Source organism: Mobula birostris, chromosome 18, assembly GCF_030028105.1.
Source record: "Mobula birostris isolate sMobBir1 chromosome 18, sMobBir1.hap1, whole genome shotgun sequence".
Lineage (NCBI taxonomy): Eukaryota > Metazoa > Chordata > Chondrichthyes > Myliobatiformes > Myliobatidae > Mobula > Mobula birostris.
In genome coordinates, this window is record NC_092387.1 from 50,147,866 (window position 1) to 50,269,734 (window position 121,869).

Below are 121,869 nucleotides of genomic sequence, written 5' to 3' on the forward strand. Positions count from 1 at the left end.
CCTCTGGTACCATGCCAGATTCTTCTCATTCTTGAAAGATCATTACCAATGCCTCCGTAATCTCTTCAGCTACCTTTCAGAACAGTGGGGTATAATCCATCCGGTCCAGGTGACTTATCTACCTTCAGACCTTTCAGCTTCCCAGGCACCTTCTCCCTAGTAATAGTAATTGCGCTCACTTCCGCTTCTGACACTTTCAAACTTCCAGCATATTGCTCGTGTCTTCCACAGTGAAAACGGATGTAAAGTATTTATTTAGTTCATCCGCTATTTCATTGTCCTCCATTATTACCTCTCCAGCATCATTTTCCAGTAGTCGGATATCTACTCTTGCCTCTCTTTTATTCTTTATTATTCTGAAAGAACTTTTTGTATCCTCTTTGATATTATTGTTGCCTTCTGTTGGTTTTTAAAGTTTCCCAATCCTCTAACTTCCCATTAATTTTTGCTGTAATAAATGCCCTCTCTTTGGCTTTTATTTTGTTTTTGACTTCCCTTGTCAGCTGTGGTTACATCATTCCGCCTTTAAAATATCTCTTATTTGGTGTATATCCATCCTGCACCTTCTGAATTGCTCCCAGAAACTCCAGCCATTGCTGACCTGCCATCGTCCCTGCTAGAGTGTCCTTCCAATCAACTTTAGCCAACTCTTCTCATGCCTTTGCAATTCCACAGCAACATTGATACTTCTCCCTTTCAAACTGTAGGGTGAAGTTTATCATATTATGATCACCTATCCTAAGGGTTCCTCTACTTTAAGCTTCCTAATCAAATCCAGTTCATTACACAACACCCAATCCAGAATAGTTTTCTCCCTAGTGGGTTCAACCACAAGCTGATCCGAAAAGCCATCTTGTAGACCTTCTACAAATTCTTTCTTGGAATTCAGCACCAAAAAGATTTTCCCAATATACCTGCATATTGAAATCCCTCATGACTCTCAAGTCATTCACCTTATTACATGCTTTTTATATTTCCTATTGAGATTTTTATCCCACATCCTGGCTACTTTCTGGAGTCCTGTATAGAACTCCCATCAGGGTCTTTTTCCCCTTGCAGTTTTTCAACTTTACCCGCAAGGATTCTACATCTTGTGATCCTATGTCACCTCTTTCTAAGAATTTCATTTCATTTGTTACCAACATAGCCACTCCACCCACCTGCCTACCTTCCTACCCTTTCAATACAATGTGTATCCTTGGATGTTAAGCTCCCAACTATGGAGTGGTGTCGCAGCAACCACCTTGCACGCAACATCAGTAAGACAAAAGAGCTGATTGTGGACTACAGGAAGGGTAAAACATAGAAAACCTACAGCACAATACAGGCCCTTCGGCCCACAAAGTTGTGCTGAACATGTCCTTACCTTAGAAATTACCTCAGGATACCCATAGCCCTCTATTTTTCTGAGCTCCATGTAGCTGTCCAGGAGTCTCTTAAATGACCCTATCGTATCCGCCTCCACCACTGTCGCCCGCAGCCCATTTTGCGCACTCACCACTCTCTGCGTAAAAAACTTATCCCTGACATCTCCTCTGTACCTACTTCCAAGCACCTTAAAACTGTGGTCTCTTGTGCTAGCCATTTCAGCCCTGGGAAAAAGCCTCTGACAATCAACACGATCAATGCTTCTCATCTCTGTCAGGTCACCTCTCATCCTCCTTCGCTCCAAGGAAAAAAACGCCGAGTTCACTCAACCTATTCTCATAAGACATGCTCCCCAACCCAGGCAACATCCTTGTAAATCTCCTCTGCACCCTTTCTATGGTTTCCATATCCCTCCTGTAGTGAGGGGACCAGAACTGAGCACAGTACTCCAAGTGGGGTCTGACCAGGGTCCTATATAGCTGCAACGTTACCTCTCGGCTCTTAAACGTAATGCCACGATTGATGAAGGCCAATGCACCATATGCTTTCAACAGAGTCAACCTGTGCAGCAGCTTTGAGTGTCCTATGGACTCAGACCCCAAGATCCCTCTGATCCTCCACACTGCCAAGAGTCTTACCATTAATACTATATTCTGCCATCATATCTGACCTACCAAAATGAACCACCTCACACCTATCTGGGTTGAACTCCATCTGTCATTTCTCAGCCCAGTTTTGTATCCTATTAATGTCCCGCTGTAACCTTTGACAGCCATCCACACTATCCACAACACCCCCAACCCTTGTGTCATCAGCAAATTTACTAATCCATTTATATTATTTTTTTTCTTTGAGGAAGTAGAAGGGTGGGTTAGTAAGACAAAGGAACACATACCAATCCTCATGGAGGGATCAGAAATGGGCAGTTTCAAGTTCCTGGGTGTCAAGATCTCTGAGGACCTAACTTGGTCCCAACATATCGATGCAGTTATAAAGAAGGCAAGACAGTGACTATACTTCATTAGGAGTTTGAAGAGATTTGGCATGTCAACAAATACACTCAAAAACTTCTATAGTTGTACCATGAAGAGCATTCTGACAGGCTGCATCACTGTCTGGTATAGGGGAGCTACTGCACAGGACCGAAAGAAGCTGCAGAGGGTCGTAAATTTAGTCATCTCCATCTTGGGTACTAGCCTACAAAGTACCCAAGACACCTTTAGGAAGCGGTGTCTCAGAAAGGCAGAATCCATTATTAAGGACCTCCAGTACCCAGGGCATGCCCTTTTCTCACTGTTACTGTCAGGTAGGAGGTACAGAAGCCCGAAGGAACACACTCGGCAATTCAGGAACAGCTTCTTTCCCTCTGCAATCCGATTCCTAAATGGACCTTGAACCTGTGAACACTACCTCACTTTTTTAATATACCAGGGGTGATTGATAAGTTTGTGGCCTAGGGTAGAAGGAGTCAATTTTAGAAAACACAGCACATTTATTTTTCAACATAGTCCCCTCCTACATGTACAGACTTAGTCCAGCGGTCATGGAGCATACGGATCCCTTCTTTGTAGAAGTGGTCCACAGCAGGGGTGATTGATAAGTTCGTTGCCTAAGGTAGAAGGAGATGAGTTATTAACTTCAAACTTTCTGCATTATCATTCAAAGAGTTAAACTGCACGTGTGTGTAACAAGAGCATCTTGGACCTCCAGGTGGTCCACAGCAGGGGTGATTGATAAATTCATGGCCTAGGATAGAAGGAGAAGAGCTATACAGCTCTTGTTACATGCACGTGGAGTTCAACTCTTTGTATGAAAATGCAGAAAGTTTGAAGTTAATAACTCATCTCTTTCTACCTTAGGCCACAAACTTATCAATCACCCCTGCTGTGGACCACTTTCTGGAGGTCCAAAAAGCCGACTTCTACAAAGAAGGGATCCGTATGCTCCATGACCGCTGGACTAAGTGTGTAAATGTAGGAAAAATAAATGTGCTAGGTTTTCTAAAATTGACTCCTTCTACCTTAGGCCACAAACTTATCAATCACCCCTCGTATATTATTTCTGTTTTTGCATGATTTTTTAAATCATTCAACATACATATACTGTAATTTTATTTATTTGTTTATTTTCTTCTAGGTTATGTATTGCATTGAACTGCTGCTAAGTTAACAAATATCACGTTACATGCCAGTGATAATAAACCTGATTCTGATTCTTCTTTCAGTCACAACTCAGTGATGCCCACAATGACAAACCTGCCAATTTCTAACTGCACTACAAGATCACCTACGGTAGTGTAGTGGTTAGCACAACACTTTACAGTGCAGGCGATCTGGGTTCAATTCCCGCTTCTGCCTGTAAGAAATTTGTACATTGTCCCCGTGACCACGTGGGTTTCCTCTGGGTGCTACCAGTTGGCAGGTTAATTAGTCACTGTAAATTTGTCCCATGATTAGGGCAGGGGGATCGCTGGGCAGCGTGGCTTCACAGATCTGGAAGGGCCTACTCCATACTGTATCCTAATAAATAAATAGAAATTATTCTGTATACTGTGTGCATTCAAATACTACACCTTCAGTCCCGTATTTGTCATCCCTTTAGATTTTGTGCCCATGTTACACTGAAAATCATCCCACTAGCTGCAATTTTGCCCAATCATCTGCCTGTCCTTCCTCACAGTCTCACTACACATTGTATCTAGTTGTACACCAACTGTCCCATCCTCAGCCCAGTCACTCTGGTTCCCAGCGCCCTGCCAATTTACCTCAAACCCTCCCCAGCAGCTCTAGCAAACCTGTCAGCAATGAGGGTATTGGTCCTCGTTGGGTTAAGGTCATACCTTCCCCAGAAGAGATCCCAATGATCTATAAATCTGAAGCCCTGCCCCCTGCACCAGTTCCTGAGCCAGGCATTCATCTGCCAAATCATCCAATTCTTACACTCATTGGCATGTGACACAGGCAGCAATCCAGAGATTACTACCCTGGAGGCCCTGCTTTTCAGGTTTTCTACCTTGCTCCACTAATTCTCTCTTCAGGACCTCCTCCTTTTTCCTATGTAAGCCATTGATGCCAATATGTATAAAGACTTCTGGCTGCTCACCCTCCCCCTTTAGAACACTGGGGACCCGATCCGAGATGTCCCGGACGCTGGCACCAGGGAGGCAACATACCATGCAGGTGTCTCTTTCATGTCTATAGAATCTCGTGTCTGCTCCTCTAACTATGGAATCCCCTATCACTACCATAGTCCTTTTCTCTACCCTTTCCTTCTGAGCCACAGTGTTGGACTCAGTGGTGGAGACCCACTGGCTGTGGCTCCTCTTGGTAGGTCATCCCCCTCAACAGTATCCAAACGTGCTATGCCTATTATTGAGGAGAATAATCACAGGGGCACTTTGCACTGGCTGCCCGTTTCCTTTTCCTCTCCTGACTGTCATCTAGGTACCTTAGGGGTGGCTACCTCCCTGGGGCTGTTGTCTATCACCCTCCTCGGTTTCGCTCATGAGCCAAAGGTCCTCGAGCAGGAGTTCCAGTTAAATAACGTGTTCTCTGAGGAGCTGCAGCCTCAGTGTACTTGGTGCAGACGTGGCTAACTGGGAGGCTGGAGGTCTCCCGGAATTCCCACCTCCCACACAAAGAACATAGCACTGCCCCTGAAGCCATTTTCACTCCGCTAACTGATGAAGAACGCAGAAGAATCTTACCTCAACCAGGCCTGTTGAAGCAAAGCTTCTCCGCTCTAACACTGGTCCACTCACGCAATACCTGTTCCTAGGAAGAACTTGGTTATTAGGTTTGATGTGTTCTCAGGGCTGCTATATTTAGTGCAAGTGTGGCACAACCCTATCTTACCACCTTGGCAGTCTTTCATTTCATCTGGGGGTGAAATGGAATGAGTCTGATGGGGTTAAGATGGACAAATCCCTAGAAAATGTGTGCCCAAATGTTGCTCCCATCCTGAGGGCTTTCTACAGGCAGGAGTATGTACTGAGGGGTGTTTGATGCAGCCACTGCAAATACTCTGTGGGGAAAGACCACAATCTAGGCACCTTCTGCTACCACGTGTGGAGGAATTGGGTAGGGTGGGGAAGCCCCTCAAACACCACAATATTGCATCACCCCAGGGGGCCACCTGAGCGGCAATGGTGGTTTTTTACTAAAAAGTTAACACTATTGAATGCATGATTATGAATGTAAAATCACAGATTAAATCCGCAGATGCTAGGAGTCAAAACAACACACACAAAATGCTGGTGGAACTCAGCAGGCCTGGCAGCATCTATGGGGAAAAGTACAGTCAACATTATTATTTTGCTCTGTGTAATACTTTTGAATATATTGTTTTATGAATAAAGTTTTATTTTTGAAGTGGAAAAGTTGGTGAGTCATAGAGCACCATAGTAGAGAAACAGGCTTTTCTGCCCATCTAGTTTGAGTGGAGAGTATTCCTTCAGTTTCCTAACTTGTACATTGCAGATATTATGAAGTCCTTGGGGTATCAGGAGGTGAGTCACTTGTAGTGTGATACCTGCTCTGGCAGCTACAGTATTTACACAGATAGTCAAGTGAAGTGTCTTGCCAATGTTATCTCCAGGCATGGACAGTGGTAGGGTTGGCAATAGCAATGCCACTTATTCCCAACGGTTGATGGTTGGAGATGGTTACTGTCTGGAGTCATATACCTGCCAGCGTCTGAATGCTGTTGAGGGCTTGCTGTTTGCAGGCATGGCTTATATCATTTGCAGAGAAGCTGCACTGGCATTGAACATTATGTAATCACAAGTGACCATCCCCACTTCTGACCTTATGATGGAAGGTAGTTAATTGATAAAGATACATGGGATTTTTAATGTTAATTCCAATAGATAGGTGAAATACCATTGGAGTGTGGAATTCTGTCCCACGTGGTGTGGCTGAGCTGAATAGCACCGATATCTTCAAGTATGTAGGAGAATGGAATAGGTTGTGTTGACTATAAGTGAAAACAAGAAACATTGTATAGACTAAAATACCAGCAGGTACAGTATTTAAAAGGAAATGGCCTGTAGCCATTATATAAATTCAATGCTGTTCATTCAAAAAAACTACGAAATTTCTCTTTTTTTCCTTGAGGAATATCCTAGTGTTTAATAAATTGAAATCACAATAAATAGGTTGGTGTAACAGCCAATCTGGTAAATATAATCTGAATTTTCGAGGAACAATAGACAGAATAGGTTTAAATACCAGCCAATCAACTTTGAAAGACTTAGACATGGCATCCCCATATTTACAACCAAGAGGGGAGGACCAATCAGGAACATTTAGTGAGGTGTAATAAAGCTTTATGTTAAACATGCCGAAAAACAACACCAGTCCTTGGATAAATGGGTTATTTTATTATCAAATACAATGTAAATATTGAGAATAAGACATCTCCAAGCAGTTAACATTCAGTACAACAAGATTTATACATTCTGGGTAAATCCCATGAACCTCAAGGCATACATTAATCTATTCAGTGAATGAAATATGAGACTGAGATTGATCTACATACAGATTATTAGAGCATTATGGATTATCTCAATGATCCACACAAGGAGTCAGGGAGCACTCCTCACAGCCATATTGTGACATTAGTGTAGGGTGTTCCTCTGACCCCTCTGCCCCCAACCCACCTTCCGTAAACACCTCTAGTACTGTGCAGGAGTGGTGCTGCACTCTACTCCGAACTACTCCTTGACATTACATTGCACCCTCTACATTGTACTACACATTGATCATATAGTTTCAGTGGAGATGTATTGCACATTTGCTCCTTTGAAAGTCAGGCATGCAATCATAACGTTACCGTCAACATTTTTTTCCAGTAACTTCCTTAAACCATTGATCGACAGACAAAAGTTGCATGTGGATGTAGACTCTGCTGCGTTTGCCTTTTTAGTTGTGTTGATATTAAAATGGTATTTTTGTATTGGAAAGGGAACTAAACCCTAATGGTTTAGCCATATCTTAGTGTTCACCTTTCCCTTTATATACAAAGAACACAATAAAATCTGAAGCAAGAGCATAGGCATTTGTTCCTTAAGATTAAGTCCAGGTATGATTAGTCTGTTATGGACCCATTCCCCCATTCTTAACCGTTGATCCATTCTCTCCCCAAACCTTAAGAAACTCTTTTGTTCCTCCCCATATCTCAATCAGTGCTAATATCTCTAAACACGACACTAAATGTACTTAGCACTCTCTGTACTCAAGCCTACAGCCTCAAGAAAACCACTAATCCATAGCGGTGAATAATATCACACCACCCTATAATACCCGATCTTCAAATGACTTGCACTTATGAAATTGAACTACACAGGACCCATAGTCACGTCACACACACACGCAACGCAAAAGTTGTCACACCCACATGGAGAAGTGAAGTATAAAAGTGGAGATAGTTAACTAACTGGAGGGTATTGAGAATGCCACGGTCGAGAGCATGGTTTCAGCAGGCCAGGTGCACAGTTGTCAGTGCTCTGTGCTACAAATCACATGAATATAAAGCAAATGTTAGCGGAAGGTGGAGGAACTGTGTCGGTCAACTTAAACTGGTCAGCCCAAGCAAACGCACCACTCACTCAATCATTTTTCAGGAAAAGTGCTTGGATAACAAAGAGATAGCAGCTTAGGTTGTGACTAGAGTGATCTTGCTTTCAACTCCTCTGATTTGGTAACAATCCATACCGATGAAAGAGTACTGCTGCACCATGTTTGATGGTATTTTTGTGCCTTTACACCTTCAGACATTTGGGAGGCCAGCAGTGGAAAACAGCTGAGGGAACCTTTACGTTTGAAAGAGACCGTAAAACAGGCAATCTTCGCTGAGTCAAACATGAAAAGCTGCTCCTGACTTGTCTCCAATGAAATTGGGAGTAAAGTTTAACCAGTGGGTAACATCAGGCAACTCACACCATGGTCCAAAGGGAGAGGGAAACTTTCAGGATCCCCTTATGACCGTGCACATGACAAACCCAATTAAAGTTGGCTTCTGGAGGCTGGAGCTCCCCCCCAATGTACCTCGAACATCTGCCATTTGTTTAGGTGAAGCCCGGTGATTCGGGAGGTCAGGATAAGGGTCGGTCAGTATATGCAGGTCACTGTGTGGGCCAGCGTGAACATAAGAATCAGTACAAAAGCCTGTGTGAGTGGAGGACAATGCATGTGGATTGTGGATATGAGTCGGGGGGGCAGAATATGGAAGGGAGGGGTCGAAGAGTGTGAGGGGTCAGATCAGCGTACAGGGGGCCGCTTTTGTGTGTCAGTGTATGTTTACAATGACGGCATACAGAAAGGTTGGCATGAAGATAATTAAGGAATTCTTGCTTATATTTCCAACAGAAACCAATGAACCCATGGCCCCACATCTTCCATTTCCTCCAACTCACTGTAAAACTTCCTCTTGAATGGCTCATGGTGATCATCCTGATCTTCATGTTATCAGTATTTCACCCACTGTACCCGTGCTGGGTGAAATAAATGATCCCACAAGACTGGGCAGTTTCTATACTGCTTTGGTTCAGTCCCTGTGTGCGTGTGTGTGTGTGGGTCAGGACATCCCATGGAACTCTACTGCAACTAACAACAAAAGACTTTGTAATTCACAAAGGACATCCAGATGAATGGAGCACAGAAGGGGGCCATTTTACTTGCCAGAGTCTTACCTGCAGCTCAGGAGTATTCCCCTTTTCACTGGTAACAGTCCTCTGTTATCCACCAGTTAACACTTGCTAAGAATTAGCTTGCAAGCATCTAGACATGTGTGTGTGTGTGTGTGTGTGTGTGTGTGTGTGCGCGCGCGCGCGCGCACGCGCATTGTATGCGTGCACGAGAACATCTGTGAAAGTATATTTAAGTGTGTAAATTTAAGATTATGAGTACACGTATGCAAAATTGTGTGTGTGTGTGTGTGTGTGAGAGAGAGAGAGAGAGAGAAAGAGAGAGAGAGGGAGAGAGAGAGAGACAGAGAAGAGAGTATGTCCTCTTTTTACATACCTATCGAATTAGACAGTCATTCAACTGTGTATGATTTTTGTTGGTAGTCTTTTCAATTGGATGTATGGAGAAGAAGTGGGTAGATTGTGTGTGAAGGTCAATTTAACACTGGGCACAAACACGAATAAAACATTTCACTAACACGATACCAACGACTGCAGCACTCTTCAATACTTGTGTACATCCATACTGCCTGGCCTTTCAGCACGAATGACTGACATTGAACTGGGCGTTTGTCAGCACACTCTGTGCCCTGTTAAGGATAATGTTTCACTTTGGAGTTTATTTTTGAGTCAAACCTTTCCAACACTTTAGTTGGTCTCAAATTGCTTCTAGAGAGAAAGCTGAGCCTTTCCCAAAACAAAGCATTAAAGGTGCCTGCCCAGTCATCCTGCCCTGTGCTAAATGCATTATCACTGGGTGGCACCTACCATCAGACCAGATGCCAACTTCAAAACCCAAGACTTGATCCTCATGCCGAGGCTCCTAGGACTAGTCTTGCCATCCCTACATTCTTCACGCATGGTAGCGATTCTTTTTTGACTGCTCATGCCAAACAGGCTAGTTATGTTGACGGTGCCCCTGCCATTAACCTGTTCCACTGAGACATCTGTTCAGCACTCATGGCCAAAGTCAAACCTTCACCCCAATGTGCCGTGATTGCTGCTTTTCCCCAGCCTTTGGTGGCAGTAAATTTCCCTGGGGCTGGGGGTGTACACACCCCGGAGCTGCTTCCTCTCTCCGCCACAGCTGTACAACTCCTAGCAATGTTACACGGCCTGAACCAGGAATTTGCAAACATTAATAAAAACTCATAAAGCAACTTCCAGTGTAAAGAGAGGGGAGAGACAGCCTGCTGGGGTGGGGGGGGGGGTAGTATCAGTGACAAGGAGCAACTAGTAAGGGACAAGAGGGGCAAATAGTTCACTGTATGCTCAGCCATCACTACTTCAGAATGAGACAGCTGTTCCTTATCTCAAACACACAGAGATTCTGCAGAAGCTGGAAATCTAGAGCAAGCCACTCACTCACTCACAAACACACACACACACACACACACACACACACACACAAAACGCTGGAGGAACTCAGCAGATCAGGCAGCATCTGTGGAGCTGAATAAACAGTCGCCGTTCGGGCAACATGTTTCAGTCCTGATGAAGAGTGCCAACCCAAAACGTTGACTGTTTATTCTTTTCCACAGATGCTGCCTGACCTGCTGAGTTCCTCCAGCATTTTGTCTGTATTTTCCTGATCTCACTATTACACTATTTTGATCGTATTTCCCACAGCAGAGTCCCTCATTCAACCCCCTCCCTACTCATGCTTTGGGCTGTGGTTGGCAACTCTACCGTGGTGAGTAGCGTCACTCACTGATGGTCTCGTGCTTTTCTTGGTATTTACTGTGATAAATCAGTCACATGAAATAGTGCAGTTAATAGTGTCAATGATGTACTCACTGGTGCCAGGGATGTCACTGGTGATCATGTACACTGTGGGACAGTGGATGAGATAATTATCAGTCAAAGTATGAAGAGTGAGGAATATGTGTTGAATGGCTGGGAGGGCTGTAAGTAGTTGTTGCTTTTCTACCAAATGTAGCCATCATCGTCAGCCTCCCCAACTTCACCCTCCTCCTCCTCTGTTTCTTCAGCGTTCTCCTCGGCTTCCTTCTCTTCCTCGTCCTCCCATCCAACTCCGCTGCCAAAGTCTCCTGAGAAACTGATCACGTCATCTGCAAAAGAACGGGCAGAGAATCAGGTTCAGTCACTGTGCGCCAACGCTGTAGAGAATCGAGTTCAGGTCCAACTGCAGCAGTTGGGAAACTCAAAAACATAGAAATATAGAAATCTGCAGCACATTACAGGCCCTTCAGCCCACAATGATGTACTGACCATGTAACCTACTCTAGAAGCTGCCTAGGATTTCTCTACCACATAGCTCTCTATTTTTCTAAGCTCCATGCACCTATCCAAGATTCTCTTACAAGACCCTATTGTATCTGTCTCCGCCACCATCGCCAGCAGTGTATTCCACGCACCCTCCACTGTCTGTGTGAAACAATTGAATAATCCTGGAATGAAAAGCCAGTGCCAGTGATAGTGGCCACAAAACTTGCAGGCTGTTCTCACCTGGTTGACGAACACCATTTGGGAAAAAAATCTGAGTCAACATCAGTATGCTCCTGGTATTTTCTGCTTTATTTCGGATTTCAGGGGTAGCCTGGTACTGTAGTGAATAGCATAATGCTTTACAGCGCTGGCGATCAGGGTTCAAATCACGCCACGGTCCACAAGGGGTTTGCCCTTCTCCCTGTGACCGTGTAGGTTTCCTCCGGGAGCTCTGGTTTTCTCCCATATTCCAAAGGTGGCAGATTAGTTAAGGTTAATTAAAGGGCAATTAACCTGAGAATTAAAGGGCAACAGTTTTGGGGTAACATGAGGGGGAACTTCTTTACTCAGAGAGTGGTAGCTGTGTGGAATGAGCTTCCAGCAGAAGTGGTTGAGGCAGGTTCAATGTTGTCGTTTAAAGTTAAACTGGACAGCTATATGGACAGGAAGGGAATGGAGGGTTATGGGCTGAGTGCAGGTCGGTGGGACTAGGTGAGAGTAAGAGTTCGGCACGGACTAGAAGGGCCGAGATGGCCTGTTTCCGTGCTGTAATTGTTATATGGTTATATGGTTAGTAAATTGTGAGCACACTATGCTGGTGCCAGGTGACACTTGCAGGCTGCCCTCCAGCATATCCTTGGACTGTGCAGGTTGTTGGCAAAAAAGATGCATTTCTCTGTATGTTTCAATGTACATGTGACAAATAAAGCTAAATCTTATCTTAAGATCTTTAAGATGTTTAGTATTTACAATATTTGCATATGGGGTGGCTCCGCCAACTTCCATCAGCCTATCAGTCTCATTCTCCCATTTAATTCCCTCTAATATATTCACTTTCAACCATCCCCATTAACACTCCTCACCCACTGATTCTCCCAGCACTCAACTTCACACAGGGGTAATTTACAGAATGGCTAATTCACCTATCAACCCAGCCATCGTTGGGATGTGGGAGGAAACCAAGGTATCGAGGGTTAACTCACCCAGTCACAGAGCGAGTGTGCAAACTCCCCATTGACAGCTTCAGTGTGACTTGGGTCTGGTTCTGAACTCCAGTGCTGTCTGTGTAAAGTTTGCACGTTCTTCCTATGACTATGCAAGCTCCCCCTAAAAGCTCATCCAAAACCTATGCACTTTTCATCAAAAATAATCAGGACTTCTGAAGGGTCTCGGCCCAAAACATCGGCTGTTTATTTCTTTCTGTAGATACTGTCTGACCTGCTGAGTTCCTCCAGCAGTTTGTGTGTGTTGCATTTTACTGTATGTGGGACAAATGAAGGTAACCTTTAGAACTGCACAAGATGCCGGTATTACCGCAGTCAGGGTTTCCTTTCACGCGGCTTCCTGCCACCTCATTGCCTTGGTGATCGACACACCAGCACTCGCCAAAGTAGGTGTTACATTGCAGCTTCCTGTAGTAACCATCCTGATCACAGCTTGGGATGTAAGTACCTATGAAGGAGAAAATGGTGGATACAGCTCAGTCCATCACAGGGAAAGCCCTCCCCGTCACGAAGTACTGCCACAAGAAAGCAGCATCCATTATCAAGTGCCCCCATCATCTAGGCCATGCCCTCTTCTCACTACCACCAGCAGGCAGGAGGTCCCACGCCGCGAGGAACAGTTCTTACCCTACAACCATCAACCTATCCTGGACCAGCATGGACAATCTCACTTACCACAACTCTGATTACACAACCTACAGGCTCACTTTCAAGGGCAGTATAAATTATGTTCTCAGTATTTTAAAATCTGTACAATTTATCTTCTTTTGCACATTGGTTGTTTGTCAGTCTTTGTTTATGTACAATTTGTTTTTCTTTATTTTCCTCTAAATACCCGCAAGAAAATGAAGTGACATATACATCCTTTCATGGTAAATTTGAGTATGGAATTAGTCATGTAGACTGGGCAGAACTTGGTCAGGAAGCCTTTGGAGGAGAGGGCATGTGTTTCTGTCTTCTCCTCAAGGACCGCTGGACATTCCAAAGCTTTTCATCACCAGTGAAGCAGTTTCCAAGATGCAACCCCTTGTGCAGTGTAGGAAAAGCAGCAGCCAAATTGGGCACAGCAAGCTCCCATATGCAACTTTGTGATAATAAAATGTGACCTCTCTCCTAGAAGATCAAGGGCTCAGAACCATGGGGAAGCAATGAACACACATTATCCTGCATTGGAAATACATTGTTCCTTCATCAAACTGGGTCAATATCCAGACATTCGACCCGCAGAAGCTGAGAGCATCTGAGGAGGAGGGAATGCCCATAAATGTCAGTGTTGGTAGTGATGCCACAACCTGTAAATGTACAAGAGTGAACTCGTGGGGCGAGGTGGGGGAATTTATCAGACTACTCCACTAAGCAAACTGTCATAACTCATCTGGCTCTATATGTCTTTTTTGTATTTGCGTTAAGTGCAGCCAAGATAAACTGCAGAAGGAGTCTAATCTATTTCTCAATTTGTTCTAGCTTAGACCTTCTCAAACTGCAAACAACCAGTTATCCAAACGGCTGCCTAATCATTAACCAGCACATATCAGCCCACAGTTTGATTTGCTTTTGCAAACCATGATGATGAAAGTATTTTACAAATCGAAGTCCTGAGCTGGGTGTCATTGCATAAGATGGAAGGACAATGGAAGAGCCTTGAACAGTGCCTGAGCGTCATTCTTCACACAGGTCTATGTCCAGTTGTGTGAGGTAGACACAGGTGCACAATTGAATATTACCTCCCCCCCCCACCCCCACGCACACAAATTTCAACCAGATAGGTTCTTGGGTGTCAACTCTGAAGACCCATCCTGAGCCCAACGTATTGATGCAATTATGAAGAGAGCATGCCAGTGACTGCATTTCATTAGGAGCCTGAGGAGATTTGGCAAGTCAGATACTCCAGCAAATTTCTACAGATGTACCATGGAGTTGCACCAGTCTCTGATATGGAGGGGCCACTGCACAGGATTGGAAAAAAAAGATGCAGAAGGTTGTAAACTCAGCCCGTTCCATCACAGGCACTAGCCTCCCCAAGGTCAAGGACATCTTCAAAAGGCAATGCCTGGGGCCGGCTGGTGGCACAACAACATCGGCGTTGGACCCGGGAGCAGAGGCTCCCGGGTTCGAAACCAGTCGGGTCCGCTCCTGGGTACGCTTTCCATCTGTGCCGGGTTGAGTGTCGAGACTGCAACTCGACCTCATGAAAATACTGTGAAAATGTCTGTGTGAGGAGTGGCGTGCCACACAGTCTCTCTCTCGCTCCGCGCCTTGTAAAAAGCCATGAAAAAGACACCATCATGGACGCACACACGCACATGCAGACACACACGTACAGACTCGCACACACGCAGGCACACGCCAAAGAAAAACAAACAAAAGGCAATGCCTCTAAAAGGTGACATCCATCATTAAGGTCCCCCACATACTCTCTTCTCATTCCTACCATCGGAGAGCGGGTGCAGGAGCCTGAAGAAACACACTCAACATTTCAGGAATAGCTTCCTTCCCTCCATCATCAGGCTTCTGAACAGACGACAAGCCCGTGAACACTTCCTCACTGATTTTGCTCTCTTTTTGCACTACTTATTTAGCTTTTCTATATGTATTTCTTATTATAATTTACAGTATTTATAGTATAATTTACATATTGCAATGTACTGCTGTTGCAAAACAACAAATTTCATGACATATGTTAGTGAAGTTAATCCTGACTCCGATTCTGATTTAGATGTCCCAGCTGGCCAGCAGCCGATTCTTTCCAAAGAGATGTGGTAAAAGTTTTAAGAGAGAAGCACATGTTGGAGTATTTCACGCAGTATCCAAGGGCCAGATACACAGCAGGGAGCATTCTTTTCCCCAAGGCCTGCGGGTTCATCAAATGAGGTGGACTAAAACCACTGTGGCTCAGGAAATCCACACTCTTGCCAGGCAACAATGAGAGAGAGGGCAAAGTAACCTAAGAGGACTTGAGAACAGATACTTCAAAATTCAACAAAGTTGGCCAATGAATCCCTCAATCTTTAGAATAATAACCTAGTTAATTTTCCAATCATATACCTTACACATCTCAAACATATACTTAATAACACTTATTACTATATAATACACTGAGTAGCCACTTTGTTAGGTACACCTGTATACCTGCTTGGTAATACAAATAGCTAATCAACCAATCATGTCGCAGTAACTTAGTGCATAAAATCCTGCGGGCATGTTCAAGAGGTTCAGTTGCTGTTCAGACCAACATCAGATTGAGGAAGAAATGTGACCCAAGTGACTCTCACTGTGGAATGATCTTCTGTGACAAATGGGGTGGTTTGAGTAATTCAGAAACAGCTGATTTTCTAAAATGTTCACACACAACAGTCTCTACAGTTTACCGAGAATGGTGCAAAAAACTCCCAAAAAATATCCAGTTCTCTGAGCCTTGTTAATGAGAGAGATCGGAGGGGAAAGACTAGACTGGTTCAAGCTGAAATGAAGGCAACAGTAACTCAAATAACCACGTATCACAACGGCGATGTACAGAAGAGCATCTCTGAACACACAACACATCATGCATTGAAGTGGATGGGATACAGCACTTTAAGACCACGAGCGTTTATTAGGTACCTCCTGTACTGAATAAAGCAGCAGCTGAGTGTACATTAATAATTATTGTATAATTTATATGATACTTAGAAATATATTAAGCATTGATTTATATAATTGTTAACATAATTTTATTTGTGTTACTGGTAATAATGGTCATCATTTACCGGGGGTATAGGAATGATTTCTGGCGAAGTTATTTGAGACCGTAAGACATAGGAGCAGAATTAGGCCAGTTGACCCCTCTAGCCTGCTCCAGAATTTGATCATGCCTAATTTATTATCCCTCTCAATACCACTCTCCTACCTTCTCTCCATTCCCTTTGACGTCCTGACTAATCAAGGACCTACAGTGTCTGTCAAGATTCTGACAATGGGAAGTTACATCCGTACGTGAGGGAGAAAGGACCAGGAGAAAATGTTGACAGGCAAGGTGGAGTGGGCTGGGAGGAATATTAACACTAGTCCAAAGCAATTCAGTTGAGTGGCCTCTTTCTGAACTTCAACCTCATGTGAAGTTGTGGGTTCAAGTCCCACACCAGATACCTGATCACATAACTCAGTCTAGTACTACTGCAGCAATTGAGATACTATCTCATGTAGACATGAAATCATTATCTTGATGAGGAGCCTGATCTTTGTTTTAAATGGCATCCTCCATATTCTAAGGCGGAACGTACTGGTTCTAGATTCTCCAAGCTTGGGTTGGTTTTATACAACAATTTAGTAGAAGTCAGAGAGTTCATACTGCTCTAAACCTGACCTTCTAGCCCAGAAAGTCCACACTGATCACCCAGTAACCATTTCACTAACCCCCTACTTTTATTCTCCCCAAATTCCCATCAACTACTGCCCCTTCAAGATTTTACTGCTCTCCGACACACTATTGGTCAATTAACCCGTCAATCTACATGTCCATAAGACCATAATACTTAGGAGCAGAATTAGGCCATTTGGCCTTTCAAGTCTGCTCCACCATTCCATCATGGCTGATCCCGAATCCCAATCAACCACATACACCTGCCTTCTCGCCATATCCTTTAATGCGCTGCCTACTCAGGAAACGATCAACTTCTGTCTTAAGTATACACATGGACTTGACCTCCACCTCAGCCTGTGGCAGTGCATTCCACAGACTCACCACTGTCTGGCTAAAAAAATACCTCCTTACCTTTGTTCTAAAAGGTCGCCCCTCAATTTTGAGGCTGTGTCCACTAGTTCTGGATACTCCCACCATAGGAAACATCCTCTCCACACCCACCCTATCAACATTCAGTAGGCTTCAATGAGATTGCCATGTATTCTTCTAAATTCCAGTGAGGACAGGGCCAAAGCTGCCAAACATTCATGTTAACCCTTTCATTCCCAGCATCATCCTCGTGAACCTCTTCTGGACTCTCTCCAATGACAACACAACCTCCCTGAGATATGTGGCCCAAAACTGGGATGTGGGAAGAAACCTGGAAATCCAGAGGAATCCCACATGGTCACTGGGAGTAACACACACAGAATGGTGCCAGGCAGGCACCATCTATGGCGAGGAATAAAAAGTCGATGTTTTGGGCCAAGATCCCTCGTGGGGACCTGACGAAGGGTTTCAGCACAAAACGTCCACTGTTTTTTCTCCTCTATAGATGCTGCCTGACCAGCAGAGTTTCTGCAGCATTTTTGTGTGTGTGTGTGTGTGTGTGTGTTACTCTGGGTTTCCAATATCTACAGAATCTCTTTGTGTTTATCAGTCACAGGGAAAAGTGCGAACTCCTCACAGACCACCCCCAAGGTTAGGATTGAACCTGAAGCTCCAAGACAACAGCTTCTCCAGCTGTACCGCTGTGTCACCCATCATTTCACACTTGTTAATATTAATGATATCATATTTCTTGAAACTTATTTAATTAACCTCATTTAAATTTCCTATCATTGGATGGGATTCACATCACTGGATTATTTACCTAATGCTTACGTGTCCATCAAAAAGATTGCTATATTGTCACTCCTGATTTTCTAACGATCAGATAGAGACTGCTGCAGTTGCTATTTGCACAGAAGGGTTCATTTGGCAGTGATTCCAATTCTGCAGGCTGCTAGCTACAGAATCCCCAAGGGTGTGAGGAAACTTACAGTTTCCAGCTGAGACTCACCAGGCACCTTCTGTGCTGCCTCTTGCAGTTGGATCTTTTCCAGCTCAACCAGGCAGGGGGGCTCTGCAAAGACACAAAAGAGAACGTTCACCTGCAGCTTGCATTTATAACAATGTTATCAGGCAACACAGGGGTAGACAACCAAATGCTGGGTCAGAGTTTAGGGGTACATATTTGTCCCTGACCCCATATTAAACTTCACCTCTGAAATTCAGTTCTGATTTGACAGAGGTGTACAAGATGATAAGAGGCACGAATAGAGTGGACAGGCAGAGACGTTTCTCCAGGGTAGAAATGGCTAAAAAGATGGAGCATAATTTTAAGGTAATTGAGGAAACTATACGGGGGGGGGGGGCGGATGTCAGAAGTTGTTTTTTTACACAGGGAGAGAAGGGCACATGGAAAACTCTGCCAAGGGTGGTGGTAGATGCAGGTACATTAGGGACATTTCAGAGATTCTTGGATAAGCACATGCATGGAAGAGAAATGGAGGGCTATGTGGGAAGGGAGGGTTAGATTGATCTTAGAACAAGCGAAAGGGTCAGCACAATGTTAAGACCATAAGATATAGGAACAGAAGTAGGCCATTTGGCCCATCAAATCTGCTCCACCATTCAATCATGGGCTGATCCAATTCTTCCAGTCATCCCCACTCCCCTGCCTTCTCCCCATACCCTTTGATGCCCTGGCTAATGAAAACCTATCTATCTCTGCCTTAAATGCACCTAATGACTTGGCCTCCACAGCCACTTGTGGCAACAAATTCCAAAGATCTACCACCCTCTGACTAGTGGTGTGCCACAGGGATCAGTGCTGGGTCCATTGCTATTTGTCATCTATATCAATGATCTGGATGATAATGTGGTAAATTGGATCAGCAAGTTTGCTGATAATACAAAGATTGGAGGTGTAGTAGACAGTGAGGAAGGTTTTCAGAGCCTGCAGAGGGACTTGGACCATCTGGAAAAATGGGCTGAAAAATGGCAGATGGAGTTTAATACTGACAAGTGTGAAGTATTGCACGTTGGAAGGACAAACCAACGTAGAACATACAGGGTTAATGGTAAGGCACTGAGGAGTGCAGTGGAACAGAGGGATCTGGGAATACAGATACAAAATTCCCAAAAAGTGTCGTCACAGGTAGATAGGGTCGTAAAGAGAGCTTTTGGTACATTGGCCTTTATTAATCCAAGTATTGAGTATAAGAGCTGGAATGTTATGATGAGGTTGTATAAGGCATTGGTGAGGCTGAATCTGGAGTATTGTGTTCAGTTTTGGTCACCAAATTACAGGAAGGATATAAATAAGGTTGAAAGAGTGCAGAGAAGGTTTACAAGGATGTTGCCGGGACTTGAGAAACTCAGTTACAGAGAAAGGTTGAATAGGTTGGGACTTTATTCCCTGGAGCGTAGAAGAATGAGGGGAGATTTGATAGAGTTATATAAAATTATGATGGGTATAGATAGAGTGAATGCAAGCAGGCTTTTTCCACTGAGGCAAGGGGAGAAAAAAACCAGAGGACATGGGTTAAGGGGGAGGGGGGAAAGTTTAAAGGGAACATTAGGGGGGGCTTCTTCACACAGAGAGTAGTGGGAGTATGGAATGAGCTGCCAGACGAGGTGGTAAATGCGGGTTCTTTTTTAACATTTAAGAATAAATTGGACAGATACATGGATGGGAGGTGTATGGAGGGATATGGTCCGTGTGCAGGTCAGTGGGACTAGGCAGAAAATGGTTCGGCACAGCCAAGAAGGGCCAAAAGGCCTGTTTCTGTGCTGTAGTTTCTATGGTTTCTATGGTTAAAGTAATTTCTCCACATCCCTGTTCTAAATGGACATCCTTCAATCCTGAAGTCGTGCCCTCTTGTCCTAGACTCCCCTACCATGGGAAATAACTTTGTCATATCTAATCTGTTCAGGGCTTTTTCTATGAGTTCCCCCCTCATTCTCCTGAACTCCAGGGAATACAGCCCAAGAGTTGCCAGACGTTCCTCATACGGTAACTCTTTCATTTATTGCGGGCTGAAGGGCTTGTACTGTTCTATGGAGCTGTTGCTAAATGGTTTGGCAGACTTTCAGGAGGGGAGAGAGTGGAATAAATTCAACAGATTAAGGGCTTGCTAGTTGAAAGCAGAATCAGCAATAGAAATCAGAGAATAGAAATGGAAGTCGAGTTTCTTTTCATATGCACAAGCGTGGTGAGGGAATGGCATTGGAGAGATTAGCCTAACACTTTAGAGCACCAGTAACCTAGGTTCAATTCCCACCACTACCTGTAAGGAGTTTGTACATTCTCCCTGTGACCAGGTGGGTTTCGTCCGGGTGCCCTGGTTTCCTCCCACAGTCCAAAGACCTACAGGTTAGGCTTAGTAAGTTGTGGGCATGCTATATGGGTACTGGAAGCGGTACTTGCATGTTGCCCCCAGCACATCCTTGGACTGCATTGGTCATTGATGTATTTCACTGTATGCTTTGATGTTCATGTGACAAACAAAGCTAAACTTCTGGTACAAGGACAAACATGCTGGCAGCAGATCACAGTTGTGCAGAGATATGCAAGAGGTCAGAGGTGGAGGAAATCTGAGAAACCAAAGGTGTACAGTTTTGTGGGAGGCTGCAGTGGACTGGCGCTGTGGCACAGTTAGGGGAACCGCTTGCTTTGCAGCTCCAGCAACCTGGGTTCAACCCTGACCCCTGTTGCTGTCTGTGTGGAGTTTGCACGCTCTCCCTGTGACCCCAGGCTTTTCCTCCGGGTGCTCCCACATCAAAATTCACATGGATTGGAGCGTTAATTCTCCATTGTAAATTTTCCCAGATGTGCAGATCAGTTGTACAGCTCAGTGAAGAACCAAAACAGGATTAGGGTGAATGGGCACAGGATGGTTGACGTGGATTGGAAGGTCTGTTTCCATGCTGGATGATGCTATGGGATCGGGAGAGATGAGGGTGTGGGGAGATCTCAACACGTCAGTGAGAATTTCAAATCTTCAGCTTTGCTGAACTGAGAGCCCATGCAAGAAAGGAGTGCAGGAGCAGCAGATGAATGGGTTGGTGGAAGTTAGGATACAGTTTGGACAATTTGGATTCAGTGTTTCTGCAGAAACCAGTAAAGGAGCCCAAGTTAGTGCGGCCAGGTAAGTATTGGGACATACGTTATAATTACAGCTTCTTGGCTCCAAAACAAATGAAAATAAATATCAATGAGCAATTTATTCCAGGTAACAATGATTAAACAATAGATTCTAAGAAGGAGATATTTCTCCCAGTTACACATCATTTTGAAACGTGTTAACCAGAAGTACAATCCTTGGACTACGTTGGTCATTGACGCAAAACAATACATTTCAGTGTATGTTTTGATGTTTCGATGTACATGTGACAAATAAAGCTAATCTTTTTTAAAAAGACAAGTGGAATAACTCCAGGAACCCCTGAATGCGTAGCACCGTGGATCACCTTCAACAGTAAGAGTCCTTCGTCCAAGATTGAAGATCATCACCATCTTCAGAAGGCAAGTATGGGTGGGCAATAAATGCTGATCTTCTAGTGAGGTCCTGTCCCAAGACTAATATCTTGAAGATATCAGGTTATGGAAAGAAAAGAAATTTATGGGAGAGATTGAAAAGTTGTTTAAAGAAAATTTAATTACTGGGAAGGGTCTTGGCCCGGAAAGTCGACTGTTTACTTTTTCCATAGATGTTGCCTGACCTGCTGAGTTCCTCATTAAGTGTGTGTTGCTCTAGATTTCCGGCATCTGCAGATTTTCTCGAATTTTGAAGGGTGGTGGTGTATTAATAAGGGTGCTTGGGCCTTTACCTCAGTGCAGAATTTGACAGATACTGAAGTAAGACAATCGACAAATAGTCGCCCATACACGAGCAGAAAGAACCATAAACGCATGTTCACCTTATTTTCACAGTAGAGAAAATGATGCATACTAAAGCCAGTCACAAACGCTCACAGCATGATGACACAGGAAAAGTCACTCGTTAAGTAATGGACTGTCTACGAATGTTCACGTTATTCAGAGCACAGAATATGGCCAAATATTTTAGAGATACAGCACAGTAACAGACCCGTCCAGGCCAATGAGGCTGCATCCATGTGACCAATTAACCTCTACGTCACTGGAACGTGGGAGGAAACCGGAGCGCGTGCAGGAAACAAATGTGGTCACGGGAAGAACATACAAACTTATAAAGAATATCTGCACTTTCATCACCACAGAGAGCAGATGATCCCCGAAGTAAGGAAGCACCCACAAATGCCTACAGCAACGTACTTTCTCTCCAGAAACAGAAACACCATTCAGCCATGGAAACCTGCCCATCCCGGTAGGTGTCACAGGAGTTGAAGAACGGTCTCACGCAGACTTCATATTTATCCAGGTTGATCGCTGCAAGCTCTGTCTCATCCAAGAACATGTCCACGTTCGTATCCAGCTTGGAAAACATCCAGCCAATCGAATCCCTGCAGCTGGACACCAAGTTCTTATCCACCACTTAGGAAACAAGGAACAGAGATTACAATTAACAGAAAAAGAGAGCGAGAGTTAGTTAAAACAATAAATTAACTTTACGGCATCCAGGGTGTTACTTTTCTATTGGGATCGTCTTTTGAAAAGTGAGGGAACTTCGACTCTGGTTCTCAGGATTGGCACTGGCCCAATATTTTCACCCCCCCCCCCACACCCACCCACCTGGCTTCACCTATCAGCTTTCAGCTTAGCTTGGATCAGCTTTCAGCTTGTACTCCTCCCCCCCTCCCCCTTCTTGTTCTGGCTTCTTCCTCTTTCCTTTCCATCCCAACGGAGGGCCTCAGCCCAAAATGTCAATTCTTTACTCATTTCCATAGATGCTGCCTGACCTTCTGATTTCCTCCAGCAATTTGTGTGCGTTGAACTGAGACAGTTAGTGTGTGGACCAGTCCAGTGCTCTGCCAAGACTGGCACTGCATGTTCCTGGCCACATTGCTACACCAACCACAGATAAATATCAGTGACAAAAGCAACACACACACACAACATTCTGGAGGAACTCAGCAAGTCAGGCAGTATTTATAGAGTGAAGTGTACACTCAGAATTGAGGGCCTGATCAAGTGTCTGTCGGAAAAGTCAACGTCAGTCTCCACTTCCATAGATGCTTCCTATCTTGCTGAGTTCGTCCAGCATTTTCTGTGCCTTGTCCAAGATTTCCAGCATCTGCAAAATCTCTTGTGTTTATCGGTGTGGAAAGACTTGTATTAATACAATGACTTTCACAAACAGAAATAGCTCTGTACATTCCTGAATTGTAAGGAATGCACATTACCTACAATCTAATGTATGTTGTACATAATGTACAGCCAATCGAGTACTTCATCGTACAACATCAAAAGCACGACTACAATTGTTCAGAGCAACTCCCTGGATAACATGACAAGTAAAGCTCCAATACCCGGTACTTACTGGACTTCAGTAATGTCACACCAGTAGACTGGCTGGACTATTGGGTGTTACTTCTTTTAATACCATACATACTTTTATTTCAAACCCATTTACATAGTGGTATAATGATTTTTCCAATAGACCCTGTGAGTTTAAAAGAAGCAGGAACTATACAAACACTCTAGACTCTGGTACAAGTTACAAACCTACTCATGTTCCTGATCTCTGGTATTTTGTACTCCAAGCCGAACTTTGGCCGCACATTCAGCCCAGAGTCTGGACCGCTGGCTCACACTCCAAACTAATCAATGAGCCCAACGCCTGACCAGCTGGATTTCTGAACGGTCGGAGGCCAGATTATTGGAGTGTGTGTGTGTGTGTGTGTGTGTGTGTGTGTGGTCATCAAAGATCTCACCATTAAAGGAATGGACGTCGTCATCGGATTTCGATGGACAACCAAAGAAGAAGTGTGTGTGTGTGTGTGTGTGTGTGTGTGTGTATATTTCCTTTCAATTATTTTTAAAAATTATTTGAGAGATAAATAATGTCCAGAAGTGTGTGGTGATGTCTTGTACAGTGCAGAAACCACTTCACATTTCATCCACAAGATCGTTTCTCCAACAAAGCAGGAGCATCCACCTTGACTTTGGAGCAGGATCTGAATCAAGAAACTACTGATTAAGATGCAAGAGTGCTAACCAATGAGCCACCTCCAAGCCTGTAGTGATCTCAGCTCTGGGACTGTTACATACAAAACTGGTCTAGCATGCCCTGGTATGTTTCATTTGTATATTCGAGGAATGTGCAGTCTGATTCACAAGAGACTGTGGATGCTGGAATCCGGAACAACATTCAAAAAGCTGAAGGAACTCAATAGTTCATGCAGCATCTATTGAGGGAAATGGGCAGTTGATGTCTCAAACTGAAACACTGACTGTCATTTCCTTCGACTGATGCTGCCTGACCTGCTGAGCTCCTTCAGGGCTTTGTGCGATGTGCCATTTGATGCCTTGTCCTATCAGCAGCAGCACCTTCAGGTTGATTAATATCAACCACAGGTCTGCTCAGAATCTTACCACCGTCCGTGTTCCTGCCTGAGCTGTTCTGTTTGGCGTTTTCATGCAGCAGTTGGAACCAGTCCCTGAGTCGATCGCCAAGATCTGCGAGGTCCTGGCCTGTGCATCCAGCTAGATGGAGAGAGAGAAAGTTGATATGAACATTTGGAATTGCCCCCACGTTATGGTGACGCAGGACTTTGGACTGGGGACAGTGAAACCCTTGTTCATTGATTGGAGACATGGTGGGTGGTAAGAAAGGATCTTTGCACAGAAATTTGAGGACAAAGCTGGGCAACTGTGTGCCATGGTAACATCGTGGTTTGGCAGTGTTTTACAGTGTTAGCTCTAAGATCGATTCCTGACACTGTCTGTATGATTGTCCTGTGACCATGTGGGCTTCCTCTCGGCATTCTGGTTTCCTCTCCTTTAGAACTGAGTTGAGGGAAAACTTTTTCACCCAGAGAGTGGTGGATATGTGGAATGCTCTGCCCCAGAGGCAATGGAGGCCAAGTCTCTGGATGTATTCAAGAAAGAGATGGATAGAGCTCTTTAAGATAGCGGAATCAAAGGTTATGGGGAGAAGGCAGGAACTGGATACTGATTGTGGATGATCAGCCATGATCACTGTGAATGGCGGTGCTGGCTTGAAGGGCCGAATGGCCTACTTCTGCACCTATTGTCTATTGTCTCTCACTTTCCAAGGAGTTAGGGTTAGTAAGCTGTGGGCAGGCTATGTTGGTGCTGGAAGCATGGCAACACCTGTGGGCTACCTCCAGCACATCCTCGATGCAAATGACACATTTCGATGTACATGTGACAAATAAAACTGACCTTAAAACTGGTGAGGACACAAAGCAGACCAATTGGCTGCCTGTCTGACCTAATCAACGACCTCAGAAGCAGGAAGATCTTGCAACGAACACTGAACATACCTCTGGCTGTTTTATTGGACTGCCCTGTTTTCTGAAGGCCCACAGTAATGGGTATAGGCTTGCCTCACATCTAAAACTGCCGCAGGCAGACAAGCAGAGACCAGCGGAGAAGTCTCAATGAGCCTAATGGCCTAATTCTGCTCCTACACCTTACGGTCCACAGCTATGACTGTTATATAACATCAGTATCTTTTTGTCACATGGTGGGCCAATCAGAGAGTCCTTGGGCCTTTTCCCCAACTAACATTACCAAAGACCTTCTTTAGTAAGGAAGAAAAGGGAAGATACTTTGTTAATTAAATAGTACTCATACAGCACAAATCTAAATTCATTAGTACCCTGAAGTTTAAAGTACACTGGAACAATAAAGAAAAGGTCAGGTTAATTATTTCATGTATAAACTTATTAGGAAATGGAATGTAACATCTATAAAAACACATTAGTCATGATCAGCTCTAGAGCATAAAATCCTGGGGAAATAAGTTCACAGAGGAGAAATTCTTCAGTTACTGGGGTTAATCCTGTGACATAATATTGGCTGCCATCTGTACTCAGTCCAACAGACTGCATTCTACTGACATTAACAGAAGTGAATGTGCGCAGATGGCAATTGTTGGCATTCAATATTCATGAATAGCCAAAGTCCAGGTCGAAGCCCAAAAGTCAGTTGGAAGTCCAGAAGTTGAGGCCTGAATGCTGGAGCCTGGGTCTGCAAATCTCTGCGAGTCCTCTGGGGGTCTAATGGTCACAAATCCACCAGTCTATCGGAGGCTGGAGGCTGGAGGCCAAAGAAGACGGCCTGTCCTGGGGTTAGAGAACTGTGTGTTTGTGTGGTCAGATGGGAGGGAGCTACGGGGCTTGTTCTGCCGTTGTCATTTGGTATGTTGTGTTGTTCTGCCAAGCATTGTGGGCATGCATGAATTCGTGGCGACCCCTGCAGGCTGCCCCCAGCGCTTCCTTGGTTGTGTTGGCACATTTCACTGTATGTTTCAATATACATGTGATAAATAAATCTAAATCTAAAAAAAAATCCAAATCAAAGACGAACCCCTCTTCCCCAACCAAAGTGCAACTTGAAGCTACAATCTTATATTCAATTATTAACTCCCAGTGTGGTAGATATTGAAACTTGCTGCAATAGCAAATGGTGGTAGGGTGATTGTTAAGTTTAAATAGGTATCTGTCAACCTGCAGCTTAAGGGATATGAAGCAAAAAGGGTGCTGTCTACATGAATGGGGAGTCTGTGTGGGCTCGGGGCTCTGAGTGGCCTTATCCTTTCTGTGTGCTGGCCACCAACAGGCAAACGGACACTTAATGACAAAGGTAGAGGCCATTTGCTTTGCTAGTCAAAGAGTATTTGGCCAAGGTGTAAAATTAGCACTTGTTTAGATAGATGGCTCAAAAGCTCGATGACACATTTAAAATGCTGGAGGAACTCAGCAGCACCTACGGAGAAGAATAAGTAGTGTACGTTTTGGGCCGAGATCCTTTATCGGAACTGGAAAGGAAGGGGGGAGAAGGGATGTTATACAAGTTAGAAGGTGATAGGTGAAACCAGGAGAGGGGGAGGTGGGCGGGTGGACGAGGGGAGATGAAGCAAGAAGCTGGGAGGGGATAGGTGGAAAAGGTAAAGGGCTGAAGAAGAAGCAATCTAATAGGAGAGGACAGTGCACCATGGAGGAAAGGGAAGGAGGGGGGAAAGCAGAGGGAGGTGATGGGCAGGTGAGAAGAAAAGGGGTGAGGGGGTATCCTGAATGGTGAATGGAACAAGAGAGTAAGAGGGAGGGGAAGTGAAAACTGGATATTGGAGAAATCATTATTCATGCCACCTGGTTGGAGGCTACGTAGACGAATTATGAGGTGTTACTCCTCCAGTCTGAGTTTAGCTTCATCATAGTAATAGAGGGGACCATTGACAGATATGGCAGAATGGGAATGGGAAGGCAAATTGAAATGGATAGTCACAGGGAGATCTTGCCTTTTGTGGAGAACAGAGCAAAGGTGCTCAACAAAGCTGTTGCCCAATCTGTGCTGGGCCTCACCGATGTTGAGGGGGCTACACCGAAAGCATCAGATTCAACAGACTCTCAGGCAAGGTGTTGCCTCGCCCGGAAGGACTGCTTAAGGTCCTGAATGGTGGTGAGGGAAGAGGTGTAAAGGCAGGTGTAGCACTTGTCACACTTGCAGGGATCTGTGCCAAGTGGGAGATCAGTGAGGAGGATTTCCAGCATCTGCCGAATCTCTTGTGTTTATCAACAGATATATATAAGCAAAGATGGAGTTAACTGGCTTCCCTGAGATGGAGACTTATTGTTTCTAATACAATCTCGCAAAAGATATTTTAGTGACAACCATAGACATCAGCTGGAGAATCAGAAATAAAGGTGGTGCATTTGCCTCCTTTCATTACTGGTGTGGACAGGTTACTGTTTATGCTGAGGCGGTTCAGCACATTGGAGAATCACCTTCATGTAGGTGATTATCATGACTACGTGACTGGTGGACTGGCATCAAAGAAGAGATTTTCTTCAGTTTTTATTCATTTGCCCATGAAGATGCCACACTGGGCCACTGGGCTGCAGTTAAGCCAATGAAAGGGGTTTGAACTGAGAGTAGAACTTGAGATCCCTCTAACCTTCTCCACCACTCAGCAAAATCATGGCTCATCCTTTGTTTGTGTGGCACAGTGGCACAGCTGGCAGAGCGGCCGGCACACAGCTGTGGTGACACAGGTTCAATCCTGACCTCTGCGACTGTCTGTGGGTGGAGTTTGCGTGTTCTCCCTGTGATTGTGAGAGTTTCCTCAGGGTACCCCAGTTTCCTCCCACATCCCAAAGACGTGTAGGTTGGTAAGTTAAATATTGACAATTGACCCTAGAGTAGGTGGGCGACAGAACTCAAAGCGGTGAAGGGAGAATAGGCTACAGGGAAAATAGTGGGAGAAGGGGATTGTGCTGTGATTTGACATGGGCTCCAGGGGCCGAATGGCAATATGGAAACTCACCTAATTCTCTATACTCCATTTTCCCTAATGTCCAAAACCCTATCTATCTTAGCCTTGATAAGCTTAACAGCTGAGCACCCAGAGTTTAGCTGTAAGTTAAAATGAGCATGCTTTCACCAAGACTGCCGCGATCATCATTGGTGCTCTGGGCCTGTGCCTGACACTCACCTGGTTTGTTGCCTGGATCAGAGGTTGCCATGTGCTCCGCTGGACATGGGCAATTGCCTGCACATTGTTGGGTAAGCTGTTTCCCAGTCAGGCATACCTGCAGCTCGAGTTTGCACTGTAAGAGGGGGAATGAGGGAAACGAAAGGACAAAAGATAGCCGGAGATAAAGAAAGATTAGAACCAGTGAATGCGATGATCTCACTTGGACAATGTCCAAAGTTGTTAACTGCAGAATGAACTGTCAGCTAATTAATCCTTTTTATTATTTCCATTCAGTTTTCTTTTTCCTTCTCCAAAGCTTATTTTCATTCTAGTTTAATGAGTGGCACTGGGTACTCATCCAACACTGCATGGATAAACGCAGTAAGTCACCTTCTTGAGCCCTTAGCACAGAAAATGGAACCCAATCAAAAAAAATAAGATGGCATAACTTAACAAAGATCACTTAACTTACTCAGTTTTGCAATTAGTTTCCAGGGAAAGGAGCAATGAGACTAAGATTAGCTTTAGTTCAAAGTTCAAAGTAAATTTTATTATCAAAGTACATATATGTCCCCATATAAGATCTTGAGATTCATTTTCTTGTAGCATACTCAACAAATCTATAGAATGGTAACTATAACAGGGTCAATGAAAGATCAATCAAAGTGTAGAAGACAACAACTGTGCAAATGCAAATATAAATAAGGAGCAATAAATAATGAGAACACGAGATGAAGAGTCCTTGAATGTGAGTTTGTTGGTTGTAAGAACGTTTCAATGAGGAGGCAAGTGAAGTTGAATGTTGTTCAACCCTTCATTCAAGACCCTGATGTTTGAGGGGTAGTAACTGTTCTTGAACCTGGTGGTGCAAGTCCTGAGGCTTTTGTACCTTCTACCTGATGGCAGCAGTGAGAAGAGCAGGGTGGTGGGCATCCCTGATGATGGATGCTACGGCAGAGTTTCATGTAGATGTGCTTGTGATTGGGAGGGCTTTACCCATGATGGACGGGGCTGAATCCACTACTTTTTGTAGGATATTCTGTTTAAAGGTATTGGTGTTTCCATACCAGGCTGTGATGCAGCCAGTCAAAATGCTCTCCACTACACACGTGGTAAGTTATCACATGTGCATCAAAACATAAAGTGAAATGCATCATTTGTGTCAAATACCCCTATGGTCTGAGATGTGTTGGAGGCAACGCATGCGTTGGCATGTTCCAGCACCAACACAGCATGCCGACAACCTACTGACCCTAACCTATACGTCTTTGGGCTGTGGGAGGAAACCGGAGCACCCAAAGGAAACGATGCGGCACGGGGAGTATGTACGAGCTCCTTACAGGCAGCGCTGACAACTGAAACCCTATCTTACAGCGCACTGTAACGGCATTGCGCTAACTGCTACACTGCAGCACTGCCCAGTTCTCAGGCTGCATCAGTTCCCCCACAGGCTGAGTCCCAATGAGTGATGCTGTAACCCAATCTCACCCACAGGTGACATTTGCGGGTTAGTGAATCACACATATGCCTTACTATTAGAAAGTCATGGGTTCAAATCCCACGTAGAGACTTGGGTGTATAACACTGCGGAACTGAGGACCAATACTGCTGCCCCGTGGATGAGATAAATCTCTCAGATCACTGTTATGAGAAGGGGAAGGAGGGATCATGTCCTCGCTGATATTTACTCTTGAACAAACTTTGTTAAAGTGATCTGATCACGATTACATTTCTAACAGTGGGATCTTGATGTGCAGAGCTGTCAGCGTAACGCTTTACAGCCTCAGTGACTGGGACTCAATTCCCACGGCTGTCCACAAGGAATCTCCTTGGTACACTGGTTTCCTTCCACATTCCAAAGACGTATGGTTTAGGCGTGTGAGCATGCTATGTTGGCGCCTGAAGCCTGGCAACACTTGCAGGCTGCTCCTAGAACATCCTCAGACAGTGTTGATTGTTGACACAAACAATGCACTTCACGGTAGGTTTTGATGTTTCGACGTAGATGTGACAAGCAAAAGGCTAATCCTTAAGAAATCAGCTGTTGCGTTTCCCAGTTTGTAAAGATGATTACCCTCCAACGTCATCACTGCATTCCCCACTGGCAAGCACAGGAATGGGGCTGAAGGAGACAAGGGTGGTCCCAGCGTTACCTGAGTGGTTTTATTCCTGGGGGATAAAGTGGGGGTGGATGGGGGAAGTTGGTGACTGGTTCATACTGAAGATTGGTGTATTTGAAAACGTGTCCCTCCATCAAGAGACGGCTGACCATTCTGCCTGCATCTCCAAGACTGGTGTCATGGTGACTGGTCTTGATACAGTATTTATTAAACATGAACTTTCACCCAAGGGAGCTGGATAAAGGCTTGAATGGGAGATTATAATAAGATGGCAAGACTAGAATACTGAGTTAGTTTCCATGTCCAATAATTCCAGAGAAAATGCATGAGGCAGATAGAAAAACACTTAAACTACATTCAAAGGGATTTGGGTTAAGCATGGGCACATTAGACTGGCTTAGATGGGCAACATGGATGGGTTGAGCTAAAGGGCTAAGGGGCCCATGCCGTATGACTCTATGACCCTCTGACTAGTGAAGTCATAGAGTCATAGAAAAGTACAGCACAGAAACAGGTCCTTCGGTCCATCTAGAACCATTTAAACTGCCTACTCCCATCGACCTGCACTGGGACCATTGTGCTCCATACCTCTACTATCTATGTACCTATCCAAACTTCTCTGAAATGTTGAAGTCAAGCTCACATGCACCACTTACACTAGCAGCTCATTCCACACTTTCACAACCTTTTGAGTGAAGAAGTTTCCAAACATGTTCCCCCTTAAACTTTTCACCTTTCACCCTTAACCTATGACCTCTGGTTGTAAGTTCCACACAACCTCAGTGGAAAAAGCCTGCTTGCATTTACCCTATCTATATCCCCCCCACAATTTTGTATACAACACCTCTATCAAATCTCCTCTGAACCATCTATATTCCAAGGAATAAAGTCCCAATCTGTCCTAAAGTCCTTCTGCAGTTGTACAAGGCCCTGGTGAGACCCCCATCTGGAGTATTGTGTGCAGTTTTGATCTCCAAATTTGAGGAAGGACATTCTTGCTATTGAGGGAGTGCAGCGCAGGTTCACAAGGTTAATTCCCAGGATGGCGGGACTGTCATATGTTGAAAGATTGGAGCAACTGGGCTTGTATATACTGGAATTTAGAAGGATGAGAGGGGATCTGATTGAAAGATGTAAGATTATTAAAGGATTGGACACGCTAGAGGCAGGCAACATGTTCCCGATGTTGGGGGAGTCCAGAACCAGAGGCCACAGTTTGAGAATAAGGGGTAGACCATTTAGAACGGAGTTGAGGAAAAACTTTTTCACACAGAGTGTTGTGGATCTGTGGAATGCTCTGTCTCAGAAGGCAGTGGAGGTCAATTCTCCAGATTCTTTCAAGAAAGAGTTAGAGCTCTTAAAGATAGCAGAGTCAAGGGACATGGGGAGAAGGCAGGAACAGGGTACTGATTGTGGATGATCAGCCATGATCACAGTGAATGGCGGTGCTGGCTCGAAGGGCTGAATGGGCTACTCCTGCACCTATTGTCTATTGTCTAATCAATTTAATCTTTCCACATAAGCAATATCCTTGTAAGTTTTCTCTGTACTCTTTCCTTACATCTTTCCTGTAGGTAGGTGCCCAGAACTGTACACAATACTCCAAATTAGGCCTCACCAATGTCTTATTCATGTCAACATGAGGCTGCACGAGGAGCTTTTTCCAAGCAACAAAGGTGAGAAAAGCAGAAGGGAAGGATGATCAGAGGCTCCACCAAAGGAGGTGGCTCCACACTGTGGATCACCCTCTAACATGTAGAGCTGAGCTGGGGAGCTCAGTCTGGAGACAACGTACTGACAAGTTGGACAAAAGACAGGGAGGAGTTTTGAAATAAAAATCAAAATAATATAGAAGATAGGAATCTGAAATCTGAAATAAAAACAGAAAATACTCAGCATGTCAGGCAGCATCTGCTGGTGGACAAACAGAGTCAATGTTTCACATTGACCTCCTACTTCCTTTTGTCCATATTGCACTCTGACTGTTCCCACTGATTCACTGACCAGATAATCTTGTTTACAGCCTATTCCCATGGTCACCTGAGTTTTACCCTATACGCTTCTTTTGTCTCCTTCCCAATTCTGACACAGGGGCTTCAGCCTAAAACATCGACCTTGACTCTCTTCCCACAGGTGTGGTCTGACCAGCCAAGTATCTACAGTGTTGTCTGTTTTTACATTATATGAGGAATTTTAAAATCAGCACATGGGGAATTTGGTGATCGAGGAATGAACAGTCTGGTATAATGAAATAAATTATAATTGGCAATCATAAATAAAATACAGCCTTTCTGTGGTAAATGAGATTGAACAAAGCACTTGCAATTTGCTATATATAGCTTAACTACAAATGTGGAATGAATACTAACATAACCCCTGTAACTACCAACAAACTGACAGCGACATTCGGAGATATATCTGTCAATTCAGGCAACATAAGCAAACCTGACAACTTCAGATATAATTTCATCTTGACTTTTTCAATAGATGGACAAGTGTCCAGAGATTGAAACAGCACTGAGTATAGCAGCAGGTTTGCTGTTAAGTTCAATTTCAATAAAGACAACTTGTCACAATTGAAGTGAATAAATCTGATCAATTATGATACCCAATCAATTGACTAATGTTTATTAGTATTCTGTGTGATGGTTGACTCCAACTACTCCTCAAGTGGTGACTTACCTTGGAGGAACAGAGATAATTCTAGGAGGACTATAATGGTTCAATAAAGTTTTTCACCACCAATTTCTCAATGGCAGTTGGGGAGAGACAATAAATGCTTGCCTCGCCATTTGTAACCAGATGCTAAAAGCTGCTATCACAAAGCACAACAGTGCCTCTACTTTCTTAGAAGTTTTCACAGATTCCACATGTCACCTAAATCTCCGACAAACTTCTATAGATGCACAGTGGAGAGTATCCTGACTGGGTGCCTGGTATGGCAATGCCAAGAATGAAGAGGTTTACAAAAAGTGATGGGTACAGCCCACACATCAAAGTTGCTGGTGAACGCAGCAGGCCAAGCAGCATCTGTAGGAAGAGGTGCAGTCGACGTTTCAGGCCGAGACCCTTCGTCAGGACTCTGTGTCCTGACAAAGGGTCTCGGCCTGAAACGTCGACTGCACCTCCTCCTACAGATGCTGCTTGGCCTGCTGCGTTCACCAGCAACTTTGATGTGTGTTGCTTGAATTTCCAGCATCTGCAGAATTCCTGTTGTTTGTGGATACAGCCCAGTTCACCACAGGCAAAACCCTTCCAACCACTGAGCATATTTACAAGGAGTATTGACACAAGAAAGTAGCATCCATCATCAAGATCCCCCACCATATGCTCTCCTGTTGCTGCTGCCATCAAGAAGGAGGTACAGGAGCCTTAGATCCCAAACCACCAGGTTCAGGAACAGTTACTACCATACAACCATCAGGCTCCTGAACCAGTGAAGGCAACTTCACTCAACTCAACTCTGAACTGATTTCACTACCTATGGACACACATTCAAGGGCTCGACAACTCATGTACTCAGTATTATTTATTTATTTTTATTTGCATATTGATTGTTTGTCAAGTCTTTGTTTCTGTGTCATTTTTCATTGATTCTATTGTATTTCTTGGTTTTAGTATGAAGGCCTGCAAAAAAGTGAAGCTCAGCTTACATATACGTATGTACTTTGGTAATAAATTTACTTTGAACTTTGTTCTTTGAATTAAAATAATTAACAAACAAGAAGCACTAAAATAAACGAACAAGTAGATTTACAGTTTATAAAGATAATCCAGTTGCTCTTCACTCTGAGGAAGAGTTCCTGTATATAGGATGTAAAAAGGAACAGAATCCAACTATGACATGGCATCTGACATCTTCAGTTCTGCCTAGATCCACCCACCAATTCAAAAGCATAAAGGGACAGGCAGAGTAAAGTTAAACAGCATAAAAATGCAGTCAGGTAGGGAGAAGAGCAATGTAACAGCAGGGAGAGAAAAGGCCGGAGAAGGTTGTTTCCAGCTCCCCATGTTGTAAAAACAAGGAGTATATCAGACAGACTCATCAAGTACAAATTATTGGGAGTTACTTTAATAACTGAGACTTGCCCACCACATTCTCCCGCTCCAAAAAATGATTATAATAATTCCCACCAACAGAAAGTTATTCCTAATTGACTGCAAGATTTATACATCTAAATAATAGATTACAAAATGGTCGGCCTGTCCTCTATCAATCTAGAGCTCCTGCTGATGAACAATATCACTGAAGGGAATGCCACATATTACACACAACTGCAGTAGCATATATTGCCTTACATGGGAAGTGGCAAGATATTTACCTGACCCACCTGGACAACTCTTACATCAGAATGCTGTTCATTGACTTTAGTTCGGCATTCAATACTGTGGTCCCCTCCAAGCTGATCGCCAAACTTCGCCAGCTTGATATCAACTCATCCCTCTGCAATTGGACCTTGGACTTTCTGACTAACAGACCCCAATCAGTTAAGTTAGACAACCTCTCCTCCTCCACTCCCACCCTGAACACCGGTGTGCTTCAAGGCTGTGTGCTGAGCCCTGTTCTGTACTCGCTTTTCACCTACGACTGCGTTCCTGTACATGGTTCTAAATCCATAATCAAGTTTGCAGACGACACCAAGGTGGTTGGCCTGACCAGAGGGGATGACGAGACGGCCTACAGGGACAAGGTCCAGCACCTGGCCACGTGGTGTGCTGACAATAACCTGGCCCTTAACACCCAGAAGACCAAGGAGATCATTGTGGACTTCAGGCATGCTAGGAGCCACACTCACATCCCCATCTTCATCAACGGAGCTGTAGTGGAGCGTGTATCGAGCTTCAAATTCTTTGGTCTCCACATTTCCGAGGATCTCACCTGGTCCCTGAACTCCTCCATCCTGATCAAAAAGGCGCAACAGCGCCTTTATTTCCTGCGGAGCATCAAGAAAGCTCACCTCCGTCCCAGGATACTGACGGACTTTTACTGCCGTACCAATGAGAGCATACTCACCAACTGCATCTCAGTGTGGTATGGCAATTGTCCCATATCGGACCGCAAAGCACTCCAGCGTGTGGTGAAAACTACCCAGCGGATTATCAGCACCCAATTGCCCACCATTGAGAACATCTACCATGAACGCTGCCTGGGCAGGGTGAAAAGCATTATCAGGGAGGCATCTCACCCTAACCATGGACTTTTTACTCTCTTCCCATCTGGTAGGTGCTACAGGAGCTTCCGCTCCCACACCAGCAGGCACAGGAAGAGCTTCTTCCCTGAGGCTGTGACCCTGCTGGACCTCACATCACAGCACTAAGCAGTATTGCACCTATATTGTACTGTCTCAGTACTTTTATATTTGTGTGCTGTAGCACTTACTTTTTATTCACAGTTATTTTGTAAATAACACTATTCTTTGCATTTCTGGTTAGATGTAATAGAGAATATATTGAGATGCTACACCTGACCTAGATCTTTGAAAGAGCTTTGTCTGCTGACTCAGCTCTCTGTCTTTTTCCTCAATTTTTTTTGTAGTTGTTTATCAATTTTATAATTATTTTATTTGTCTTTGCTTCCCCATTAAGTGGAGTGGTGCAGTCACAGGGAAACAAGAAGAGACACCCACCTGGGAAGTGTATGTGTGCCCATCTGTGCCACAAACAGGAGACACTGGAGCTGACTGGCACGGCTTGCAAGGACGCTCCACTTGTTCCACGGACGACTGCTTGATTCTAGTGAAAACAGAGTCCGCAGTGAGCAACACGTCTACAGCACTGATTTTCAGAATGTCCTCAAAGCAGCAGAAATATTGCAAAACGTTTCGCAAAAACTGTCACAGATGGAGAAGACTAACAATGAACCATGTTGGAGGATATTACTGTGAATGATCAAAAGCTATACAGAAGTAGTGGACTTTGAGGAGTGGCAACAAAGGGAAGTAAAGTTCAAAGTAAATTTATCAGCAAAGTACATATATGTTACCATATAGTACCCTGAGGGTCATTTTCTTGTGGGCGTTCACAGTTAATAGACAGAAACACAACAGAATCAACGTAAAAGCAGACGTGAGAGACAAAGAACTAATGTTCAAAAGACAGCAAACTGTGCAAATACAAAAAGGAAAAAAAATAATAATAATGAAGTGAAATCACCAGAAATATGCTGATTTAAAAGAGAAAATTGAAAGACTGTGAAACATGAACAAGGCATACATTGTCCCAAAGGTAATTTCTACAACTGGTATCATTGCAAAGTCACTACATGATAGCATTAAACAATTAGGCCTACACAGTAATATCTATGTAAAACTTCAGAAAGTCTCAATACTAAACACCACTAGCGTCATCCGGAAGTTCCTAGCAATTGAGAAATGAGCATGCTTGGCTGTGCCTGTACCTCAGGTTTTACCAGCTTGAGCTGAAAAACATAATAATAATTAAATAAGCAATAAGTATTGCACAGATGTTTCGGGAGGGATTTCCAGAATTTAGGAGCTTGGTAATTAAAGTTCCGGCAACTCATTTTGAGAATGATCAAGTAGATGGAGTTGTTCTTAATTTATTCAAGGGATATTGGCCTCGCAGGCTGGGCCAGAACTTCACTGGCCATCACTAGCTGCTCTTGTGAAGAGGGTGGTGAGCTGCCTTCTGAACTGTTGCAGTCCTTGAGGGGTGGTCATGTCTACAGTGCTGTTGGGGTAATAATCCCAGGACTGGGACCAGACCGAGACACGGTTCAGGGTTGGAGACCCCTCCATGTGTGTGTGTGGGTGGCGGGGTGGGAAAGCAGCTTGTTTTGCTATTGCTCCTCGTTGTTTGTTGGCTGCGCGTTGTTCTGCCGAACATTGTGGGCATGTTGGCGCCGGAACACGTGGTGACACCTGTGGGCTGCCCTAAGCACACCCTCAGATTATGTTGTTACTGCAAACGTCACATTTTACTGTATGTTTTGATGTATATGTGATTAATAAATAAATCTAATAAAATCAGAGCAGTAAATTCCAGATGGTGGTGGTCCCATGCTTTTATAGAATTATAGGTTTTAGAACACTACAGCACAGAAACAGGCCCTTCATCCCATCTTGTCCATGCAGACCCAATCTTCTACCTGCACCCAAACCACATCCTTCCAAATCCTTCCCATCCAAGTACTTAACCGAACTTCTCTTAAACATTATAATTGAACCTGCATCTACCACTTCCGCTGGCAGCTCATTCCACACTCTAAATTTAAAAAACAGTCTCAGCATCTCTAATATATCACTGCAATTTAAACTTCAATTCCAGGGACAAGTCTCATAAATCCCTCTTGGACTCTCTCTAATGCCCTCTCTTCCTTCCTCATGTGGTAACCAGAACCGAATACAATACCCCAGCTGAAGTTGGATCAGTTCATCATAACTTAAGAACTTTCTAAGGGCATCCTCTGGAGGCCTGTTCCATTATTTTATGAGTTAACAACAAAGAGTTTCCTTCACCTTAGCCTAACATGAACTGAAGGAAATCCTTAGCGTTTCCCATCTACTACGTATAACAATACAGTCTGTGTATATGAGGTTAATTACCTCCCACAGGAGGGACTTTGTGCAGTGATAATTACAATGATCAATAAAACCCGGTTTTAAAAGGATTCTGTTTTGTTATCAGGGATCATTTTAACATTGATTGTGCAGACCTCAAGGACAATTTTTAACCCTCTAGTAATGAACTTTTGTTGAGTTTGCTGACTGGGATATTGCTGTTCACATTAATCACTTAGCAGCTTAAGGTCCTGATACCAAGAATAACTTGGGATTCATCACCGCCAAATGGTATGGAATGGATGAAGACTACCCTCGACTGCTAAATAACATATATCATTAACTCCTGATTTTGTGCTATGCACTGAGTTGCCATAGGTACCCAGGTGTGGCTCAGAAATACAAGGACAGTGGCTATTTGATGGTTGATGGGATTTGTATGTTATAGTGTTTTGCAGATCGTGTGTTGCTGAGACCCAGTTCAAGGAGTTAAATGTCTCTCATAGGAACATTCTGTCAGTTTTCATTGCTGGTGTAACATTCCAGACAGAAATTACATCCAACGAGTCCCTTGCACAATAATCCAGCGTCTGCTTCCCTTAACAAGCACATATCTAACATATCATTATCATAAAGTTATCGTTACCGACTGGATGATGTGCATGAGTGTGTGTATCTTACACGTGTTAATTAGTTCCCCTCTGCGCCTTGTGGCGCGTTAGGCTGCAGCCTTACCGGTTCCTTTGCATTGTCTGTTTTTATGAGGCCGAGTTGCTAGCTCGACGCTCAACCCAGCATGGATGAACCTGGGGCCACCTGCCTCGAAGTCCGGTGCAGATGCCACCACACCACCGGCCTGCTGTTCTTACACGGGTGGCCGCAAACTATTATCCCCCATGGCCTGGCCAATATTTATGCTTGTGCAAACTTGGTTAAAATAATCTAGTCACAATTACCTTCTTGTTAGCGGGAGTGCATTGTGCAGTGCAGCTGGCGAAACGCTTGACAGCGCCAGCGATTGGGGTTCAATTCCCTCCACTGTCTGTAAGGAGTCTGTACGTTCCCACTGTAACCACGTGGGTTTGCTCTGGGTGCTCCGGTTTCCTCCATCAAGCTGAAGACGTATGAGTTAGAAAGGGTTAGTAAGTTGTGAGCAAGCTATGTTGGAGTTGGAAGCATGGTGACACACGCAGGCTGTTCCCAGCGCGCCTTTGGGCTGTGTTGGTCACTGACACAAACAACATGTTTTACTGTAAGTTTGGTACATAAAGCCGATCTTTAAATCCATTACCAAGGGGTGTGTGTGTGTTATTAGTAAACTGTATGCCATTATCAGGATGTGTAACATCAGTTGTGTGACATGATCAAGATGTGTTTTATTGTGTGTGTGTGTGCAATTGCATGTGATTCATTATAAAAATGTGTGGAGTTGTGCATGTATGTCACTAGCTACAATGAGTAATTATCTGTATGTCGGCCACAACTCTGGATCTTAAAATGCAAACAAGTTTATATAACTGTTCTTTGGGGGGGAAAAAAGGCAAAATGCTGGTAATCAAAAACTAAAACTGAAAATACTCAGCAGGTCAGATAACATCTGTGGGGTGAGATACATTTGTCAGAACATAAGACAATGGGTCTCTGACCTAAAACATTAACTCCTTTCCTCTTCCCACGACTGTGGCCTGAACTGTTGGGTATTTCCAGCGTTTCCTGCCTTTGGTGTGAGACTTGCCACCGCCCACAACTGACCTGTGCTGTAGTTTCTTACGGCTGATGCACATGGCCCTCTGCTGCCCCTGGGAGATGCACACTTTGTGTCTGCTGCACTTCACCTTCTGACAGGGGTCCTTGGTGGGGTCCAGTGCTGTGGAGGGAATCATACGGCAGTTACTTCCAAGTGAGAACAGAAAGACATCGACAATCCCTGGTGCTTCTCAGAATCAGATTCATTATATTTTGTGAAATTTGCCGTTTTTGTGGCAGCAGCCCATAAAACACACTCTAAATTATAACAAGAAATATATATTAAAAATTCAATAAGTGGTGCACAAGGAAAACAAAAATAGTGAGGTTGTGTCCATGGGTTCATTGACCATCAGAAAACTGATAGCAAAGGGGAAGAAGCTCTTCCTAAAACATCAGCCTCCTGTACCCCCTCTCTAAAGGTAATAATGAGATGAGGTCATGCCCTGGGTGATGGGGGTCAAGGATGGATGCCACCATTTGAATATGTTCTCGATGGTGGGGAGGCTAGTTTCAAGTTCCCTGGTATACACATCACCGATTATCTCGTCTGGTCTGTACACACTGGCTGTGTGGCAAAAAAAAAGCACAACAGCATCTCTTCCACCTCAGGCAACTGAAGAAATTTGGCACTGGCCCCCAAGTCCTCAAGACCTTCCACAGGGTCACCTATTGAGCGCATACTGGCTGGTTGCACCAGCCTTATTGCTGGGCACTGCAGAGAGTGGTATGGACAGCCCAGTCCATTTGTGGGTGTGAACGTCCCTCCACTGAGGACAATAGACAATAGGTGCAGGAGTAGGCCATTCGGCCCTTCGAGCCAGCACCGCCATTCACTGTGATCATGGCTGATCATCCACAATCCAGTTCCTGCCTTATCCCCATAACCTTTGATTCCGCTATCTTTAAGAGCTCTATCCACCTCTTTTTTGAAAGCATCCAGAGACTTGGCCTCCACAGCCTTCTGGGGCAGAGCATTCCATATATCCACCACTCTCTGGGTGAAAAAGTTTTTCCTCAACTCCGTTCTAAATGGCCTATCCCTTGGGACATTTACAGCAGCAGGTGCAGAAAGAAGGCCTGAAAGTTCATCAGGGACCCCAACCATAGACTGTTTCAGCTGCTTCCATCTGGCAAACGCTACCACAGCATTAAAGACAGGACCAACAGGCTATGGGACAACTTCTTTCTACAAGCCATTAGACTTTTAAATTTGCATGTCTGTACATTGCATCAGAGTCATAACACAAAGATTTTAACTCCCTCACGTTGTGGGGTGGATATAAGATTTAAATAAATTCTAATTCCAATTCTAATAATGGAGCTGACTGAGTTTACAATCCTGTGCAGTGGCCCCTCCATACCAGATGGTGATGCAACCAATTAGAATGCCCTCCGCAGTACACCCATAAAGTTCCCTGGAGTTTTGCTTTCCCCTTCTGTCCCTCTTTGCCTAATAAACCACACACCTCCGTGTTCTCTTGCAGTATTTAAACAGCATTGCTCTCCACCTCATGCTCATGAACATATAACCTCCTGCTACTAACCCAGTCCTAGTCTCCTGGTGAGCACCAAATGATACGAAGTGGTTGCTCAGAGGGGGAAGTAATCCTCATGCCATAGCTTGAGCTGAGTGCATGGGCAGCCAGATTATCTGAGATGGGTTCCCAGCATTAAAAGCATATGAGCATACCGTCCACTAAATGTGGTCACCTGAAAGTGTTTGCAATTATAATGGGTGAAGCATCATTGAGGATTCTGACCACAAACTCTTTGACCCACTACCGTCAGGAAGGAGGTACGTACTGGGTAAAAGCTTCTGCCCCCAGTCTGTGAGATGAACGAATACCCTGCCACCACCGAGGTCTCGTCACTAAGAAAGTGGGCTGTTTACTGCTTACCTATGCTGCACACTCCACATGTACTTTGAATGATATTTTATTAACTTATTTGTGGTTTATGTACTGTGTGTGATATATGTATTGTGGGGACACTGTGGTTTGGAGGAACGTTGTTGTATTTGGTGGTATTTATGTGCAGTCAGATGACAATAAACCTGACCTTAAACTTGACTTAAGTATATGGTGACTTAAGGAATGATGGGCCTACGTGATAAATTTCTCCCTGGAGACTCACAGAGACTTAAAATGCTGGAATCTGGAGCAACAAATTTCACAACGTGTATAAGTGATCATAAACCTGGTTCTGACTCCAATTCTATTCTTTGCCTTCCCTAGCCCCTGTAAACTCTCTTTCCACTAGCTCCTCTCCTCTCCTTCCCACCTCTCTCCTCAAAGACTCCCACTGACGAAGAGCACTGGTAATTTTCCATTTGTGGTTACCCATGGAGCTTTGAGGTCTCTCACTGGCAAAGGGGAGTTGCGCCATTGACAAACATGGCATAACTGAAGAAGTTATTCCAGCTTTAGTTCCACAGTAGGCGATGGTTTTCCAGGATCTGGCTCCCCCTAGGGGATCTAATTCTTGTACTGATAAGAAATGGACAGCTTGGGTTTTTAAATCTCCTACTGTCTATAATCACATGTTACAGAGACCAACCTTCTGAGAGTCTATTACTGATCTACATAGAAATTAGCATTATATCAGAACTGTAGTTAAAAGAATGTTCTGGAATGGAACTTAATTTTAAACTCTGGCAGCATTTCACGATAATATTCACAGTATAAACCTAACCATCTATATCAACTGCAGAGGTTACAAGCTTGATCCTTGGCTTTCTGCCACAGGCCTGTCTTGTGATGCTTGAGTCACATGCTTGTTAGGAGGGCAGTGCAAGATGTTACAAGCTCTGGTTCTTGGCAACAGATCCAAGGGAAAAGGCAGAGAATATTTTCACTCAGTGGATTTTTTTGGGCAGTGGAAGGAGGTTTGTAGGATAAGTGGATTAACACAATGGGGAGAAAGGTTATGGGGGAAGGAGTGGAGAGATTTTCCAAATGGTCTGCGTGGTCAAAACGTGAAAGACTCTAGCAAATTTCTACAGATGTACCGTAGAGGACATTCTGGCTGGTTGGATCACCATCTGGTATGGAGGCACCAATGCACAGGATCAGAAAAAGCTGCAGAGGGTTGTCGAATCAGGCAGCTCCATCACGGCCATCATCCTCCCCACCGTCAAGCTCACCTTCAAAAGGTAATGTCTCAGGAAGGTTGCATCCATCACTAAGGACCCTCACCATCCAGGACATGCCCTCTCCTCATTACTACCATCAGGGAGAAGGTACAGGAGCCTGACGATGGACCTTTTGCATGGCCTTGCTGGTATCAAGGCATAGATGGGATCACAGAGGGCAAAAAACCTGTTGATGTAGGAGACTACAGATGCTGGAATCTGGCAAAAAAATGAAGTGCTGAAGGAACTCATTTTCAAAGACCCTGCAACCCATGTTCTCAGTATTACTCATTTACTAATCTTATTATTTTGAACGATTTGCTTTCTTTTGCACAATGGATGTTTGTCAGTCTTTGTTTATGTATGCTATTTAAAAATTCTTTTGTATTTCTTTATTTTCCTGTAATGCCTGCAAGAAAAAGAATCTCAAGGTAGTGTATGGTGACTTATACATACCTTGATAATAAATTTACTTCTACTTTGACCCAGTGGGTCAAGCAGCTTCTGGGGAGGGAAATGGACAGTTGACATTTCAGGACGATGTCTACGCTTCCCTCAGCCTCTAGAAGGCAGCCAACATAATCAAACAATCCCTCCCACCCTCCTTCTCTCTTCTCGCCCCTCCCATCAGACAGAAGATACAAAAGCTGGAGAACACCAGGCACAAGAACGGCTTTTATCCACTGTTATCCAAGTCTTAAATGAACCTCTCATATGTCGAGAAAAAGTCCAAAGTTCAAAGTAAAACCTATAATCACAGCACATACATGTCACCACATAGAACCCCAAGATTCTGTCTCCTGTGGGCATACCCAGCAAATCTATAGAACAGCAACTGTAAGCAAGTTCAATGAACAACAAACTGTGCGAATGCAAAATATAAATAAATAGCAATAAATAACAGGTATGAAAAACAAAATAAAGAGCCCTTAAAGTGAGATTATCGGTTGTGGGAACACAGGAAGTAGAATGAGTGTAGTTATCCCCTTTGGCTCAAGAGCCTGATGGTTCAGGGGTAGTAACTGTTCTTGAACCTGGTGGTGCGAGTCCTGAGGCTCCTGTACCTTCAACCTGATGGCAGCAGTGAGAAAAGAGCCTGGCCTGGGTAGTGAAGATCTTTGACGATGGATGCTGCTTTTCTACAGCGATGTTTCCTGTAGATGTGCTCAATGGTTGGGAGGATTTTACCCGTGATGTACTTGGCTAAATCCGCCACCTTTTGTAGGATTTTCCGCTCAAAGGCATTGGTGTTCCCATGCTAGGCCGTAATGCAGCCTGTCAGCACACTTCCCACCACACATCTACAGAAGTTTGCCAAAGGTTTCGATGACATGCCAAATCTCTGCAGACTCCTGTCATGCTTTCTTTGTAAGTATATTTATATGATGGGTCCAGGGCAGGTCCTCTGAAATAGTGACATGAAGGAATTTAATATTACTGACCCTCTTGCTTCAAAACATGGACCATTGTCCCTGTACCTAAAAAGACCATGGTAACATGTCTGAAGGACTGGCGTCCTGTTGCACTCACCTCAATAATAAGTAAATGCTTTGAGAGGCTGGTCAAGGACTACATCTGCAGCTTGCTACCACCCACACTGGACCCCCTACGATTCACCTACCGACACAACTGATCGACAGACGACGCGATAGCCACTGCTCTGCACACCGTCCTTACACATTTGGAGAAGAGGGATGCTTATGTGAGAATGCTGTTCTTGGGCTACAGTTTAGCATTCAACACCATAATTTCCTCCAGGCTTGACAAGAAGCTCAGAAACCTCGGCCTTCACCCTACCTTGTGCAGCTGGATCCTGGACTTCCTGTCAGATCGCCGGCAGGTGGTAAGAGTGGGCTCCCTCACCTCTGGCCCTCTGACCCTCAACTCAGGTGCCCCTCAGGGCGGTGTACTAAACCCCCACCTTTACCCTCTGTATACCCATGACTGTGTTGCCACCAGCAGCTCTAATCTGCTGATTAAATTTGCTGACGACACTACACTGATTGGCCTAATCTCAAATAATAACGAAGCAGCCTACAGAGAAGAAGTCATCACCCTGACACATTGGTGTCAAGAAAACAACCTCTCCCTCAATGTCACAAAAAAAAAGGAGCTGGTTGTGCACTACAGGAGGAATGGAGACCAGCTAACCTCTATTGACATCAATGCATCTGGGATTGAGAGGGTGAACAGCTTCAAGTTCCTAGGTATACACATCATCAAGGATCTCACTTGGTCTGTACATACCGGGTGAGTGGTGAAAAAAGCACAACAGCGCCCCTTTCACCTCAGACGGTTGAAGAAGTTTGGTATGGGCCCCCAAATCCTAAGGACTTTCTACAGGGGCACAATTGAAAACATCCTGACTGGCTGCATCACTGCCTGGTATGGGAACTGTATTTCCCTCAGTCACAGGACTCTGCAGAGAGTGGTGTGGACAGACCAGCGCATCTGTGGATGTGAACTTCCCACTATCCAGGACATTTACAGAGACAGGTGTGTAAAAAGGGCCCAAAGGATCATTGGGGACCCAAGTCACCCCCAACCACAAACTGTTCCATCTGCTACAATCCGGGAAATGTTACCACAGCATTAAAGCCAGGACCAATAGGCTCCGGGACAGCTTCTTCCAATAGGCCATCAGACTGATTAATTCACACTGATATAGTTGTACCTCTAAGCTATATTGTCTTTCCTGTTGTATATTTTACTGTATATACTAATTATTACAAATTACTATAACTTGCACATTGTCCATTCAGATGGAGATGTAATGTAAAGATTTTTACTCCTCACGTATATGAAGGATGTAAGAAGCAAAGTCAATTCAAATTCATCTCTGATTCTCTGATGATTACTGGCTCATGGACCATTGGTTTCCCTCTCCTGAAGTCTACAATCCGTTCCTTGGCTTATTGACATTGACTGAGATGTGGTTGTTATGACACCATTCAGCCAAATTTTCAATCTGCCTCCAATATGCTAATTTGTCACCCTCTTTGATACAGCCCACAACAGTGGTGTCATTTGCAAACTTGTATATGGTGTTGGAGCTGTACTTAGCCACACAATCATAGGCGTAAAACGAGTCGAGCAGGGGGCTTAGAACAAATCCCTGTGGTGTTCCTGTGCTGATGGAGATCGTGGAGGAGATGTTTCTGACAATCCGAACTGGGGTCTGCAAGTGAGGAAATCCAGGATCCAATTGCACAAGGAGGTATTGAAGCCAAGGTCTTGGAGCTTATTGATTAGTTTTCAGGGGATGATGGTATTGAATGCTGAGCTGTAGTCAATAAAGAGCATCCTGATGTTTGCATCTTTGCTGTCCAGATGTTCCAGGATTGTGTGAAGAGCCAATGAGATGGTATAAAGAGCATCTTGATGTTTGCATCTTTGCTGTCCAGCTGTTCCAGGGTTGTGTGAAGAGTCAATGAGATGGTATCTACTGTGGTGCTTTGGAAGGCAAATTGGAGTAGATCCAAGTCACCATTCAGACAGGAGCTGATATGCTTCAACACCAGCCTCTCAAAACATTTCATCACTGTGGATGTAAGTGCTACAGGAAGATAGAAAGATTAACTCTTGATCTCCCAACCTACCTTCTGGTGGCCCTTGTATCATACTGTCCATGCCTTGTAACTCTGCAATCTGTTACTCTTTTCACTTCTGTGTTGTAATTATGTATGGCATGATCTATCAGGACGGCCCATGAAACAAAAGCCTTGCACAGTATCTTGGTACATACGAAAAGAATAATCCAATGCTAATAGCAATGCTGTCTGAAAGAGAGAGATGGTGAGAAGAGGTGGAGCAAGGCATGTGATAGTTGGATCCACTTAATGGAGAAGGAAAGAATGGAAATGACAACAGAGGTCAGAAGTTGATGGAAGGAGGCAACAAAGGGCTGCCGATGGTGGAAATTGGTAACAGAGGAGGATGGAGAAAAAAAATGATGCCTATCACTGCCTTAAATTGCTGATCCCCTGTTATTCATCAGTGACCCCTCACACTAGGTTCCTCACCCTCGAACTCACTGACCCACACAGTCACATTACCCCTGAAAAATTTCCCCATGGACTGTTTTTCTGTCCCATGTCTTAGCCAGGGCCTAGAATGGCGGAGCAGGCTCGATGGGCCCCATGGGCCTATTCTGCTCCCGTGTCCTCAAGTCTTATGTTTGAGCATCCTTAATACCGAAGGATCAATTTGTCTGGGGGTAAAGCGAGACCCAAAATCTTAAAGTAAATTTAGTATCAAAGTATGAATGTTTCATTCTATACTACTTTGAGGTTAATTTTCCTTAACATTGCCTTATCATTTTGGATGAGGTGAGGCCACGAGTGTGGCCTTTCTTTTCCCAATTTCTGCAATTCTTACCAGCTCTAAAACTTACTAAAAATGGGTCCCTCTAATCTTCACCTCATCATCAACCATGCATGGAACGCCCTGCCAGGGGTGGTGATAGAGGCAAATGCATGAGGGGTAATTAAGAAACTCTTAGATAGGCAGATGGATGATAGAAAAATGGAGGTCTACTTAGGAGGGAAGGGTTAGATGGTACTTACAGTAGAGTAGGTTCAAAGGTTGGCACAACATCGTGGGCTGAAGGGTGTACTGTGCTGTAGTGTTCTAGGTTCTACATTCTAACCATCTCATCCTGAAAGTTCTGGAGTCTTTTTCCAACTCAGTCCACCCTCTTCCCTCAAGATACTCCTGACCAACTATTATTCTAATGCCTGGTTCTTTGTTCATTGTCAGCCTTACCCTGATCCAGTTACATGCCTGTTAAGTGCCTTGAAGCTACATAATCACAAATAGCTCCTGTCAAAATTCGCCAGGATAGTCCATCACTGCAGTCCACTTTCCTAAGTGCCACTCTCTGGGAGTGCATTAGCTCTCAGTCTTTAGCCAAGTTGGACCGTTGCTAGTCTAAAAAGCATTGCCGCGAAACGCAGGAGCTGTCTAAAAGCCATTGAGGAACTGTAGTCCATAACCTTTAATGACGTCATTAAATAATCATTAAATGCTCACTAATAGCACAGTTACTGGGAATGTATTTCCCAGTCCAGAGATTTAAGGCATCTAATGCGTCCTTCTGTAACCCTGTGCTCTCTGAAGAAATATATCCCTTTGCGTAGGTCAGAAACTGAGGATCATTTCTTCAGCAATGCTAGTTATCGTCTGGTAACCATTCCAGCTACTGAGACACAAGTTACTGTAATAGGTTTGACTCCTGTTCCAGGGACCCCACCACAAAATCCAGCCTGCGAGTCCCAATACACTGTGGGTGGAATGCTACACATCTGGAAGTGCCATCATTTGGATAAAATACCATAATAACAACCTCACCTTCGCTCCCAGGCATCACAAAAGTCACAGGGAGCTCTTCTCCAACATCCTGGCTAATAACTATCCTCAAATAATCCTACCATAAATAGTCAGCTGGTCATTATCAAGATGTTCTCTGTGGTGCCCTAATCTACACAAATTGGTTGTGGCATTTGCCATATTACAACTGAATGAGTCAGTAGGTGACACGGTGGCACAGCTGGTAGAGCTGCTGCCCCAAAACACCAGGTTCAATCCTGACCTTGGGTACTGTCTGTGTGGAGTTTGCACCATTTCAGGGCATGGTTGCCAAGTGGTAAGGCGTTGGTCTCAGAAACCAAAGGTCATGGGTTTGAGTCCTTGTGTCCTGATTGAAAAGCTACAGACCTAGGCCTCTGTATCTCCCTCAGCAGCTGGATCCTTGACTTCCTAGCTGGCAGACCACAATCTGTGCAGATTGGAAATAACACCTCCACCTCACTGACCATCAACACTGGCGCACCTTAGGGATGTGTGCTTAGCTCACTGCTCTACTCACTCTACACCTATGACTGTGTGGCTAGCTATAGCTCAAATGCCATCTATAAATTTGCTGATGATACAACCATTGTTGGCAGGATCTCAGATGGTGACAAGAGGGCATAAGATACACCAGCTGGTTGAGTGGTGTCGCAGCAACAACCTGGCACTCAATGTCAGCAAGACCAAAGAGCTGATTGTGGACTTCAGGAAGTGTGAGATGAGGGAACATAAACCAATCCTCATAGAAGGATCAGAAGTGGAGAGAGTGAGCAATTTCAAATTCATAGGTGTCAATATCTCTGGGGAGCTAACTTGGTCCCAACATATTGACGCAGCTGTAAAGAAGGCAAGACAGCGGCTGTACTTTAGGAACTTGAGGACTTGAGGAGATTTGGGATGCCGTCTAAAACATTCAAAAATTTCTATAGATGTACTGTGGTGAGCATTCTAACTGGCTGCATCACCACCTGGTATGGGGGGGGGGTGTGGAATGGCTACGGCACAGGATCAAAGTCAGCTGCAGAGAGTTGTAAAATTAGTCAGCTCCATCATGGCCACTAGCCTCTGTAGCATCCAAGACATCCTCATGAACAATGGCTCAAAAAGGCAGTATCCATCATGAAGGACCCCACCACCCAGGACATGCCACTCCTCCTCATTGTTACCATCAGGAAGTAGGAGCAGCTTCTCCCCCTCTGCCATCCGATTTCTAACTGGACATTGAACCCAAGAACACTACCTCATTACATTTTTATTTCTGTTTTTGCACTACTTATTTAATTTAACTATTTGATATACTTACTGCAATTCACCAGTTTTTTCTCTATATTAACATGTATTGCAGTACACTGCTGCCACAAAGTTAACAAATTTCACAATGAATGCTGGTGATATTAAATCTGGTTCTGAGTCTGGTGAAACTTCACGAGGGAAGCACAGCAGGTATGCTCTTGCTTTGCAGCTCTGACAACCCTGGTTCGATCTGAACTGTCTGTGTGGAGTTTACACGTTCTCCCTGCAAACACTTGGGTTTCCCTCCAGTGCTCGAGTTTCCTTCCCCACATCCCAAACACATGTTCTTAAGTTGATTGGCCACTGCAAACGACCAGTAATGCAGGTGGGGTGTAAGAAAACTGCAGGTAGTTAATGGGCATGGAAGAGGGATTAGATTAACACTCACAAAATGCTGGAGGAACTCAGCAGGTCAGGCAGCATTTATGGAGAGGAATAAGCAGTCGACATTTCAGGCTGAGACTCTCCATCAAGTGAGAGTAGGGTACAAGGAATTAAGTGGGGGAATGGGATAGGATTTCTGAGAGCTGGCATCACAGACATCCCACCTCTCCCGGAACTTCCAGGAGTCTCCCGCATATTAATAGTGGCTCCCTGATGCCCGCAAATTATATACAATATCACGGAAATCAATTTTTTTGAGAGCAAGCGAGAGAAAAGCAAGAGAGAACGAGAGAGAGTGTTCATTAGCATAGCTAACGTTATTTAAACTAGCTGGCTAGCTACTAAGGAGCTACTCTATTGTAGACATCCCACCTCTCCCGGAAGTCTCCCGCAAATTGATGGTGCTACCTCCCTGAAATGAGTTTTTGCAGGGTGGGATGTCTGGCATCGGCTCAATGGGCCAAATGGTATTGGTATTGAAATTGGTTAACTATTGTTACATGTACCAAGATACGGTGAAAAGCTGGTCTTGCACACTGTTTATACAGGTCAAGTCATTGCACAGCGCATTGAGCTAAAATACGTTAAAACATGGTCTCTGATGGGGTAGGGAATTAAAGTAAATATGGCAACCAACCAAAATGCTCAGCCAGTAAAGCAGCATCTATGGAGAGGAATAAACAGTTGATATTTCAGGAATTTCTCTACTACACTAGAGACCATGTTTTACCTTTATCTGGCTGAATGCACATTGAGCCACTCATTTAATTCCTCATTTACCTCGAGGCAGTGGAGCCTAGGCCTAGGGCCTGAGAGAGAGGAAAGACATGAGGTCTGATTGATTTAAGCACTGGGCCTAATTAGAAAGGTTGGATTGAGAGCATATCAAAGTGGCAGGGCCCAGGTCTGAGACCATATCAAAGTGGCAGGGCCCGGGTCTGAGACCGTATCAAAGTGGCAGGGCCCAGGTCTGAGACCGTATCAAAGTGGCAGGGCCCAGGTCTGAGACCGTATCAAAGTGGCAGGGCCCAGGTCTGAGAGCGTATCAAAGTGGCAGGGCCCAGGTCTGAGACCATATCAAAGTGGCAGGGCCCAGGATTGAGAGCATATCAAAGTGGCAGGGCTCAGGTCTGTCTGAGACCATATCAAAGTGGCAGGGCCCAGGATTGAGAGCATATCAAAGTGGCAGGGCCCAGGTCTGAGACCATATCAAAGTGGCAGGGCCCAGGTCTGAGACCATATCAAAGTGGCAGGGCCCAGGATTGAGAGCATATCAAAGTGGCAGGGCCCAGGTCTGAGACCATATCAAAGTGGCAGGGCTCAGGTCTGAGACTGTATCAAAGTGGCAAGGCCCAGGATTGAGAGCATATCAAAGTGGCAGGGCTCAGGTCTGTCTGAGACCATATCAAAGTGGCAGGGCCCAGGATTGAGAGCATATCAAAGTGGCAGGGCCCAGGTCTGAGACCATATCAAAGTGGCAGGGCCCAGGTCTGAGACCATATCAAAGTGGCAGGGCCCAGGATTGAGAGCATATCAAAGTGGCAGGGCCCAGGTCTGAGACCATATCAAAGTGGCAGGGCTCAGGTCTGAGACTGTATCAAAGTGGCAAGGCCCAGGACTGAGAGTGAGGACCGGCCTGAGGTTTTGGCCAATTTAAGCGGCAGGCCAGATTGAAAAGGTCAGGGTGTTGGGTCTGGAAGTGAAGGACCAGCAGGTTCAACTCGCTGCTCTGCAAGGTTTACTCATGTCTGCGCTGAACTGAGGTTGTGGGTTTCCTTGTTTTGTGGCTGCCTGTAAGGAGATGAATCTCAAGGCTCAATGTATATAGTATACATTGATAATAAATGTACTTCAAACTTTGAACCTCCACATAAATATGATGAGGAGGACCAGAAACTAAAGAAATCGAAGTTCGTGCTGTCAGCTTGGAGGCTACCCAGATGGAATGAGAGATGGTGCTTTTCAACCAGAGAGTGGCCTCGTCATGGCAGTAGAGGAGGCCATTGACCAACACGTCAGAATATGAATCGGTGGTGGAATTCACTGTGAATTCCTAGTCGTTGCGGATGGGGTGAAAGTGCTCACACATTTCCATGACATGCTGCTGAATTGCCACTAGGTTTGGAGGAGAATTTATCACATTGGTTTTGAATGAATTGACCCTAAATGTGAGCACCCTACTCCCTGGGTAGTCAGTTTCACTTATTATCAGAAAAATGTTCTCATCATTTTAGTTTTAGATTTAACCCCTTCAAACACAAGCCATGCCCTCTGGACCCCAGGGTTCCAGGCAAGGTGAAATAGCCCATCATCTAATAGACCCTGTGTTATCCAATAAAGATCAATTTTACCTTCTATCGGGCAAAAAAAGGACAATTTTCAGAATTGGTCCTAGGGTGAATGGAAGGGAAAGATTTAAAAGGAACCTGTAAAGAAAGTAAAGGCATCCGTTAGTCTTGTGAGACCATGGATCTGCGCCTGGAAAGTCTTCACTCTCCAGGTCACAGGCCTGGGCAAGGTTGTATGGAAGACCAGCGGTTGCCCATGCTGCAAGTCTCCCCTCTCCAAGACACCGATGTTGTCCAAGGGAAGGGTATTAGGACCCATACAGCTTGGCACCAGTGTCGTTGCAGAGCTATGTGTGATTAAGTGACTTGCTCAAGGACACAACACGTTCCCTCAGCTGGGGCTCGAACTCACGACCTTCAAGACGCTAGTCCCATGCCTTAACCACTTGGCCACGTGCCCACACAAAAGGAACCTGAGGGGCAACTTTTTCACACAGAGGTTGGTGAGTACATGGAACAAACTACTAGTGGACATGGTTGGGGCAGATACAAATGTATCATTTAAGAAGCAGTTGGATAGGTATATCAGGGATATTGAGGAAACTCTTAAAAAGTCACATGGGTGATAGAAAATGGAGGGCTACGTAGGAGGGAAGGGTTAGATTAATCTTAAGAGTAGGTTAAGAGGTTAGCACAACATTGTGGGCTGAAGGGTCTTGCTGTGCTGTAATGTTCAATGTTCTATGTCATACAGACCATCCACCTTCTTAATCCTTTCTTCTTCTGATCAGATTTCTTCCGGTCATCCAAGCCAATATTTTATCTCTAACTAGAGCACAGAATGCAGACAGTCTGGTCATTATCATATTGTTGACTGTGGGAGCTCGCTGGCTGTACACATGCTGCTATAATTCCCGCTTTATAACCGGGTCTGCATCTCAAAAGTATTTAATTACCTTTAAGTACACTGGGACAGCCTGAGGTCATAAAGAACACTTAGTAATACAACTTTGTTTTTACAAATGTAGCACAATTTTCAGGAAGTTAGATTTTCAAAAGCATCTTTTGCTCCATGTAATGCCTTCGTGGTATCTAAATGTTACTGTCAGGGTCAGTTAAGAAGTTAATGTTCTGTTAAGAGTCTTACTGATTGTTGAGAAAGGTCATACAGGTTTGAGGCCAGCCCTCTTCCAATAATGAGCATTAGAAAACCACCAGGCTCCCTCTCAGAAATAAAGACTTTGCATTTCCGAAGCACAGGAGATTCTGCAGAGGCTGGAAACCCAGCAAAACACACACATAATGCTGGGGGAGCTCAGCAGGTCAGGCTGCACCTATGGAGAGGAATAAAAGGTCAACATTTCAGGCCGAGACCCTTCCTCAGGAAGAAGGTGAGAGGCTTAATGATGGATCTCTGCCTGAAATATTTATTTATTTTATTGATACAGCGTGGAGTAGGCCCCAGCAACCCCGACAGGACAATTTACAATGACCAATTAACCTACTGGTACATCTTTGAATTGTGGGAGGAAACCAGAGCACCTAGGGGAAAGCAAACACATTCTAGGAGGAGGACGTACAGAGACTCCTTACAGAACAGTGCCAGAACTGAATTCTGAACTCTGGAATTCCCAGAGCTGTGATAGCGTCATGCTAACCGCAGAGCTACTTTGCGCCCCAGGTAAACATCGACTGTTTGTTCCCCTCCCTGACCTTCTGAGCTCCTCCAGCACTTTTGTGCGTGTTGCTTGGATTTCCATCATCTGCAGATTTTCTCATCTTTGTCTAAGTTACTTTGCATTTACGTAGCACCTTTCATGTCCAACGCATCCTAATTACAACCAACACTCTACTTCTGAACTGCGGTCATTGCTAATTACACAAGGGACACCGAAACCATTTATGAAGAGCTAGTTCCCACAAACCAACTGTGCTAGTGACTGGGTTCTCTGCTATTTCCCAGCATAACAGTGAACAGAGCCTTTCTTCCTTTTTTCAAAATGGCCCATTGGGAACTTTTATATTGGCATGAAAAAAACGGAGGGGTCTTGGTCTAGCAACTCGCCCGAACGACTGATTCCCTGACAGTGCTACAGTCCTCCAGGAGCTTGCTGCAGCATCGGCCCGAGTTATTGCAAATTCACTGGGCAACGTTCTGACTCAGAGGCAAGACTGCAGGATGCTTGGCATCAATAGAACTTAGTGGAATCAAAAGCATTTAGACAGAGGGTGGAAAGGGAATGGTAAATTAATTTTTAATGAGCAAAATGCCCAATAAGAAAATCAATGCTTGTTGCTGAGCATATCTATAATTCTTCCCATGAGTGTTAGCAGTAGCAGATATCCTGTAGTTCCCATTTGGGTTCTGTCGATTAATTTATTGGGCTACAGGCCTACGATCAGTAGTAATAAATAACGGAGCACTTTGTTACCCAGCCTGCTGCATGTTCACAGAGCCTGTCATCGATAATCATTGTGCTCTCTCAGCTGGGACTTAATAGCTTATATTTTACAGTTGCGTCTCATATGTGTTCAGTAACTGCGCCATATCTATTTAATTACGTATATCAGGAGTACTTGTGGGTTACGCTTGCACACAAGAAGCGAGGCAGAACAACATTAATGTCTGCTGTTGATGGTGGTTCTCATGACAGGAGTCCTCAATCCGTAAGTTAAGCTCAGGTAAAAGTTAACAATCTGCCACCATCAGTTATCCTCTGTATCATGCAAGCCAACTGTGAATTGCTGTGCTTGTGCAGATACACACATGTATCCCTCAGTTCTCAAAGGCTCACAGTGTGTGAGGGACTCGCCTGTATCTCGTCTCATGAATCACCTCCCCTACAATGAGTTACTTTGAAGTGTGGAGACTCCCATATACACAAATCTACTTCTAAACCCAAGACTGAAAGGCTTATTGAAGCAACAATTTAACCCAGGGAAGTCTGATTAGCAATGGGTCAGAGCAGTGTTGTATAGGATGAATCAGAAGGTCAATCAACCAACTTATTCTTTGTTTTGTTAAATTAGTAAGGGCACCAAAGGAGGCAGGAGAATAGTGTTAAGGGGGGGGGGGTAATAAATCAGCCATGGTGGAATGGTGGAGCAGACTCGATGGGCTAAATGCCCAAAGTATGCTCCAATGCCTTCTCATCTTATGGTCCTGTGATCCAAATCAAGAGAATTCTAGAGCAACATGCACAAAATGTTGGAGGAACTCAGCAAGTCAGGCAGCGTCTATGAAAATGATTAAACAGTCAATGTTTTGGGCCAAGACCCTTCATCAGGGCCAGAAAGGAACCGGAATTAAAAAGTGGAGGGAGGGGAAGGAGCTAGAAAGGTGACAGGTGAAGCCAGGTGGGTGGGAAAGGTAAAGAGTTGTTGAAGAAGGAATCTGATAGGAGAGGAGAATGGATCATGGGAGAAAGGGAAGAAGGAGGGGCACCAGGGGGGAGGTGATAGGTACGTGAGGAGAAGAGGCGAGAGGCCTGAAGCACCTTCAATTACTCCAAAAGACTGAAGTAGGGTAAATACTGAAAGGCTTTTATTCGCAGTAAAATATGACTTCCATGCTGAGTGTCTGTGCCTGGACTGAGGAGGAGGAGCAAGGCAAAATCGCCTTTATTCAGGGGTCTGTGGGAGGAGCCACGGGGCAGTCAGCAGAGGGGCGTGTCCAGACAGTTAACCCAGTTACAACATACATATATGGTTTACCACAAGGCCAGAAAGGGAAACAGAAGAAGACAGAAGGGGATGGGAAAAGGAAAAAAACATTACCGAAAAAGAAATCGATGTTTATGCCCTCAGGTTGGAGGCTACCTAGACAGAATATGAGGTGTTGATCCTCCACCCTGAGAGTGGCCTAATCATGGCAAAACAGGAGGCCACGGACCAACATTTTGGTAGGTCATATACAAAAGCAGAATATAGTATTAATTGGCAATGTGGAGGATCAGAGGGATCTTGGGGTCCGAGTCCATAGGATGCTCAAAGCAGCTGCGCAGGTTGACTCTGTGGTTAAGAAGGCATATGGTGTATTGGCCTTCATCAATAGTGGAATTGAATTTAGAAGCGAGAGGTAATGTTGCAGCTGTAAAGGACCGTGGTCAGACCACACTTGGAGTACTGCACTCAGTTCTGGTCGCCTCACTACAGGAAGGACATGGAATCCATAGAAAGGGTGCAGAGGAGATTTACAAGAATGCTGCCTGGATTGGAGAGCATGCCTTTTGAGAATAGGTTGAGTGAACTTGGCCTTTTCTCCTTGGAGCGACGGAGGGTGAGAGGTGACCTGATAGAGGTGTATAAGATGATGAGAGGCATTGATCGTGTGGATAGTCAGACGCTTTTCCCCAGGGCTGAAATGGCTAGCACGAGAGAGCACACACAGTTTTAAGGTGCTTAGAAGTAGGTACAGAGGATATGTCAGGGGTAAGTTTTTTATGCAGAGAGTGGTGAGTGTGTGGAATGGGCTGCCGGCGATGGTAGTGGAGGTGGATACAATAGGGTCTTTTAAGAGACTCCTGGACAGGTACATGGAGCTCAGAAAAATAGAAGGCTATGGATAACCCTAGGTAATTTCTAAGGTAAGGACATGTTCGGCACAGCCTTGTGGGCTGAAGGGTTGTGCTGTATTGTGCCGTGAGTTTTCTATGTTTCTGACATGTCAGATCGGGAATGGGGATAGGAATTAAAATGGCTGGCCATAGGGAAATTCCAGATGAAGAGGAAGTACTTAACAAAACAGTCTCCCAATTAACGTAAAGTCTCACCAATGTAGAGGAGACTGCATTGGGAGCACCGAATACAATAGACAACCCTAACAGATTCGCAGGTAAAGTGTCGCTTCATCTGAAAGGACAGTTTGGGGCCCTGAATTGAGGTGAGGGAGGTTTGTGGGGAGGGACAAATGGACAAGGGAATCACAGCTTGAAACTGATTTTATTAGCTTGTATAATGTTAGATTCAGAAATGCCACCAACCTTTCATTAGGAGGTGTTAACAGAGCAACAAAAAATAATGCAAAATAGAGATTAAGGTTCAGTTTGCCCTCTGCATTCTGATGAACCTGATTTATAGCAAAGATGAGACTGGCTTTATTTGACACAGGTGCATCAAAACATGCAATGAAATGCATTATTTCCGTCAAATCAGATCAGTGAGGATTGTGCTGGGCAGTCTCTAAGTGCCGCTGCACTTTGGATGACAACAAGGTATACCCACAATTCACTAAATCCTAACCATACATACTTAGAATGTCGCAAGAAACTGGAGCACCCAGAGGAAGACAACATTGTCACAGTGAGAACATACAGACTCCTTACAAAAGCAACGGGAATCGAACCTTGATCTTCCAGCTAACGCTGCAAAGCATTGTGTGAACCACTACGTTACCATGTTGCCCAGCAACAATGGTAATGTTGTTGCTGACCAATCACTGCCATCAATCCCCTTCCCTGGGTTTACAACAGACCCAGATACTGAAAGCCTTGCGAGCCTCAGGTCAAAGTTACATGTTAGTGAATGACTATATATCTTGGCTCATATTGATCTTCAAGGAAATCTATGTAATTTGCATTGGCCAATCAATGCTAAATCATATGCTTTTCCACAGAGCACTTATTCACTCACTGAAAGGTAATTGCCTTGGGTTAGTTTTGAGCTTAATATCATCTGAATGCTGTTCTGATGCAGGTATACCCTCAGGTACTCTGCTCGGGACAAGGTGTATCGGTGTGTCATCACTAATTTCAGCCGGTCTGTGAGGATACTAGAAGTGCCAATCAGTTATCTCTTAATCTCTCATGTGAGGATATTCACAATTTCAATAATTACTTCTCCTAATGAATATACACACGTGCAAATTAGGAACAGACGTAGGTCACTTGATTCTCTCCATTTCTACATTTTCCTCTCTACATTTAATAAATTTGCTGCGTAGCTCCTCATTCTGGCCTTCCTCATTCACCTCTCTTGCTTGTCAGGAATCTGTCTACCCTCTGCATAAAAAACGCTCATAAATTTCGGTTCCATTACCTTTTTTGAGATTCAAGATTGTTAATTGTCATTTTTCAGTTCACGAGTTGTAAAGGGGAACAGAACAGTTGTTTGGGAAAGAAAGATCCAAGCACTCATGACAATGACCTTGACCAGCAGTGAGGTAGTGTTGCCCTCTCCCTGTCTTAGTGGGTGACCCTGACTATTAAACGGTGACTTACAGGTCTGAATTTTTTCTCGAAAGGAAATTCTCTCTTCATATCCACTCCCCAAGATCCCTTAGGATCTTAATAAGCTCTCTTTCACTCTACCAAATTACAGCAGGTACAGGGAGGGGAGGGAGGGAATGTCAACTCAGACCATGAGAGGCCTGTGTCAGGCATTTTCATGCCTCACAAGGCACAGATTGGAAGTCCGTGTGGGGCGCTAGAGCTACAGACACTAGATCAATGTGTGATTAAGTGCCTTGCTCAAGGACACAAATACGCTGCCACAGCTGAGGCTCGAACTAGCAACCTTCAGATCACTAGACGAACGCCTTAACCACTTGGCCACATGCAGATACAGGCATATCCAATACAATCTACACTCGGTGACCACTTTACCAGGTACACCTGTTCACCTGCTCATTAATGCAAATATCTAATCAGCCAATCAGGCAGCAGCAACTCAATGCATAAAAGACTGCTGACATGGTCAGAAGGTTCAGTTGTTGTTCAGACCAAACATCTGAATGGAGACAAAGTGTGACCTAAGTGACCTTGACTGTGGAACAACTGTTGGTGCTGGACAGGGTGGCTTGAATATCTCAAAAACTGCAGCTGTCCTGGGAATTTCACGCACAACAGTCTCACCTCACCTGGAAGGACTGATCAGGGATGAGGGAGGAGGTGAATGGGCATTTCTATTGTCTGCAGGGACATATGTCAGGAGCGAGGTTGGAGGGGAGGGACAAACGGACACATCAGGAGGTGGAACAGAGCAAAAAAAGATCATGCAAAATAGCGATTAAGGTTTAGTTTGCCCTCTGCTTTCTGATGAACCTGATTTATGGCAAAGATGAGACTGGCTTTATTTGACACAGGCGCATCAAAGCATGCAATGAAATGCATCCTTTCCATCAAATCCGATCAACAAGGATTGTGCTGGGAAAGTACTGCCCCACTTCTGACGCTGACATGGTATGCCCACAACTCCTTAACCCTTACCATTCAAGAATGGTGCAAGAACCATAAAAAATCCAGTGATTGGCAGTACTGTGGGTGAAAGTCCCTTGTTAATGAGAGAGGTCAGAGGAGAATGGCCAGACGGGCTCAAGCCGACAGGGAGGTGACAGTAACTCAAATAACTACACACTGTAACAGTGATGTGCAGAAGACCATCTCTGAATGCACAACCCATTGTACCTTAAAGCGGATGAGCTACAGTAGCAGCAGAAGATGAGGAACATACGCTCAGTAGCCACTTTATTAGGTACAGGAGGTATCTAATAAAATGGTCACTGAGTGTACATAGACTGCATATAGGCAGCAGGTCGGACATCCCATCCATCAATCAAATTAGCCTTCTCCGAACTGCTTCCAGTACATTAACATCCTCCTCTAAATAGGGAGACTGATACTGTACACGGTACAGACATGGTAGTGTCACAGTTAGAGCAACAGCCAGCTGTAAGATTGAGCTTCAATTCCCATTGCTCGCTGTCTGTAAAGAGTTCGTATGTTCTCCCTATGATTGTGTGGGTTTCCTCTGGGTGCTCCAGTTTCCTCCTATATTCCAAAGGCATACGGTTCGGATTAGTGAGCTGAGGGCAAACTATATTGGTGCCAGATGCATGGCGACTCATGCAGGCTGCCCAGTGCAATCATCACTGATTTGATTTGACAAAAATGATGCATTTCACTGTACATTTTGATGCATATGTGACAAGTAGATCTATTCTTTTAAATCTCCTTACCTTTACTCCAGATGTGGGCTCACCTACATACAGTGGATTCTGGTTAATTAGGTCATTGGTTAATTGGTTAACATGCAGCTGCATATTTGGGACAACTCTTAAAGAACAAAATCTAATTGAGAAAATAGCTGGGATTTATTTCATTTATTTGGGACGCTATGCTACTTAATTAGGGCAGGAAATTATTGCTGAACAGATTCTAACTAGTGTCAGACATGTGCACTGGTGTAGGCAGTAGACCTTACACCAGGTTTAGAGCGAACAGTTTTCAAATACCTTCAGTTGCCTGTGCTTATGTTCAAAAAGCAGTGATTTCTGTCACTGATAGTTGGTGAGAAATAAGCAGTATGATAATTTAGAACTGTTTTGTTCACTGTTGCTTCAAGCCAGCAGTGAAAATGAAAGAATTTCGGTACTTCAACAAGTTAGAAACTACAAAGAATTTGAAGGTATTGACAATCATCTAGAATGTTACAATGAAAATGAAGATTTGGAGGATGCAATCATCAAAAGCATTGCATGAAGACAATCGTTATCTATTTTAATCTGCACCTATTTTAATCATTTATAGTCAATCAAAAGAATGTGGCAACATACAATAGTTATCCATTGATAACTATTAGGAATTAATACACAGTTTTATAGTGCTGTTGTAGTATTGATAATGTTCTAATTTGTTCTGTACTTCATTTAAGCACATTATTTGTTATTCAGTTAAATGATAGTTTATCTTTTTTAGACATTTTCAACTATTTCCATGAAACTCTGGCTAATTTGGGGCAGCCCCTTAAATGGGCCAAAATGTACTGGTACTGATGCATCCCAGTTAACTAGAATCCACTGTATATATGAAGCACAACCTCTTTTGTATTCAATCTCTCTTGCAATAAACAATGATACTTAATCTGCTTTAAAGTGGATGATCTTGTTGCACTATTACAGATTGCCAGGTATGATGTTGTGGCCCTCACTGAGTCATGGCTGAAGGATGGTTGTAGTTGGGAGCTGAATGTCCAAGGTTACATGTTATATCGGAGGGATAGGAAGGTAGGCAGAGGGGGTGGTGTAGTTCTACTGGTAAAAAATGGCATCAAATCAGTAGAAAGATGTGACATAGGATCAGAAGATGTTGAATCCTTGTGGGTTGAGTTAAGAAACTGCAAGGGTAAAAGGATCCTGATGGCAGTTATATACAGGCCTCCCAACAGTGACTGGGAGGTGGACCACAGATTACAACAGGAAGTAGAAAAGGCGTGTCAAAAGGGCAACGTTATGATCATCATGGGAGATTTTAACTTGCAGGTCGATTGGGAAAATCTGGATCTCAAGAGAGTGAGTTTGCTGAATGCCTAAGAGATGGTTTTTTAGAGCAGTTTGTCATTCAGCCTACTAGAAATCGGCTATACTGGATTGGGTGTTATGTAATGAACCAGAGGTGATTAGGGAGCTTAAGGTAAAAGAACCCTTAGGAACCAGTGATCACAGTATGATTGAGTTCAGCTTGAAATTTGATAGGGAGAAAGTAAAGTCTGATGTAGCAGTATTTCAGTGGAGTAAGGGAAATTACAATGGTATGAGAGAGGAGTTGGCCAAAGTAAAATGGAAGGAGCTGCTGGCAGGGATGTCAGCAGAGCAGCTGTGGTTTCTGGGGAAAATGGGGAAGGTGCAGGACATGTGTATTCCAAAAATAAGAAATACTCAAATGGCAAAATAGTACAGCCATGGCTGACAAGGCAAGTCAAAGCTAATGTAAAAACAAAAGAGAGGGCATACAACAAAGCAAAAACTAGTGGGAAGATAGAGGATTGGGAAGTTTTTAAAAACATACAAAGAGCAACTAAAAGAATCATTAGAAGGGAAAAGACGAAATATGAAAGCGAGCTAGCAAATAATATCAAAGTGGATAGTAAAAGCTTTTCCAAGTATGTAAAAAATAAAAGAAAGATCAGAGTGGATATAGGACCGCTAGAAAATGAAGCGGGAAAAATGATAACAGGGTCAAGGAGATGGCAGATGAACTAAATGAGTATTTTGCATCAGTCTTCTCTGTGGAAGACACTAGCAGTGTGCCAGATGTTGTAGTGTGTGAAGGAAGAGAAGCGAGTGCAGTTACTATTACAAGGGAGAAGGTGCTCAAAAAGCTGAAAGACCTAAAGGTGCATAAATCACCTGGACCAGATGAATTGCACCCTAGGGTTCTGAAAGAAGTAGTGTTAGAGGTGTGGAGGCATTAGAAATGATCTTTCAAAAATCATTGGACTCTGGTATGGTGCCAGAGGACTGGAAAATGGCAAATGTCACTCCACTCTTTAAGAAAGGAGGAAAGCAGAAGAAAAGAAATAAAAGACCAGTTAACCTGACCTCAGTGGCTGGGAAGATGTTAGATGTTAAGGACAAGGTGATGGAGTACTTGGTGACACAGGACAAAATAAGACAAAGTCAGCATGGTTTTCTTAAGGGAAAATCCTGCCTGACGAACCTTTTGGAATTCTTTGAGGAGATTACAAGTAGGATAGATAATGGGGATGCAGTGGATGTTGTATCTTTGGACTTTGAGAATGCATTTGACAAGATGCCACACATGAGGCTGCTTACCAAGTTAAGAGCCCGTGGTATTACAGGAAAGTTACTGACATGGTTAGAGTATTGGCTGATTGGAAGAAGGCAGTGAGTGGGAATAAAAGGATCCTTTTCCGGTTGTCTGCCAGTGACTACTGGTGTTCCGCAGGGGTCAGTATTGGGACCACTTCTTTTTATGCTGTATATCAATGATTTAGATGATGAATTACATGTCTTTGTTGCTAAGTTTGCAGATGATACGAAGATTGGTGGAGGGGCAGATAGTGTTGAGGAAACAGGTAGGATGCAGAAGGACTTAGACAGATTAGGAGAATGGGCAAATAAGTGGCAAATGAAATATAATGTTAGAAAATGCATGGTCATGCACTTTGGTAGTGGAAGTAAATGTACAGACTATTTTCTAAACAGGGAGAAAATCCAAAAATCTGAGATGCAAAAGGACTTGGGAATCCTTGTGCAGAACACCCTAAAGGTTAACTTGCAGATTGAGTCAGTGGTGAGAAAGGCAAATGCAATGTTAGCATTCATTTTAAGAGGTCTAAAATACAAGAGCAGGGATGTGATGCTGAGGCTTTATAAGGCACTGGTGAGGCCTCACTTTGAGTATTGTGTACAGTTTTGGGCTCCTCATCTTAGAAGAGATCTGCTGTCATTGGAGAGGGTCCAGAGGAGGTTCACAAGGATGATTCCAGGAATGAAAGGATTATCATATGAGGAACGTTTGATGACTCTGGCTCTGTACTCGCTGGAACTCAGAAGGATGAGGGGGGATCTCACTGAAAATTTTTGAATGCTCAAAGGACTAGACAGAGTAGATGTGGAAAGGATGTTTCCCATGGTTGGAGAGTCTAGGACAAGAGGGCACAGCCTCAGGATAGAGTGGCGTCCTTTCAAAACAGATGCAGAGAAATTTCTTTAGCCAAAGAGTGGTGAATTTGTGGAATTTGTTGCCACAGGCAGCTGTGGAGGCCAGGTCGTTAGGTGTATTTAAGGCAGAGGTTGATAGGTTCTTGATTGGAGATGGCATCAAAGGTTACGGGGAGAAGGCTGGGAAATGGGGTTGAGGAAGCGGAAAAGAAAGGATCAGCCATAATTGAATGGCGGAGCAGACTTGATGGGCCAAATGGCCTAATTTTGCTCCTATATCTTATGGTCTTATTGTCTTAAAATTAACAACAATACTTTGTTAGTTTTGTTAATTACGCTCAGTGGACACTTTATTAGGTATACCTGTACACTAGCTCATTAATGCAAATATCTCATCAGCCAGTCATGTGGCAGCAACTCAATGCATAAAAGCATGCAGTCATGGTCAAGAGAGTCCATTGTTGTTCAGACCAAACAACGGGGTGGGGAAGAAATGTGATCTGAGTGACTTTGACCATGGTATGATTGTTGATGCCAGATGGAGATGTTTGAGTATCTCAGAAACTACTGAACTCCTGGGATTTTTACGCACAACAACCTTTTCAGAGAATGGTGTGAAAAATGAAAAAAAAATCCACTGAGTGGCTGTTCCGTGGGCGAAAACGACTTGTTAATTCTCCTTGTTAATGGAGATAGTCAGACTGGTTCAAGCTGACAGGAAGGCGACAGTAACTCAAATGACCATGTGTTACAACAGTGGTTTGCAGAAGAGCATCTCTGAACACACATGTTGAAACTTGACGTGGATGGGCTACAGCAGCAGAGGAACACACACATAACTCAGTGGCCACTTTATTAGGTACAAGAGCTAACCGCAGTGCAACCGTGCCACCTCATCTCAGGGTCCTCAAAGTTCAACATCATTACGCACTGGCCGCCAGCAATGTAGAAAGTTTGTCGCAGCTGGGAAGCTGGTAGCCCCTGGTATGTAGTCCTTTATTTTAGAATCACAGCCCAGTGAACCAGCGGATATAAACGCTCCCACCACCACCCCCCCCCGCACGGCCTGTCTCCATCTGCTCCTCCTGCAGCAAAATCAATAACACTTCAGCTGCTCTGCTCTGACTTCAATGCTCCCAAGGGCTCCACTGCTCCAACTTCACTCTGCTGTCTCTAGCAGCTCGGCTGATTCATTTCACACCTACTTACAATTGATTCCTGACAGCCGAGAGGGACAGGCTGCCTCAACGCCGGGCTGCATGACGCAATCCAGCAGCCAACTGAGACCACGGATCCACATCACACCGGCAACTGTTTGTTCTCCTTTCATCTCTGTCAGGTCAGGAAGCAGCCGACTGACAGAGGAAGACCAGAGACCTGCTCCGGGCAGCACGGCCCTGACCCCACCCTTACTAAATGTTATAACTATAAAACCATATGACAATTACAGCACGGAAACAAGCCATCTTGGCCCTTCTAGTCCGTGCCGAACTCTTACTCTCACCTAATCCCACCGATCTGCACTCAGCCCATAACCCTCCATTCCCTTCCTGTCCATATATCCATCCAATTTAACTTTAAACGACAACATCGAACCTGCCTCAACCACTTCTGCTGGAAGCTCATTCCACACAGCTACCACTCTCTGAGTTAAAGAAGTTCCCCCTCATGTTACCCCTAAACTTTTGCCCTTTAACTCTCAACTCATGTCCTCTTGTTTGAATCTCCCCCATTCTCAATGGAAAAAGCCTACCCACGTCAACTCTATCAATCTCCCTCATAACTTTAAACACTTATATCAAGTCCCCCCTCAACCTTCTACGTTCCAAAGAATAAAGACCTAACTTGTTCAAACGTTTTCTTTCATTCTCTGCTGCCCTCTAAACTGTCCTTTCAGACTAAGCCTCTCTAATGACGAGAGATCTTTGATTACTTCCCTCTTGCACCATGGTGTTGAGTACAGGAGCTGAAGTGTTCTGTTGAAGTTGTGTAAGACGTTGCTGAGGCCAAGTTTACAGTATTGCGTGCAAATCTGGTCGCCTACCTACAGGGAAGGTATCAGTAAACTTGAAAGAGTGCAGAGAAAATTTACACATATATTGCTGACTTGAGGACCTGACAGACACAGGTCAAATAGGTTAGGATTTTATTCCCTAGAGCACAGGATATTGAGGGGAAATCTTATAGAGGTGTATAAAATTTTGCGGGGTACAGATGTGGTGAATATATGCAGGCTCTTTCCTCTCAGGTTGGGTAAGAGTAGAACCAGGTTTAGGGTGAAAGGTGAAATATTTAAGGGGAATCCAAGGGGAAAATACTTAACTTAGAGGGTGGTGTGATCCTGTCAGTGGAAATGGTAAAAGTGGGTTCAATTGTAAACTTTAAGAGAAGCTTACATGGGTACATAGATGAGAGATTTATGGAGGGCTATGGTACGATTACAGGTAGATGGAACTAGGCAGAAAGCCTGGCTGGGACGGACTAGATGGGCCAAAGGGCCTATTTCTGTGCTGTGGGACTCTACGATAAGTCACCAATCTTTAACCTCTTTCACCAACCATTCCTCATCACTCAGAAATGCTAATGCCTCATCTGGCTTCCTTCTATTTTCTGCATTTGACCCTAGAATATCCGACAGATTGCTGAAACAGATCGTCAGGACGCGTTTGGGAGCTGGTAATCCCAGGAACTTTTCCACTGAAGTGGCTTTGAAACCTCACAAGCCGCGGAGAACAAGCTCCAGCTTGTATCCACCATACCGAAGGTGGTTATGCTCCCACCATTTCAAACTGAAGACCCAGTAGTAGTTCAGCTGCACATGGTCAGTCTCACTGCCAGATGACAGCAAACACACATGATGTTTCCAGAAACCAGGTGATGTTTGTGACTAATTGGAGACTCCATAAGAGCATCTTTGCTGCAACCATCAGGCTCTTGAACCAAGCTGCACAACCTTTATCCAGCTTTAGCAATGAAAGGCTACAGACCACCCCCTCCATTGCCACGGAATTGTCTCTGATTATATCTTTGTTTTTTTTTGGTCTAATATCTTGATTTTGCATAGTCCTCTTTCTCTTTCTCTTCACTGTCATAAACCTATGCATCTAGAATGTACCTCCTCTACCTAATAAAGTGGCCACTGGGCGTTCTTCATAGTCTTCTGCTGCTGTAGCCCATCCACTTGAAGGTTCAACATGTTCTGCATTCAAAGACTCTCTTCTGCACATCACAGTTGTAACGTGTGGTTATTTGAGTTACTGTCGTCTTCCTGTCAGCTTGAACCAGTCTGGCCATTCTCCTCTGACCTCTCTCATTAACAAGGCATTTAACATTCGCTCACTGGATTTTTTTAAAATTGTTTTTGTACATTCTCTGTAAACTCTTGTGTGTGAAAATCCCCAGAGATGAGCAGTTTCTGAGATACTCAAACCACCCCATCTGGCACCAACAATCATTCCACAGTCAAAGTCACTGAGATCACATTTCTTCCCCATTCTAATATTTGGTCTGAACAACAGGTGAACCTCTTGACCATGTCTGCATGCTCTTAGGCATTGAGTGGCAGCCACGCGATTGGCTGATAAGATACTTGAATTAATGAGCAGGTGTACCTAATAAAGTGGCCACTGAGTGTATATAACTTACGTTCTGTGTGTTGTCTGTACCTATGTGCATGTGATGCTGCTGAAAGCCAGCTTTTCATGGTAACTGTGCCTCACTGCACTTGTGCACAAGACAATGAACTTGAATCAATATATAGCTCACTACATGAAGATTGGTTGCCATGTTGTTTTTCTGCAGTACTGGCTACATGTCGATAGTATTTCATTGGTCATGAACTGGTTTACTCTCCCGCCTTCCAAAATTAAAAAAAACATGGATGTATTTTCATTTGTTGTTTACACATATCCCCCAGTTATATACTTTTAAGGACCTGAAGGACATGCTCTGTCTTCATTACTACCATCAGGGAGGAGGTACAGGAGCCTGAAGACAAACGTGCACTGGTTTAGGAACAGCTTCTTCCTCTCTGCCATCAGATTTCTGAACAGACAATGAACTACCTCACCATAACTACTTTTGCTCTCTTTCTGCACTACTTAATAACTTTAATTATGTATATACATTTCTTATTGTAACTTACAGGTTTTTTACGTATTGCACAGTACTGCTGTTGCAAAACAACCAATTTCACAAGATATGTATGTCAGTGATATTAAACCTGAATCTAATTCTTGCAGTTGAGAGACACTACAGCGAGAGGGAAATAGATAGGGTCAAATACTAGTAACTTCTTGAAGCAACATGCTCCAGGTAGGAGATGGGTTAACAACTTATATTTTTAAGGCATTTTCTTTGCCCCTGTCTAGAGGACTTTCCAGTGAAGTGCAGTCACTGCTATAATGCGGGATTAACATGCAGCCAATTTGCACACCATGTTCTTGTAAACAGCATTGTGATAATGATGATCAGGCAATCTGTTTGTTAGTAATGATGAACAAGGGATAAAAATTGTTTGTTTAATGGGGATACTCAGACTGTTGTTTGAAACTGGGCCACAAAATGGTTTACATCCAATTGAGAAAGGAGATAGTGATTCAGTTCAACATCTTCTCAAAGAGGCAACACTTCCAACTTTCTTTCTTGGGACTACCGGCTTCTATATTAGAATTCACGTCTTTGGCATGGGCCTGGATCCAACAACCTTCTGAGGGAACATTGTTACCAATTGATCCCAGGCTGATAAAGAGCAGGTTGTGTTCACTACAACCTCGGTGCTAATGAGATCTGAATTACAATCATAAACACAAGAGATTCTGCAAACGCTGGAAATCTAGAACATATGCAAAATGCTGGAGGAACTCAGCAAGTCTGGCAGCATCTATGGAGAGGAATGAACAGTTGATGTTTTGGGCTGAGATCCGAAAGGTTCTGATGAAGGGCGTGAATTGTTGACTGTTTATTCATCTCCATAGATGCTGCCTGACCTGCTGAGTTCCTCCAGCTTTTTTTTGCATATTGTTCAGAATTACAACTGGTTGACTCAAGTCCTGTTAAGAAAAAAAGTCGCAGTACTTGCATTTAGAAGCCTGAGGGATGTGAAGGAGAGGCAGAAAGAGAAAGAAAATGAAGGAGAGAAGGGGACAGAAATAGACAAAATAAGTGTGCTGGGGATGGTACTGGAGCAGAGACACAGAGATACTAAATCATCTAATGAAATAATTAGTTTATTATAAGTTTGAAGCCCTGCATTTCATAAAGTTTGCACAAAAATTTGGTTAAAAGAAGTCTCAATATTTTCAGTAAAAGGAAAACTCACCCTCATCAAAGGCCTGATTCTGATCCCACGTTCGGATGTAATCATCCTGCACAAAAGAAAAAGAATATTGTAACCGCAAACAGAATAATCATTAATTAATCAGAGCACTCGAGTCAAATTCCTACTTGCAGCCCTGAAAGGATGAAAGACTATTATATCTTAACAATAACTAGTTATTTTCCGGCTGTTGTTCTGTAGAGGTTAGCCTGTGGCTGAATTGTCTAGTCATGATGTTTGCTATGGCATTAATTTTCCCTGACTTGTGCCAATAAATCACTCCCCCGCCAACAATGACTCAGGATTCTGGCCTGTCTCTTGAACATTCTGAATTAACTTAAGTCTGTACCCATTTTGTGTTAATACTCAAACTACAGCTTGAAAATGGGAGTAAGATGGAAGATTTTATTTTCATTGTTACGGTCTATAATTTTCTCTGTCCTGTTGACAATAAACAGATACACAGGAGATGCTGATATCTGGAGCAAAAATAAATGAGCTGCTGGACAAACGCATTGGGTAAGGCGTCATATGTGGAGGGAAAGGGACAGTCAGCAAGAGAACTCATCAGGATTGAATAAAAGGTCTTGACCTGAAATACTGACTGTTTATTTCCCTCCTCAGTTGCTGCCTGTTCCACTGAGTATTGCCAACAGCTTGTCTATGTACAATAAACAATTTCCTCATTAAAATATGATAGGCTGGGTCAGTGGGAACCATTTGTACCTCTGAGTCACCAGAATCAGAATCAGGTTCATTATCCCTGACGTATGTCGTGAAACCTATTGTTTAGTGGCAGCTGTACAGTGCGACACACAAATATACTGCAGGGCACAGTGCCGTAGTGGTCAGCACAACGCTTTACAGTATCAGCGATGGTGGTTCAATTCCCGCCACTCTCTGCAAAGAGTTTGTACATCCTCCCCACGACTGCATGGGTTTCCTCTGGGCGCTCTGCTTTCCTCCCACAGTCCAAAGGCGCACCGGTCGGTAGGGTAATTGGTTGTTGTAAGTTGTCCTACGATTAGGTTAGGTAGGGTAACAGAGCTCAAAGGGCTGGAAGGGCCTATTCTGCACAGTATTTCAATAAAAGTAAAGTCAAATAAGAACATATTGTTATATATAGTAAATATAAATATTTACAATACATTATAATATAAATATATATTCTTAAATTAATATAAATAAAAAGAGAGCAAATTAGTGAGGTATACACACAAAATGCTGGTGGAACTCAACAAGTCAGTCAGCATCTATGGAGTGGAGCAAACATTCAACGTTTAGGGCTGAGACCCTTCATCAGGACTGGAAAGGAAGGGGAAAGAAGCCAGAATAAGAAGGTGGGGGTGGGTGGGAATGAGTAGAAGCAGGCAGGTGATAGGTGGGGCCAGGTGGTGGGGAAGGTACTGAGGTAGCGTTTGTGGGCTCATGGACGGTTCAGCTATCTGGTGGCTGAGAGGAAGAAGCTGTTTCTAAAACTCTGAGGCAATGGTTCCTAATACTTGTGCCAACTCTGCTATTTGCGCTAATGTGCAACAGTGACTCAGTCCCTGTAAACAGTTCCGGATCAGCAAGAAATTAAGGATTGTGAGTCCTTCCTCTTCCTGACAAAAATTCAATCCCTGCCTGAAAAGCATACCAATGAAAAATATGTGAAAATAATTAAAAGATACCTTTTAAAAGTAAAAAAAAACTATTGTACAATATAAGAATCAGCCACTAAATATCAAGGATCAACTTTATTCACCACATATGTTTACATGTTAGGAAATTGCTATGTAAAAACCAACAAAAATCAACATTCAACAATTATAAAGCACAGACTTATATAAGTGTTAGAACATAAAATAATTTAAGTATATTTACAAACAATGAACACAATTCAAATTAGCTCAATTATTGTAAAAAATTGAGTTAACCTGAAATTTACCCATCCCCATTGGAGCTATTCCTCTCCACTGTAGTGAAAGAATCCACTTTCATAGAACATAGAATAGTACAGCACAGTACAGGCCCTTCAGCCCACAATGTTGTGCCGACCCTTAAACCCTGCCTCCCATATAACCCCCCACCTTAAATTCCTCCATATACCTGTCTAGTAGTCTCTTAAACTTCACTAGTGTATCTGCCTCCACCACTGACTCAGGCAGTGCATTCCACACACCAACCACTCTCTGAGTAAAAAACCTTCCTCTAATATCCCCCTTGAACTTCCCACCCCTTACCTTAAAGCCATATCCTCTTGTATTCAGCAGTGGTGCCCTGGGGAAGAGGCACTGGCTGTCCACTCTATCTATTCCTCTTAATATCTTGTATACCTCTATCATGTCTCCTCTCATCCTCCTTCTCTCCAAAGAGTAAAGGCCTAGCTCCCTTAATCTCTGATCATAATGTATACTGTCTAAACCAGGCAGCATCCTGGTAAATCTTCTCTGTACCCTTTCCAATGCTTCCACATCCTTCCTATAGTGAGGCGACCAGAACTGGACACAGTACTCCTGTGATGGACTGGGCCGTATCCACTACCTTTTGTGGGAGTTCCATGCATGGGCATCGGTGTTTCCATATCGGGCTGTGATGCAGCCAGTCAATATAATTTCCAATATCTAAAGAAGTTTGACAAAGTTTTAGATGTCTTGCCAAATATTTTCTGGGCCCAGGACAGGTCCTCTGAAATACTAACACCTAGGAATTTCAAGATGCTAACCCTCTACTCCTTCGATCCTCCAATGAGGACTGGCTTATAGACTTCCGTTTTCCTTCTCATGAAGTCAATCATCATTCAATTCAAAACTTTCTTGGTCACCAGACTTGAATGCCTCTGATCCGTCTCTCAGCATGATCCTGCATGCAAAGGGTGGGACCCCTATTACTTGACTCCATGAGGAACCCAACATCAGGTCACAGTCAGGTCCTCTTGTGAAGTTAGGACTTACGTAGTCAAGCAAGTGGCTACCATAAATGATTTGGATTGTTAATTTAGCCCTCACAGCAAATAAAGCTGAGAACACCTGCTTTAATGTGTCTGCACTTAATCTGAGCTGACAGTGAGTGCACGACGGAAGGGGTGCTGAATTACTAAAGATGCCTCTTTTAGTTCAAATGTTAATCCAAGGCTTTGACTGCAATGATTCAAATTCAACTAATATTAGAGATACATTGAAAATAAATTAATTGCCTCATCAGTGCCTTGAGATCTTAGCATGCAGCATCTAGATTAACATGCAGCATCACTGGTGCCCAGTGATCAAAATTTAACTCATATTTTCAAAGCAAGAGATTGTCTTAAAGGAGAATACCAAAGCTGAGAGCTGAGGTTACCAAATGTAATGTTCATGAGAGGTAAAGGAAGTTGGAGATAACCCCTTGTGCAAAGTGGCTAACTGAATGTACTGAACTGTGCTGAAACGTACTGGATATTGAAAAAACTAGACAGAGTAAACTTGGAGAGAATGTTTCCATTAGTGGGATAGCCTAGGACCATAGGACACAGACTTAGGGTAGAAGGACGTCCCTTTAGAACAGTGATGAGGAAAAATTTCTTTAGCCAGAGGCTGGTGAATCTGTGGAATTCATTGTCACAGTTGGCTGTGCAGACCAAATCATTGGTTACATTTAAAGTGAAGGTTTATAGGTTCTTGATTAGTGAGGGCATTGAAGGCTATGAAAAGAAGGCAGGAGAATGGGGTAAAGAGGGAAAATAAATCAGCCATGATCGAATAGCGGAGTAGACTCAATCAGGTGAATGATCTAATTCTGCTCCTATGTCTTATAGCCTTATGAATGGGTGGAACAGTGAGCGAGAGAATGAGTCCGGGGATAGCAGTAATTTGGAAAAACCAAAAGCTTCATTCGTAGATCCTCAACACTTCATCAGTATTCCACCTCACCCCTAAAGCTGCCTGCAATCCTTCAGTGCATTTCAACAGTGTGCTGATTGGTCTTAAGCAAACCAATTCACTCTGTTAAAATAACCATCTGGAGGAAATTGAAATGAACAGGTCAAGCTCTCAATGTGCTATTATTTGCTTAACATTATTTCAGGCCTAAGGTTAATTAACCTTCAAGTACAATAAATGTAGTCAGAAGTGCCCTGAGTTCCGTTAACAACATGTGGTAGTCCTGCCGTACAAGGGAAATCAAGTGTACAACTCTATCAAGCTTCAGGGGAATGGAGCAATGATAAAGATGCAAGGGGCCATGCCACAGTTCACCCTCAGTAGCTGTCTGACAGAGAAATCTCTAATCTACAGGCTCTTCCCAGGGACGTGCACAGAGGTGGACATCAAGTGCTGCTAGGAGACCATCAGCTCAGTGAACGAGGCCCTTTGCTCTGCCCGAAAGTTGCTTGTCTGCCAGCACCTTGAGATGACCACCCCAGGCTGCACGGGCACGTGTTGAGGGACGCACTGAAGCCTGGAGCAGCCACCGCAAGGGCTCGATGGGGAAGGACCACATTGTAGGGTTTTTCTGCTACTTGAGAGGGAGGGGTCAGGTTGGATGAGGAAGCCCCACAATTATTGTAGGAGTGTACCACCCAAAATGGCCTGTCACTCCTGCCTTTATGAGTGGCAGGAATGCTACTGATGTGTACGAATGTCATATAACAGTACTGAAAGCATTGTTGTAGTAGTAGTAGTGGTAGTAGTCATACTTTATTGATCCCGGGGGAAATTGGTTTTTGTTACAGTTGCACCATAAATAATTAAATAGTAATAAAACATAAATAGTTAAATAGTAATACGTAAATTATGCCAGGAAATAAATCCAGGACCAGCCTATTGGCTCAGGGTGTCTGACCCTCCAAGGGAGGAGTTGTAAAGTTTGATGGCCACAGGCAGGAATAACTTCCTATGATGCTCTGTGCTGCATCAGTGGAATGAGTCTCTGGCTGAATGTACTCCTGTGCCCAACCAGTACATTATGACATTGTCCAAGATGGCATGCAACTTGGACAGCATCCTCTTTTCAGACACCACCATCAGAGAGTCCAGATCCATCCCCACAACATCACTGGCCTTACGAATGAGTTTGTTGATTCTGTTGGTTTCTGCTACCCTCAGCCTGCTGCCCCAGCACACAACAGCAAACATGATCGCATTGACTATGAGTGTAAAGAATGAAAAGGCATTGCACAATTTATTCTTATAAAGACTTTTGATTTATAAAAAATCACTGTACTCTTGGCAAACAGATAATACTGCTTACGACTCTAAGTTATGAATCACCTTCCAGATGTTGGGATCTACATGGCTCTCCCTATGATGTGTAAGGGCAGTAAATATTCTAACGTCCTTTACAACAAGGACCTACATTTATGAAGTACAATACCTTGACCGTAAATAATTGTGTACAAAATTAATTGGAAATCTGGGCATAAAATTGTTAGCCTTAGTTCATTTGCTGATTATTTGTTTATCTATTGAGATACAGGGTGGAATAGCTGCGTCACCCACCAACCTTTGATTTAACCCTAGCCTAATCACAGGACAATTTATAATCACTAATTAACCTGGTGACGGTATGTCTTTAGACTGAGGGAGGAAACCCGCTCAGTTAGTCACGGGGAGAACGCACAAAGACCTTACAGACAGCGGTGGGAATTGAACCCGGGTCGCTGGTACTGTAAAGCATTGTGCTAACCACTACGCTATCATGCGATCTACATAATCTATTGGTCTTGGTTTACTATTGTCGCATGTACCAAGGTGCAGTGAAAAGGCTGTCTTGCAAACTCTTCAGTTCAGTGGTTCCCAGACTGGGGGACACGGACCCCTTGGTTAATGGTAGGGGTCCATGGCATTAAAAAAAAGTAGGGAACCTCTGATTCGGATCAAATCATTACACAGTGTATTGAGGTAGGAAAAGATAAAACAATAACTACACTGAATAAAGTGCAAGCTCTACAGAGAAGATGCAGTGCAGGCAAACGATAAAATACAAAATCATAATGAGATAGACTGTGAGGTCAAGGGACCATCTTATTGTACAAGAGGTCCTATCAGGAGCCTGATAACAGGTCCTTTGAGCCTGATGGTATGAGCTTTTATCTTTTGTATCTTCTGCCCAGTCAGAGAGACCATAAGATATAGGAGCAGAATTAGGCCATTTGGCCCTTCGAGTCTGCTCCACCATTCTATCATGGCTGATTTATTAACTCTCTCAACCCCACTCTCCTGCCTAATGATCGGCATTCAATCCCATCATCCCCTCAAAGCTAATCAATAAGCTTCAAAGCCTTGGCCTCAATACCTCCTTGTGCAATTAAATCCTCGATTTCCTCACTTGATGTCCCCAGTCAGTTTGAATTGGCAACAACATCTCCTCCACAATCACCATCAGCCCAGGTGCACCACAAGGCTGTGTGCTTAGTCCCCTGCTCTACTCGCTTTATACTTATGACTGTGCGGCTAAGCACAGCTCCAATGCCATATTCAAGTTTGCTGACGACACCACTGTCGCTGGCTGAGTTGAAGGTGGTGTTGAATCAGCATAAAGGAGTGAGATTGAAAATCGGGCTGAGACGTACCACAAAAACGCCTCTCAGTCAATGTCAGCAAGACTATGGAGCTGATTACTGACTTCAGGAGGAGGAAACCAGAGGGTCCATGAGCCAGTCCTCATCAGGGAATCAGAGTGGAGAGGGTCAGCAACTTTAAATTCCTCTGTGTTACCAATTCAGAGGATCTGTCTGGGTCCAGCACATAAGTGACATTATGAAGAAAGCACAGCAGTGTCTCTACTTTCTTAAAAGTTTGCAAAGATTTGGCATGTCATGTAGCACTTCAACAAACTTCCACAGATGTGTGGTGGAGAGTATATTAACTGGTTGCATCACGGCCTGGTATGGAAACACCAATGTCCTTGAATGGAAAAGCCTCTAAAAGTAATGGATAAAGGCCAGTTCATCGCAGGTAAACCCCTCCCCACCAATGAGCACATCTTCAAGGAGCGTTGACGCAGGAAAGCAGCATCCATCATCAAGAACCCCCATCTTCCACCATCAAGAACCGCCCTCTTCTTGCTCCTGCCATCAGGAAGGAGGTACAGGAGGCTCAGGACCCACACCACCAGGTTCAGGAAGAGTTACTACCCCTCAATCATCAGGCTTGAATCAGAGGGGATAGCTTCACTCAAGTTCACTTACCCCATCACTGCATGGTTCCCACAACCTATGGCCTCAGCTTCAAGGACTCTTCACCTTATGTTCTCAATATATATTGCTGATTTTTTTGTCTTTGGCACACTGATTGCCCATCCTGTTGGGTGCTGTCTTTCATTATTTCTATTGCACTTACTGTGAATACCTGCAAGAAAATGGATCTCAGGCCTCTGTATGCTGGCATATATGTACTTTGATAATAAATTTACTTTGAACTTTGAACTCTGCCTGGGGAGAAGAGAGTGAGTCATCTTTGATTATGCTTGTTGCTTGACTGAGGCAGTGGTTTTCTGAGATTTACTGAGGCCCAAGGTTTGAAATTTTTTTCTGTATTTTATGATTGGAGTCAAATAAAATGTGTCAATAGTAAGAGCAAAGCAGGAGTCAAACAAGACTGAAAACAGGATGCAGGGGGATTTAGCTTAGGAGTAACACGGTTTAAGCACTTAGCAACGGCTGTCAGTGCTGGAGTGATTAACAGGAGGATCGATTAAGAGAGAAGGTTTAAGGAATTCAATACCACGGGGTGACACAATCATCAATCGGGGGTCGGTTTCCACCACTGCCTGTCAGGAGTGTGTACCTTCTCCCAATAAATGTGTTGATTTCCTCTGGGTGCTCCCACATTCCAAAGATATACGAGTTTGTGTTAGTAAGCTGTGGGCATGCTATGTTGGCACCAGAAGCATGGCGACACTTGTGGTCTGTTCCCAGCACAATATTCAGACTGTGTTGGTTGTTGATGCAAACGCCTCGATGTACATGTCACAAATAAAGCTAATCTTTTTTTAAGAAAATGTAGGTCTGGAGAAGAATCACTGTACGGTTTCACTTTCCGTGGATGCTATCCGACCTGCTCGGTGTTTCTAGCATCTTTTTTTTTCACTTCAGATTCCAGGCATCTGCTGGTTTTGACTCGCATTTCCACAGTCCCTCGGAGTGTCCCAAAGTGCTTCGTCGTCTCACAGTGCAGGTTCAAACTCAGCAGCAGGTGCTGCCTATGTGGAGGCTGCGCATTCTCCCTGGTACCAAGTGGGTTTGCTCCAGAGGCTCTGGTCTCCTGCATACCAAGGACCAGCACCTCTGCTCCGTCCGCCAAAACAGACAGGATCTCCCAGTAGTCACCCACTTCAACTCTGCTTCCCACTCCCATTCAGACATGTCCATACATGGCCTCCTCTACTGCCATGATGAGGCTAAACTCAGGTTGGAGGAGCAACACCTCATATACCGTCTAGGTAGTCTCCAGCCCCTTGGTACGAACATAGAATTCTCCAACTTCCGGTAATTCCCTCCCCCTCCCTTCCCCTATCCCTATGTTACTCTGCCCCCTCCCCCAGCTGCCTACCACCTCCCTCATGGTCCCGCCTCCTTCTACTACCCATTGTGTTTTCCCCTATTCCTCCTTCACCTTTCCTGCCTATCACCTCCCTGCCTCCCTTCCCCCACTCCTTTATCTTTCCCCTTACTGGTTTTTCACCTGGAACCTACCAGCCTTCTCCTTCCCACCCTCCCCCCACCTTCTTTATATCTCAATAGGAGGGTGTGGATGGGCATGTGGGATTAATGTAGAATCTGTGGAAATGGGTCGTTGATGGTCAACAGGGAGTTAATGGGCTGAAGAGTCTGCTCACATGCTGTATTTCTCTATGGCTCCATTAGTGTCGTCACCGTTGTAAACTGGGAAACCCAGTATCTGATTTCCACAGAATAGCACCCATAAAGAGAGATCTTATTTCAATCAGATAATTTGTTTTATATGCAGGTGGTGGAATATTGCCTATTTGAGCACAGTTTGGCCTTAAAGCACAAGAACACCACTTACAGAGTTACCCATCAGCATGTCCTGACAAGGTTAGTTTTCTATTTAAATGCTCCGGAGATAAGCAGGTTTATTGCCCCAGTCAAACTGCACATCAAAAGATCTTTTGTGTTTGAACCAATATTGCCCACTGTTATTTCCAAGCAACTGTGCGTAGTAGAGATTTATACTTTGACATTATTGACTGTGCTTCTGAGAAACACAGAACTGCAAAGGGGTTGGAGTGCTTCACATTTTCTTTAATGGGCCTCCAGGTCAAGCCCACTCTTTGAAAAAGTGAGTTTATTGATCCTTTACTGTCTGAAGAGAATGTGCCAGACACCACAGAGATGAGAGCTGATATGCACCAATATATTATGATGCAGCAACTCAATCAAAGCTTGCTGATAAAACTATTAATTGTTAAAGGGTAGCCAAAGTGAACAAAAACTTGCAGAATCAATACACACTAAGTAAATACATGGTCTTGAGCCCAGATGGTGGTAACTTCCCTTATAAATACACCTGCGGATTCACACCTTGCTTTCAGAAAACAGTTCACTTTCACCATCTCCAGATGGAGTTGGAAATAAATGCCATGTTGTAAATATAAGACATAAGAGAAGAATTAGGCTGTTCAGCCCATCAAATCTGCTCTGCCATTCCATTATGGCAGATTTATTAACCCTCTCACCCCCATTCTCCTGCCTTCTCTCATAATCTTTGAGTCCCTGATTAATCAAGAACCTGCCTTAAACATTCCCAATGACTTGGCCTGCACAGCATCTATGGCAATGAATTCCACAGATTCACCACCTTCTGGCTAAAGAAGTTCTTCCCTCATCTCTGTTCTAAATGGCCCTCAGATCCTAGACTCGCCCACTATAGTAAACATCTTCTCCACATCCACTCTATCTCGGCTTTTCAATATTCAATAGGTTTCAACGAGATCACCCATTGCCCCCCACCCATCCCACATTCTTCTGAATTCCAGGGAGTACAGGCTTAGAGCTATCAAATGCTCCTCATGTGTTAACCCTTTCATTCCTGAGATCATTCTTGTGAACCTCCTCCAGCCCCTCTCCAATGCCAGCACATCCTTTCTAGATAAAGAGCCCAAAATTGCTCACAATACTCCAAGTGTGCCTGACCAATGCCTTATAAAGCCTCAGCGCTACATACTTGCTTTTGTATTCGTCCTCTTAAAATGAATACTAACATTGCATTTACCTTCCTTACCATTGTCTCAACCCGTCATGAGCTGCAGGTTTTGAGGAGTTCCTCCAGGGCTAACTTCCTGTTTCTATGATCCTACATTGACTGTAAGACCATAAGACATAAGAGCAAAACTAGGATATTCAGCCTATCGCGTCCACCCCACCATTCCATCATGGCTGATTAATTATCCCCCTCCTGCCTTCTCTGCAAAACCTTTGACACCCTTACTAATCAAGAACCTGTCGGCCTCTGCTGTAATTATACCCAATGACTTGGCCCTCACAGCCACCTATGGCCAATGGGTTTCACTGATTCACCACTCTCTGGCTAAAGAAATTCCTCCTGGTCTCCTATATTTTACTGATATGGCTCTTAATTTAATCTAGAGGAGATAGTGCAGTCACTGTTTGTGCTGCCCTGTAGACCTGTTCACTATAGGCACTGGGGAAGAAGCTGAAGGTATCTTTACATCCAAACAGCATCGGGTTTCTGTTGGGCAGCAAGTCCTTCCAACACGTTCACCGGGAAGGAGGTGGCAGTGGATATGGTGATAGGGTTTTCTTGGGAACAAGGGTTATTTGATTGAGGTGTATGAGGGGTCCTGAATGAGTAAATAGAAAGAACCCTTTTCTCTCATCAGAGGAGTCTAAAGCTCGGGGATACAGTGTCAAAGAAAGTCTTAACATACAGAGAGGCTCTGGCAGGATTTCCAGAACATGGAGTCTAGATTAAAATGGGAGTTCTGGCACAACACCTCCCAGTTCCAATGGGGTAAGGACAAGTTACCAGACTTTGATTCTTTCAAATGTTTTCATTTTGAATTTAAATCCAAAGTGGCTCTATTTCATAGACAGGAGATTCTACAGGTGCTAGAAAACCAGAGCACCAGACACAAAATGCTGGAAGAACTCAGCAGGTCAGGCAGTAGCTACGGTGGGGCGGGGGGGGGGGGTGGAATAAACAAGAGAAGATTTAAACTTCTTCAGGTTGGCATGCCTCGGACAGACTTCGCAGTGGAGCAGCAAATGATATACACAAGAGATGGTGTAGATGCTAGAAATGCTGTATGTTGCCTTTCATAAATGCTGCCTGATCTGTTGAGTTCCTCCAGCATTTTGTGTGTATGTTGCTCTGGGTACCATATCTCTTTGTTACCGCAATGTACTGAGTATTTCTATTAAGTTAAAAAAAATCCAGGGGATAATTCAGGATGTGTAACTCAATGAAGTTTCGATTAACAAACAAACAATATTCTAGAGTATTTATGATAAACAGCAAACCCGAAAAGTACTGATGGCAATTCCGAATTCAGTGATGTAGTAAAATAAAACTACCACTAACCTCCACTTCCTGATGGACAACCCGAGATGGACAGAAAGCATGAGGAAGGAAAGAATGGAAAGAATGCAAGTTAGAGGAAAAGAAAGTGACACCAAAGCAAAAACCGTATCGGACACTACATTGGATGCAAACTCATGAGTGGACTCAACTCACAGGACTCAGTCCTTTTAATGCACAAAGCCCACATCTATGGTACGCAAGGCTGACTTCTAACAGGTCAAACCTTAAACTTGTGTCTGCAGCAAGCCATCCTTTCAGTACATGAGCACGGTCTGCAATTAAACAAGAATCATCTGCCCTTTTGCTGAGTAGGTTTCCATACCCCAGATGAGTGGGGGGGGGGAGCAGCCATTCATCAATTGGAGTTGCACGGTAGAGTAGTGGTGAGCATATTGCTATGACAGCACTAGTGACTCCGGTTCAATTTAGCCGCTGTCTTTAGGGAGTTTGTATATTTCCCCAGTGTCCATGTGGATTTCCTCCGGGTGCTCTGGTTTCCTCCACATTCCAAAGAGGTACAGACTAGGAGGTTAATTAGTCACGTGGCCGTAAGTGGGCACGTTGGGCTGAACGTGTACGTTAAGTTAGCCGCGGTAGCACAGCATAGCAGTTAACGCAATGACATTACAGCTCGAGGCGTTGGAGTTCAAAGTTCAATTCCAATGCCATCTGTAATAGGTTTGCACGTCCTTCCCATGTGTGAATGGATTTCCTCCAGGTGCTCTGGTTTCCTCCCATATTCCAAAGACATTCCGGTTAGTAGGCTAATTGGTCATTGTAAATTATCATGTGATTAGGCCAGGGTTAAATAGATGGGTTGCTGGACGGTGCAGATTGTTAAACCGGAAGGGCCTGTTCCATGCATATCTCTATATAAATAGATAGATAGGTAGATCGATAAATAAATGAATAAAAGCCTGTTGCTGTGCGGGATCTCTAAATAAATAAATAAATAAGGGACGATGGCAGCACCATGGCGCAGCTGGTAGTGTTTCTGCCTCATGGCACTGGTAACCCATGTTCAAAGCTGAGCCTGCTGCTGTCTATCTGCAACTTGCACGCCCGCTCTGAGACAGCATGGGTGACCCATGGGTGCTCTACCTTCTTCTCACATCTCAGGTTGGTAGATTAATTGGCCACTGTAACTCAGTGTGTAGGCCAGTGGTAGAATTTGGGGGAGTTGATGGGATGGTGGAGAGAATAAATATAGGATTAGTGTAAATGGGTGCTTGCTGGTTGGCATGGATTCGGTGGGCAGAATGGCCTACTGCTGTTATGCATGTCTCTGCAAGAACAGGAAGCATGTCACAGTGTGAGCCAGGTGGGAGGCCAACAATGCCAGGTTCATACCCTGTTCTTTGCTGCAAATAGCTGGCAATTTCAGGTGAAGAGAACGGGGGAAGGAAGGAGGGAAATAAATGATGTCATGCTTAACAAGACGATTGTGATTTCATAATTTTGCAAGCTGTAAAAGAGAACCGTAACATCCATATAAAAGCCACAACATTTACTGCAAGTGAAATCCCTCCTGTGGCCTTATATCTGGGCATGTGAAGTCTATATATATATCCATATATATACAGTATATCTTTTGCACAGTACTGTAGTAATTAAATGTATTGCACCTCATTGCTGCAAACAAAAACAAATTTCATTACATATGTGAGTGATGATAAACCTGACTCCGATCTGGTTCTCTATTGTGGATCAAGTGGGAAGGGGAAGAGAGAGGGGAGGGAGCAGGGAACACCTTAGAGATATTCTGTAATGATCAATAAACCAATTCTTTGGATTCAAATGACCTTGCCTAGTGTCTCAGGGCTGGGTGTGTCTGTACCCATTCCATCTCCTGAACCCTCGCACTCCTTCTCTGCCACCTGTCCCACACCCCTCACCCCTCCCATGATGCTCCACCTTCGCCATTCCCAACATCCTTTGCTCCTGAAAGATTTACAAAATCACTCTCCATTCCAATGTTGATAAGTACAGTACTGTGCTAAAGTCTTATACACCCGAACTATAAATATGTGCCGAAGACAGTACTGTATATTAAAACAGCAAAACATACAGTGCAATGTGTCATTTCCGTCAATGACCAACACAGTCCGAGATGTGCGGGGGGCAACCTGTAAGTACAGCCACGGTTCCGGTGCCCATACAGCATGCCCACATCTTACTAACCCTGACCCATACTCCTTGGAATGTGGGAGTTAACCCGAGCACCTGGAGGAAACCTATGCAGTCACAAGAAGAACGTACAAACAGTGGCAGAAAATAAACCGTGAATTTACAGCTGGCGCTGTGACGCATTACGCTAACCACTATTATTGGTTCCATTACTCACTATCTCAGTTGTAACGTTGTGATGGATCTTCCAGGTGTGGATTCCCCCTTCAGGGTTTAAACAGGTTCTCTGTCCTGACCCTGAGAAATCCTTCGAACGTTTTGCACAAGTGGCAACTCAAAGCTTGAACCAGGGTCCAATTAACAGGCAACAACGAGGACAATGAGTGAAAGAAGGGCACTCAGCTGTAGAAAGTATTATAGCTAAGTCTCATCTATCCCATTGAGTTTCCAAGGATTTTTGTATATTTCCAGCAATCCAGAATGTCACCTAATTTTTCTGGCACTCTCTCTGCTTCACAATGTTCGGCATATCAGACACCCAACTCTAAAACAAAATTATTCTCAGCTCCTGGAAATGGCAGCATTTTCTGCCCACAGTCCAGAGGTCACTGATGGTCAGCTGTGGTTATGTGGGCTTGCGGTCACACTGAGGTTTTATAACAACCTGCCATCTTCATGCTCACTTTTAGTGTTACCTGTTTTCCATATCCCAATTTCTTCAAACCGAGTTCACGTTCTCGAACGACACCACCGGCATTTTATCATGTTTGTTGAGTAGGTTTTCCAGAATTTAGGCACTCCTGGCAAGAACAATATTTGTTGACTAACCCTGATAGGCTTTGGAAAGATGTCTAAGCTGCCTTTTCAAGCTGCTGTGGTCCTTCTGGTGAAGATAGTTTGATGGTGGCATTGGGCTGGGATTTCCAGCATTTTGACCCAGCAATGTCGAAGGAGCAACAATACACAACAGTATTTCCAAGTCAGAATGGCTTTCCGCTTGTAAGCAAACTGTATGCAATAACATTCTCCTCATGGCTGCCCTTGTCCTTACTGAGGGTAAAAGTAGTGAACTTATTAATCCAGTCTTCTGCAACAGAGGAACACGGGTGGGCCGTTCAGCCTCTCGTTCATTTACCAGCAGTTGATTTAAGCAGAGCATGATTCACCTGGATGTTATTTACCTGCCTTTGATCCCCACCTCCAATACTCTCACCCAATAATGCCGAGACTTTACAAGGCACTGGCCAGAAGACAATTGGACTATTGAGTGCAGTTTTGGGCCCCATATCTAAGAAGGGATCTGCTGGCATTGGAGAGGGTCCAGAGGAGATTTATGAGAATGATCCCAGGAATAAAAGGATTAACGTATGAGGAGCATTTGATGGCTTCGGGCCTATAATCAATGAAGTTTGGATGAAAGACGGGGTAATTCATTGTAACCTACCAAATATTAAAAGACTGAGATAGAGTGGACATGGAGAGGATGTTTCCAACAGTGGCAGAGTCTAGGACCAGAAGGCAGAGCCTCGGAGTAGAAGGAAGTCCCCTTAGAAAGGAAGCGAGGAGGAATTTCTTTGGCCAGAGGGTGGTGAATCTGTGGATTTCATTGCCAGCAGTGAGCTGTGGCTGCCAAGTTTTTGGGTATATTTAAAGAGGAGGTTGAAAATTTCTTGATTAGTAAGGGCATCAAAGGTTATGGGGAGAAGGCTGGGGAAAGGAGTGATTGAATGTCAGGGCAGACTCAGTGGCCCAAATGGCATAATTCTGATCCTTTTTCTTACAGTTTAATGGCAATCTTGACAATTATATTTTATCTGCCCAAGCATCTACAGTCTTTCTGGGTTAATAGAATCCTTTAATAAAAGAAAAAACAATCCTCCTTTATTTCACACTTGACTAGCCTATTCCAATTGTAAAATGGAATCTCCTTCAGCAATCGTAGTCGGAGTATTCCTGTTTGATTTGACTCAGTACTGCACAGTGTGGTGCTTTGACTCGCTACATCATCGGGGAACCATAAGAAATAGACTTTTAAAATTAATCTTTGATGAAGAAACTGCATCTCATTCTGCTTTAAACTACTTTCACCTTGAGCTGAGAACTGTAAAATGTGGCAGAACATTCTTCGCGAGCAAACCCAAGGTCAAGCAGATCTTAAATTATTAAATGGAAATGGTTCCAAAATCTCAAATAAACTGACCATTAAATTAATTGTTAAAGAGCACACTCTAACCACAGGAGAGTGATAGTTATTTCATTCATTTCCTGACAGCCTGTTCATTGCTGTAGAACAGTTTTGACCTTCAAAAGGGGTTTAATTTCTCCTTGTTCTTGAGGGTCAACTTACCTCATGCAGTCGAATCCACAAAAAGCAGACTAACTGAGCATCCCTCTGTTTGTTTCTTCTAGGTATTCATTAGCTGTGGCCAAAATGGCTACTCTGACGGCTCTTAATATTATCCACAGAACCTCAAAGTGATTAATTAAATATGGAGTGCTTTGAGATATTGAGCAAGGTGATACAGTGGCATTTAACACTTGTCTTTCTAACAGTCAAAGAGGTGGAATCATGTTCTTTTGTTTAATTTCTCAAGGGAACAAGTACCGAGTGTTTTGCTTTATCTTAAAAAAATGTCTCTTCCTTAAATTATCAGAGCTTTTTCCCAATTAAAGCAGAAAACACTCAGCAGGTCAGGCAGCATCTGTGGAAAGAGAAATGGGTACTGGTGAAGGTCAAAGGCCCTTCATCTGTGACCTAAATTGTTAACTTTGTTTCTTTTTCCACAAATGCCGCCTGACCCACTGAATGTTTCCAGCAATTTCTGGTTTTACTTCAGAAATCCAGCATTTGCAGTTTTTCAAAAAAATGTTCTTTTTGCGATTAGTTCAGTCTTCCTCCCCATGGAATACTTGGGTTTTACCTGGGTGCTCTGGTTTCTTCCCACAGTCATACTGGGTGGTAACTGGTCATTGTAAATTGTCTTGTGATTAGGTTAGGGTTAATCTAGGTGGGTTGCTGGGGCAGCATGGCTCAAAGGGCGGGAAAGGCCTGCTCTGCACCATATCGCTAAATAAATAGATTGTCATGACGTTTGGTGACATCATGAACTGAAAGAAGGTTCCACTTTCTCTGTGCATTCTGGATTGAAGGTTTTGGCTGGGTTTCTTCCTAAGGTGTGGAGGAGTCACTCATGAAGGGGGAGGGTGGGTAGAAAGTTGAAAGCAATTAAAAAATTTTGATGATCCCACTGTCTCAGACTTCTAGAGCACTGGCAAAGAGATTCTACAAAGGATACAGGAAATACCAATCCTGAGGGAACATCAAGTACTGAGAAACAAGCACAAAATACTGTAGGAACTCAGCAGGTCATGCAGTATCTATGGAGGGGAAGAAACAGCCGAGGCCCTTCATCTGGACTGGGTGGTTAAGAACATATCAAAAGAACTGTGTACTTGGTTTTGATGATCTGGTGAAAATGCTTCCCCATGGTGTGGATGCACTTCCTTCAAAAGCAAAATCAAAATATGGGTATAATCATGCAACCATTAAACCAGAGATGGTGCCAAATTTAATTGTTGGAAAACGCAGGCATCTTGAGGACACCAGTAGGGAAAGGTCCTCTCAGTGATGAACATCTTCCAGGATCCCTTCTTTGTTGGTGGCAGGTTTCCAGGCATCCAATCTCCACAATTCCTTTCTTGCCTCTCTACCTCTCACCTGGCTTTGTACATCTAATTGCTGCTGTGTCCAGTTCCAAGTCTCTCAGTCCGGAGGCAAAAGGAGGGTGGATTTTTAACCACTGTTGCTTTATTGAAGGGTTAATCAGATCTCTGACATCTGGATCTCAGCCAGGGCTCGCTGAACCATGGATCACTTCTAATTTGGAAGGCTGGAAATCAAGCCTTACTCCAGTGGTTTCTGCAAGTGACTGAGGGTGAAGTGCCACGCACTATTGAAAAAGAGGCTTACACTGATCGAGCAACTTTCCAAACAGTACTGAAGCAGGGCACTGCTTTGAAGTGTGACTGGTGTTCTAATACAGGAAGCAACAAACAACCTGCTGGAAAGCCTCAGCAGGTCCAGCAGCACCAGGATAGATGAAGGGTTTCAACTCTTATGTCTTATGGTCTGATGTCGACAATTCCTTTCCTCCCACAAATGCTGCTCAACCCTTCGAGTTCCTCCAGCAGATTTGTTTGTAGCTCCAGATTCCAGCATCTGCAGTCTCTTGTGTCTCCAGTGTAATAGAGGAAGCTCAACAGAACAATTTAAACACAAATAATGGCATATAATGACTAAATATCATATTGCTAATGTGGATTAATGGATAGCATCAGCCAGTACACTGGAGATATCTCCTCTGCTCTTTTTTGAAATGCGGCCGTGGGATTTTTTTACATCTAGTCGGCTGGGTAAATAGTACCTCATTTAAAATGGCAGCACTTCAGCCATTCAGCACTCATTTAGTACTGGCTTGACATAGGCCTGACTCTTACGCTGAAGTTCCTGGAGTGAGGTTTGAACTCACAACCTTCAGATAAACTTCACAAGCATCAACACAAGGAGTGTTGAAGTATCAGAGATAATGTCTTTGAAATGAAACTCTTAACTGAAGCTCTGTCTGCTTTCAAAGTTCAAAGTAAACTTATTATCAAAGTACATATACTGTACGTCACCGTATACAACCCTGGGATTCATTTCCTTGCGGGCATACTCAGTAAATCCAATAACCATAATAGAATCAATGAAAGATCGCATCAACAGGGCAGACAACCAGCTTGCAAAAGACAACAAACCACAAAAGCAAAAGAAACAATAATCATAAATAAACAAGCAATAAATATTGAGAACATGAGATGAAAAGTCCTTCACAGTGAAGGGCAGGTAGTGCCTAACAAGCCTGATAGAGTTCTTTGAGGAGGTGACCAGGCATATAGATGAGGGTAGTGCAGTGGATGTGATCTATATGGATTTTAGTAAGGCATTTGACAAGGTTCCACACGGTAGGCTTATTCAGAAAGTCAGAAGGCATGGGATCCAGGGGAGTTTGGCCAGGTGGATTCAGAATTGGCTTGCCTGCAGAAGGCAGAGGGTGGTGGTGGAGGGAGTACATTCAGATTGGAGGATTGTGACTAGTGGTGTCCCACAAGGATCTGTTCTGGGACCTCTACTTTTCGTGATTTTTATTAACGACCTGGATGTGGGGGTAGAAGGGTGGGTTGGCAAGTTTGCAGACGACACAAAGGTTGGTGGTGTTGTAGATAGTGTAGAGGATTGTCGAAGATTGCAGACAGACATTGATAGGATGCAGAAGTGGGCTGAGAAGTGGCAGATGGAGTTCAACCCGGAGAAGTGTGAGGTGGTACACTTTGGAAGGACAAACTTCAAGGCAGAGTACAAAGTAAATGGCAGGATACTTGGTAGTGTGGAGGAGCAGAGGGATCTCGGGGTACATGTCCACAGATCCCTGAAGTTGCCTCACAGGTGGATAGGGTAGTTAAGAAAGCTTATAGGGTGTTAGCTTTCATAAGTCAAGGGATAGAGTTTAAGAGTCGCGATGTAATGATGCAACTCTATAAAACCCAAGTTAGGCCACACTTGGAGTATTGTGTCCAGTTCTGGTCACCTCACTATAGGAAGGATGTGGAAGCATTGGAAAGGGTACAGAGGAGATTTACCAGGATGCTGCCTGGTTTAGAAAGTATGCATTATGATCAGAGATTAAGGGAGCTAGGCCTTTACTCTTTGGAGAGAAGGAGGATGAGAGGAGACATGATAGAGGTGTACAAGATAATAAGAGGAATAGATGGAGTGGATAGCCAGCACCTCTTCCCCAAGGCACCACTACTCAATACAAGAGGACATGGCTTTAGGGTAAGGGGTGGGAAGTTCAAGGGGGATATTAGAGGAAGGTTTTTTACTCAGAGAGTGGTTGGTGCGTGGAATGCACTGCCTGAGTCAGTAGTGGAGGCAGATACACTAGCGAAGTTTAAGAGACTACTAGACAGGTATATGGAGGAATCTAAGGTGGGGGCTTATATGGGAGGCAGGGTTTGAGGGTCGGCACAACATTGTGGGCCGAAGGGCCTGTACTGTGCTGTACTATTCTATGTTCTATGTTCTATGAGTTCATAGGTTGTGGGAACAGTTCAGTAATGGGGCAAGTGAAGTTGAGTGAAGTTATTCTCTCTGATCATAGACCATACAACAAAGGAGCAGAATTAGGCCATTTGGCCCATCGAGTCTGCTCTGCCACTTCATCATGGCCTATTCTTTATTCCTCTCAGCTCCAAACTCCTGCCTTCTCCCCATATCCTTCATGCCCTGACCAATCAAGAATCTATCAACCTCTGCCTTAAATATACATAAAGACTTGGCTTCCACAGCTGCCTGTGGCTACAAATTCCACAGATTCACCACTCTCTGGCTCAGGAGCCTGATGTTTGAGGGGTAACAACTGTTCCTGAGCCTGGTGGTGAGACTCCTGAAGCTCCTGTATTATTTTCATGGAAGAAGAGAGAGCATGGCCTGGATGGTGGGGGTCCTTGGTGATAGACGCTGCTTTCCTGCAACAATGCTCTACATAAGTGTGCTCAATGGCGGAGAGGACTTTACCTGTGATGGACTGGGCCATATCCACTACTGTTTGCAGGATTTTCTGTTCAAGGCTATTGGTGTTTCCATACCAGGCTGTGATGCAGCCAGTCAATATACTCTCCACCACACATCTTCAGAAGTTTGTCAAGGTTTTAGATATCATGCCAAATCTTCCACAATTTCTTAAGTTTGCTGATCTAGGTAACACTGATGAATGTGAAAGATCACAATGAGAAATAGCAGGGGAATGGAAGGGTCTTGTCCCGGTTTACGCCCATATTCCAAAGACGTATCGGTTAGAGTTTGTAAATTATCAGCGAAGGCAGGAGAATGGGGTTTAGCCATGATGGAAGGGGAGAGCAAGCCCTATATTTTTTGGTGCTGGAACAATGACGGCACTTGCGGGCTAACCCCCAGCACAACCTCAGATGTCCCCCAGCAACATGTTCTGTTTGTCATTGATGCAGACAACGCACTTCAATGTATACTTTGAAACTTTAAAGCTAATGTTTAGCACTGCTTCCTAAATGCAAGTACTGATTCCATGGGCCAAATGGTCTCCAGCACTGCCCTAATGATTCAATAATTCTATAAGAATATGGGAATTCTTCCCAGCATCCTGGGCAGTATCAATAGCTCAGCCAGCACCACTAAGATGACCTGACTATTTACTGTTGGTGCTTACAGAGCATAAATTATTGATTGCATTTCTGACATTACAATATTGCTTACACATCAGAGTTGGCTACGAAGCACTCTTGGATGTCTTGAGGTTGTGAAAAGCACTTTATAAATGCAAAGCTTTCTTCCTATCCAGCTTAGTGAGAACCATCAAGGTCTGTTCGTGTGAGCTATTTGAGATATGGGGGAATTAATGGGAGCATGGGTTTAATAATCAAATATGGCCCTCGGGCTCCTTGGTACACAGCATGTGACACATGAAAGCAAATGATTAGATACCCCTGGCCTGTGGGATGGAAGATTGTTCAAAACAATTTGGCACAATGATATTGAAAATTGCAAATTTTTGCAGGTGAAAGACAATTTAATTAAATCTCCTGCAGCAGTAATACAGACAATTAGGTGCAGACACTAATGTGGTAGAGGAAAAGCAATTAGCTATTGTGTGAAAAGCTACCGCTGCCTGCTGATCTGAGCTCACTGCAGCCTGACTCCAGGGGAATATCTGCTATACCAGTCGTCTTGGTAAAAGCAGCATACTGTAACAATGCCGATGAGGTTTGGTGGGTCCACCAAGACAGTGAGGCAAGGCAAGGGTTAACATAAATCTATCGTACTGCATATAAACGGCTCCTCTGTGGGCAGAGTTGGGAGCACTATGTTTCTGGGAGGGCACATAATGGATGATCTCACCTGGTCCCTCAACGCCACCTCTTTAGTCAAGAAAGCACACTGTGTGTCCACTTCCTGAGGAGGCTGAGGCAAGCGAGCCCTCCCTTCTAATCAGCTTATTACAGGGGCACCACTGAGAGCATCCTGACCAGCTGCATCACCGTCTGGTACGGGGATAGCAAGGCAGCTGGCTGCAAGTCCCCATGAAGGATTGTGAAGATTTCTGGGCTCTCTCTTCTACCCATTCAAGATATTTATCAGGATCGCTGTGTACGCAGGGCTCGTAGCATTGTCAATGATCCCTCCCATCCACCTAAACATCTCTTTGACCCCCTTCCATCAGGCAGGAGATACCATAGCGTTAGGATAAGAACTGTTAGGATGGGAAACAGCTTCTTCCCCAAGGCTGTGAGACTACTGAACTCCCTGCCACCACTCAGATATCACTGCAAATAGTGCCAGTAGTGTTATACTGTTCACTTTATAACTTGTGTCATAAATGCACCTTAATATATTTAATTTATGTGTGGTAATAATACTTTAATCAGAATAAAAATCAGAATCAGGTTTAATGTCACCAATATAGATCATGAAATGTGTTGTTTTGCGGCAGCAATACATTACAATCCATAATAATAAAAATGATAAAATAAATAAGAAGGATATATTTTTAAAAATGATTGAACTAGTGGAAAAAGAGAAGAAAAAAAATATACCGAGATAGTGTTTATGGGTTCATTGTCCATTCAGAAACCTGATGGCAGAGAGACTGTGTGTCTTCAGGTTCCTGTATCTCCTCCTTGATGGCAGCAATGAGAAGAGGACATGTCTTGGGTGATGGGGGTCCTGAATCATGGACAGTACTTTCCTGAGGCATTGTTCCTTTTGACGGTGTCCTGGATGCTATGGAGACTCGTGCCCATGATTGAGCTGACTGAATTTACAACTTGCTGCAGCTTTTTCCAATCTTGTGCAGTGGCCCCGCCATACCAGACAGTGATGCAACCAGTTAGAATGGTCCCCATGGTACGTCTGTAGAAATTTGAGAGAGTCTTTGGTGACACACCAATTCCCCTCACAATCCTAATGAAATATAGCCAATGTCATGTCTTTGTAATTGCATCAATAAGTTGGGCGTAGGATAGATCCTCAGCGATGTTGACACCCAGGAACTTGAAACTGCCCATCCTTTCCACATCTGATCCTTCAATAAAGATTGGAGTGTGTTCCCTCGATTTCCCCTTCCTGAAATCCACAAACAATTCCTTGGTCTTACTGACGTTGAGTGCAACATTATTGCTGCAATACCACTCAACCAGCTGATCTCATCTCACTCCTGAACACCTCATCACCATCTGAAATTCTGCTCACAATAGTTGTGTTGCCGGCAAATTTATAGATAGCATTTGAGCTGTGCCTGGCTTAGTCATCGATGTAGAGTGATTACAGCAGTGGGCTATGCACACATCCCTGAGGTGCGTCAGTGCTGATTGTCAGCAAGGGGGAGATGTTATTTCCAATCTGCAGCAAGTATGATCTTCTGGTGAGGAAGTCAAGATCCATTTGCAGAGGGAGGTACGGAAGCCCAGGCTTTGGAGGTTGTTCATTAGAACCAAGGGCATGATTGTGTTGAACGCTGAACTGTAATCAATAAACAGCAGCCTGATGTAGGTATTGCTGTTGTCCAGGTGATCCAAGGCCAATTGGAGACTCATTGAGATTGCATCTGGTATAAACCTATTGTGGCAATAGGAAAGTTGCAGCAGCTCTTCTTGGGCACTAGTATCATTGTCGCCCGATTGAAGTAGGTGGGAACTCTGAATGCCACAGTGAAAGATTAAAGATGTCTATGAACACTCCAGACAGTTGGTTGACACAGGTTTTCAGAGCCCCACCAGGTACACCATCAGGGCCTGATGCCTTGCAAGGGTTCACCCTCTTGAAAGATGTTCTGACATTGGCCTCCGAGACAGATCACAAGGTCACCAGGTGCTGCAGGTATTCTTACAGGTGTAGTTTTATTCTCCCTTTCAAAGCGTGTATAGAAAGGCATTGAGCTCATCTAAGGGTGAAGTATCACAGCCAGTCACTATGTTAGATTTCACCTTGTAGGAAGCAATGGCCTGTCAACTCTGCCAGAGCTGACTTGATGTGTTGAGTGTGGGTTACATGTGTCGTGTTGTGTACCTTGATCAGGAGGAACATTGTTTCATTTGGTGGTATATTTGAATGACAATAAATTTGAACTTGGAGTACTGTGTTCAGTTCTGGTCACCTCACTACAGGAAGGATGTGAGTACTATAGAGGGAGTGCAGAGGAGATCTACAAGGATGTTGCCTGGATTGGAGGGACTAAGGACGAGAGGTGACCCGACAGAGGTGTATAAGATGATACATTGGGGGATTGATCGTGTGGATAGCCTGAAGCTGTTTCCCAGGGTTGAAATAGCCCTTAGAAAGGTACATGGAGCTTAGAAAAACACAGGGCTATGTGCTAGGGAAATTCTAGGCAGTCTCTAGAGTAGGTTACATAGTTGACACAACATTGTGGGCCAAGGGGCCTGTAATGTGCTGTAAATTTCTATATTCTATGTTCTATTATGATCATAATGTCCAGACAAGGACACATTGCAAGTAGAGAGCAGATGGCCCAGACAAGAAATATCTCTGAAGAGCACAGTTTCCCTTTGCACGGCAGAGATATGAATGTAAAAGAAAAGTGCAAAACACAAGCACACCAACTAAGGGACAATTGCTTTACTAACTTCAAAGTTGTAGTTTCTACTGACTTTTAACACCCCTATTGTAAATGGTGACTGATCTTGCAAGTTAGGCATTCACACATACACAGTTTACCAAATGGACAAATAGCTAATCAATTTTATATGAAAATGGCATTTCTGTGTTCAGACGTCAGAACGGTGTGGTGACAGTGTGGTAACGAGAGCATCTTGGACCTCCAGGTGGTTCACAGCAGGGGTGATTGATAAGTCTGTGGCCTTAGGTGGAAGGAGATGAGTTATACAGCTCTTGTTACATGCATGTGAAGTTCAACTCTTTGAGTGATTATGCAGAAAGTTTGAAGTTAATAACTCATCTTCTACCTTAGGCCACAAACTTAGCAATCACCCCTGCTGTGGACCACTTTCTGGAGGTCGAAGACGCCGACCTCTACAAAGAATGGATCCGTATGCTCCACGACCGCTGGACTAAGTGTGTAAATGTGGGAAAAATAAAGGTGCTAGGTTTTCGAAAATTGACTCTGTCTACCGTAGGCCACGAACTTATCAGTCACCCCTTGTATATTCCGGCTGATGGCCTGAACATCAATTTCTTGAACTTCCAGTAATGGCCCCTCCCCCTTCACCATTTCCCTGTCTCACTTTATCTCCTTACCTGCCCATCACCTCCCTCTGGGCTTCCTCCTCCTTTTCTTTGTTCCATGGCCTTCTGTCCTCTCCTATCAGATTCACCCTTCTCCAGCCCTGTGTCTCTTCCATCAATCAACTTCCCAGCTCTTTACTTCACTCCTCCCCCTCCCAGTTTCACCTATCACCTACTACCTTGTATCTCTTCCTCCCCTCCCCACACCCACACCTTCTTACTCTGACCTCATCTTTTTTTTTCTCCAGTCTTGATGAAGGGTCTCGGCCCAAAACGTCGACTGTACTTTTTTTGCATAGATGCTGCCTGGCCTGCTGAGTTCCTCCAGCATCTTGTGTGTGTTGCTCGGATTTCCAGCACCCACAGGTTTTCTCTTGTTAGCGCTATTACTGTGTTGACAAGTTTCCAAGTCTGTAAGACGGTGCTCTAGTTTTAGTGACTGGAGGCATTTGAAGATGGAGGCTTTTCTCCAACACTCCCTACAGGCCTTCCCTGGATGGCAAATGGGTTTTGGTTTTACAGATTTCCATGTCAGATAATACACAATAATCACTTGATCACAGGAGAAGCCCTCCCCACCATTGAGCACATCTACAAGGAGTGCTGTCACAAGAAAACGGCATTCGTCATCAAGGATCCTCATCATCCAGGCCATGCTCTCTTCTTGCTAATGACACTGGGCAGGAGATGCAGAAACCTTAAGCTCCACAGGTTCAGGAACAGATATTACCCTAAACCCATCAGGCTCCTGAACTGGTGCGGTAACTTCACTCATCACTGAACTGACTCCACAACTTACGGTACAGACACTCTACAACTCAACGTTATTTATTTACTTTATTTATTTCCGCAAATTGTCTTTTGCACAATGGCTGTCAGTGTTTGTTTATGTAGTTTTGCTTTAATTCTATTGTATTTTTATATTTTCCTGTAAACACCTGCAAGAAAATTAATCTCAAAGTGGTATATGGTGACATATATGTACTTGATAATAAATTTACTCTGACTTTTTGGAACTTTGTACCATACCTCCACAGCGTAGTCATGAATGATATCAACACACTTATAAGAAAGAACCATTATTAAAGGTGGAGAGAGGAAGTAAGTTTTCTATTCATAGGAAAGAATGTTTGTCAGACTTTTGAATTTAATAATGCAGTGAATTTTGGTTAATTGGACCATTGGTTAATCGGGGCAGCCACTTATTTGAAACAACTCTTAAAGAACAAAAACTAATCAAGAAAATGGACGGGATTCCCTTTGTTTATTTGGGACTCTACGCTGCCTAATTGGGGCAGGAGATTTTCGCTGAACAGTTTCCAGCTGGCATCAGTTGCGTGCACTTTTGCAACTGTTAAGACACTACATCGTGCTGAGAGCAAACATGTTTTAAGTAGCGTCAGTCACATGTGTTTGTGTTCAAAAAGCAGTGATCTCTGTCACTGATAGTTGGCGAGAAATAAGCAGTAAGACAATTCTGAATTGTTTTGCTCACTATAGTTTCAAGCATTCAGGCTTGAAACGGTAGGGAGCAAAAATGAAATAATTTCACTACTTCATCAGGGTAGGAACCTCAAAGAATTTGAGTGTATCGACATTCATCTTGAATGTTACAATGAAAATGAAGATTTGGAGGATGCAATTATCGATAGCATTGTATGAAGGCAGTCCACTATCTACGCTGATTTTGTTCATTTACAGTAAATCAAAACAATACGGCAGCATAGAGGTATACTGGATGAATTCATCTGTCAATAATAATTAGGAACGAATACAGTTTTATTGTGTTGTAGTAGTATTAATAATGTTCCAATTTGTTCTATATTTCATTTAAATACAGAATTTGTTACCAGCTAAGCAGTAGTTTGACTGTTTTATACCTTTTAATTATTTCCAGGGAACTTCGACTAACTGGGGCAGTGATTAATTGGACCAAAATGTACTGGTGCACATGTGTTCCAATTAACTGGAATCCACTGCATTATGGGAGATCATTCATAAGTATAGGTGTCCATAAATCAGTCATTCATAAGTATAGGTGTCCATAAATCAGTCATTCATAACGCAGGAGAGCCTGTAGAAGTGATGAAGTAGTGCTGTAATACAGAGAAATGCAAGCTAATTTGTGCATAAGTATATCCTACAAACACCAAAGCAATAATGTGCAGATTAACTGTTGTCTGAAGGGATAATATTGGCCAGGAAACTTGAGATAACTCATCTATAATAAAAATAGAAAATGCTGAAGACAATCAGCAGATCAGGCAGCATCTGACAAGAGAGAAATAGACAACATTTCAAGAGCATCTGTCGAAGGGCCTGAACTGAAATGTAAATTGTTTCTCGTTCTCCAAATTTCACCTTACCTCATTGAGTCAAGGAGATTCAGCTTTAGAACAGTCAGCCTTACTGTTAACAGGAGGGATTAGGACCAGAAGGCACAGCCTTAAAATACAGGTACATCCCTCCATAACAGAGATGAGGAGGAATTTCTTTAGCCAGAGTGTGATGAATCTGTGGAATTCATTGCCACAGATGGCTTTGGAGGCCAAGTCATTGAATATATTTGAAGCGGAGATTGATAGGTTCTTGATTAGTCAGGGCGTCAAAGGTAACAAGGAGAAGGCAGAAGAATGGGATTGAGAAGAATAATTAATCAGCCATGATTGAATGATGGAATAGACTTGATGGGCTGAATGGTCCAATCCTGCCCCTGTGTCATATTGTCTTATTGTCTGTGGAAAGCGGCCAGTGAGTGAGTGGGCCAGTGAAGGAGTGGAGCTTTCAGGCTTTGACTCGAGAGATTCTGGCAGTTTTGGTAGTTGGTCTGTGCAATCAAGTCAATCAAGATTTGAATAGATCAGCAGAAAGCCGTTGATTAGACAATCAAGATTTGAATAGCTCAGACTCAGCAGAAAGCAGCTGATTGGGCAGTTGAGGTCAGATGACCGAGCATTTTGAAAAGCTCAAACAGATAAATAGAGGGGTAGCTCAAGCAGAGCAGCCTGTGGAAAGCGGCCAGTGAGTGAGTGAGTGGAGCTTTGAGGCTTTGACTCGAGAGGCTTCGACGAGAAGAGTGGAGGACAAGCTAACGCGCAGTTAGTCTTTATAATGCCTCCTGGGATGGTGATGTGCCTCTCATGTGAGATGTGGCAGTCTTGGGGGAACGCCCCTCTCCCGCAGAGTCACATCTGCCAGAAGTACATACGGCTGGGCGATCTGGAAGACCGTGTAAGGAATCTGGAGCAGCAGCTGGATGACCTTCGACTCATAAGGGAGAATGAGGCAGTCATATATGAGAGATACAGGGAGGTAGTCACACCTAGGCTGTCGGAAGCAGGTCATTGGGTGACAGTCAGAGGGGGGAAGCGAAGGTGAGCAGACAGGTAGTGCAGAGCACCCCTGTAGCCATTCCCCTGAATAATAAGTTTACCGTCCTGGATATTGTTGGAGGGGATGACCAACCAGGTGTGAGCCATGGTGGCAGGGCCTCTGGCACTGAGTCTGACCCGGTGGTGCAGAAGGGTGGGACGGAGAAGAGGAGGGCTGTAGTCATTGGAGACTCCATAGTCAGGGGAGCAGACAGGAGATTTTGTGGTTGTGAGAAGGACACCCGCATGGTTTGTTGCCTCCCAGGTGCCAGGGTCCGGGATGTCTCTGACTGGGTGCACGACATCCTGGTACGAGAGGGAAAGCAGCCAGAAGTCGTGATACATGTTGGTATCAACGACATAGGCAGGAAGAGGGATGAGGTCCTGAAGTGTGAGTTTTGGGAACTAGGCAGAAGGCTGAAGAACAGGACCTCAAGGGTGGCGTTCTCAGGATTACTGCCAGTGCTACGTGACGGTGATGGTAAGGATTGAAGGAGATGGCAGTTGAATGCGTGGCTGAGGAGTTGGTGCAGGGAGCAGGGTTTTAGATTTTTGGACCATTGGGATCTCTTCTGGGGAAGGTGGGACCTGTACAGATTGGATGGGTCGCACCTGAACCCGAGGGGGAGCAATATCCTTGCAGGTAGGTTTGCTAGCATGGTTCGGGAGGGTTTAAACTACAAAGTAATTTGCAAAGGGGATGGGACCCAGAGCGATAGAGCAGTGAAAGAAGTGCATGGAGTAAAGCCAGATCTAACATATAGGGAGGCCTTGAGGAAAGAGAAGCAGAATAAACGGTGTAAAGGTAGTAAGGCAGAAGGGCTGAAGTGTGTGTACCTCAATGCAAGAAGCATCAGGAACAAAGGTGATGAACTGAGAGCTTGGATACATACATGGAATTATGATGTAGTGGCCATTATAGAGACTTGGCTGGCACCAGGGCAGGAATGGATTCTCAATATTCCTGGATTTCAATGCTTTAAAAGGGATACAGAGAGGGGGAAAGGGGAGGAGGGGTGGCATTACTGGTCAGGGATACCATTACAGCTACAGAAAGGGTGGGTAATGTAGCAGGATCCTCTTTTGAGTCAGTATGGGTGGAAGTCAGGAACAGGAAGGGAGCAGTTACTCTACTGGGGGTATTCTATAGGCCCCCTGGTAGCAGCAGAGATACAGAGGAGCAGATTGGGAGGCAGATTTTGGAAAGGTGCAAAAATAACAGGGTTGTTATCATGGGTGACTTTAACTTCCCTAACATTGATTGGCACCTGATTAGTTCCAAGGGTTTGGATGGGGCAGAGTTTGTTAAGTGTGTCCAGGATGGATTCCTGTCACAGTATGTGGACAGGCCGACTAGGGGGAATGCCATACTAGATCTAGTACTAGGTAATGAACCGGGTCAGGTCACAGATCTCTCAGTGGGTGAACATCTGGGGGACAGTGACCACCGCTCCCTGGCCTTTAGTATTATCATGGAAAAGGATAGAATCAGAGAGGACAGGAAAATTTTTAAATGGGGAAAGGCAAATTATGAGGCTATACGGCTAGAACTTGCGGGTGTGAATTGGGATGATGTTTTTGCAGGGAAATGTACTATGGACATGTAGTCGATGTTTAGAGATCTCTTGCAGGATGTTAGGGATAAACTTGTCCTGGTGAGGAGGATAAAGAATGGTAGGGTGAAGGAACCATGGGTGACAAGTGAGGTGGAAAATCTAGTCCGGTGGAAGAAGGCAGCATACATGAGGTTTAGGAAGCAAGGATAAGATGGGTCTATTGAGGAATATAGAGAAGCAAGAAAGGAGCTTAAGAAGGGGCTGAGAAGAGCAAGGAGGGGGCATGAGAAGGCCTTGGCGAGTAGGGTAAAGGAAAACTCCAAGGCATTCTTCAATTATGTGAAGAAAAAAAGGATGACAGGAGTGAAGGTAGGATGGTGTAGAGATAAAGGTGGAGGTTGTGGAAGTGAGCGAGGTCCTCAATGAATACTTCTCTTTGGTATTCACCAGTGAGAGGGAACTTGATGATGGTGAGGACAATATGAATCAGGTTGATGTTCTGGAGCATGTTGATATTAAGGGAGAGGAGGGTTGGAGTTGTTAAAATACATTAGGACGGATAAGTCCCCGGGGCCTGATGGAATATTCCCCAGGCTGCTCCATGAGGCGAGGGAAGAGATTGCTGAGCCTCTGGCTAGGATCTTTATGTCCTCGTTGTCCACGGGAATGGTACCGGAGGATTGGAGAGAGGTGAATGTTGTCCCCTTGTTCAAAAAAGGTAGTAGGGATGGGGGTAATTATAGACCAGTGAGCCTTACGTCTGTGGTGGGAAAGCTGTGGGAAAAGATTCTTAGAGATAGGATCTATGGACATTTAGAGAATCATGGTCTGATCAGGGACAGTCAGCATGGCTTTGTGAAGGACAGATCATGTCTAACAAGCCTGATAGAGTTCTTTGAGGAGGTGACCAGGCATATAAATGAGGGTAGTGCAGTAGATGTGATCTATGTGGATTTTAGTAAGGCATTTGACAAGGTTCCACATGGTAGGCTTATTCAGAAAGTCAGAAGGCATGGGATCCAGGGAAGTTTGGCCAGGTGGATTCAGAATTGGCTTGCCTGCAGAAGGCAGAGGGTCGTGGTGGAGAGAGTACATTCAGATTGGAGGATTGTGACTAGTGGTGTCTCAGAAGGAGCTGTTCTGGGATCTCTACTTTTCGTGATTTTTATTACTGAACTGGATATGGGGGTAGAGGGGTGGGTTGGCAAGTTTGCAGATGACACAAAGGTTGGTGGTGTTGTAGATAGTGTAGAGGATTGTCGAAGATTGCAGACAGACATTGATAGGATGCAGAAGTCGGCTGAGAAGTGGCAGATGGAGTTCAACCCAGAGAAGTGTGAGGTGGTACACTTTGGAAGGACAAACTCCAAGGCAGAGTACAAAGTAAATGGCAGGATACTTGGTAGTGTGGAGGAGCAGAGGGATCTGGGGGTACATGTCCACAGATCCCTGAAAGTTGCCTCACAGGTAGATAAGGTAGTTAAGAAAGCTTATGGGGTGTTAGCTCTCATAAGTCGAGGGATAGAGTTTAAGAGTTGCGATGTAATGATGCAGCTCTATAAAACTCTGGTTAGGCCACAATTCGAGTACTGTGTCCAGTTCTGGTCGCCTCACTATAGGAAGGATGTGGAAGCATTGGAAAGGGTACAGAGGAGATTTACCAGGATGCTGCCTGGTTTAGAGAGTATGCATTATGATCAGAGATTAAGGGAGCTAGGGCTTTACTCTTTGGAGAGAAGGAGGATGAGAGGAGACATGATAGAGGTGTACAAGATAATAAGAGGAATAGATAGAGTGGACAGCCAGCGCCTCTTCCCCAGGGCACCACTGCTCAATACAAGAGGACATGGCTTTAAGGTAAGGGGTGGGAAGTTCAAGGGGGATATTAGAGGAAGGTTTTTTACTCAGAGAGTGGTTGGTGTGTGGAATGCACTGCCTGAGTCAGTGGTAGAGGCAGATACACTAGTGAAGTTTAAGAGAATACTAGACAGGTATATGGAGGAATTTAAGGTGGGGGGTTATATGGGAGGCAGGGTTTGAGGGTCAGCACAACATTGTGGGCCGAAGGGCCTGTACTGTGCTGTACTATTCTATGTTCTATGTTCTATGTTCTTACATCTACAATGACCATCAAGTACCCAACTGCCCTCGTCCTACACTAACCGGTTCTTTTCCCCACAATCCCATCAGTTCCCTCTACTGAATTCTAACCCTCATCATCCACTTGTGCCACTGTGACCTTGCTGGGTGTTTCCAGCATTTTCAGTTTTTAAAGTGTTACGACTATAAGTATTGGCAGGTTCTGGAAACCCTCTCAGGGTAATGTTCTGCTCCCCTTTGAATGGAATCAGCAAACTGTGAATTCAAGTACCATTCTGTAGGACCGAGTACATAAGCCCAGGTTGACCATCTGATGTGGTAACTGAGAGAATGCAGGACTGTCAGAGAGTGTGTCATGTTAACTCAATGGTTCATCTTCTCTCTCTCTCAGGTAGATGTATACGTCTCAACAACATTACGGACATAGTGTTGAAGAGCGATACAGCTGATAGTAAATTATCCTTGGTCAACGCTTATCCCACAATTAAAACCATAAGTAGAATTGATCTCATTCTTGTTAATGAAAGCTTGCTGTGAATGATTGCAGTGTTTCTTACTGTACACAGGAAGCGCAATTGCTTTGCAATGCCCCACTGTTTGGGGTTCGATTCCCGCTGCTGTCTGTCAGGAGTTTGTACATTCTCCCCAAGAGCTTCAGGTCTCACACCACCAGGTTCAGGAATAGTTACTACCCTCAGCCATCAGGCTGTTGAACAAAAGGAGATAAATATACTCATAAGACCATAAGATATCTACTGAGATGTCCCAAAACCGATGGTCTCACCTTAAGGACTCTTTATCCTGTTATTTCATGTTTTTTTGTTATATATTGCTATTTTGTTTATATTAGCATTTGCACAGTTCGTTGTCTTCCATGCTCTACTTGACTGTTCATCGATCCTGTTATAGTTATTTTTCTATAGATTTGCAGAGTATGCCCGCAGGAAAAAGAATCTCAGGGTTGTATGTGGTAAATTTTACTGATAATAAAATTTACTTTAAACTTTGAAGATTGTGTGGGTTTCCTCCCACATACCAAAGCTGTACCATTAGGGTTAGGTTTAATAAGTTGTGGGCGTGCTGTGTCAGCACAGGACTTGCTGATTTGATTTGACTTGACACAAATGACATATTTCGCTGTCTGCTTCAATGTTTTGATGTACATTGTGACAAAAAAAGATCATCTTTATCTTACACTGTTTATAAAGCCTCTTTGAAACCTCTTCTTCTCAGCCAGCCCCTTGGAATTAAGAATCGCATCTGCTGAGGAGCCAAAGGATCCTGTGTGTGACTTAATGTGGGATAACTGTCGTATTCTCAACTGAAACAATGTGAAAATTGCTATAAAAATCCTTGCATTCCTTGCAGTTAGTGGAAGACTGTCAAGTGAAAATTGTCTGCCACATTTGTACCCCGCCACACAAGTCAAAATTGTGTTTATTTTCAGGACAGAAAATAATGTCAACACCAAAAATGCCAATGCATACTGTCCCTTTCATTCATCGAAGTTCAGGGTCATAAACACTGCAGCTTTAGCAAAGACGAAGGCCACGGCGAAACTTTGCAGTCCGTTGCTATGGAAGTGGTTGAGACAATGGGGGTGGCAACAACAGTCACAGCTGCTTGCCTACAGCACATTTCCAAAACATCAGAACTGGTACCTGGAGGAAACTAATCACCGCTGTGCCATTAGTCTGTTATTTTAAGAAATCCAAAGGTCTTCTTCACATTGGTGTAAGAGGGATTGCTGCATTATTGCAGTGTCTGCAACCATGTGTGACCTTGGAGGAACATCTCCACAAACGATGGAGGCCTCAGATCAAAGGATCTCAGTTTATATCAAAGACTAAAGACTAACTCCTGAGCTTAAGCAGAGCCAAGGGAGCTGACAAAGGAAAGAGTACTTGCGCACAGCGGGAGGAAAATTAGGATAAATTCCCAGGTAGAATTCCTTGCACGGTCTTCACGTACAACTATATTGGCTCTTCGATTATAGATTACCTACGTATGCAGGATTGGGGCTGTGCGTGTTTCGATTCCACAACTCTGCCAGGTTTGCTGATTGCCTGCAGGACAATTGAGGGAGAAAACCTACAAGGATGTTGAAAAGACTTGAGGACCCCAGTTACAGGGAAAGATTGAACAAGTTAGGGCTTCATTCCCTGGAGCATAGGAAAATGAGAGAAAATTCTGTTGAGGTATAGAAAATGATGAGGGGGATAGAAAGGATGAATGCAAACAAGCTTTATCCACCCCCCCACCCCCACCGAGCTTGGGTGAGACTAGAACTAGAGGTCATACGTTAGGGGTGAAAGATGAAATAATCAAGAGGAAGACGGTGTGAGTGTGAATCAAGCAGCCAGCAGAAATGATGGGTGCAGGTTCAAATGCAACTTTTAAGAGAAGTCTGGATAGGTATATGAATAACAGGGGTACGGAGGGCTCTGGTCCGGGTGTGGGTAGATGGGCCTAGACAGGAAAACAGGTTGGCATGGAATAAATGGGACTGTTTCTGTATTGGAGTACTCTGTGAGTCTATAATAGTAATGGCAATAGACTGGTTATACTCTCCTTACATTAAGAAGGTGGGAGGATGGGTGTCTACCAAGATACTTGCAAATCTAGTCCAAAGGTCCACAATCAGAAAGGGTACCAAGAAAGGACAGAATACTTTTCTATTTAGAAACCAAGACTCAGGCTTGTAAAGATCCTAAGGATGGGTAGCCAATGTGCAGGAGGCTCCCCGCGCTCAATAAACCCCTTGCAAAAGTTGTCCTATAAATCCCACTATCACCCTCCCTCTTCATAGCTCAACAAGTTTTTATGTTTCTTTAAAAATATTTCTCTCAGTGACAACATCTATTGAACTTGTTTCTGTTGACGTTTCAGGCAACTCATTTCGATTCCGAACAGCTTGGTACTTAAAATGTTCTGTACACCCCTCCTGTTTTCAACCAACTCTCAGCGGAAAATGAATTCCCTGCATCCCTTGGCGATATCCTCCAAGATGAGATATTAAAACAAACTACTGTCTGATGTTAAATGTCCTGCGACACCATGTAAACAAAAGCAGAGACCACGCCATGTGTACTAGCCAGCACTCCTTTCTTAACTAGAAGGGTAGGTAGGTGGTCATTCACCTGATTGCCTTGAAAGGGTAAATCAATACAGTTAGGTGAATGACAATCTAATTACCATAATTCCTTGAAGGTGGTGTCATGAGTAGATAGGATTGTAAAGACAGCTCTTGGCATATACATCAAAGTAGTCAGTATAGGCGGTGGGATGTTATATTGAAGTTGTAGAAATTTGGAGTATTGTGTGCAGTGCTTGTCTCCTAGCTACAGAAAAGGTATCAATTAGACTGAAAGAGTGCAGAGAAAATTGACAAGGACTTTGCTGGGACTTGAGGACTTATCCCTGTATCATAAAATGAAGGGACATTTGGTTAAGGTATACAGAATTATGAGGGGTATTGATAGTAAATGCAAGCAAGCTTTTTCCACTGAGGTTGAGTGAGACTGGAACTGGAGATCATAGCTTAAGATTGAAAGGTGGAATATTTAAGGGGGGGGCTTGCGGGGGAGCTTGTAGAATGAGCTGTCACAGAAGTGGTGGGTGTGGGTTCCATTTCAACAGTTAAGAGAATTATGGAGGGCTACACTCCAAGTGCAGGTCAATATGACCAGACAGAATGGATTAGATGGGTTGAAGGGCCTGTTTCTGTACACTAGTGTTCTATGACTCTAATATCCTGCATAATTTACCTCCCAAACCACAATCGCTGAAAATGAGTGCAACCACTGATGCTACTTGAGACACAACAAGCTCAGGTAGACGGCACGGGTTTGGGAAGTGCTGTCAATTAAACATTACCTTTGGTTGAAGGTAATGAGAAAATCTGATGTATCAGGTACCTGAACAGACATTGTCCATTGTACAGTATTACTCAAGTCCAAACTAACCCCCGTCCTAACCGTGGCATCTCGCTCAATTCTCTGACATGCCCTGCTGTAATTACACGGCTGAGGATACTTAATGAAAGTCACATTTACTGTAAATATTCCTCAGAGATGTTCCACCTAAAACATTTCTCATGTCACTAGGCTGAGTTATTCCCAGCATTTTCTGTTTCTTTTTCCACTTTTACGATTATTGTTCATTATTATTTGCCATATAGGAGTAACAAATTACTATAGCAGTGATACACACAGTCATATTCCATCAATTCTTTTAATCCACAAAAGTCCTCCATTTATAAGGCACCTCTCATGATCCCAGCATGTCCCAGAGCCAGAGTAACTGTAAGGCATTTGTATATTCTCCCCATGACTGCTTAGGTTTACTTCAGGTGTCCTGGTTGCCTCCCACAGTCCAAAGACCTACCAGTTGGAAGGTTAATTGATCATGGTAAATTACCCCATGATTAGGCTAGGACTAAATCGGGGGATTGTTGGGTGAGGCGGTTTGAAGGGCCAGAAGGGTCTATTCTACATTGTATCTTAATAAATAAAAAATCTTTCAAGATTCATAGGATCATAGCATCACAGAGCAAAGAAACAGACCTTTCAGCCCACCAAATCCATACGGATCATCAAACACTCATTTACACTAACTCTACACTAAACTATTTTATTTTCCCACTTTCACATCAAGTCCCTGCGGACTTTACCCCTCACCTATATAGAACCTACCAAAATGCACACCTCTGAGTGTCATGGTCCGGCCTGTGAAGTCCGCATTCCGGTTCACGGTCCGGTCCATGGACTCAGGACTCCGGGTCTTCCAGCTATCCCTTGTTTCGGTTGGGTTAATTTTAGGCACTGATTCCCAACTTGGGGCTTGGAATATAAGTAGCCTTGGGGTTGAGTGTGGGTGATTGGTTTGTCTTGTCAAGATTTCTTGGGAGCAACCTGCCGGTGGAAGGCTGGGGCAGCCACTTGCCATCTCTGGGCTGCGTTGGAGGGCCATTGCTTCATGGAGCCTTGCTGTCGGTAGTCAGAGCTGTCTTTGCGGTATGGATTTGGCCGTTTCCTGGGCCAGCTGAGTGGCCATCAGCCACTCAGAGCTAGGGAGGGATCCGGCTGTTTCTGTAGCCAGCCAAGGTTGCTGGCTGTAACTGCGTCTCAGAGCAACCCTGATGCAGAAATGGAACTGTCTGTCATTCTTCGGTGTTTGTCTCTTCTTGTCCTCACCTCTGTGGGGTAAGTCAGGCCGTTCAGCCATTGCCCTGCGGGGGGACCTGTCTTGTCTTGTCTTTGCCTCTGTTGGGTAAGTCTGGCTGTTCTGCCGTTACCTGACGGATGGACCTGTCCCACCTTGATGTGGAGATAAAGTTGAGTCCTGGCTTGTCTAAGGATAAGTCCCGGCTCTATGTCTATGTACTGTCCAGTCTCATGTTAGTGTCATGTTAAAGATGAGTCCTGGCTTTTCGAAGGATAAGTCCCGGCTCTATGTTGATGTACAGTTCCCAGTCCATCTCTGAGCTCCAGCCTCTGAGTTATCACTGTCCGAGATATTAGCCTCAAGCCTCAAGCCGCAAGACCCAAGACCCCAGCCTCAAGCCTCTAGACCCCAGCCATGTCCAGTCCTGTAGCCATGTCATGTCCTTGCCTAGTTCTGGGGTCCAAGCCCGAGGCAAGACCTAGGTCCTGGGTCCTTGTCCAGTCTCTGGCTTGGGGTCCAAGCCCAGGCTCCTAGTTCATAGTTCCTTGTCCGGGTTCCCTGTTTCTTGTCCATGTCCTAGCCCAGGTCCTGCATCCTAGTCCTGTTCCTAGTACTTCAGTTCTGTGTATTGCATTTGGGTCTGTTCCCAATGCCCCCTCCCACTATGACACTGAGATGTAGTGGGGAATGAAGCACCTAGTTTCATAGTGAAAGAAGAAGAAGAAAGTCCTTTACCCCAAGTGGCGTCACATCGGGACGCCGACATGACGTAAGGCGACATAAGGCTTTCTTATTTTTATGGGACTGAGTTGCTAGCTTGACGCTCAACCCAGTACGGATGGAAAGTGTGCAAGGGAACCGGCTGGATTCAAACTCGGGAGCCTTCGCTCTGAAGTCTGGCACTGATGCCACTATGCCACCAGCCGGCCAGTTTCATAAGTAGCAACTTGAAAATTTCCAGGCAACCTGTCTTATTGATGTTGGCTATAAGGTAATCATTTGTCAGACCACAGGAGGGTAATAACCCAAACTGCTTTTTTTTAAATATAGACCCCATCCAATCACCTGATGGGACAGTTGGGAGTTCTGCTGAACATTTTGTCTAAAAGATACCAACTCAACAGTGTACCACAGTAGCTGCTCTGCACTAAGTTGTCAAGCCAGATCACGTAGACACAAGAGACTGCAGAAGATGCAATCTGGAGGAACTCAGCAGGTCAGGCAATGTTTATGGAGGAAAATGGACAGTTGACATTTTGGGTTGAGACCCTTTCATCTGGACCAGAAACATTGATTAACACAAGAGATTCTGCTGGTAACCTAAAGTAACAAACACAAAATGCTGGAAGAATTCAGCAGGTCAGGCAGCATCGAGGGAAAGGAATTAAGAGTTGACATTTTGTCCCATTTCAGGTGAAGAATGAGTCCTGATGAAGAGTCTTGGCATGAAATGTTGACTCTTTATTCCTTTCCATGGATGCTGTCAGACCTGTTGAATTCTCAGATACATCAACTGTCCATTTTGCTCCATAGATGCTGCCTGACTCACTGAGTTCCTCCACTGCCTTGTGTTAAGGCAGATCACATGCTCGTCTCTGGAACAGAGCCTAAATCCTCAATCCCCCGCCCGAGAAGGAATATTGCTACCCATTGAACCACAGCCGACAAGTGGTGGAACCACATAACGCTTTAGAATGTAATTCCCATTAAGCTAGCAGGTGGGAGAATGTCACACAAACGAGTTAAGTGTTCTTCTATTAACATCAGCTTCAGTAATTTCCAGGCTTGTGTCATAATCATGGACCACTGGAAATAACTCTTGTCACAAAGATTTGTAAGTTAAGTGCTTGCAGCCAAGCCACTTTCACACAGTACCGTTTCTCAAGCACACCCTAACTGCATGCGGGAGATGTAGGTTGCCGCTCTCCCTGTCTGCTTGGAGACGGAAGCCTGGCAGTCACACAGGAAGCAGACCTGAGGAGGAAGGCTGAGGAAAGAACGCTCATTCTTATTGTCCAAGATCCAGCTTATCACTTACAGGCACCTTGTCTTTGATCTCTGAATATCTAAACTGGGTCCAACATATTGTTGCATTACAAAGAAGACACAACGGTGGCTATATTTCATTAGGAATTTGAGGAGAATTGGTATGTCATCCAAAACTCTTTCAAATTTCTATACGTGTACCATGCAGAGCATTCTAACTGATCACATCACCATCTGGCATGGAGGGGCCACTGCACAGGCTCGGAAAAAAACTCCAGCAAGTTGTAAACTCAGCCAGCTCCATCATGGGCACTAGCCTCCCCAGCATCTATGACACCTTCAAAAGGCAATGCCTCAAAACGGTGGCATGGCATCCATTATTAAGGGCCCCCATCACCCAGGACATGTCCTCATTGTCCCCATCAAGGAGGAGGTAGAGGAGCCTGTAGCCACACTCAATGGCTCAGGAAGAGATTCTTCCTCCCCACCATCAGATTTATGAATGTACAATACTCTGGTTAGGCCACACTTGGAATACTGTGTGCAGTTCTGGTCACCTCACTATAGGAAGGATGTGGAAGCATTGGAAAGGGTACAGAGGAGATTTACCAGGATGCTGCCTGGTTTAGAGAGTATGCATTATGATCAGAGATTAAGGGAGCTAGGGCTTTACTCTTTGGAGAGAAGGAGGATGAGAGGAGACATGATAGAGGTGTACAAAATAATAAGAGGAATAGATACAGTGGATAGCCAGTGCCTCTTCCCCAGGGCACCACTGCTCAATACAAAGAGGACATGGCTTTAAGGTAAGGGGTGGGAAGTTCAAGGGGAATATTAGAGGAAGGTTTTTTTACTCAGAGAGTGGTTGGTGCGTGGAATGCACTGCCTGAGTCGGTGGTGGAGGCAGATACACTAGTGAAGTTTAAGAGACTACTAGACAGGTATGTGGAGGAGTCTAAGGTGGGGGCTTATATGGGAGGCAGGGTTTGAGGGTCGGCACAACATTGTGGGCCGAAGGGCCTGTACTGTGCTGTACTATTCTACGTTCTATGTTCTACAATGAACCCATGTATACTACCTCTCTATTTTTCCTTTTTTTTTTGCTCTTTTTGCACTACTTCATTTTTTATATTTTAAATTGTAATTTATAGTTTTTTAATTATGTATTGCAATGCACTGCTGCCACAAAATGACAAATTTCATTACATACGCCAGTGTAATGGAACCTGATTCTAATTCTGATCTCCGTCTGCCAGGCAACATTCTCAAGGCACTCATTTAGCTGTAAAGTTTACTGAGCTCCTCAGGTCAAGAAAAGCACCATGAGTCCTGATGAAAGGCCTCGGTCCAAAGCTTCAACTCTTCATTCTTTCCATTGATGCTGTCGGACCCGTAGAGTTCCTCCGGCACTTTGTGTGTGTTGCTTTGGATTTCCAGCATCTGCAGAATCTCTTGCATTCATCAACAGCTTCACATTATTTCTATAATAAAGGTTTCTGTTAACTGCTCCACAATTATGGGCCAATGATAGGACATCTTAAACCATTTTAATTAACTGATGTATAAACAGGGCTTGCCTGTAGGTCAAAGGGAACTAATGAAGGAAGCTTTTAGCAAAATGTTCCATCTGGAGCATTTAATTAAAAATCTATCTTTTTTTATTTAAGATTGAGACTTGCTGCAATGATATAATTTTAACATTAAGGCAGGACGTAACGCAGCACTCAGATGGGCAACTGGGCGGGTGATTTCTCATTATTTCGACTGATGAGCCAGCAGTTTTACTGGCTCAGTAACTTTGCTCTGGTTTGGACAGCAAAGTGATTTTAATGTGCTGAGTAAACGGATGACTAGCACAGGCTTGCATTGTCCCAGCCCACCAGCATCGGGTATCGTGGACAGAGAAGAGATGCAAGACTAGATTCTGAGAGAAAAAGAAACTACCTTCTGATGAGCTCAGCAGGTTGAGCAGCACCTGTGGGGGTGGGAAGAGAAGGAGTTGTCAGTGATTAGGGTGAAGACCCTGTATCAGAGCCAAATTCTGACTGTAAAGGAATCATTATTTGTGAAGATTTATTCTGTGCATCCTCATGGAATAACAGTAGCTGAAACTCCATCATAACCATCACATCACCAAGTCTGAAGACTTGCAAAAGTTCAAAGTAAATATATTATCAAAGTACGTAGATGTCACCATATATTACCCTGAAACTCAGCTTTTGAAGGCTGCAGCAGTGCTGCATTTCCAATGTTACATCACCTGGCAACAGTGGACTTTCACAGTGACCACCCTGGCAACTGAAAGTCAAAATCAGAATGTAACGTTCCCAGTAAGAAGAAGCTATTTAATTAGGTCCATGCAAAGCCTAGGCCAACTCTTCCCTAACCCAACCAAAGATATTTAAATTCCATTCCCAGTCACCTTGTGAATCAATGTTAAAGTTGGCAAATTTGATTTAGAATTCTTTGCTACAGGCAACTGTGGAGGTCAAGTTTTGATGTATATTTGAGGCAGAGGTTGATAGATTCTTGATTGGTCAGGGCATGAAGGGATACGGGGAAAAAGCAGGAGATTGAGGCTGAGAGGAAAATTGGATCAACCATGTTGAAATGGTGGAGTGGACGTGATGGACCAAATGGCCGAATTTTGCTCCTATACCTTATGGTCTTATTAGCAACCATTCCCTCACCTCCGCCATGGCTGGTCCAAAGCCCGGCTGCAAGAGGAGGAGGGTTGGGCATGGGCTGGTAACTCCATCCTGTAAAAACCCAGAGAAACAGAAGCTCCGAAGACCTCATCCCCGGGAGAGGTCGGATAGACCACAAAGATGGACTATACCTGGCGTCAATTTGAAAGACTGCCCTAGGACCAGCAACTCTGGTGAGCTGCTGTCGGTGGCTAATGCCCCAGTAGAGGTGATGGGCTGAAGACAAAGAAGCACTGTTCAAAGTTGCTGGTGAACGCAGCAGGCCAGGCAGCATCTCTAGGAAGAGGTACTGTTGACGTTTCGGGATAAGACCCTTCGTCAGGACTAACGAAGGGTCCTGACGAAGTCTCGGCCCGAAACGTCGACTGCACCTCTTCCTAGAGATGCTGCCTGGCCTGCTGCGTTCACCAGCAACTTTGATGTGTGTTGCTTGAATTTCCAGCATCTGCAGATTTCCTCAAGTGAAGCACTGTTCCCTCAGTTTCCTCAACGTCCACTATCCGTAGTTTCTAACCCCTAATTTCCCTTGAGATTTGTTAGTTTCTGTATAAAAGAGAGAGTTTTCATTGTTATAAATGATACATCCCTCAGCGGTCTGAATCACACTGTTACTTGAGGGAACTTACTTTGCGCATACTACAACGACAACCGCACTTGTAAGGTATGCTGTTGGTTGCAAAGCTCTTTGGGACATCCTGAGCTCAGGAAGACCACAAAAAAAAATGCAAAGATTTTTATTTCTTTGGCTTTCTGCTTACCTCTTCAGAGGCAGGTGACTATCAAATGCCGGCTGTGTAAAAGAAAATAGCTGGTCATGTGCTACAGACCAGACCAGTCACCTTTTCTCAAGACAAACGGCAACAGCCGATATCCCAAATATGCAAATTGCAAGGAACAGTTTTGTTCTACAGATGGTAACTGTTCTGTTGTGTCCTCTCAGCAGTTTATTTTTTAAAAATGAACGAACGATCCCAAGGTTCTGTATCAGGTTTGGATTGGGTCAGACCCAAAATACAGACATATGATCAGACCTGAGGTTCAGTATTATCTGCATGAAGCTTCCACGTTCTCCCTGTGGCTACATGAGTTTTCGCGAGGTGCTCTGGTTCCCTCTCACATCCGAATAACTGGTAGCAGAATTGTTGACTATCCCGAGAGCGGATGGGCAGTGGGAGAATTGGTGGGAAGTGGATGGGCATGTGAGGTGGAATGGATTGTAGAGAAAATAAGCATAGGCATAGAACTGACGGAATTGCATTGGGAGCCAACATAGAACTGATGGACCAAATGGCCTCCTCCTACACTGGAAGGATACATGGGACGTGTGTTGAGGATATTTTTTTCTGACTGGTTACATCACCACGTGGGTTAGACATGGCACAGGATTGGGGGGAAAAGCTGAAGAGACTTATAGCTCCGTCAGCTTCATCATGGGCACTGGACTCCACACCATCAAGGTCACCTTCAACAGGTGATGCCTCTAGAAGGCGACGTCTATCACTATGAACCCTCACCATCCAGGACATACTTTCTTCTCATTCCTACCGTCCTGGAGGATGTACAGGAGGCTGAAGACACAAAGATTAGATCAGAATGGGTCAGGCTGGCTCATTATAAAAAAAACTCTGGTATACACTGGTATTGTAAGGTGTGATGTATCTAACTGTCCACACTCAGCAGGAGAGGCAGGAAGACATTCGTGTCTCTAAAGGTGTGGCCCCACTGCTGAGCTCAACTATTGAACCCCATGGGATCCAATTGATCACTTGGAGGTCAATTCTGGGAGGACATCAAACCATCACAAGTCTCTGGCTGGCTCTGGGTGGTCCTCCACGTGGTGCTTCACCAAACATATGAGACTGGCACAAGTGATTCTGCAGATGCTGGAAATCCAGAACCACACACACAAAAGGCTAGAGGAGCTCAGCAGGACGGGCAGCATCTATGGAGAGGAATAAACAGTCGACATTTCAGGCCAAGATCCTGCATCAGAACAGACTGACACCCAGCTGCACTATGGACTGATAATCATGATCTACTTTTATGTAGCATATCAGGGAAGATTTTGGGGAGGGCTGTGGTGGGGTTGGGGGAGGAAATAGGGTTGGTGAATTAAGGGTCCAAGCTGCTGAGAACAAAACTGTCAATGGTGAAGCAAAGACCATGTGTGCTTATTTCCATGTGATCATAGTGTGTGTGTGTGGGGGGGAGGTGAGGGAAGGAGATGGACATGGGATGTTTATGTAAGGTTTTGCGTGTGTCCACATGACATGTATCTGCTAAGTCCTCATCTCCGAACACCTTGGACCGCCTTGACATTGGATCAAGACCTCACCCTAACGAGTCCGTGTGGTAGACAAACGCACCAGCCACCTATTCATGCATGAACATCCTCAGAGCCAGAGTGAGCAGGTCCGTCGCGATCCCGAGCATCTGCCTCGATAGCGAGACAAATGGAGGGAAGCTACCAGGTGGAGATATTTCTTTGGGGATTACACCTCCACGATCTGAACTCATTGAATGAATTTGAAAGCACGCGTGTGATTCTTTTTAACATTTAAGAACCGCTGCAGGTTGCCGGGGGTCCAACGAAACACGCCAACCTTGCCACATCGCAAAATGACCTGCCCAAGCACTTCAACATACTGGGATCCGGCTCCAGTCAGTCAGCATCTCTGCAGAAAACCTACACTCCTGCAGACAGAGTAATTTTGCATTTGGGGGAAAAAATAAATCACGCGGAAAGGATCCATTCACAGATTCAATCGGCCTGTTTTGTGTAGTGGGCGATGTACCGACGCAGACTGTGTGGGACACCTGATTGTCAGGATCCCGTTACCGCCCATCCCGTCCGAGGTTCTTCCCAGGCTTATCATCCCGATTCCAGCCCCCCACCCTCTCTCCCTGCAGACACCAGCTCTTTACCCCCGAGCGAACCCTAAAACACAGTAATTGCAAAACCCCGTCACAGCAGTTCGCGAGGGAAATAAATATCAACATAGCTAATACGCTAAACATTTTAACTGCTGCAGCAAGTAAAATAAATATATTTCCCCTCAATTGGCAATCTGAAAAAATTGATCACCAAATCGTCCAGCAATGGGCAGTTAAAATGACCCCTACCCCATCAGAATCCCTGGATAAGACGGTGCAATGGGCGATATCTTCACTGTAACGACAGGTGAATTAAGGGAATAAAAATTGGTGCATTTTCCGTTATAACTGTAACCCCCACATTACTCCTAACCCCCAGCTCCAATCATTTATTAATTTCCGCTCTCTGCGATATTTTAAAATTCGGGTCCCCATCGGTAGCAGCGAAAACTCACGTCTCTGAATCGGTTCCAATTTCTGATCTGCTGGCTGTACGGAGAGACACTGGACAGCCATTGCTCATCCTCCAAAAAATTCCCGTTCTTCGCCCCTTTCTCCTGACTCTCCTTGTCCGCCGCCGCCAGTAGCAGGGGGATCAGGAGCAAGTTCAGCGTCTGCAACATTGTCCGAGGCCGCACTGATGCGACTTATTCCGCAGGTTGGCTGTCGAGAAATGCGAGCTGATTATATTTCCAATCACACTCCCCACCCCCTCTCCTTAATCTGAGCCGGTGTGAGGCTGCGCCACCAACGCATCGCACACTGCTAACTCACTTTACACACTTACACTGTACACACATAAATTGCACATACACACTCAGACATCGGCACAGGCACACATTCAGAAACATGCACACACGCATTCACATTTATTTATTACAAGAACATAAATACAAATCTATGCACAATTATTATAATTATGCAACTGACACCTGTACAAACGCATACATGTGCTTTGACATAGGTAACTAGAGAGATATGCAGATTTTTGTGTTCATATTGACATACAAATACATATATGCATACTATTGAAATACATAGGTTTATACACACAGACACACAGATAGGTATATTGCAATACCACACATATATGCTCCATGTGAACATGCACATATGTGCACACATTCACATGTGTGCACGCGCACACAGACACACACACACACACACACACACACACACACAAACACAACACGCACTTAGGTGATAAAATCACACCCTCTCAGATATTCATTTCCATGTACCATGTCTGTGTGCCATATACAGACATACTTTTTCACACACATGTGCACATACACGGGGCACTCACGTGTACAACAGCATCCCGGCATGAGTCTGGCCCAATACCATTATATGCTAGAATGAATTTACAAGCATTTGACTGCGCCCCAGTATGAGTCAGCATTATTTGAGTACTTCAGCATCAGAATCTTTCAGCTGAACAGCAGAATAAATCAATGCCCATAAGCTTACCACAGCACTAATCAGCATCCAGATAACTGGACCTCAATACGGGTAGGCTTCCTGTGCCATTGGATACCAGCATGAGTCAGCACCTATGCAATTCTAGTCTAACAGGAGTCCGCATCAAAAGTAAACCTTGAGGAAAGAATACTAAGGCACAAATTGCTGGACGAATTCTCCAAGGAGTACCATTAACATTAAAAGCCTATAATTATGTTGCAAATGTTGTAATGTTTCATTATATTTGGAAAATCATGTGGTGTTGATTGTGAACTTGCCCTCTGAATGGGAGTTGAATTGATAGAGTAACAGAGTACTACAGCACAGAAATGGGCCCTTCAGCCCATCTAGTCCATGCTGAACTATTACTCTGCCCAGTCTCATCAAACTGCACCCGGACCATAGCCTTCCGCACCCCTCCCATCCATGTATTTATCCAGACCTCTCAAATGGTGAAACCAAATTTGCACCTACCACTCCCACTGGCAGCTTGTTCCACACTGGCACCCGCAATCCGAGTGAAGAAGTTTAATCAATTTATTTTTTATTGTTTAGAGATACAGAGTGGAACAGGCCCAAAAAAGCCAAGCTGCCGAGCAACCCATCCTCCCTATTTAACACTAGCCTAATCACAGGAGACAATTTACGATGACTAATTCACCCACTAACTGGTACGTCTCTGGAGTGCGGGAGGAAGCTGGAGCAGCACATGATCGGGGGAGAATGAACAAATTCCTCACAAACGGTGCCGGAGTTGAACTCCAGACTCCGATGTCCAAGCTGTAAAAGCATCGTACTAACTGCAATGCCAACGTGCCACGCCCAATGTTACCCTTGAACATTTCACCTTTCACCCCTAACCCGTGACCTCTAGTTCGAGACTCATCCAACCTCAGTGCAAAAACCTGCTTGCACTTACCGAATCTTTAACCCTCATAATTTTGTTTACCCCCTTACCACTATCAAATCTCCTCTCATCCTCCTACGCTCCAGGAAATAAAGTCCTAACCTAGTCAAACTTTCCCTAAAACTCAGGTCCTCAAGTTCTGACACCATCCTTGTAAAGTGTCTCTGCACTCTTTCAATCTTATTGACATCTTTCCTGTAGGTAGGTGACCGGAACTACGCACAATACTCCAAATTAGGCCTCACCAATGTCTTATACAACTTCAACATAAAATATGATTTACAATTAGTGGTCCCTTTATTAGGTACACTTGCTCGTTAATGCAACTATCCCAATACCGTGGTGCACCACGGTCGCGTGGGGGGGGTCACGGTAGTGTAGTGGTTAGTATGATGCTATTACAGCTCAGGGAGTTTCGAAGTTTAGAGTTCAATTCTGGCACCATCTGTAAGGAGTTTGTACGTTCTCCCCGTAAACTGCCTGGGTTTCCCCCACAGTCCAAAGACATACCAGTTAGTAGGTTAATTGGTCCTTGTAAATTGTCCTGTGTTTAGGTGAGTGTTAAATAGGTGGGTTGCTGGGGCAGTGCGGGTCATTGAGCCAGAAGGACCTGCTCCATGCTGTACCTCCAAATAAATAAATGAAAGAGAATAAATCTAATCAGCCAATCATGTAGCATCAACTCAATGCATAAAAGCAAGCAGACATGGTCAAGCGGTTCAGTTGTTTTTCGACCAAACATTAGAATGGGGAGGAAATGTGATTTTAGTGATTTTGACCATGGAATGCCACAAGGGGTGGTTTGAGTACCTCAGCTGATCTCCTGGGATTTTCACACACAGCAGTCTCTAGAGTTTACAGAGAATGGTGCAAAATAGATCATCCAGTGAGAAGCAGTTCTGTCAGAGGAGAATAGCCAGACTGGTTCAAGCTGACAGGAAAGCGACAGTAACTCAAGTGACAATGCATTACAACAGTGGTGTGCAGAAGAGTAAGTCTCTTAAAGGGGGTGGGCTGCAGCTGTGGAAGATCACGAACATACACACAGAGGTCACAGGAGGTACCTAATAAAGTGGCCACTGATTGTATGTAGAAGGGATTAAATAGTTCTTAGAATATGTCTATAAGAGCTATTTGCATCACTATTGAAATACTCCAGCTAAACCAGGAACATGCAAAAATAGAGCGGAGGAGAATAGTTGGTCATTGTGTTGATGACTGAATAGAACCAGCTAAGGACTCACCTCTTTTCACCAACCCTCAGAGATAAGCAACTGGAAGGCTGCCGTCAATCACTTTCATACCCATCACTCTTGTTTCATTTGGAGGCAAAATACTAGGAGGTGAGGCTCAAGTGGCTACAGATGCTGGAATCTAGAGCAACAAACAATCTGCTGGAGGGATTCAGTGGGGTGAGCAGCATCTCTTGGGGGGGGGGGAAGGAACTGTTGACATTTTGGATCAAAATCAGAAAAATCTTTTACAAACATTGCATACAACCTGCATAGAATAATAGACTCAGGAACATTCCTACCCACCATCTACAAGAAGGCAACATCCATCATCAAAACTCCCTACCATCTGGGCCACGCCTTTTTGTTGCGGCTACCACTGAGTGGGATGTCCAGAAGCCTGAAGTCCCACACCACCACTTCAAGAGCAGGTACTTCTTCAACCAACCATTTCAATCCTAATCACCACCTCAGTATAGCTACACTATGACTACGTTGCTCTACAATGGACTTCATATTTTCTGTTCTAATTGTGTTCTTTCTGGTGTAATTTTGTACAATTTTTAATTCTTGTTTTTCTTGCAAATGTTGCTTATATGATGTTATGTGTCTGACTCTGCTGCAAGTTTTTCATTTCATCCGTGCACTCATGTACTGGTAGGTATGGCTATAAATTTGATTTTGACTTTGGCACTGAATAGAAATGAGAAACATTTGCTTTACGTTTTATATTTAAGTATTACACAATCTTCTGTGGATGATTGTGTGCACAACTAGTCTATTCTGTGTAATATATTACCCAGAAGCAACATTAAGATGGTGCATAATCAGGCCTAGTTCTTTCATGCCACAAGGTCTAATTGGATAAGTAGGTCTGAAAATAAAATGTTTAATTTTCTTACATTGCAACAGTAACTGCACTGGCAAGAGTACTTAAATTGGCTGTGAAGTGCTTTAAACGTCCCAAGGTTTTGAAAGTCACAGATCTTACTCTCATTTAGATATAATCTGTTATTAGCCATACAGCAATCTGTTCATTATTTCTTCTCTGTTTGTGGAAGCTTGCTGCTCCCAAATTGGCAGCAATTTTTACTGTGTTGCAACAACTACAATGCACTGTGTAACTTTGCAGCCTGAGGCTGTGAAAGGTGCAATATAAATGCAGACTCTTCTGATACCCTGATATCTACTGTTCAGCTCTCCCACCACAGGTAAAGCTCAGAGCTAACTCTTTATTTTCAAATTTTTCTGGTTTTGAAACTGTCCATTGTATAAACTATAGACTTAACATGAGGTTTTTAAAAACAACTCCCGCCTGATTCAAGGCAGAAAATGCTGGAACAATTTATCTATTAGTGTGAAAATAATTGCTGGGTAGATACACACAATGTGCTCATCTCCTCCAGCACATTGTGTGCATTGCTCTAGATTTCTAACATCTGCAACACCTCTTTTCTCTATAATCACCAGGAAAGCCCAACACAGCTAAAAACTTTTCTCCCCCAATAGCTAGAAGCTAATTTAACAGAAGGAAAGTCATCTGCACAAGTACATGTATGCACAGGTGCAATGAAAAACTTACTTGCAGCAGCATCACAGACACATGGTATCAGATACATGGTATTCACAAGAAAATATAAATCAAATATAATCTTTACAAGACAGGACACAATTGGAACAAGGCAAAAGCTGCAGATGCTGGAAACCCAAGCAAAACTTGCACGTGTTGCTAAAAACTACAAAGTCCATTTTGGTGTGAGGTGATCCAAGTGGATAGTGTTGTTAAACTCTAGTGATTAGGGTTGCACCCCTGGGTTTGAGAGCCAGACAGCTGAAATGAAATGATGGCACTTGAACCTGGTGTGAGAACCTACAGGTTACTGTACTTCCTGCCTGACGGTAGTAGCAAGAAGACAGCACGGACCAGGTGGTGAAGATCTTCGATGAAGCAGCCCTTCCTGTAGATATCCACATTTTCCTATCTTTGAGCACCACACACACAAAATACTGGAGGGACACAGCAGGGGAATAAGCAGTTGACATTTCAGGCCAAGACCCTTCATCAGGACCTCTCCACTGATTTGATGAGCTCCTCCAGAATTTTGTGTGCATTGCTCAAGACTTGCAGAATCTTTTATCCATGTCTTTGATGTCAGTCAACCTGGTAAATGGACCTGAGTCAAGATTTTGCTCTGTGTTACTACTGGGGGGGGCGCAGGTTGTGTAGGTGAGTAGGGACGGGGAAGAGGCTAACAGCAGGTTATACTGATTCAAGGTAGTTACATGTTGCACTTTAGACATTGAAGTTAATTAATTCAAGGTAATAATTACAGATGAATGCCAAAACAGCAGTTAACATTTTGATATATTATAAATAATTAGAATCAGAATCAGAATCAAGTTTATTATCACTGACATATGTTGTGAAATTTATTGCTTTTGGCAGCAGTACAGTACAATACATAAAATAGACTCCACATTACAATAAGAAATATATTTAGTATTTATATATGTATGTATAACATAAATAGTGCAAAAACGAGAGCAAAAGTAGTGAGGTAACACTCGTGGGTTCATGAACCATTCAGAATGACGGAAGAGAAGTCACTGTTCCTAAAACGCTGAGAGTGTGCCTTCAGGCTCCTGATGGTAGTAATGAGAAGATGGCATGTCCTGGGTGGTGGGGGTCCTTAATGATGAATGCCAGCTTTTTGGGGATCACCTTTTGAAGAGTTCCTCGATGGTGGGGGAGGGCCGGTGATGGAGCTGGCTGAGCCTCCTGTGAACTTGCGCAGCGGCCCCTCCATAGCAGGCAGTGATGCCACCGGTTAAAGTGCTCTCCGCAGTACATCTGTAGACATTTACTGCAGCATTCTAACTGGTTGCTTCAATGTCTGGTATGGAGGGGCCAGTGCACAGGATCAGAAAATTATAACACAAGGTTAGAGGCAATCATTATGAATACTGTGTAGATTCCCGGAAATGCCCTGGACTTCAGAATCAGAATCAGGTTCATTATCACCAGCACGTGACGTGAAATTTGTTAACTTAGCAGCAGCAGTTCAATGCAATACATAATATAGAAGAGAATGAATAAATCAATCACAGTATACGTATATTGAATAGATATAAAAACATGCAAAAAACAGAAATACTGTATATTAAAAAAAAATTGAGGTAGTGTCCAAGGGTTCAATGTCCATTTGGGAATTGGATGGCAGAGGGGAAGAAGCTGTTCCTGAATCACTGAGTGTGTGTCTTCAGGCTTCTGTATCTCCTACCTGATGGTAACAGTGAGAAAAGGACAAGTCCTGGGTGCTGGAGATTCTTAATAACGGACGCTGCCTTTCTAAGACACCGCTCCCTAAAGATGGCCTGGGTGCTTTGTAAGCTAGTATCCAAAATAGAGCTGACTAAATTTACAACCCTCTGCAGCTTCTTTCGGTCCTGTGCAGTATCCCCCACCTCCATACTAGACAGTGATGCAGCCTGTCAGAATGCTCTCCATGGTACATCTGTAGAAGTTTTTGAGTGTATTTGTTGACGTGCCAAATCTCTTCAAACACCTAATGAAGTATAGCTACTGTCTTGCCTTCTTTATAATGACACTGATATGTTGGGACCAGCTTAGATCCTCGGAGATCTTGACACCCAGGAACTTGAAGCTGCTCACTCTCTCCACTTCTGATCCCTCTATGAGGATTGGTATGTGTTCCTTTGTCTTACCCTTCCTGAAGTCCACAATCAGCTCTTTTGTCTTACTGACACTGAGTGCCGGGTTGTTGCTGCAGCACCACTCCACTAGTTGGCATATCTCACTCCTGTACACCGTCTCGTTACCACCTGAGATTCTACCAACAATAGTTATATCATCAGCAAATTTATAGATAGTGCTTAAGTTATGCCTAGCCACACTGTCATGTGTATGGAGAGTAGAGCAGTGGGCTAAGCACACACTCCTGAGGTGCACCAGTGTTGATTGTCAGCGAGGAGGATATGTTATCACTACTCCGACAGATTGTGGTCTTCCGGTTAGGAAGTCGAGGATCCAATTGTAGAGGAAGGTACAGAGGCCCAGGTTCTGCAACTTCTCAGTCAGGATTGTGAGAATGATGGTATTAAATGCTGAGCTATAGTCAATGAACAGCATCCTGACATAGGTGTTTGTGTTGTTCAGGT

The 121,869-nt window shown here is 44.1% G+C and overlaps 1 protein-coding gene across 2 annotated transcripts; it reads right to left on the minus strand.

Moving 5' to 3' along the window:
- Nucleotides 1–9,287: 9,287 nt before the first annotated feature.
- Nucleotides 9,288–114,828, minus strand: spock2 (SPARC (osteonectin), cwcv and kazal like domains proteoglycan 2). Of its 2 annotated transcripts, XM_072282635.1 has the most exons (10): nucleotides 114,546–114,828; nucleotides 69,349–69,394; nucleotides 40,187–40,301; nucleotides 36,542–36,647; nucleotides 28,813–28,927; nucleotides 24,726–24,836; nucleotides 22,506–22,724; nucleotides 18,225–18,287; nucleotides 12,815–12,952; nucleotides 9,288–11,124 (listed from the first exon to the last, which is right to left on the minus strand). In XM_072282635.1, exons 1-10 carry the CDS (start codon nucleotides 114,711–114,713, stop codon nucleotides 10,979–10,981), a joined length of 1,227 nt encoding a protein of 408 aa, XP_072138736.1. In that variant the 5' UTR covers nucleotides 114,714–114,828; the 3' UTR covers nucleotides 9,288–10,978. The 2 variants fall into 2 exon arrangements, with proteins under 2 accessions (XP_072138736.1, XP_072138738.1); XM_072282637.1 differs by lacking the exons at nucleotides 69,349–69,394; nucleotides 114,546–114,828 and adding an exon at nucleotides 47,879–47,979.
- Nucleotides 114,829–121,869: the final 7,041 nt, after the last annotated feature.

Excerpts from the sequence above, each read along its gene's own strand:
- spock2 (XM_072282635.1), bottom strand. The coding sequence starts at position 114,713 with ATGTTGCAGACGCTGAACTTGCTCCTGATCCCCCTGCTACTGGCGGCG. Across the intron at positions 36,648-40,186 it reads CGTAAGAAACTACAGCACAG|AATCAAGCAGTCGTCCGTGG; the intron begins GTCAGTTGTGGG and ends TGTTTTCACTAG. Across the intron at positions 22,725-24,725 it reads AGGCAGGAACACGGACGGTG|TGGTGGATAAGAACTTGGTG; the intron begins GTAAGATTCTGA and ends TTGTTTCCTAAG.